Consider the following 144,179-nt stretch of genomic DNA (forward strand, 5'->3'; position numbering starts at 1 on the left):
TACAGAAGTGAAACCAATGAAGTATATAGGATTGGCTTACACAGAGTCCCAAATAAACTGATTTCAAACAGCATATTAAAAATATATGGGGGGCAGTAAAAGGGGGGTATGGGGGGAATACCTGTATGGGGGAGGGGGAGGGGAGGGGACGGGGGCTTACGGACAAGAAACCGGGAAGGGGAATAACATTTGAAATGTAAGTAAAGAAATATATCTAATGAAAATTTAAAAAAAAACAAAAACAAAAAAATAGGTAAGAAAATAGAAAATCTTTTACTTTCTAGACTTTGCTCAACTCTGAAAACACTTGATGAAGTTCCTGCATTTGTAAGCAGTATCTGATATCATATTGACCTTAATAAAATAATAACTAAGTCAAATGAATCAATCAAATTGATACATTTATATAATATATTTATTGAGTAACTACTATGTCCTCTTTCTTAGATGTCAGGTATCTATCATTAAACAAAGTACCCCACTTTGGATATTAATGAAGAAAATAGGTGAATTATATTTTAGCTCAGCATGCTGTACCATGTAGCAATATACCAGAGCAGAGGCATTTGAAGTGATTGAGACATTCATTGTATATTCCCAAAGATTTCGTTTAGAGTATAATGCTTAAATAGACTTTTGAAGGAGAGATGGGAGTTGGTTCAACAGAAAAGCATTCCAGACTCGGGGACCAGTCTGTGCAAATCAGAGGAGTGAGGCATATTTAAGAGAGTCCAGAAGGACAGTGCAGCTGGACAAGAATCATCATCCAAGAAAAGAATGATAGGAATTAAGTTTAGGGAATAGTAAAGTATGGGTGAATTTTAGGTCAGTGGGCACTTGGAGTTTCCCTGAAAGAGACAGAAGCCACTGGAAGGATCTGAGCAAATGTGTGACACTACTCAAAGTGTAAATGGACTCTTTCATGCAAATAGTAAATCAAGAACCTAGTAGAGAGATGAGGAATTATCTTGACAACTGAACAGTAAGTAGTAGTTTAGTGTCTTGGACATAAAAGTAATTGGTATTGTCTAGAAAGGTGATTATTCTCAACACCCAAGGAATGGTGAATAAGGGAAAATGATGTCAATTCCCCCCACATATTCTTATGAAGGAACCTTTATTATATTTTCACACAACAGTTAAGGATTGAGATCTCCTTGATACTCCACATTGGAGACCTCTCATTAGCACTTGTCGATTTTTAGTTCTTCAATGTCCCTTTCCATTTTAAACAGTAAGTCTATTGTTCAGGTCACAGTCAGACTTCTCAAACTGTCCTAGCCCTCGTCACCATTAATACAGTTATTGATGCATGACACTGTCCAACCTGTCTTTACTGAATCCATGGGTTTAAGGGTTTAAAAATCAAACTGAAACCAAGACCATACATTTTCAACTAATATAGCTTGAGTTCTAAAACTCACACCAATCATTTAATTTAATATTTATAACCCTGGAAAAAAGGCAATGTTATGCCTACACATGGTGAGGAGGAAACTGGAGCACAGAAATGCTGAGACGGGTGGCCTCTGATCACTCTGCTCTGTCACAAGTCAGTTAAGCTTTGAAACCAGAAGGAGAATGCTCTCCTATGCATTATTGTACTATCTTTGTGAAACCTAGTGACTTGAGAAATACCCAAAATATTTGCAGATTTTAGGTAGTACTTGGCCCACCTCAGTTTCTGTAGAACACCACTGTCATCAAGGAGGGGTCAGGAAGAATAAATAATTTTAAGTCAAATAAAACTATATCAAAACTGTCCTGCTTAAAAGGCTGAATGAAGGTAAGACACCTCTACTGTTTTGTTTTGCCTTGTGTTTTCTATCACCTTGGGAGTGTAGAAGAAAGTGATGTGTGAGGTATCTGGGAGTTCTTTGGAGCTTATCATCATATAGCTCAGTTTATCGTCTTTGTTTCCTTAATTTCTACTGGCCAGAGAAGGCTGTAAGAGGCTGCAGATGGAGAAACAATGGATTGTCCTGATGTCTAACAGGAAGTACAAGTGAGTGAAATGCATATTAACACATGTCAATATTTTTCTCTAAATTTGCTGGCAAAAACTGTGTGCCCAGGACATAAAAGCAATAAGTAAAACATTTTGGAGTGTTTTCAAATGAACATGTGATACAAAATCAAAGAACAAGAGGAGAAAGTCCTAGGGACAGGACAGAAATCTCAGAAAGATTTCTTCTAGTCTCTGAAGCTTAAGATCACACAGTAGTGAATGAAACATTATAAGCCTAGTGCCTGGTCAAATCCTCAGCCTGCTTGGGGACTCCATTGTGTTTCCTCCCTGAAATACGAGTCAGGAAAACCCATTTCCAATTCTAATTTGATCATCTGAATGTCACTGATGTGTATCAGTGACACATATTTCTCTGAGTTTCAGCAACTGCATCCCTGGATACAGGAGGCTTCAACACTGAAGCCTTAGCTGCTTCCTCTACTCCTTTGCATCATAGGCTTTTGGTGTATAAATCATTTACTCTGTTCTAAGGAAACAAATTATCTTGTACTTATGTTGAACTGCTTGTAACAGTCTGGGTTGCTTTACTTTACATCATCTACCAGCTGTATCAAGAAGGTTCTGGCAATTGGCCACTGTCTTCCACTATCAGATGCACTGGGCATCTGAAGCCAAGGACCCCTTCGTTATACTATGTCAATTGCAGTTAGGTCTGGATAAAGTATAACTTTAATGATCTGGTACCAAAGGAAGAAACATATTAAAAATGACGACTTCATAAACTGGGAAGGCAAATGGATGGAACTAGAAAATATCATCCTGAGTGAAGAAACCCACACCCAAAAGAACATACATGGTATGTCCTCACAGATAAGTGGCTATTAGCCCAAAAGCTCAGAATACCCATAGTACAACTCAAAGATCATATGAGGCTTAACAAGAAGGAAAGCCAAAGTGTGGCAAAGTGTGAATGCTTCAAACCAACTTAGAAGGGGAAACAAAATAATACCAGGGATCACAAAGAGGGAGGGCCCTGAGTGGGAGAAGGGAAGGAGAGGAAAAAAGTGTGTGGCCACAGGACCAGGTATGGGAAGAGACAAGAGAGAAGTCCAGAGGTCCAGGAGAACAAATAGAAATAAGTAGCAGTGTTGGGTAGGGAACATAGGGATCTACCAAAAAGTCCCAGATCCTCGGGATGCAAGAGGCTCTCAGGACCCAATGGGGATGACATTAGCCAAAACCCCAACAGTGGGGAGAAAGAACCTGAAGAGACCACCTTCCATCGATAGATATGGCCCCGAGTGGAGGGATGGAGCCACGCACCCATTTAAAACTTTTTAACCCAGAATTATCCCTGTCTAAAGGAAATGCAGGGACAAAAATGGAGTAGAGGCTGAAGGAAAGGCCATCTAGAGTCTGCCCCACCCTGAAATCTATTCCATCCACAGACATCAAACCCTAATATTATGACTGGTGCCAAGGTATACTTGCAGTCAGGAGGCTGGTATGGCTGTTCTCTGAGAGACTCTGCCAGCACCTTACTGAGACAGATACAGACACTTATAACCAACCATTGGATTGAACCTGGGGTCCCCAATGCATGAGTTAGGGGAAGGACTGGAGGAGCTGAAGGGAATTGTAACCCCATAGGAAGACTAACACTATCAATTAACCACCAACCGAAGAATATGTATGGCTCGGTCCACCGCTACATATGTAACAGAGGACCGGCTCATCTGCCATCTGTGGGAGAGGAGGTGCTTGTTCCTATGGAGGTTTGATGCCCCAGAGAAAGGGGATGGAAGAGGGGTGAGGTGGGAGTGGGTGAGGGGTTGGGGAAGCACCCTCTGAGAGACAAAGTGGAGTGGGAAGGGTGTAGCAGTTCATGGAAGCGAGATGGGAAAGAGGGATGACATTTGAAATGTAAATAAATAAAGTTATTTTTAAAAAATCATTAGTTTTTGTTCAATTTGGCTTGAGTTCTAGTCTGAACTTAGTCACATACTGTTTGTATAGCACTGCCAACCCCAGGCCTTTCTCAGTGATGCCTTTCAGGCCTCCCAGACCACTAAGTTTTCATTCACAATAACACTAATTATGAATCAGTACATGATAGATAACATGTACATTGAAAGTGAATATTAAACAACAGATGTTTGCCTATGAAATCACATACGTATTTTAAAATTCTCAATCCCAGATATCCAAGTGGACAAAGAGATAGGATAAAGTAATTATGTCAAAAAAGGGAAAATGATGTCAAAGCACTCTTAAAATAACCAGACACCATTGCTATGTTAGCATGGCTACAATCTGAAATGATTTCTACATTTCTAGCCCATAGAAGGCCATTTCCGACTTTGGAAACTGGTGTTAGAAGTGGGAAGGGGAAAGGTCTAAAGCTGCCTGAGTATCTGAGGTAATCCAGTATCTAAGAGCGAAGGAATGAAACATGTTAATGAATGTCTGATTAGAAGCCCGAATTTCCACATGAGGGAAACAAGGTCCCGAGAAGAGCAAGGTTTATTTATTCTAACTTTTCACATGTGCTTTGTTCTTTTATCTCCTGTACTGGAACTTTGGGGTCACTACTGTGAGACAGGGAAAGTTACTGATGCGTATAAATACTCAGAACTAGAAGATGCCCTCTTCCGCTCCAAGGCTGACTTCAGTGCTGTTGAAGTACTATCAGCAGACGACACCCACACAGTTTAGAAGATGAACCAGCAGATTGCCATACACAGATACACATCTAGGGGAGGTGGCAAATATTGCTAATGTGGGTCTCTTAGGGAGGCACTACTCCTTTGCAGAATAGCCATGTTTTCCTTAGGAGTAAGTGCTATAGAGCATTGCTAAGGGACAGTCTAAAAGAATAGTTAGGTTCTTCAGACAGTACCTAGAATCAGGTAGATCCTGATGTGTCTTCAGACCAATTGCTTGCTCTTTAAGGTTCAGTGTTCTTGTGTACCAAAAGGTCACCATGTGTCACCTATCTGTTACATTCATTGAACAGCTGACAACAGATACCGGCCAAATAGATCATGGGCTACTCAAGACATGAGAATATGAGAACAGAAAAAGATTGCTATGAAGTCATACCATCAAATAATAGTTTTGTGAAAGAGAAAATTGTGTGCATGATTAATAAATTTAGTAAAACGTAAAAAATACATGTAAGTTAATATATATGTATATATATATATATATACATGCACATATATTTGGAACATGCGGAGTGACATCAGAGAAAACGTGATAAGCTCTGTGTCCTTGGGAGGAGGTGGAAATATTAAAGTGGAATTTAAATTTGTGGTGGAATTTATCACATAAGATAGGCATAAGGGTGTATTCCAGACAGATAGAATTTTCTAGGACAGAGAGTCAGACAACTGGATGGTGCAATTCTTGTCACGAATTGGTAGAGAAAGTATTCAGGGGAATCTCAAGGAATGATTTCTATATTAAAAGAGGTGGATAGAATGCTACTGTGCTTACATTCTAAAATATGCTTTGAGGGAGGGGACTTACAGTGTTTGTAAGCACAGCAAGGGTGTTAAGATGAGCAGCAGTCAATATCCTGAGGGTGATTGACAAGAAAGATAGAAAAACAGGTCTTCAGTGATGTTTTCTGCTGCCAATTCATAATAAATATCTACAAACTCCTACTTAAATAAGAAACATATACACTTTAAAAATTATGTATATATGTATATGTAAGAGTGTGTATATATGGGTATGTACAGAGGAGTGCAGGTTCCCTCAAAGCCCAGAGGCCCCTGATTCCTCTAGAGATGCAGGTACAGGAGGTTGTGAACCACTGGATCTGAGTGCTACAGAATGAACCCTGGTCCTCTGGAAGACTCTCATACATGGTCTATTTAGTAAGGGAACCATAGCTGATGGAATTGCGTTATTTGCAGAAAAGTATCAGAAAAAGATATCTGATGGTCTGACCATGAATTCTAGGGCACTGGGAAAAACCTTGACAGAATAACTCACTCAGCCCCAGGTTAATGGAGACGTGTTAATGCAACCACAGAATCTGAAAACAAAGCAAATGTCTTTCCCAGAGAAAGATTCCTTTCTCTTTAGCTCAATTATAAAATCAGAAAGTGAGTTTAATCCCTTCACTTTTTAGATTTTGAATTCCACTTACCTTTCATATAAGCTCTATTTTTTCCTCATCATCATTTGTCAAGAATTTTATACAAATTCTGCTAATGCAGTAAGATAAGCAAAATAAAAGTCAGGTAGTTTTAAAGTGGTAAAATTCCCTTATTCAGCTATTATATTATCATATTTTAAAAAACCTAAGAATTTATAATGTATCAGAAAACATGAGTAAATTTAGCAAACTCATTGCATATAAGTTTTTATTAAAAAGTAATGACTAATATAATCATTAATACAGTGTAAACATATTGGTAGAAGAATAAACAATCTGAGAGGACAATGTCATTTTATTTACTACAATAAGACCAAAGTAATTCATAAGGGGATATTAATCTTCTTCTTGCTTACTGAAATTGGTTAGCTGAATGAGAAAAATAACCCTCAACTTTATTTCATACACTATATAAAAATAAGCACAGGTGAAAATATAGAAAGTGTGTGTGGTTAAAAAAAATAGCTTCTAGGGAAAATAAAGATGCGATTTCCATACATTGAGATATGATGCTCCTTTTCTTTTTGTTTAAAATTAATTTTTGTTCTGATAATATATATGTATGTGAGAGAGAGTCTGATAATGTAAGTGGAGGTCTCAGTAGAGGCCAGAAGTGAGAGATTCCCCCTGTGTTTGCAAGCAATTATGAGCTACCTGTTCTGTGTGCTCAGAATCAGCTCTGGTCTTTTCTAAGAGTAATCCATGCACTCAACTGCTGAGCTGTCTGTCCTGCCTGAAGATACAAGGTATTTCCTAAACAAGAAACAAACAATAAAAAGGCAAGTCATAGCTCTAGAGGAGGCTTTTGCAATCCTGCATGCACTTGTTGGATAAAAGATTCATACCAAGAATGCATTAATAACTCTTACAAATTAATATCAAAAGGATAAACAACCACTTTAAATATGGCAACAAAAGTTGACATTATATGTACATCTCTGCTCCTGAAAATGGGTTATAAAACTATAGTGATTGCTGGTGTGGTAGCTACTCCTATAATCCCAGCACTCAGGAGGCTCAAGCTTTAAGATTGCTTTGAGGTAAAGGCCAGCCAAGATTTCAGAGTGAAGTCTCGCCTCAAAAACTAAATCAAAACCATGCCTGGTGTCAGAAATATAACCAACTACCTAGGGCTAATGAAGTCATGGATCTTAGAGGAGAACCTGTAACCATCACTTTACTAAATGAGAATAATCCCTAAGTACAGTCTGAATATTAGTCCTTATATGTGTAGCCCTGTCCCTGTTTCAAGGAAATTTCCCTTTGCAAGAGACTGAGACCACAACGATAAAATACATGCAAAAGGCAGAGTTGTGGAGCCTGAGCTCAATGGATACCTTGATAACACAATTCTCACACTGCAGTCTTGCATCAAGGCACAGTAAACAGTTCAGAAGAGAAGATAGGATTCAGGGAGCCAGAGGACCATGATGCTTATAATGAGGCTTTCATTCCCAGTACTGTCAGGAGCCACATTCTTAAAGTCCCACCACCATGATTACATAATCATGAGTTGAACAATAAACACGCCTTAAGTGGACAAGGAAAGGACCATGAGGCTTCAGCTCTACACAAAGAACTACAGGCAGATGTTGACAGTGCTCTTCATCTGCGAAGAGCATGCCAGATGTTGTCCAATACCAAATGGTCAGAAAAAAAGTACCCTGAAAACCTACATACAAGTAACATTATACAGACTGAGAAGGTTGTACTCATGTATTTAGGAAAAAATATTTTATATGAAAACAATTAATAAAAAACAGGACATTAGTTTTGAAAAGAGCAAGGAGGAGTATATAAAAGGGTTTGGAGGGGAAAGGAACAAATGATGTACTTATAATAAAATTTCTAAAAGTAAAAGAAGTAGTTTTCTTTTTACTATGTATTTATTAGATTGGCTAAAATTTTAAAGTAGTTGGTAAAACAAGTACTGATAAATATGATGGTACCTAGGACTCATAACTAATTGTGCATTGTGTATGAATTAATTTCATTCCTTTAAAAACACCTACAAAGGCCTATTGAAGTTAAATATTTGCCCATGTTATGACTTTGAAACTCCATTTCTAGGCATATATTGATAATAAATGTAGCCAAGGTCGTGAACAAAATATTCATGACTAGCTTTATTTAGAAAAATCTTAACTGAAAGCCATTCAAATATTTATAAACTTGAAAAGGACAAATACTCTTGGCCTGTTTAAACAGGTTGCCTTGCTGGTTTGGGTTTGAATGTGAGAGAGAGCTACAGCAGAAAAGAATATGACAACAGTGATGGCTTCGAAGCATCTAGGCTACAGTTGTGGTTTCATTCTGCTTAGACCAGATTCTTGGTTGAGCCTCTCGCTCTGAGGATCTCTGAGCCTTGACAGAGACAAGAAATAGCTGGGGAGTGTTCTTATAGTCACTTTGTCCTCTCCTAACGCCATCCAATGAGTCTTCCTTCATTCTTTCATATAGATCATACTTTCTGGAAACCACCTATGCTATACCAAGTATAGGAATGCAAGTGCATTTCCACATTACCACTCACTTGATGGACGAAGCATATCCATACCCTGGTAATAAAGAGGGATTTAAAAAAAGAGGCCACAACAGCTACAGTCAGCAAGACTTCCTGTTTGTTTTTAAAAAGGAAAGAAAAATCTCCTTATGAATATATGGAAGTCTGGGTATTTGAATCTGTTTCCCCATCCACAAGAGAAAGATCATGACAGTGAGTGTGTGTAGTTACGTAGGTGTCTATTTGATTTTATGCATATAGGTTGATGCATAGATGTGTTTCTGAATGCATGAATGTGTTTGACACGTAAGACTGCAGATATGTATATGTGTTTATATAGGAAGGTACCTTGGGCTATATATTACTCTAAAAGCTAAGTAGTATCAAAGGATGAGTCAGAAAGGGGAGGGTTAACCACTTTATGAATAAAGAATTCATTCAAAAGACTGGTTTGTAACTGGTGAGAGGAAGTTTTGAACAATTTCTCGTAAAGTTACAATAGCCCAACCTGCAAAGGAAACCCCTCCTAGCTCTAAAATTCCAGAGTGTTTCCTAGAGTTTGAAAGCAGGCCAAAAAAATGACCAAGCATTAAGAAGAGAGTGAGGGCAGGGGTAGAGTCAAAGGCATCAATCCATTTGCTTTTCTCCTCCTCTGGTCTGTTCCCTCCCCCATCCAAGTTCGAGAAGCTCACTGGTCTTTGCAGGAAGCTTACGGATTTCTACCGTGTTTCACTCTCTGACCACTTTACTCTTGTTTCTTTTGTACCTTCTCATTTAGTGTGGCCCAGTGCTTGGTTCACCAGAAAGAAGTAACCTTTAATCCTGGCCCTTGTCCATTTCTCCTCATAAAGTCAATTGCCTCTTCTGTCAAATGGGTATACTGACTGCTCTCCTAAAGCAGCTATGAATGTCCAATGGCCATGAGCTGACCGGGCATGTAAAAGCTCTGAGTTGTGTGGAAATAGGAAAGACTCCTTAATTGTGGCTCTTCCTTTATGTGACACAGCATGCTTGCTGCCCAAAATATTGTTTAGTGAACAAACACATAAAAAAGGAGGAAACTTCAAAGTAAATATTTTAAATGGTAATATAAACTATTTGGTGATAAAAGGGAAATAGATCAGGAGATATTTCTTTCATGTGCATTCCATACAGATTCTGAGGAAGGGTGAAGAAAAGCCACCGGATGGAGTGGGTGGGAGTTGGGAGGCCAGAAGCAAGACAGAGAACAATTGTTGTAGAGGACAACTACACCACTACATTTTCTGCATCTCAGTCCCACCCTACCTCTATTTTTATGACCTATGGCAAACAGTAGTCACTTTAGTAACAAACAGGGGGTACCCCTCCTATCACCTTGATGACATTGTTGTGAGAAAACCAGACTACTAGTGAGGCAAGGTCGTCTTATCCTCTCATCCCAGATTTGGTAGCCATAAGACCTCAATTGCTAAACGTGTGATGAATTTGAAACTGTTTGTTTAATACAGGTGTTTTGAAATAGGGTCGCCGATTTGTAAGCCTCAGACTCCACACATCTGAGCGTAACCAGAAACTTCTGATCTTGCTGCCTCCATCTCCCAAGTACTAGGACAGCAGGCACGAGCACCTCGCTCTGCTTGTTTGATTCTCTTTGATACTAAAGACAGCTGCAGTCTTCACGTATGTTTTCAATTTCAAACCAGCTACTGACTTTAAAGCAAAACTCCATAACAAGATTCTATCAGCTCAGTGTCCCCAGAGTATCTCAAAGGGTTTCCCTGTTGAGCTGCACTACAACTTTACAACTCCAGTCAGTCTGGTGTGTTTTCTGCCAGAGCATCAGAGTTGGCCAGAACTCCTGTGATACCAGGGGATTCAGGGAAGTGCAAATGTAAGGAAGCAAGGACAGGAACATACAGATAACCTTTGCTGGACTCCTGATACTTCACAGGAAATGCAGTCATCTTCACCAACTTGTCATAATCTGTGGAGTGAAGATGGAGATAACATCTTGTTTTGTTTTGCTTTGTTTTATTTTTGTGGGTTTTAAAACAAGGTCAACCTCTGGTGTCCTGGAACACTACGTATCCCAAGGTGGCTTTGAATTCTGGGTAATGAACTGGCCTCGGCCTCTCAAGTGCTCATATCACAAGGGTCAGCTACTTAGACCCTCCTAACAAAATGTCTTTGGGTTCCAGGTGTCAACGGGTCTTAAGAAGCAAGCAATGGGGGGAGGATGGGGAGGGGAACACCCATAAAGAAGGGGAGGGGGAGGAATTACGGGGGTGTTTGCCCAGAAACCAGGAAAGGGAATAACTCGAAATGTATATAAGAAATACTCAAGTTAATAAAAAAAAAAGAAGAAGAAGAAGCAAGTTTCAGGAAGTCAGCTTATGGATACCAAACAATGTTTGAAGAAAAAATGCAGTCATTTGAGATTTAAGTCAATTTGAGATTATTCTCTTTTTCATTTTCTCTGTGAAGGTTTGTAGCTTCAGCTTTCTTACCTGCCACATTGTGTTCTTTTACGGAAATGACTTGTCCCATGACATGGAAAAACAATGTTAATCATACAGAGGATGCTGTCTGTACCTGGCTGGAAAATTATTACATGAAAAGATCTGTAGGTGTCCCTACGTCTGTTGTCTCAAGATGTTCAGCTCTTGGGGGTTCAATATTTCCCACCATAAAATCCCCACTGAAAACAGAAACTAGAAAACTGAACTAAAAAGAAAAATATCTATTTGAATTTTTCTTCTGGTGAACTGATTTTTTTTCAGCTATTTTAGGACGTTTTCTTGGTAGCTGAAGCGTAGCAAACAGATTTTGTGTTTCTTTCCCATAGAGACCAAATGTCTTCGAACAACCCGTGAAATGGTGCATGTTACAGGGCATGTACTGCAAAACATTAAAACCACCTCAGGGAATAACAGTTGCTGGGATGGGAGAGGCAGGTGTAGCATCTCCGTTGGAGATAGAGTTCTCATGGGTTATCAGGCGGCCTAAGAAGCCCATGAAGGAGAGAGGAGCCCCCTTCTCCATGGCTTGTAAGGTCTAGAAGTGAGTTTGGAAAAAACACAGGTAACCGTGAAGTGCAGGGCTGATTTTATGAGAACCACGCACGGTCTTTCAGGTAGTGAGGAACTGAGCAAGGTTCTTCATGCATAAACTATCAGATTACAGAATAGGGAGCTGGAATGAAAGTCAGGAGGAAATCTGAGATAGCCCTGGCTAGGAAACTATGGTTCCAATGGATTATGCACCCTCCCCGCATTCAAAAGGTATTTCTAGTGGTAAACTTCAGATCACCGCCTATGGAAATGAGTATTTTTTTCCATTGTCTCACATGTCCCCTCCACTCATGTGTAAAGGACATGTCATGTGTACTTTGGCCAAGCCCCCCAGAAGCTATGGAAATCACAGGGATTCCCCAGCTACACAGCCACCTTCAAAGAGCCTACAACAAAGCTGCAGCAGATCATTACCCCCGTGACTTCACTTTGGGACTTCCTAATTCAGAGAAATGCTCACAAAAACGACTCACTTTGCATAGCTGAACCCAGAGCAGAACACTGCACCCATTTTCATCTGTGGCCAGATATTTTTAAATACCCCCCTTTTGACCCGAAACAAAAATGAAACATAGCTAGAAAGAAAATAAATGATAAAGATAACATTTTAAAAATATGATTCTGCAATTAGAAAAATCATCATCAGTATTTTGCCATTACAGCCAGATCAGCAGATTTTCTTTGTCTCTAATAAGCCAGACGACAAATGTCTTAGTCTCTGAGATCTGTTGTCTCCCATGATATTTTTCAATCCTGTTCTTCCAGCATGAAAGGCTCCATAACTGGTACGTGAAAGAGGGAGAGACTGTCCTGAGTCTACAGAAGCAGATGACAAAAGTGAAGCTGGCTTGTGAGCCACTATTCCGTTAACTGATAGAAAGAATTAAAATTATTTTCTATATGTATAATATGAGATGTGCAATAGTACACTATGCCTCTTTTACCTTTCAAGTTATACATATCTGTTCTTTACCAGTTTATTCCTGGCTCCCATATGGGAAAATGTTCTTTTCTCCATCCAAACAAGGACACTGAATTGCCTCCACTTTGATCTACAGGGTTAATTTGATAAGGATGGGGATGTTTTAGGGTTTGGGAAGCTGAGCACAGGATGCTCAAGGCTCTGTGCCCTCTTATCCTTCACTTACTCAGGACAAATGACTCTTCTCACCATTCCCAGTTCAGGCCCAGCTCCAAGCAGAAGGCTGAAGTGGAACCCATTATCTTTCCCACTGCCTGTTTCCACTTCCTGTGCTCCTCTCATCTGGATGGAATGTGAATCCTCTGATTTCCTGTTTCTCTGCTCTCAGAAAGTCCTAATGTCAGTTTCAGCTTAACCCTCATTTTGCTTTTTTTCCCCCCTCACTTTTATTTCAAACCTTTGACTGATAACATTTTATTAGGTAAACATGAATTGTAATGAGCTCTGCTTACTTAAGACTTCTCATCCTGGGCTCTCTTTCAAATTACCTGGTCAGAGGCAAGCAGTTAACAAGAATATATAACAAAGACAGGAACCTTGTGTGTGATAGGGACCAATGGAGACTATGGTGCAGACAAGCAAATGCACAGATTTCCAACAACTTATTAGCCAAAGAAGTGTAGTAACAGGTCTGTAGAAATTACTTAGTATCTTTCCATTGCAATTCTGCATTTAGTTAACTTATTTCTTCATCCCAGTGTGTTATTTTTATTTTCCAAGATATAGGATCAGACAGAATAGGTACAACTTATAGCCATGTACCTGATTAAGTATAAGACCTAGGAAAGTCATTGTCGTCTATAAACCTCAATCTCCTCTGTAAAATGGAACTAATCATGGGAAATTGGACTGAGATCTGAGAAATAGGACTCTGAATGCTGATTATATAGGCCACTTCCCTTTCTCTTCCCCTGTCACTGCCACAGACTTAGCTCTAACTGAAACTATTTTATTGCAAGTCTATTGGTGCTAACTCCTGCTGACAGATACCCCAGGACTTCACAGCATGTCTTTCAAAATCTTCACTGCTTCCTCCCTCTGCCAACTGTGAGGGTCATTCCCCTCCTGTGTCTTCTAATCTGGTTGCCAATACAGGCATCCCATCACTTCTAGTTCTTACCAAGGTCTTCAGATTTTTCTCAGTTGTCCTTTTCTCTCCTATATTTCTAATCATGAGGGTCCCAGAATCCTCTCTGCAACCTTGCCTCTCTACCAATACCATTCTAACACTGTCCTGTGAACACACATTTCCCTGTCATTCCTTGGGGTTCATCAGTTCTCAGAACAATTTACATCTCAGGAATCTCACCAACGCCTGGTGGACAGTGCATACAGCTAATGAGATGGCATCACCATGGGAGGTGGAGTCTAGTAGAAAACACTAGATCATAGAGGCAGTCCTTAATGTGGACATTGTGCTCTCATTCCTTCCAATATATATATATTTCACTTCTCAGTAAAAAAAAAAAAAACAAAAAACAAAAACAAAAGAGCAGCTTTCCTTCAAGTCACACTGAGACCACCATGATGTACTGTTCCACTCCAAGCAGGCAGGCCAAAAGACCATGAACAGAACCATCTAAGATTGTGAGCTAAAATATATGATTCCTTTTGGCAAAACAGTTTTCTTTGATATATTTCACACTAAAGAAAGTTGACTGGCTTACCTCCTTGGTAAATGCTTAGTGGGTTGGCTTACTTGAATTAGGAGCTGTCTTAGACACTTGAGAACAACCTGGAGCAAACAAAACCTGACATTCTTCTCAAACAACTTTAATATCACCATGAATGAAGAATATTCTCTCCTATTTTCTGAAAGAACTGAGGTCACAAGTCACTAAAATTGACTTTTAAATCATAACTAATAATAACCACCAATCCAGATACCCTATTCACATATTCAATACCTGTTCGGTAAGGAAGCCTTGGTCAGGACAGTGACCACCTCTAAATCTCAGTTTCCTTTCCAGTAGAAGAGAGAAGAAAGCCACACTTAGTTTTGAGGGACAGCTAAATTAAGTGAGGTAAAGTATATGTTAGTACCAAGACCATAGTACTTAATTAGGTATGGAAAAAAGATCTTCTTGTTCCATAATTCTCCCAAGAATCTAGTGTGATAGCAACAGTGGCCTTCTTCTTTAATTCCAGTGTCTACTTTCCTTCCAGTTAAAATAGTTCCTTATGTCAAGAGTGGCATACCTATTGGATTACCTCCAAGAATTCTGACATTTCTGTGTCCAATCTTCTGCAATAATGAGGGACTGGGAGATGACACTTAAAGATGTTAACAGCACCTGTGTGAGACGTTTTTTTCATTGACCAATATTTATGTAAACTGGTCACATATCAAGCATTATATCAAAGAAGGGATATGTTAAGGATCAAGTCCCTGCCTTCATGGAATTGGGGTCCTACTGAAGGGAAAAAGTTAAGCAAGTGCTACATGAATGAATGTAAAGGTAGTAGAGGGACGTGGTGGAGAAAGAGCAGGCTGAGAAGGGACGGTAAGGGATCAGATCCGTCCTTTAGAGGACAAACTGTGTGGTCATAGGCAAGGTTATTACTTGTGAGAGACAATGAAAAAATGATGACTTGTTGACATTTTGGTCTGAGACAGAGTTGATAGCCTAGACTGTCCTAGACCACAACATCTATTGCTTCCAACTCTCTGCTGCTGGCATTAAGGTATATGCCACAACGAAATATCTGGTCATTTGTTCACTATATTTCATTATGTATTCTTTGAAAATTTTCATATCTGTAGATAATGTGCTCTTATATTGTTTGAGAATTTAATGCCTGAATATCTCGTGCTTCGATGAGAGCCACTCCCTACCCCTCCCAATACCTTCCCATCACTTACCTCTATCTCCTTGTACTGTTTTTAAAAAGCACTGAGTCTGCTTAGTGACTCCTTTGAGACAAACATACAGGATCAAACTTCTGAGTTGACCATAACAGAGAGCTCAGCAAATCAAGATTTCTTTCAGTAGTGAGGCCTTGGGATTCAACAGAAGTCTTTTGTTCTGGAGGCCAGTTCTGATCTTGAACAAGTTATTTAACATTTCTCTGCCTCAGTTTTCAGGTAGAAAGGAACTCAGAAATGCTTGTTAAGGAGTGTTTGGTTTGTTTGTTTGTTTGTTTGTTCGTTTGTTCACACACATGAAAATACTTTGAATCAAGAGATTGTGATCTAGGCCACACGGGGCCCTGAAAATCTGTTTGCTCAAGTTCTAAGAACCTTCTGGAATTTAATAAAGACAGCATTCTATGTATGTGTGTTTAGGGCTGTATTCCTCTTCTGACAAAAGACCCTGTAGCATTTATTGTTAAGAAGTTCATCACTGTACACAAGGGTTAAGAGCCATTGGCTTGAAATGGGGTTAGGAACATAAATTATTTATAGAGAAGCAATAATATTAACGTATATATTACAAGTCTCTTACTATTTGTGACTTGCCCATAATTCACCTCATTTGAGCTCAAGCTAAGCAGCTACACTAGTCAGAGCACAGCCCAGTGTAGTAACTAACACTGTATTCCTGGCCCTTACTATTAGAGGGCATTGATGTTTACCACCTTGACTTCAACTGCACAAGGCAAGGGCAAGGAGCACAGTATGACCTTAAACTATTCAACTCCACTTAATTACCCATTGTAGTAGAAGCACATAAATACAGGATGTCCCTTTGCTCCCCCATTCTGCTTTGCATCATTATCAGAAAGACAAATGTAATTCATGTCCAATTACTCACTCACCGCAAGGTCAGAATATTTATTTTTATCGTACTGGTGATTTTTAGGATTAGGGATATCAGTATTTATTCATGGCTAACCCAAACCAAACATCCTGTTGATATCTATGAATTGCTATATAGTTATTGTCACAGGTATGCTGAGTCACAGAGCAAATAAGAAGTTTATGAGTTGACAGGGAAAAGGCTGCAAGAGGGAAAGATAAGGTCCCCTGGGTAATCACTGGTGTCTTGCGAAATAGAGGCATTGTTTACATTGTTCATCTATTGAGGACTGGGTGCTCGAGAAACTGAAACTAGCCCAAATAGTGAGGATTAAACAAAATTCACATCATTACTTTTAAAATGTGATGCTGGGACATTTTGATTTAATTTATGAACTGCTCATTTTAGCAATCAGTTTTTTTTTCCTCTGCCTCGTAGAGAAGAGCTTTGTCTAGTTCTCAGATGTAGACAGAAGTAAGAGAGGTAGAAAACTAAAGGAAACTCTTCTGGGTAGAGTTCATTTGCTCAGAGATCTGGAGTAGAATTAACTGACGTCCTACCGGGACCTTGGCAGTCAGTTCCTGAGATGAGAGTGACAGTCTTAAAAAGGAGAAGCCAAGCCCTCAACTGTATCAATGTGTATGGTTCATTTCTTTCCTTATTCACATTCAGCCAAGCAAATACACTTTATCTTCCGTCATTGTCATCAAGACAGAACTAATTGCCTGAAGATTTCACTAATTCTGGGTCTTTACAGATGGCCTTGTTATAAGTTGTGCCTGAGATTCAAATCATTTCCTTTCTCTAGATACCTGTTATAACAGTTAACAGGTGTGTGAGTGTGTATGTGTGTGTGTCTGTCTGTGTGTCTGTGTGTCTGTGTCTGTGTGTCTGTGTGTGGCTGTGTGTTTCTTAAGATGTGTCCTTATTCCTCCTCATATTTTTGTACATACTAGTAGTCTGGAGAACAGGCTTCTAATTGTGGTTCCTAGGGAGAAGGTAGCTATTATAATTGGAAAAATACTTTTCCTCTGTGCTTCTGATTTTGCACTTATAAAAAGAGGACATAAAACAACTGGTGTCTGTGGTTCTATCCTATCCATGATTCTATATTTAATTAGTACTCTATTTAGCTTCTATAGGGTATGCTGTCATAACTAATGTCCAAGACAGCTCCCCTGCCAATATGATAAGCCTAAATTAGGGGTAATGTGAACAAAGTTTTAAGACTCTTTAGTGGAGAGAAGATGAAATTATAATCCTTGATGCAATGTAGTTTCCGAAGGACTAAAGTTGGGGTTTGAATGCATAATATTACATCAGTTTATAGAAATGTGAAGCCTTTATTCTCATGAATCAAACGTCATTGTGGAGCTAGCAAAATAGTTCTGAGGATAATGTACTTGATACACAAGGATGAGGACATGAGATTGGATACCCTGCACCCACAGGAAGCTGGTCATAGAAGCATGCATCTCTAAACTGGCTAAGGGGCTTGGGAGAGATGGAGAGAAGAGGCTTCAAGGGCTTACTGGCCAGCCAGTCTAAGCAAAACAGGTCCAACAAGAGGTCATATCAGAAAAGAAAGTAAAGATTTATAGAGAAGAAACCTCTAATCTTCACAGGCAAGCACATGCGTATATATGTATCTTCATAAAAGACACCACACACACACACACACACACAGAGAGAGAGAGAGAGAGACAGACAGAGAGACAGAGAGACAGAGAGACAGAGAGACGGAGAGACAGAGACAGAGAGAGAGGAAGAGAGAGGGAGAGAGAATTAAATAAAGGCAGTTTAATAAGGTCTGTCATTGAAAGAGAAGTAGACTAGGCTATTCTCTGTTTTGCTATGCTCAACTCAGTTCAGCTCATATTTTTAATCAATTGTTCAATTTGTTGTTCCCTATCTGGAAAAAAGTAAAGAGTAAAGAGATATCCACATACTCACTATGTATACAGATACCAAAGTAGGAAAAGGTTTATGGCTAATAGAGAAAAGGTAAAGGGACTCTTTACCTTAGAAATGATGAGTGTCTTTGATATTTAAACTGTAAGTGACAAAGATAAAATATTTTGTATATGTTTAGGTGAAAGCAATAGTAGTAGTGAGAGTCGGGAAAATTCCTGGATTGGGAATTCTCAACTCTGTGTACGAATGGCCTTTATAGCCAGTACTGTAGAACGTTTGAATGGGCCTTACCAGCTGGTGAGACATGCCCTTGGCAGGATGCTTGTCTACAAGCTGACAAGTGACTCAAGCAGCACAACGTGGTGGGTGTCATCCTGGGACTTGTGTTACCCAGAGGACATCTGGTAATGTCTGCAAGTATTTTTGGTTTTCACAGTTCTCAGAGACCAGAGATCTAAGAACTATTATGACACATAAGACATTTTTTTTCACTAACGAATTACTATTCAGGACAAAATATGTCAAAGTTGAGAAATTCTGAAGACTTTGATAAAAATGTTTAATTCTGCACATATTCAGAGCCATGGGGAGAATTTGAAATTGACCTAGCCGAATAAGAATTGAATAAGCAGTTGTATTTCACATAACAGTTTCAAAGAAAGATACCAGCAATAGGATTTGGCGTTGGTGAAGAAGAAATGAAGGCTAAAAAATTAATGTTAGCTATGAATGAAAATCCCAAAATAAAATAATTTATCTTGTGAGTCAACCTAAATATTTTTAAAAGAGAATAAAATGATTATTGATGACCTGTAGAAATATAAACTTAGAGACATGCAGTACTAAATGATTATGAAAAAGGATACATATATGAATTGGAATTGCCTGAATATATGAGTAGTTAGAAGGTCAGTGCATTTATTCTTGGTTTGCTTTATGTGTTTAATTTTTTTCTTTATTTGCCCAGCAATTTCAATGTATAGGCAGCACTTTAAATTCAGAAGCAGAAAATGAATCTAAGTTGAATTTTTAAAACCTCATGCTCTTAAGGATTGAAGGGCACATGGTAATAAGAACAGTAGTGGAAACTTCTGTTTAGCTGGCAAGCATAAGGGGAGACACACTTCCTCACTCACTCCGAGGCAGAATGTAAATTGTTATGACCCCTTCGGAAGACAATTTGGCAGAACAACCACAGAGCCTTAAAAAATATTCATAGCCTAGGACCCAGTCATTCCAACTCTGAGCAGCTAGCCTAAGGAAACAATAGTAATAATAATAAAAAAATAGGTGCAGAGATGTTCATTTTAACTTGATTTACAATGGTCAAAATTGGGTTATAATGGCTATGAATAGAAATCATTCCAAAGGACTAGAAATGGTTGACTATCATATCAAACCATACTAATTCCATATGATCCAATATGAGGTCACTGAAGATAATATTTACAGTGATCACAATAAGATAAATGAAGCTTCTGATACACAGCGTTATGCAAGGATCTAAATGCATGGACTAATATATGATGGCTACAAAATATAAACTTCTGAAACAATCTACAAGCTTAGGAAGACATGATAAGATTCTTAACAGAATGTAAACATCTTTCACATATAAAACATAAGTCACTTTTCTCCTTTCTTTACATTATGCCATTATGCAATTATATTACATAAAAAACATAACTCTAGTAATCAGACAAAAGCATGGGAAGATGTATCAATTCCAAATCTCAGTCTGATACACTTACCCACTTAGGAAATAGCATCTCATTTAACACAGCAATAGTTTTTGAAGACAGGAATCATCACGACCATTTCTAAAGAAAGGAAAATCTTAGGCCTGATATCCCATCTTTGTTTGCTTAAGATGTCCTCTCTGGCCTTCCCTAATGATGTTTTCTCTGAGTTCCCACTACATTTTTATACACAGTGTATAGCTATTTATGCCACAAAATAGTTGTAAGGAAAATAAGTAGAAAAATAAATGTATAATTTACCCAAATCAAGAAGTAGAGTCAGCCTGGTAAGTCTAACTTCAAAGTCAGTGCCTGCTCCAGATAAATTGTGGACAAGGCCAAAGTCCATCTCTCAGCACTTTGCCCAGTGCAGGTCTTATTGTTGGGGCAGGGTGGTGTCTGGCCAGGGAGTTATACATTTATCCAGCTATAAAGGCATCAATGCCTTCAAAGTACAGAAAAGGGCGTTCTCTGTGAACGGCACTTAACACGGCAGCTGGTAATGATTATGATTCTTGGCTTTTTTTCCCTTTGAAATGTCCTACTTGTTTACTTAACAGGACATTGCTAATCTAGAAGGGGACAGATTAGGAACTCCATTTGTAAAACAGAGAGCGGGCCTTACAAAGAATCTGGGGTATGTATACGTGATAGTGCTTCTATATGGTTCTGTTTAGTTGAGATGATTTAAAAGCAAGTCTTGGATGGCTGGCCATAAAATGGGCCAGATTATAGAGGGGATTTACACAGCTATTACCATGGTCTTAGTGGGTTACAATCCTTTAGTGGTCCCTAGAGATTTACGATTAATGGCTGAATCAGTAGTGCTATTGTTACAAGATATTTAGGTAATGGGAGCCATTCTGTACAGGATTTTTTAGCTCCTATAAGAATATAAAACTGTTTACCAGAACACTGATGACCACAGATTGAAGCTGCTCTCAAAATAGGCTAGACATCATGTTGAATAGGTTATTTTTCCCTTGGCAGCTAGAATGTATACTTTAGTCTAGATAGACTTTCACTCATCCAGGTAACATGAGCAGAATGGGGATTCACTTTTTTCACTTACTCAAAGATGAGGAACTAAAATTGTCAACCTAAAAGAAAACAAAAATTACAGAGAATCTACTATGTAAATGATTCCTTCTACAACCAAAACTTTTATCTATGTACTAGAAAAATAGTTCTACACTGTATTTCTTTCTTTTGGGGTGGGTGATAGATTTATAAAGTAGGGGATTCAGTCTTAAGTCTATACTAAATTTATTCAGTTACTCATCAATTTCCAGGAACTACACAAGGAAAGCATGAAGAAGACGACCTGAGTTCTCTAGTGAGAATGTCCTTCAGGCCTAGGTGTCTGTGCAAATATTTAATAATAAATATACTGGAAACTAAGGTTCCCTTCTAAGGAGGCAGTCAAGATAAGGATTATTTATTAATAAACCAATTTTGAAAACAAAACCATCCAGTCAATAGGATCAGTGCCTTAATGCTTCCTCCATGAAACCTGAAAGATAAAATCTTAGTGCCATCTCATCATAGACAATATTAGGATTTTGTTTATAGGGGTGGTTGTCCTAAATATCCCAAAATGACCACATAGAAAATTAATGAATTCATTTAAAAAAGAGGTCCCTCTTGAGGGTTATTGGGATTTGGAAGCTATTACAGATTGCTGGGATTCTCAGACAGGAAAATGAAACATCTTCTTGTCATGTGCCAAAGAATAAAGGAGATAATTTGAATTCTTGACATCAATCTCTCTTTTAGAACTCCAGTAAAACAGACATGACTACCAGTTGAAATTTCTTTTACTCCCCAGAGAAGTGATTGCTCTTAAAGACCAGAAGGCAATATCAGAAGAAGAGGGTAATAGATTCTGTGGAGCTAAATTACAGGTAGGGCAAGACATGAGACAAAGGTGTTGAGAATTCAAATACTCTAAATGAGCAGCAATCTTTTTTACACCTAAGCTTCTATCTGACCATGGGACTACTTTGAAGGTAATATACATATTTACCCAAAAAGAACTAGCTAAATCCTCATGACTCTACATCTCTGGAACCAAGTAGCATCCTAAAATTTAAATGCCTAAGTCAATCCTTCTCCTCAGTGAAAATTAGCAAACCAAGAGATTAAAATGTAGGGATTGTAATTTGGGTAACATGCAAACATCACAAATCCTGAAAGAGAAACAAAAGTCAAGATATAGATACCTGATGACAACTTCATCATTAATTCATCATAACACATGTGTGAGTCATCAGAGATAGTGTTGGGGTTCACATTTGGTGAAGAATCAGAAAGATGTCTGTGATCCAAGTAGATTACAAGGTAGTAACTATAGGAAGGATATAAATGTTATTTCCAAATCATAGGTACAAGGGCATAAAAGTAAAACATAATAGATATTAAAGGTTCTTTAGTATTTCCAAATGAAAGAACTTTGATTAGGATAGTGTTTGGAACAAAAAATATAATAGCCAAAAAGTTAGTCTATTGTTTCTGCAGACAGTGGGATATTTGGAATTTTTCAAGGACACAAAAATACCACCTGACATATATATGTTGGTGGATGCACACAGCAAATGCATTAGTAACTTCTCTACTATGTATATGAAGAAGTATGAAATTCAAGTATGTGAGCTTGGGCAGTAGGTAGTCATACTTCCAATCTCATATTTGCTTAGTAGGTAGTTGGCTTTTAATATCATTTTTCCCATTTCAGGGACAAGTCAGGTGTTGTGAAAAGCTAGAGTAGAAGCATGTAGAGACTGTGCCTTCTATAGATGTCTTCCTAATATTTATTTTTAGGACAGACATAAAATAGTGAAAAGAGGAAAAGGAAGAAAAGGAAAGAAAAGGAGAACAAAGGAGGAAAGCTAAATCTGCAGATAGATTTGGTTCAAACTTCTTTAACATAGGGAAAGGTCCTTACACTTGACTTTTAAGCCTCCCCTGATACATGAGAGAGGTCAGCACATACCCAGTCATTAATTTAACATTGCCCAGAAAAGAGAAGATAAATAGGAAAGGGGAAAAGCATTCATCATCAAGAACAAATACTAACTGTTGGTTTACCTGTAAGTCTGTATAACATTTTGCTGGGTGAAAAGATTAGAATTTTGGCAAGTATCTAGGGCTCTCCTATGTCTTAGAATATTAATGTAGAAATCCATGAGGTCTTCCAGACTTTATGGTACATGCCTATAGTTCTAGTACTTGGACTGTTGAAGTTAATGCAGAAAGATCACAAGTTTGAGATCAAGTCTTTAAAGTAAGAACTATCTCATAAGGGAAGAATGGGCTCATTTTCACTTGCTTGGGGGTTCTGTCTCTCTGTCTCTGTCTCTGTTTCTGTCTCTGTCTCTCTGTCTCTCTGTCTCTCTGTCTCTCTGTCTCTCTGTCTCTGTCTTTCTGTCTGTCTCTCTCCCTCCCTCCCTCCCTCCCTCCCTTCCTTTCTTCTCTCTCTCTCTCTCTCTCTCTCTCTCTCTCTCTCTCTCTCTCTCTCTCTCTGTCTTTCATATTGGCCCCACCTTAGAAACAAGAACATCAAAGCTTGAAGAGTAACAGTCTGTAACCTGAATGTGGTGCTGCTGGATGTACTCAGCCCACCGAAGGCTAGCCTGTTAATTACCGCATGGTCCTACCTTCTCAGGACTCACATCAGTCACACTCTACCTGGGAAAAGCATGTTCTCTGCTCTTTCTTCACTGACACACCACTTGGTAGCAGCCTTTGGTCACAAATGAAATTGGACATTGACCTTCATTGATGAAGATCTACAGTCCTTACTGAGATTACACAAGAGGAAATGATGAGGCATTTTTTTTCCTGAATGTTGAAACTAGTTTCTTTGTCCATACACACCGGCACCGACAGAAAGAATGCTTTGAAGAAATTCCTCAAAGGTAAAAGGTAAGCTTTCTTCTCTTGAAGTTCTGATGAAGTCCAAAAAGGAAATAGAACCTTGCATAATTCAGGCCCAAGTGACTCTTCCTTCAGTCTTAAGTGCAAATCTAGGACACATAATTTTTCTTTAGTATTAGTTAAATACTTAAGCTTCTGAGTCATTAGCCTGCCTACCAGTCAGTGCATGTTCCACTTCTTCCACCCCGCAGTGGAACTTGTAAGAAATTAGGCGCTCCAAAGATCCCACATTCAAGTAGTGAAAAGAAGCCAACAGGGAAATCAATCATCACAGACAAGGGTAGACAAGTGAGAACTTTAGGAACCACGTATGCTGAGTCAGGGCCTTCCTATAATCTGCCAACCTAGGGAAGAGAGAATTTCATGACTTTAGCTACAACTATAACTAATCTTCTTCCAGGAGCCCAAATTTTACCCTGCTCTGATTCTTTGCATGTGTTGTTACATGGTAGAGAACAGCTGTGTTTAGCCTGTTTCTTGGGAGTGGAGCCAAATTACTCTAGGCATTGATGGAGTCAAATGCAAAGGCAGGTATAGTCTTCTCTAGGTGATTAATGAAGAAAACAGATACTGTCAGAGACGTATGGCCACTGAGAATCAACCACACATTCCTGGAGGCAAGCCAGAACTCTAGCCATAAGGGTATCAGAAGGTGGGAACACTGCAGTCTCTAGAATATCACTGTCTTCAGCATAATCTATTTCTCTACATAGTACTCAGTACCATGCTTAGCTCCAAGCTCATTGAATAACTGTCATGGAAATCTCAGAATAAAAGCTATATCTGCGAGTCACTAGTTCAGATGATTGATTGGTAGATGTTTGATATCATTTTATTTTAGAAATGAAAAAAAAGATGAAAACCAAGACGGCAAATGTGAACAAAGGCAGCAAATGTATAAACAGCTATAGATATACTGGTAACAGAACCTTCATCCCATAGAATAATGGGGAACTTGTTTAGGGGGCTTGCCAAAAATAAGTACAAGCCTAGGTTTCCCCATTATACAATGCATCTGAAACCTCTTTTCATTGACACAATGTAGGCAGCTGCCTTGGCCTTGGCAGTTGTGACCATACTTGTAGACAACTGACACCTTGCTTCTCTCACAGGTGATGAAGAGAGAATGTATGTGCTGGTTAGAAATTAGTCAGATGACATTTCCTTAAGCTTTGTTTTCATTTCTCAGTGAAAATTGGTGCATTTTGTTTTCCTGACATGTCATCTCATTAATATTTGATAGAACAGTTTGTAGATATCTTTGACAATAGAACCATGTAATCAACATTGGAATGTAAATGGCAGGTGTTCACTATGGGACATTAGGAAACTTCCTTACAAGTCTTAGATATTAGCTTTCTCTCATGTAAAATGAGGACCTTTGATCAAGTATGTCCTGGGTCCCCACCATACAAAGGTGTCTGTGTCCTCTTGTATTTTTCTCTGAGTCCATTTCTCACAAGTTTCCTGTGTGCTTAGCCTTGAGGATTCAGTGTTCTAATAACCAACTAAAAACCCAGTGTTCTAGTAACAAAGACACAATGAAACAGTAAAAGCACAAGCCTGTCTTTTTCCTTATCATAATGGAGCCCATGTTTAGTGGAGAACACAGTCATCCATTGGCCAACACATTCCACAGATGTTATCAGCCATTATGGATGTACTGTGAACATCACAGAATAAGAAGTAAAAGAAAAAAAGTACAATAACACAATACAAAAAAAAATAGGGTATAGAGTGTCTTATCTTAGAAGGAGGTTCTGGATGTCTCAAGAGCAAGCTTCTAATCTGAGAAGTAAAGGTTTGAAAAAGTATACAGCCATCTAAAAGGTGGCTGGTGTGGCTACTCAGTCTTGCATTCTCAGCATTTGGAACAATGAGGAACAATGTACTGAGTGTTCAAGATCAGTGATGATTTAAGAGACGATAGAAGCTGTCCGTAGATGGTGGTAGCAGTCAGGTTGAGAAGAAAAGGAGGAGAGGGGCTTAGTGGAGAGGGCTTGATTTGATATTTCCACAACCCAGATATGTGAGTAGTCTCTTGAGGACAAGCCTACAACATGCTAGCTGTATGAAGGAACAAATATAGATGACTGAAGAAGCCAAGATCCCACACCAAGGCCCTTGGGAGCTCAACGTTCAAATGGCTGTAACCAAACTAGAGGGATGCACAAGCTGGAGGGAGGTAATGTAAACGGAGTCTCTTGTTTTAATCTGACAGAGGTCTCTGCGATTTGCAGGGTTCCACAAAGCACAAAGTTTTAAACTTAGGCCATAAAAGACAAATTCTAGTCTCAGAAGAAGAGAAGGGGAAAGCGAGAAATGGCAAGAACAGAGTAAGTGTAGTGAAAGAATGCGTGCTAGTGCAAATCATTCCTCTGCAAGTCCCGCTAAACCGTATGATATTTGGTATAAATTAATCAACAAATGCTTTTTTGTGCTCCTGATGTTGATGGAAATGAGATGGCATAAAAGAACGCTTCATATATCTCTATGCAGGTTGTGCAGATTAATTCTGCCATCACACCTGATATTTATTTTCCATTTGAGCTACACATTGGTAACAATCATAAGCCAAGATGAACCCTTTCTTCTATTAAATGATTTTGGTCATGGCCTTTTTTCACAGCAGAAAGTAACTGATACATAAGATTTCTGGCATTTGCCTTTGAGAGAATGGCAGCATTCTAATATGCTTAAAGTAACCAACCATCATGTCTCTCATAGACAGAGGAGAAGGGTTTCTGGAGATGGAACATCAATGCTTGGGTCTGGACATTTCAGTGAAAACTCCAGTGTATGTGACCTTTAGCTCTCTCACACCAATCTGAGGTTTGTGCTTCTTTTTGTATGTGCACATGAGTATAGGAAATATGGAATAAGTGTGTTATTACACCTATATTCTCTTATTCATGCTAGTAGGTTATTATTTTCAGCCTTTTCTTGAGAAACATTGTCACCAATTAGTTATTGGTCATGAACATAATATATTTAACAATTTAATACTATACCTCAATAAGAATTATGTGTCTACCAACAAATGTGTTTCTACCACCAAGTTATTTTATCCATTTCAAACCTGTTAATGGAAAGAGAAGCTAAGACCTATCATTGAAAGATTATTTAAAGAATAAATAACATTTTATTGTAAAGAATCTTATATAAGTCCTAACACCAATCAGTTCCCAATAAATACATTCTTTCATGTCACCCAAGAGCTTTTGGGATATAAGCATAAATACGGCACTGTCCAGGTTTCCATGGCTTATGTGTAAAATAGGAAATATTGTCACACAATGTAGCACTTCATTTTATAAATATGTGCAATGGAGGCCGATGAAAAATAATTAAAATACATTTATAGGAGAGTGCTCATGGTATTTATGTACTCTGTTCCTTGACAGGGAGCATCTGGAAACTCGTGAATCTTTTGGGCATTGTCACGTCTTCGATATTTGGTTGGTTTTACATTTGTTAGAGTTTTTATAGCATACATGATTTGGCAGATGTTTAGAGTGGTAGGCGTGCCTGGCTTTTGATGTCTTTGAGAACAGAGAGGCCTTCAGGGCTGGGATGGTGTCTTTCTGTAGGTCATGTTCTTCAACTAATCACAGTACAATTCATGAACATCCAACAGTGTCACTCAAACTTATATAAGAACCCATCATACAGGAAGCAAAGGTAGTCGGTGTGAAGAGAAAATGGCACACTTCACATGGGTCATTTTCAAGCTCATGTAGTGTGGGGCAAAAGTAGCTGAGGGGATCTTCAGGAACTCCCAGATAGATTTTCAAGTTCCCATTACATAGAGAAGATGTACTAGACTTATTAGTTCCTTGTCAATAGTGACTTAAGTTTAATATTGATTGTTTGCAATAGTCATGCTGACTCAGGACTCATAGATAGAAAGAATCCACATTTATATTCTTAACTGGGTGTCTTTATTCCATGTACATAATATATAGCATTTAAGGAAGAGCCTAACTTATAGAGACTGTTTTACCAACATCTTGTTTGCTCGGCATAGTACTCAGTATAATGGTCTTTTATTTAATTCGATTATATGACTGAATAAATGAAGGCTCAGAATTTGTAAATAATAAAATGTGCTATGCATAGCTGCCCCATACATGAACTCTTATGTGTGCCATGTACCCAAACACTATATGCTTAGCATTCACAGTAAACCACAGAGGTCAATTTAACTATTCATGGCTTCATTTCTTCATTTCTTGACTAGCCTTATGTCACAGTGATACTTTCATAAAAGTATGGATTAATCAAGAAGAAATTTAAAAGCATTATTTCATCTATATGTCCACATGGTGATGATAGTGGTGATGTTTGTTATCATTATTATTCTCAAGACACATGAAAAATGGATCCCAACCAGTAAATGTGAGCATATTCAGTGTCTTCATTGAATCTTGCAGCCAAGAACCATATGAAGTTATAATTTTACTTTTTTAGTGAGTGCTGTGAATTCTAAAATCTTGTGCAACATTTTATTTCCACTGATCAATTTTTAATCCTTCTTGGGCTGAATACAAATTTAAAAATATTCATCTAAATTTTTTTTACTTCTACCAAGTTTAGAGCATAAAGTACTCTTTTATGCAGATCAAAAGCAAAGCTTTCAGAAGCCACATGTCAGGAGAGGGAAGGAGTCTCATTGCTGCCTATTCTGCATGCTAGAGTTCGAGGAGTGTTGGATGTGGCCATGGAGAACAGCCTGCTTAGGTAGAATGACCTCACTTTCCATGAGGGTCCCTGCTTACTATACTGAGATCTGTCCTGTATAGAAGACTAGAATCTTAGTAACATTTGATGGCAAACAGTGAATGGAAAATTTTTCCAACTATCTGAAACATGGGCTACTTCAGAAAATTGTTCTAATTAGCTGAACCATCAAACCTAAAGTCCAGAGCTGTTAACAATGTGGGGCAAGTGGGTCATGTGCCAGCTAATCCTCCACCCCAGGTAGATTCCATTTGAACACACTGTGAACTTGTTTTACTATCTTTTCCTTTCGGTGCTCTGGATAAATTTGAAACAAGTGCCTGAAGCCATGGTATGGATTAGGAGCCTCAATTCCAAGCATTTTATTAGGAAGCTGTCTGTGGTGGTTTGAATGAGAATGGCTTATATAGGTTCATATGTTTGAATGCTCTGCTTGGTCATAGTTGGTAGAAATATCTTGGTAAGGATTAAGTGTGACCTTGGTTGAGGTCACTTGCTATGAGTTTTGAAGTTCCAAAGTCTGTGCTCTTATATCTTGTGGGTAAGATTTAAGTATTCAGTTACTTCTCTGATAACATGCTTGCCTGCCTGCCTGCCTGCCTGCCTGCCTGCCTGCCTGCCTGCCTGCCTGCCTGCCTGCCTGTCTGCCTGCCTGCTTGCCATACTCCCCACCATGATGGTTATAACTTGTAACTGTAACAAGACTCCCAATTAAATGCTTTCTTTTATAGCTTTGCTTGGTCATGATGTCTCTTCAAAGAAATGGAAAAATAATTAGGATGCCTTTCCTTTCCCGTATACCCAAATATCCTGTGTTTCACCCATACTTTTGAAGATGAGAGTTTCCTCTTTCATTTTTCCTCCTCAATGTTCTCTTACCTTCCTGTTCTTTAGAGCACAGGTCAGATTCATTCTCTCTCTCTCTCTCTCTCTCTCTCTCTCTCTCTCTCTCTCTCTCTCTCTCCTGGTGAGTTTTCCCTGGTTCCTCTGTCCATGTTCTTCTGTCTCTGTATCCCATTTCTTGCCTATAGACCTTTAAATTCTACCAATTCTTTTCAAACACTGTGGTATATTCTTTCTAGTCCACCAGCAATGACATAAGTACAAGGTGTTCAGTACCTTTGAAGTGCTAGACACATGCTAGTGGATAAATGTTTTCAATATACTCTAATAGTCCTTTGCTGGCCAAATAAAGTAACTTTCCTCATCATACTCAAAACAGTACTGTTATCAACATCATAACTTTTAAGTACAAAAGGTGATACTCTAAGAAACTAGAGAAACAATTCCAATATCATGTTGAAACTGGGATATTCCAATCACCCATTCCTCTGACACCAAAACTCATTTCCTGTCATTTGCTACATCGCTTAGTTTTAGGTCATAGGACTAGCTTGTCTCGTGTTTTTGGATTTCTTTTCACAGTTAAATCTACCAAGCGCCAAATATGTTTTCCAATTTCCTTGATCAAAGATCTGAAGATACTATAGTAAACAGCACATCCCCTTCCACAGTCAGAGCACGAATTTTCTAAGTCACCCAGAGCTTTGGCTGTTGATTAGCTTTCTCCTATTAAGAAGGCAGCTACGTACCCAAAGATATAGACCCCCAGCTTCAGGTCTGTGAACTAAGCAGGAGTCAGTATACAAATAGACAAATGACCTCTGTGCTTAAAATCAGGAAAGTTCTTCAGGAAATTCTTTTCTAGAAATCCCCTTGAGATGAACTGAGCCTCAACTACACCTGCACGGCAGGTAATTCAACTTCTTCTCTGCCTAGTCTTGTTTCCCATGTAGCCATTGTTTATAAGAAGACTGTTAAATGGATCTCCTGCATGCAAATCTCTACCACTAGGTGATTTCCTTAGGAAACCCAACCATGCCTCAGAGAATATACATACACTGGACTCTAAATTACGAAATAAATACAAATTTACAAGTATCCACTTCACATAGTTAATGACAATACACAAAGTTTTTTAAAGGATGTAAGTTTCTTTACGGGCTCTCTCTGATGAATAATACAGGTCATGTGATTAGAAATGTAATCTGCTTTGAGATGACCAGTCAGATTTTTGCTTCATTATTCCATATGTCCACTGTAACTTGGTCTGTATTTGTAGCTTTCCTAAGCCTCTGTTCTGCATGAACTCCATTGTATCATCAGGCAAATTTTTTCAAGTTCATCCAAGAGCCAGGAAAGCAGAGTCCTATAAATCACAGCATCCATATAAATCCAATTATCCCTTTTAAGGAGATTGGGGTCTTAGTAGAAATTTCTACTTTAAGACAAATGAAGATCACTTTCTCAATGGAGTAAAACACTGGCATAGAGGATAAGTTTTAAGTGTATATTCCAGTTGAATGATTCTCTGATGTTAGCAGTCAATGACTTGACCAAACTCAAATCATGCTACAGGCACACATCCAACATACATCCAATTTTATTCTGGTAAAGGCATTTCAAATGCCAAACCTTATCTTTATAGTCATGGTGGTATTATATTAAAGTAGGGGTGGTTTTGAGAGAGATGCTTTTCCTGTAGCAACGAAATCACAAAAAGGATTTGTTTTATTGTGATTTCCTTTTATGGACCTCTTAGACTGGGCCTGAAAATACTTCCAGAGTGAGCCTATGTTGCCTAAGGGATATTCAACTTCCAACATGAATGGAAACAAGTTCTAGAGACACTGGAAAACATAGTACATACAGCTCTGAACATGTGTAGTGTGTTACAATAATTTTAGAGACTAGATCATAGTTTGAGAATTTTTAAATATCTATTTTAATTAAGATATAATTATATTATAATAATATATAAATAAAATATGTAATTAAAATTTAATTAAAATATAAATACACTATTTTCCTTCTTCCATTTTCTATCTCCCACCCTCCCCATTTCCATTTGTTGCAGACCTTCTTATGTCCCCTCATTCATATTGAGAGTTCTTATGAACAATACAAATAATTAGACTCTACAAGAAGTTTATGACCAACACAGTCAGATTCTACCAGGAATTTATGGAGGAGTTTATACAAAATTGTGCCTCCTTGAATATAATGATGACTCCTTTAATGTATACACATGTGAAGACTCATCATCGTTTATAAGATATGGCGTAGTCAGCCATCAACAATGTACCAGAACAACACTTTCCTTCAGTTTTTCCTTTAGATTTAACCAATTGATTATCCTGTAGTCATAATGTCTAACCCTGAAAAGCCATGATCAGTAGATTCCCCTTCTCTGCATCTAAGGTTTGCAATGTTTAAGTGCCTTACTGTTGCCCACACAGCAAATAAATATTTTAGAAAATTTCAAATGCCAGTCTCTTATAATTTGAAAATGTCCTATAGGCTTCATTTAATTTTTTACTTTCATTTTATTATGGCTGTTTACTTTGGATAATCTTATTGCCGTTTTATAAAGATTATTTTATTTATAAGTTTCAGGTATATATGTGTATGCACATGTGTATGAAAGTGTGCTCAGCCATGCATATATGTACATGTGGAAGCCAGAGAAATACATTAGGGTTCTCTTTTACTACTCTCCTCCTTATTCTCTTGAGGGTCTCACACTGAACTTGGAGCTCACTATCCTTCCAATAATTTTGAACAAATAGTTATAAACTCAATTATTAGTTCTCTTTTTTCTGCCAACTCAATCCCTGAAAAACTCAAATCTACCATCACTATGTTTGATTGATGCTATGGTTTTAAATATTTAGATAACTCCATAAACAAACTAATATAATGATTGTCACTCTCTAGTTCCATTATCTTCCTTAGTGAAATGACCTCAAGGTTTCTCTATGCTCTCACATATTATAGAATTTCTTGAATATTATGGCTACATTGTGGACCATTGGACGCGCGTGTGTGTGCATGTATCCCTGTTTTCATGCATGTGCATGTGCTGCTCATATTCTTCATGTATTCATCTTTCAACAGACATCCACATGTTAGCTTGTGAGAACAGTGTGTAGTTAATAATGCAATGCTAATATGTCTTCAGGGTTCCTTATTTCAATTCTTTTGAGTGGATGTAGGTGACCTTATTCTCAATTTTTGGGTCTTTCCCACTCTGCTTCTCACTGTGTTGTACTATTTTGTGTTTCTCCTACCAGTGTTGTAGCTCATTACTAGTATAAGTTCACCATGGTTGTTATTTTAACTTCCTTGATAATCTTTTCAATATACCCTTTGGTCATATGTATGTCTTCTTGGAGAGATAAGTTACTTGCTCATTATAATTCACCACACTAATATATGTAGCCTGCGTTACATAACTTTCTATACCACTAATAGGATGGCACTCAGAAGGAGATAACGTTTGATCTATATATCTATATTGAGTAGGCTTAGATTAGATTAGAAGATATTGCAAAACAGTTGATAGAGACTAAAACTAAGTGTCCTCCACAATGCAAACTCAAGCTAATCAAAGTTGAAAGTACAAGGAAAGCCGGAGGCAGAAGCACAAATTGGTGGAATATTTTCTTCTCCTGACTTCAGTCTGAGAGTTTGAAAAAGATGGCAAGACACTAACAAGGAAGCCTAGGCTTACAAAGAGTCAGTTTAGCAATCCAGAGAAAACATTTGTTCTTTCGTTATAGTTTAAAAAAAAAAAAAACAGAAATGCAACTGAGCGAACTGACTTTGACCATAGACCCACCTCCAAGCCAGTCACTACACGATGTTTTGTAGTATTGACCGGGACTGTGTAATGTGTTTATTGCAAGCTACACACAATTCAAACCAGTTTTTTGCAAACTGTATATATGGAGACAAAGAGAAAATCCTCCCCCACCCCTGCTACCTCCCTGAAAAGATTAATTAAAAGCAGAGGGATTCCAGAAGTGCAAAGTGACGGGCGATCTTTTTCATTAAATAATAGATTCTCATATTGTTAGCACATTTTTTTTTTTTGGAGCCGTACACATGCCCCTGGGCTGTTGTTATACCTGTGATGCAAGCCTAACCCCTAGCATTATAGTCCTTTCCCAGAAAGTTGAGATGTATTTACCCATACAATGCAGGTCAACAATTCCTTCCTGCCTCTAGTATGGGAACAAACTCTTCTCGGTTAGCAGATTTAACCTGGGCTATATATGCTGGGGGATACATATCTCAAGTCCTTCACACACACCCTGAATTTTTTAATTCTGAGGTTTATGTGCTAAGAACTTTGGTTTTCAGCAGATTGGGTTCCAGTTATTTGAATCAATAATTTGACTTAAAAATAGAGCCTGGATCTATTTCCTTTCATCCTCTGTGACAATTCTATGGGTGTCTATCTCATATACTAGAAAGCCTTTAACTTTTATTTCATATACCAGAAACAGACAGAAGGGAAGGAAAAAGGAGAAAGGAGAAAAAGGAAGAAGGAAGGAGGAAAGGAAAGTGGAGGGAGGAAGGAAGGAAGGAAGGAAGGAAGGAGGAGGAATGAAAGAAGGAAACAAGGAAGGGAAAGGAAGAGAAATAGGCTGTGCTGTCTTTAGAAGACTTAATTAAAATGCAAGGACAATTTTGGAGAAGTTTCGGGAATAAGATGACTAGACTGAAGAATCCATGTGTAACCTGTAATTTTTTGATTTCTAAGTCAAATTATCATGTTTGAGTTTAAAACTACCTACCCTGTAAAAAAAGGGAAATTTTAGGCCCTTTCTTGAGATTCTGCAATATATAGAGACAATACAGTTCTCTGTAGAAGGTATTTTTCTAGCCATTGAATGTGTGACTGTTCACCTTTGCTTTTGATGTAATACAATCATATAAATTGAAATCCTTTGGTTCCGTTCTTCCTCTGCTTGGGAAGGACTCAAGGTCACAAAAGCGTATCATCTCCTTGGACCTGGGTAAATGTCAACACTTACCCTCCACCCAGGCAGAAAAAGAGCCTTCACAAGAGAGCCTAATAAAGCAAAGCAGCACATGGCTGCCCTGAAGAAGTAGGTGAGAGGGTGCTGTCATCTGAAGTTCTTTGTGTCGGTTTGGACACATGCCCAGTACACAGAAGTGTAAAGGAAGTGATTTCTCTCAAAATAAACACATCACTCAAGAAAGATAAAGAAAGTAAGTATTTCATCCTTTGATGTGTGAAAGAAAGCATGTCATGTGGAATGTATTCTCATGCAGTGTCTTTATGTCCCCTTAGGTTCTTTTCTCCCATCTCACACAGAAAAATAGTAAAAAGGGACAAAATTCATTAAGCGCTAATTATGTGATCTGTTCTGTGCAAACTACTTCATTTAAATAATTGCATTGACTTATCCCTAGAAATATAACAGGTCCCATGTATGTTGTCAAAATAACAGGTAAAAGATCTGTAGTATCCCACACAGTTATCACGTGATCACAGCAGTACACATAGATTTTTATGAATCAAGTAATTCAAGCTAAAAGAGGGTAAATAGGCTCAGTGGCCCTCACATCACTCTGAGAGGCAGCTTCTCTGGCTCCAGTGGGGAACAACAACTGGATACAAATGCACCAAAACTCAAAGGACAGTGGACCACTATTTCTCGCTTGCCCGTAGAGCACTTCAGCAGTTTTCTAGGTATCAGCTGAGCTCATGAATGCATATATAGGCAGTCCCAGATTGGCTAGACAGCACTGTCAATCTTCTTTGTACTCACTCACGTTGTAGGACCATGTGACAACTAGTTGGCCTATGCTGTCCTAGGGTGAATCAACTGGTCTCATTCTATTGGTAGCCAGTCCAGGCTTGTTTCTGCAGCAGTGATATGTTTTCAAGAAAGAAGGAAAAACTGTCACTTGAAGGCTAAGCCCCACTGATTTGTCTATGTCAATATATTGGCTAAAGGAAGTTATCTGTCCACTTTGAACTTTAGAGGCAGGCAGGGTCCTGTGTCCTGATGTAGGAACTATATAAATTCATTTTATAAATGAATTTAAAATGACACCTGCACCTGGCAAAGGTGCAGAATGTCAATCAATCCACTGTGGATGTTTTTATTTCTATACATGTTTTTTTCATCCTAACACTTGCCTTTTAGAGAAGATCTGCAGGTCCTCTTTGATTTTGTTTTCCCCAACCAATGGATTGGAGACAGAATACAGGTACCAATAATTCTAAGAGACGTTCTCCAGCCCTCCAAGTAGTGTTACTCATCTTTCCAACACTGTGACAAAATACCATCCAAGAAGAAAATGTTTATTGTGTGGTTCACAGTTTCAGAGGTGTGGGGCCATGGTTAGCATGCTCTGGTACGTTGGGCCTCTGGGTGGCAAGACATCATTGCAGAAAGCAAACAGATTTTCTCCCATCATAATAGAGAAGAGAGAGGAAGAGGAGTAGGGAGAGAATAGGGGAAGGAAGAGAGACTAAAGTGCTGATATTCCTTAGAAGGGCACACCTCCATAATTTACTTACGTATTTAAATATGTTACTTACATAACATAACCTACTTCCATTATGCCTACGATCTGAAAGTTCTACCATGTCCCAAAAGGCTTGTAGGCAAGCTTTCAAGTATGAAGGGCATTTGTAGTAAACAATAACTTATCTCCAACCCAAAGACCACTTTTCCAGGTTCCTTAGAGGTTAACATCCAGATATCACATAGGTTCAGGCATAGAACCCCTTTGTGATGCAGCCTGCTACATCGTTTTTCTATTACTGATTATTACCGATCAAAATCCACCCCCAGTTATTTTTCATGTGCTGTGAAGCAAACTAATATAGAAAAAATTTCTTTTATGTGCCAATCATTTTATAGCCCATATTACTTGTTAATATCTTGAATTTTGTATTATTTTCTAAACCAACTATTCAAGTGTTCCTCAGATGATAGCAATATAAGGTCACTTTATTGTATGTGTGCACAGTGTGAGTGTTCCTCCCATCACTGCAATCCAAAATCATTTGTGTACTGGGAAAACTGCCTCACTAGTATGAATGTAAACGTTCCTGTAGCTACAGTGACCTAGGTGTTCTGCTTCGGTTAGTACAGCCAAGCCTGTCTTGTCTCTGCTTCTTCCCTTTGAAATTGTACTTCCTTATTACTGTACTTGGCTTCTCGTACACAGTAAAGGACTTGGGTGACATTCATGTCCATAATAGTATGTTTGTTTTAGGGGACAAAAAAGAAAGAAAACATTTAAAAGAAAAACCAAAAATAACAATAAAAAACACACATCTGAGGATGCAACTTGCCTCTAAGCTTTTGCTAGAGCTCCCTGTTCACCTGAGCCAGTAACAACACAACACAGTTGTCAATGCTCTCGGTAGGTAGCAATGGGTAAAAGACTGACTTAGCCACATTTGCACCATGCTGTTTCTTGCTAACAGTGAATTCTCTCCCTTGGAGCTGTCTATACTCATTCTCCTTGGGGTTGAGTAAAACAAGCTTATAGACCAAGCTTTGTCCAAGGATGCAGGCAGCCAAGTTCTGATTCTTAAATTCTCGGAATCAAATTAGACTCTGACCTTGTAAGAAAACATTCATCACCAATGGGTAAGAGACCAATAATGCTCATGATGCCTCCAGTTTTGGTTCTTCCCCAGCATTCTCATGACTCTAAAAGCCATGTTTAAGCTGCCCATTATCAGATCCAGTGTCCTCACTTATCTATAATCAGCTCTGTGAACAACCAGTTCCACTTTGATTGAAGTCATATGGCCTCCTTTTAGTGAATTCTGGTTTCTCTCTGTCCATTTTCAGCATATCAAAAGCATTCACTTTCACATCATTGTCTCAGTATATTTTAAAAGGAATATGTTTTCTAGAACTAAAATCACTCATCTTTCTGTCACCAGACTGGCTATCTTCATAACTAAAGAAAATGGACATGGTTTTGTTTTTGAGAGGCAGGTGAGTAAGTAAAAAAGAAATTCAGGAATCATGGCTTCCAGATGAGTCAACAGTAGTGAATCCTTTTTCCAACACATATATTGACAGTTGAACAGCTGAGACCTAATAGTAGCATCCACATGTTAAAGAATAAAGCTAGTACAGGAGTCAGATGCTCACCACTTCCACAGAACCACATCCCTTTCTTTGTCTATCCTTGATAGACTTTGGAATAGAGAAAATAGGTATAGGAGGAACATATACTACATATGCAATGTATACTCAACATGATATGTGATCATTATATATAAAATATTTCAATTTCTGTAGTAAAACATTACTGAAACTTCTGTTGCTAAATAAATTTCTCAAGGCCCTCATCATGTCAAATGACAGAAGATCCAAGTAGCATCATGACAGCCATGGTGAGACATGAGTGGAAACACATAATAGTATTGGATTGTTTTCTCTGTATCATCAAAATTCTTGTAACAAAAAAGATGTTTTTTATGTTTCAGTTCAGTGACAAAAGAAAGGAAGAGAATTGATGGTAGTAAAAGTGAGAGGAGAGGGGAGGACAGGAAAAAGAACAGACAAGAAAAAGTAAGACCCACAATGGACCAATAATCAGTATCTGCAACATTAAGCCACTAACATTAAGTACTAAATTGTGTATTTGGTGTAGAAAAATCACAAAAACCCTTCTCACTGTAGATGTGTAGAGTGACATATAGTGCATCTGAGAGACAAGGATCAGAGGGTCAAGAATAGAACACCATGCCCTCTCATTTGGTTGGAGCAGGTCTGTGAGCAGCTCGGGTAGGACCAATAGACAAGTGAGTGGCAGAGAGAACAAAACAGCATCTTGTATTTGAATGAGCTCTTCACTCTCTTGCTGTGTGTGTTTCCCGACATAGAGTGTAAAAAATACCCTGTAGATTCATTCATCTGATAACTTGGCAGATAGCATGTGATGTACACTTTTCAACAGAGTTAGAATGTACTCAGAACCCAGACAGACAAATTTCCCTGCCCAAATGGCATTTCTTCCAAATGAAAGAACAATCTAGTGTTTTGATAATAATATTGCCTATAGACATAATTATAAATGGCATCCTACTCCACTTTGTGCTGCTATAACAGAGTCAGAGTGGGTAATTTCTAAAGAGGAGGGGGCTTACCAATGAGAATTCTGAAGTCCAAGAGCAAGATGGTTCTTCTGGGGAGGAATTTTTAGCTGCATCACTCAAACAGAGAGGTTGGGGCCCAAGGGAGCATAAAAGAAGAAACAGTGATAAAATCATATTTGTAACAAATCAGACCTCCTAAATGATAAAATTATTCCTGGGATGATGACATCAAGCCATTCAACTGTACATTCAGTCACCTCATTTCACATAGGTCTCACTTCTCAACACTGGTACATTGGGGATTTGGTTTCTAACACATTAACTTTAGGAACACATTTAAGACATAGCAGCAGGTAAGAGATAAAGGCTCATCTTGGGCTGAAGTATACAAAATAAAATCACCAACTAGTCACATTTAGACAGGGACTTCGAGAACATGAGAGACATCTGAAGGGAGAATATTCTAAGCAGAAGAATCATGAAGTTAAAAATATCTTGACACAGGAGTCTCAGACTGTAAGAAAGCCAAATGCAGAATCTGTATGTCCAGGATACATAAAGAAACCCAATAAGAAAGAGGGGTGTTTAGACCACAGTGTCAATGATAGAGATGGAGTTCTAGAAGACAATATGTCCTGGACATAGTCTGTCCGTAAAACCAACAGAATTTTCCAGTGAATTAGATATGAGTAAATGAGAGATCTGTAGGCTTTAGACAATTAGAGAAGTGAAGTTATTGCTTGTTAAGGTGGGAAAGACTGTGACAATGGATCCTAAACATTCAGGAGGAAATGCCAAACTAATGCTGTATATAACCCTGTGGCATTTGCAAGGCAGACACAGACTTGGCATGCACATATATAAGTCATCAATTCCAGTCCTAAATCTTCAGCATGCCAACATTTACTGTTCAGAGTTAAGAAGTAATTGAGATAGAGTACAGGGATGGTATCCTGGAAGAAATGAGAACATCTTTCCATGAAGAAGGGATGCCCTTTAGTCAATTAAGATATGGAACAAGATTTATAGTATGTAATTCTTTGGAGACTTAGGAAAGACCTTTTTAAGAAGACTGAAGTGAGTTCCAGAAGGAGAAAGAAGAAGACATATGATGACAATAATAATAAGCATATCCTTGGAAAAGTTCTTCTAAACAGGGAACCTCAAAAAGGTGGTGGCATCTGGAAAGATAATTGGCATCGAAGCAAGTGGTTTTGGAGATGAGAAGGATCACATGCCCACTCAATTTGCTAATACAAACATTTGTGTTGGAGATAAGCATTGCTTGCTGGTGCAACATCTTTTCGTAGGCAAGAGGATTGGCTCTGGTGCAAATATGCAGAGGTTGGGCCTTGTCCACAGACATGGAACTTTGATCCTAACTGAGGGAAAGTTGAGTGTATGGAATGGAACAGACACATGTAAAGTGGAATTGGCACAGGAAGTAACAGAAAATTATATTCTGCTTTCTTCTTTCTTCCCCCTAAGCAAAATATGGAACAGTACAGTGAGATTTCAGATTGCTCTGCAGTCAGATATTTAATAACCAATTAACAAGATTAGTTTGGAAGAGTAGTATGGTGGTAGGTAGAGAGTAGGTAGCATGCATGGAACAGATAAATAGTTGCTTTCATTGAGGGTCTAGAAAGAAGAGAAAAAGGTCAAATGGCCTAGGAGACCAGGCTATCCATAGGACTGGCCTCCTTGAAATTGGGAACTGATTAGTTTGTGGTAAAGGTGACGCAACTAGAGTCATGTGGGAAGATGGAACCTTAACTGAGAAAACGTCAGTCAACAGAGTGCTGTGCCAGTAGAATACATGGTCTGTAGGGCTCTTCCTTGATTAATGATTAATGTGGGAGGGCCCTACCTATCATGGAATAGTGCAACCCTTGGGCAGCATGATCTAGAATCTATAATGTATAAGAAGGCATACTGATCAAACCACAGCGAGCGACACTAAAGAAAAATTCCTTCCTGGCTTCCCTCCTGGCTTCTGCTTCAGATTCTATTTCCAAGTTCCAACCTTAATCTGGAATCTCTCAGGTTTGGGTTGTAAACTGAGAGTCTTTAGATGGAATAGAACTTTTTCTCTTCAAGTTGCTTTTGGTAATGGTGTTTTGTCAGAGCAATTGAAACCCTAAGTAAGATAGAAGTCACCACTTTATGATATGAATAGTAATTATAATTAAAAGAGGAATAAAAGAGCCAAAAGGTGTAAAGAAGAATGGGGTATGAATCATGAACTCATAAATGCCTGAATTAGGAAGACTTGTTGATATATATTAATGATATAAGCTTCAAAGTGGATTTTGATTAAGGAAGGAGGACGAATAGGCTGGGCACTATAAGGATGAGGCAGGGCCCATTTATCGCATCTCCAGGCAAATAGTAGAAGGGGGGAAAGAAAATATAACTTACAAGGCCTTCGTGGGGAAATAGAGTGTGTAGTCTGGGTTAGAGCAAAAACGTGTAAAGAAATTTATATAAGAGGGAAAGTTATAATAGAGGAAATTTTGTCAAAATTTGCCTTAAGTGCACAAAACTCAAAAGAAGGGTTTCACACGTAGGAGGAGAAGGGGATGATGTCAGTGAAGTAGCATATGGAGTTGAACTGAATGGAAATCTGGAGAAAAAAATGATTGCCTATGTAAGGCTCACGATATCTGATGCGGTGAGGATCAAGGTGCATTAGGGATAGAGATAGAATGCTGTGGTGGTAGGATACATGTTCTCTGAGGCTCTAGGGCTCCTCTCGGTCTCTCTCAGCTTCTCTCTCTCCTGTCCTCCCTCCCCACCTGATGTGTACATACATGATATGCCAATGATAATGTGCACACTAAGGAAGACCTAGTGTAGACAGAAAGGCATGCTACAGTCCGTTAATACAGTTGCTCAGGTTACGGTGACCCCCAACCACAAAATTACTTTTGTTCCTACTTTATAACTGTAATTTTGCTACTACTAATGAATCATACTGTAAATAGCTGTGTTTTCCAATGGTCTTATGCAACTCCTTTGAAAGGGTCATTTGACCCCCAACGAGGTGATAACCCACAGGTTGAAAACCACTGGACTAGGGTATGTGAACACTGGACTAGAGTATGTTTGCAGTTGGTGGTGCTGTTTAGGAAGGTTTGGGGGCAGGAAATATGTTGCTGGGGATAGGCATTGAGATAATATAGCAGCACTCTACTTCTAGTACACCTCCTCTATTTCACGCTGGCACTCGAGGTTGTGAGCTCTTAGCTTCCTGTTCTGGTTCTCATGCTCCCAATGCAATAGCAAACTTTTCTTTTCATTAACTTGAGTGTTTCTTATTTACATTTCGAGTGTTATTCCCTTTCCCAGTTTCCAGGCAAACATCCCCCTAGTCCCTCCCCCTCCCTTCCGTATGGGTGTTCCCCTCCCCATCCTCCCCCCCATTGCCGCCCTCCCCCCCAACAATCTTTTAACCTCTGCAATAGTGATGCAAATAAGCTCTGTTTTCTTTAGGTCACGGTGTTTTATCACAGGAACAGAGAATTAAGGAATATATGTTCCATCTAAGAGAAGTTTGATTGCCTTAATGTAAATATCTAAAACTAGAGAAAAGATCTGAAATCCATGGGACACAATCATAAGCAAGATGGCTAAAGAGAAGAAACATATGGAAAGAAGATGTACCAAGAATCTGAGAAATGGGAGAAATAGGGGTGTGTCCTGAATGTCGAGAAATTTTGCCTACTGCCTTAGTTCCTTGCTGTGTTAGTTGCTCTTGCTGTGAAGAGACATGGTGACCAACTTATAAAATAAAACATTTTATTGGAGGCTTGCTTACCGTTTCAGTGGGGAAGTCCAAGACCCATAGAGCATCAGGCAGACAAACATGGTGCTGGGGTAGTAGCTGAGAACTTGTCTCTGGTATAAATACAAGAGACAGAGAAAGCTAACTGGGAACAGCATGGCCTGTGGAAACTTCAAATGCCACCCCTAGTAACATACCTCCTCCCAACAACGATATACTTCCAAAACCTTCCTAAACAGTGCCAGCGAATTCAGACCAAGCATCCGAAATATGAGTCTACTGAGGCCAATAGCATTGAAATCACCACACCTGATGAAATGCATCTTACATTTCTATGGTTGTTGTGACAAAGCTTAAAAGATAGTATATATTCTCCCAAAGATGGGGAAGCCAGAGTGTGATGTCAAGTGTGCGTAGAGTCAAGTTTTTTAAGAGAACTGGGAGCTTATCTGCTTCATGTCGTGTCCAGTTGTCAGACTGGCTGGCTACCTTAGGCTTATATAAGCTTCATCCAAATTTCTACATTAATCTTCATGACATTCTTCCTCATTTCTTTGTGTCAAAAAAAAATCTGCCTTCTTCTGAGGGCATTGGTCCTGCAGCATGACCACCCATTAACTAGATCATATCTGCAGAGACCCCTTTTTGCAAAAGAAAAAAAAAAGAATCATATTCACAGGTTCAGGGTGGATGTTGCTTTAGGGAAGATAGTAGTCAATCCATCAAAGTGTTGAAAAGATGAAATTGTAACAAAATCATTTTTCATCCACACTAAAACCACATACTGTCTATATTGTTTAGCTCTTACTTAACTGGATCTTTTCAAAAAAGTGACATTTTCTTTACATCAAGAATATTTGTTATTATGTAGCATAACCGTTCGGCCATGTTTTCTGCCAGATTATCACATTTTTTCTAGGTCAGTGGTTACAAAACATGTTAAAACAGATGCTGTTTCCAACCCAGCATCTCTGATTCAGTATCTGGAGGGTGTGGCCCCACATTACATTTTGAACAATTTCCTAGGTAATGTTGATCCTGACATTCCTGATCTCAGACCATACCTGAAGAAACCTTCTTGTCTCCCAGACACTGGGGATCTCCAACTCCAACGTAAGAAAAAGAGATAACAGACAAGATATTCCTTTCTATTTCCTGACCACGCTAGTGGCTGGGTATGCAAAAAGAACCCAAAAAATTCTCTTGCTTGGGCTCAGGTTGTCATGATATATATCAACTCTCATTCAGTATATCACACCATAATATCTGGCAGGCCATCATGAGCCCTGTGTACCAAAGTTTTTGATTCTATATAAAAATTGGTATATAATTATTGCATTTAGCACAGGAAGACAAAAATTTTATGTTGTTAATATCTTATAAAACATCATCAGCAACTGGGGTTAGGTGCTGTGTGGTGAATTCTAGACCTTTTATTCAAGAACCAGCACATCTGTGTCCCTCAGCAGAAGTAGATTCTGAACACAGATTTCTATACAACTATGTGGTTGGTGCTCTGCAGAAGACAGTTTAGAACTGACCCAACACATGGGTTATTTGCATCCCTCTTGTTCTACAAGCTACAAGCTTTACTGTTGATGTGGTGTTCTCCTGTTCTCCTCCAATCTTAGCAATGCACTTAATTCACTAATCAAGTTCCTCACAGTTCTTTGTTCTATGTTCCCTCTCTGCCCAAATACAAGTTTTGCATAAGCTAAAACATGCTTCCTAGAACAAAGTCTTTGATGTTAATTGGCCCATGACTCTTCCTTCTGAGGAAGTAGAGCAGGTAAATTCAATGCCTGTTTTTTGCTATATTGTTTGTCTCTACCTTTGACACTTCCTGTCTTCAACATTACGTGTCTGGCAAACTGTCTGCTGAGATTTTAATTTGTGCAGCCTATCTTCAAACTTCAGTAGGGTGGTCAGTCCACACTTCTCACCTTTGGCAGCTTTTCCATTTATGTCAGACTCTTGTTGGACTGCACAGAGTGACACTAAAGGTGTTAGAGCAATTAATTCACAAGTTTGCATTTCTCTGTCTACCCCAGGATGAGGGGTTTCTGTCTCATCTCCCACATTCATCCTGCTCGCTCATGTCCACTCACAGACTCTGTAAGATTGTCTTCTGACCTGCACACATAAACTATGGCAGGTGATATACACACATTAATAAATAAATAAATAAATAAATAAATAAATAAATAAATAAATAAATAAATAAATGTCAAATTAACAAATAGTAATGTAGTGAGAAACACAATCCTTGGCCCCAAGTAACCCTAGGTATGGCTTTCTATTTCTCCCCTTAGTGTATAAATTTGAGCAAGACAAAGCAGTTAGTGTCTATATATCATCACAATTCTGAGCTTTCATGGTTGTTTTATCAGTTAAAAGTTTATTCAGGATCAGGTCATTGGACATTTTGTTACTGGTATCATGTTTTGGTCCCACCTACTACCCCAATCCACTCCATCCTGCCTGAATATTCTGAAATGGTAACCTCTGACTTTTCTCATAAAAAACACCTCAGCCAGCTCTTTTATGGTTTTTATTATACGCTCTGTTACATATATGCAGCAAATATCCTACTGATGCCTTCTCTTTGTCTGTCTCCTTCTTTCAAACAGTAAGTGTAGTACCTTGAATTTTGTCAACATTGTTTACAGGGTATTTACTACATGTAAAAAACATGACTATATAGGACATTGTGTTGGGTTGGGAAGCATTCTTGAACCACAAAAGACCACAAAGGAGCTGATTCTGATGTAATTGCGTTAGGGTCTTTATTTAGAAGCTCAAGCTTGGGGCTCATTGCCATCTCTGACAGCAGAATGGGAGGGTGCAGCCCAGAGCTCTTAGAGGGACAAAGTTTTATAGAAACAGGGTGGGGAGTTTCACCTGTCAAGTATCTAATTGAATAACTATTGTACACTGATAGGTGGGTGCTCTGAAGCAAGATTATATACATCATGAATGATCCAAAAGTACAACTGAAACAAGTCAGACTAATCCTTGACTAACTGTTGCTAGGAAGTAGCTAGGTCCTTCCTGGTATGTGGATGCAGCTTGGGTTCTGCTGCAGGACAAATTCTCAGGCTTTGTTTATTTTCTTTAATGTGGAGGCCAGTCCCAAGATGGAGTAGGTTTGGTTTTTCAATTTCAAGATGCTGTATAGATCCAGATCTTTCCTACTCCCTCTTCTCTGCTTTATGACCTCTAAGTAATCTTTATCTTAGTCACAGAAGGCAGTGAAGGGACTCCCAAAAACCATATTACCCTGCTATATTTTGTTTCTTTTTCTTCACCACACCAGGACCCCACTGAGGACAAGACCTAAGTCCTACTCAATGAGTCTCTACAATGATCTATTAGAGTTCCTAGCATATAATTGGCTCTCAATAGTTATTCAAATCTAATTTACTCAGAGTCTGCTTTGTGTCAGAAACTTTCAGATGCTATTTTATTTAGTCTATTAATTTTAAATATGGTTTCACAAATTAGTATAAAAACATCAAGAACAACAGTGGGCATACCGGTGATTTTATCATTGGGCACTGACCTTATCTGAATTTTGATGCTTCAGAGGTTGTGAGTAACACTCCTGGTGAAACTGCCTATGCCTGATGGTCTTCCGCTATGCTTGCAGACCAGAACCTAACGTAACTGTCCTCTGAGAGGATCCACCCAACAGTAGGTGGAAACCGATGTAGAGACCTCACAGTCAAACATCAGGCAGAGTTCAGGAATCTTTTGGCAGAGTTGAAGGTTAAGATTGAGGGAGAAGTAGGGGTAAAGGACACCACAAAAAGATCTACAGACTCAACTTACCTGAGTTCTCACAGAGACTGAATCCCTAACCAAATGGTGTGCTTAGGATGGACTTAAGCCCCCTACATATTTGTAGCAGATGTATAGCTTGGTCTTCACGTGGGTCACCTAACGATTAGAGCAGGCACTATCTCTGTCTCTGTTGCTTGCCTTTGGATCCCCTTCTCCCAGTTGGGCTGCCCTGACTTGCCTCAGTGGGAAAGAATGCACTTATTCCTGCTGTGATTTGATGTGCCAGGGCAGGTTGGTACCCACTGGGGGCTTCCTCTTCTCTGAAGAAAAGTGTAGGAGGTGTTTGTGAGGGTGGAACTGGGAAGAGAAGAGGGAAGGGGGTGTTCTATTGGGATGTAATGTGAATAATAAATTAACTAGAAGAAAAAAGAAAAGAAAATGCCTAGCCAGGAAATAAAGTTGTAAGAGTGACTAGGAGATGTTAGGAGGTAGCTTAGGAGACGCTCTGGTTTTCTCGGTGCCTCCCTTCACCTCTCTTGCTTCCAATCATGAACTTCAGCTCCTCCAAAGTAAAAAAGAAAACTTCTCTCTAGGCTGTAAAAGAGTAGGACAGGAGCAAATGTCCTCCAGATCGCCACCCTCATATGATAGAGAGTGGCTACAAGTATCTTGCCAGGACGTTTCTGTTCATTCGCATGACTTTCCAGTAAAGTACAAATACCTGGAGCTTCATCACTTGCAGACATCGCCCTTATCTTCCAATCAGCCTTCGGAACCTCACCACTGTGGGACTCAGCTTTTGTTCCTTCTACCCCTACTGGAGAATTGCCGCTGTGATGTCCCAATAGGATCACATTTTATCGCCTTTGACCAGAACTCCCCAGATTGAAGATAGCTTTATGTTGCTAGGCTTCCAAAGGGATTCTTCTGAAACTTCACATCTACAGGTTTTCAACAGTTCCTTGATGTTATAGGATGGGAAGCTACACTTTAGTGTGTTTCTGCTTCTATTGCTGTTGCTGAGGCATTAGGGGCCAGTGACCAGGCTCTGGTTAGGTTATAGGCTTACAGTCAGTAAATGCCTCCATCTACTAGTCTGTGTTGATTTAAATTGCCAAGAAATACAGATCCACTAATATTTGCAGAGTAGAAAAATTGCTACTGAGGACAGTAGATTGGATCAGATGCTAGTCAGTGAAATTCATTAAATAGTCCCTGGGCAGGGGTTGGGGTTGGGGTTGGGGCACAGTGAAGGATGACTGCTCTGTTTCTAAATTTACATGGAATGATAAGGCAGTGGACCAGCCCAATTATCAAATTGGAGGATAAACTTCCTGTATTCGTGACTGTGAGATAAAGGGTCCCGGGCAAAACTAGCTCTTATGTGTCTGTGGCCTCTGCGTCTGTGCATTCAATCAACATCCCTGATCAACATGATTCTTATAAAGGCCTATTGTGAACATGTACATACTTTTTCTTGGCATTGTTTTCAACAATGTAATGCAATAGATATTTACATAGCAATTGCATTGACCTAGGTATGAGACTTGATCTAGAGATCATTTAAATGTTACAAGAGGCTTTACATACACAGGATGTGAATGGTATGCATTTTATATATAGGTCTGAAGTAATTGTAAATTTTGAGGTGTGTGTACACACACGCATGTGTGCAAGTACACATGAGTGAAGGTGTGTGTAGATAAGAATGCTAGAAATCCATCTTGGATTTTTGTTCCTTGGGCACCTTATACCTTGGCTTTGAGACAGGTCTCTTACTGGCCTGAGACTCCTCAATTAGGCCAGGTTAGCTGACCAGTGAGCTCCAGATATTGATCTATCTATCTTCACATGACCAGCTCTTGGGTTTAGGTACAGAAAAGCACACTCAGCTGTGTGTGTTCCAGTAATTGAATTCAAATCCGCATGCTTGCATAACAAGCACTTTAGGACTTCAGCTGTCTTTCTTCCTCCCATCCTTACAATTTTGATATTCATTTGTTTTTACCTTAGCATTTACTCCCTAAAGAGATCAAGAGAGAATGGTGCTACCATTCAGTCCTTTTAAAGAGAATATTTTTGTGTTTGTTCTTCAAGAATATATTTCTGTGTTCTACAAGAAGTAATCCATAAATTAATTATGACCATTTTTCTAGCCCTAGATAGCCCCATTTTAATTGACTATATACTAATTACTATTTGAAACTTCTGATCAACTGACAGAATAAGATAGTAACTGTAGCTTGAAGTTGCTTAACATTGAGGGTATTTATAAAATATACACAGGAATCTAGGCACTGTTTCTCTCAGATTCTTTCAAATATGGAGAAAATCCCCAAGCCTAGTCTCAGCAAGGTTCAGTGTAACCTTTACTTCAGTTCCTCCAGGTATAGAATTTGTGAAAGCAGACAGAGTGGACATTTTCACATTTAAGCTAGCTATTTTGGTCTTAGAGGATACTTAGATTTAACATCCTGCATTTGAACTGTCTTCATTGATGTACCTTAACTGATCTGAGGAAGTTTTCAAGAGCCGGTAAAAATGAGCTAATCATGAAATAACCATTGTCTCTTACCAGAAATTTGGTTCTTTCCTGCGTGGTAAATCCAGCAGTTTATGATGCAATGAAGCTCATTCACATCACCACAGAGTAATTTTAAACTAAAATTATTACAATGTGAAAAATATCTTTCTAGAATTGGCTGTATCTTCAAACAAAGGATATATACCTGTTTGGTTTTACCAATAACCATTTCAGCATCCACACTTACCCTTTTTATTTCAAAGGAAACTAGCACTAAATAGCTAAACCTGGATACCTGAACTGACTGCCTGACTACAAGACGCTTTTAATTGGAAATTACATGAATGGCCTCTTTTTGGCCCAAAATTCACTCGATGTCAGGTGTTCCCACTTACCTATCTGATGTCATGAGATAGAAAATTTCTAGCCTAAAGATATTATCAATAATGATCAAATTCTTTTGGATCATAGCTCCTAATTTAATTTTCCATACTTTCTTTAGTTTAAAGAAAATGAAATAAGATCTTATTTTTTTACTTTTTTGATATTGCTCCTGAGATTTCAAAAATCCTTACAGAGATTGTAATTTATTTTGTGTATACTTACTTTCCTACCATTTACAACTATTTTCAGTCCATTTAATATAAGGGTGAATGATGAATTTTGGAACACACACACACACACACACAGAGAGAGAGAGAGAGAGAGAGAGAGAGAGAGAGAGAAATTTCATGAGCCCCTGGGGCTATGAAGCTATTCTGATAAATAAGAGAGACAAGGAGGTCTTTGGATCAAAATTAGAAAAATACAAAGACAAAAAAAGAAGTGTGGCTCAGTGCACAAGAACTAGAATCAAGAGCTGAAAGCAACGGCTTTTCAACTCTTCCATAAGCAAGTAGCAAGTGAGTTAAAAGCTATGGGCTTTCGGTAAACATCTTAAGCACACAGTTAAACTGCTAGACTAGGGTCATGCAGTTCATTTCCCTTCTCTGAGCTTCTAATGTAGCTTCTCTGTCATGATTCATAGGAGGTTTCAGAACAGTAAGGATGGTGACTGGAAACTGGAAGTAGCCACTGTATTTCCTTAATAATTTCTAGCATACGCAAATCTTCATGCAATCCATCTCTAACTCACTATTCCCTCTCAATGTCATTGTCCGTGTCCTCTTCTTCCTTCACAATAACAAATGGCATTGGAGAAGCTAGAATCTGCATGGTGTTACCACTCTGAGTGTGAATGGGATGAACAATTTCCACATTACAGAGCACATTTTTGTCTTGCTGTAGCACACTATTCAAGGCCTGTTTTGAAAGTATAGACATCTGCTGTGTTCAGCATTCAGCAGTGTGCACATCATGATAAAATATATTTTTGTACACCATAAAGGATGTCTCTTCGCATGTAAATTGACAAAGAGGTCCTTAGGACTATAGTCTGGATTTTAGTGATCCTTCTCGGGCACTAACTGCAAACTATCATCTGAGATACAAGCATTCTTTGGAGAATTTAGAGGGTTATTGGAGAATATTGCGGAGTGTGAGATGATTATGTGGACGGAAGGCTGGGGTTTAGTTTGGAATGTGCTTGGTGACAGGTTCCTTGGAAGTTTCAATGACATGTGAATTAGCTGTAAAGATGATGAAAACGAATTAGCAGAATTACTGTGGCATAGTAAGGCCTTGCCGAAATTGTGATTAGCTGTTACTGCTCAGTGTAATTAGGTTGTAAGAGGAGGGTGGTATGATTTGTCATGCAGATTGGTTGTACTCTAGAGTATAGTGTATTGTTGTTATTTGAATGATACTGTATTTCATAGACTTATGTATTTGACCACTTAGATTGCATTTAGTCAGGCCTTTTGAGAGGTCTTGCTGAAGCAAGTATACCAGTAGAAGCATTGAGGGGTAGGCTTTGAAGTTTGAAGGCTTTCACTCCATTCTCAGGGCCATCCCTCTGCTTTATGTTTTTGGGTTCAAGAACTGAGCTCTTACCTTTCTACTGTAACCACCATACTTGCTGATTGTTCCCATGTCTCCCTGCCATAGTGAACTTTTACTTGTCTGGAACCATCAGCCCAAAGGAATGCTCTTCCACACATTGTTATGGGCATAGTATTCTATCACAGAGACACAAAAGGGAAAAACACAATGTATATGGTGCACATTATAGTCAGAGGCTTCTTGTAGAATGGAATGTCTTTTTAAAGGGAACGAGTAACTGTGAGACTCCAAGGAAAATTACACTTCCTGTGGAAGGATTACTAAAAGGAAGATGAAGATGACTCAATTGAGGTTCTCCTGGGAATGTTAATGGCTTGGAGAGAAGAGGCAGGCATAAAATGGAATTCAAAGAAGATGGAGGAGCCAAGGGTGGTACTGTCTATGGAGGCTAAGACACCTTTGGAGGAAAGACTTGAAATTACTGGGGAGTAAGATGTGGTTATGGTAAGGGAGAGAATGAATGTGGATTGTGGAAGGTAGGAAAGAAGATTGTAGTGTCCTGGGTAGTCTGAGAAAGCTTGTGGAGGATGATTGTTGGCTGATGTTGAATCTGAAGTGGCAAGAGGATGTACAATTGAAAGAGGTTGGGAGTTCTTTATGAAAATGAAAATAACATCTCTGAGGGAAAGCATTGGTGCACTTTGTGGAGTTGGCATAGTCAAGGACTTTTCTGCATTTTTCATGGAATATGGGGCAGATCGGGAAATAGTATACACACTGAGGAACATCAAGTAGATGCCATGATGAAACAACTGAATTATTCCAAACTAACAGGATTTGTAGAGCAGTAGTTGGGGATTTATTGTGATTTGTGGAGTAGTTGTTGAAGAACTGTGGGGTTTCTTGAAATATAAGGAGATGCAGAAATAGACAACTGAGATGACTGACAACCGTAAAATGTCCAGTGGTTGTGCTGGTCACAATTTTACTACAAGGTATAAAGTGTTACAAGGAGGAGAGCTTAGAGAATTTCCAGAGGGAGGGGGGATTGTGGTTATTTGTGGACTATGGGTTGGTCTTGAGTGCCTTGCTGAGGAAAACGAAGTAGAGATTGGGTCAGAGTAATGATTTCAATAGTGGCAGGAAAGAGGTGAAATTTTACTATAGGATATAGAGTGGCTATTTGGGGATAGATTGGGGTTCACTGGGTTATGGGGTTTCTTTATAATTCCACACACTACCCACTAGAGCTGACTAAGAATGTAGCTCTTTAGTAGCAAGGTAGAATCAAAAGAACACTTTCATCTGCCATTGAGAATGTACAAGGAGCCAGTCCCTACCTTAGATGAAAAGATGGAGAGCTCAAGTCTTGAAGTTCTCAATTTAAATACAAAGGCTTACAACAACAAATCCAGAAACTGAGTCTCGGATCAGCTCAGAACCTAAAAGGAGTAGGTAGGAGGGTCTTTCAGGATCCACCTCAAATATTCATTCCAATTGTTCAGGTTGAAATTTTCCTGTGCATGTGAGTCAAATATAATTTTCTGGATGATGAATTGGGTATAGAATGAGCTCCTCCTTCCTGAATACTGAATGAAGCATGTGACATATTATATATCTTTAGGGATCCTATCCTTTTTGTAAAACTTGGGCATGTCATAGCATGGAATAACATGTTGAGTTCCAAGTAGCCCAGTGTTGGTTTAATCTAAGACTAATTTTCAGTTCTACCATGGTCATAGGTATCAGCTGTGTATTCTTCGTGAATCTCATGTCTACATTTTGAATATTCTCCACACTGTGAATCTCACCATTGCATTCTAATGTAGAATCTATTCTCAGTAGAATATCTGGCTACCTTAGAATCCATTTCTCTTGTTTCAGTAGAACATTTGGCTTATAATAGCTCATCAGGTCTACACAAGGAGGTATATATTGTGGGTGGAGGGGCAATGAACATTTCAGTTGAGCCTCAGCTGGCCAAGGGATTGCCTCTAGGAGGGCGAGTTGACCTTAGGCCAAGCTAAAGAGATGGGTGGAATAACTATTCTTTTGCTCAAATACTGACTATTGCTTTTTCTATTCTTGTCTTTCTTATATTTTTGGGTGGAATATTCCCAGATTTGTGGCTCCATGAGCTGTGAAGCCATGAGGTTAAAATGGGTCTTCCAAACCTCCCTTCCCTTTTCTTTATTCTCTTTCTTTTTGATGCCTGCCAGAATCCACATGTTCTTTTTCTGATACATTATGCTTCTTTACCCTTTTATTTTTCTCAATTCACCCCCACCAAGAACACCACTTGACTGCTTGCCTACCGTGTATCTGGGTTCCATGGCTGCTTAAACAACATAGCCTCCCCCCCCCCCTTTTCACTCCTGTTCTCCTTTCAGCAGCTGCCGAGATTTATAGGTGGAGTTTTTTTTTATAAAATATAATAAAGTTGTATTTTAATTTTCTTTTAGGTCTGTTCTTAAATTATCTTCTAATAGACTAAGAGCCCTGAGCAGAAACAATGATTTCCCCTGTTTCAATACTACACTGGCCATGCAAGGGTCATCCCTTTTCTGGGTAGATTAGTTTCAAGGCATGGCTCTGGGAATCATTTGCAAATGTTTATTAACATACTATCAGACCTCTTTTTCAGCTTGGAGTATTGTCTTCATTCTTCACTGGATCCCTTTCTTCTGGAAATAACAATGTAATTACATTATCTGCAGTGGAGAAACATGACAGTTATAACTACTAATGAGTTTTAAAAGCTCAAGCAAATGAACTGCATAAATCCATTGGCCATAGGGCCAAGAATGTTTAATGGTCTAGGACATAGGTTTGAGAGCAGGGTTACCCAAATGTGTGAGCTTAGATGCATTATTCTACCTCTTTTGGTTCCTATTTTCTCACCTATGAACAGAAGATCAAGTTGTCTACTTCACTGGGTTGCTGTGAGAAACAAGCAATTCATAACAGGCATGTAGAAAGTACCTCAATATTTGAAATTAAGATTAATTACCACTCTCTTGTGGCCTCTGGTTCCATTCATAAACTTGAAATAACATTTACCTCAGGAGCTTAATTACAGTGACAATTAGGTTTTAATAATGCATTTAATCATTTTCTTTCCCTTTCTTCTTGTTTTCTCTCCCTCTCTGCTTCTTTTCCATCCTTCTTTTATTTCTCTATTGTTCCCTCATTTCCTTCCTTCTCTTTTTTACCCTGCTCCCTTCTTCACTTTTTTCTAGAGATGAGAGAAAATATTAACAGAAACCTATGAACCATTTGAGGTAAACTTGACCTATTTCTCCATTTTGGATTGTTTAATCTCCCTTGGGCCTTCTAAAGTCGTAACTACTCCCCAAGATGGCATTACCATAGGAAGAGAGCAAATAAATTAGCTATGCATGTTGACTTAATTAAGTTTACCCAAAGAACAAAACAGTTAACATTTGTGTAAGTTCTTATTGAGAAAAGGACTTTCAAATAGAAAAAATTGCAGTGTAGTTTTGTATTTACCTGGCCTTTATATGGTTTTTAGATATGTTTTAAAAAATTGTTTCTATCATTACCCATTTCATACTTTGACTAGAAGTATTTAATTACGTAAAAATAATTATTCCTTACATTCAATAAATATGCTCTGCCTTAAGAAAAAAAGATTAGATCATGATTTCCTTCGCAAGACAATTTCTACAACTGCTCTGAAGCACTCAGGTATTTGAGGAAAGTAGAGAATGGCTTCAAATCAGTGAAATAATTGATGGTAGGTGCATTGGCTTTTTTCTTTTCCTCATGAGAATTTTTGTCCCAACATTAATTAGATTTCGTTTCATTGCAAACCATAGAAAAGCCAACTCATGTTGGCATGAGGCCAGAAGGAAGTTGGCATGAGTGATGGATTCATCAAGGCTTGAAGCAGCACTGCTCTCTCTAATGTTAGGATTCCCAGAGAAGTCACACGGAAGCTAGTAGCTGCAGGTCTGTGTTCTCCTAGATTGATAGGCAATGGAAAAGACAGTTTATATCCTCTCCATTCAAAATTAAAGCCACCAGATTCTCCTAAAGGATTAAAGCCTAACTGTCAATGAACTAGGTTGGGTCACAGCCCCAGTTTTGAATCACTCATTGTCAAGAGAGCACTACTGTCTCCAGAGTATGGATCTGTGACTCATGTACAACTTACAGGTAGACAGAGAGTAGGGATATGAAGATGACCTAATGGAAAACAAGATAATGTCACCAAAATAAAGGACAATGGATCATTCACAGATCCCCCCCAAATAATTGATTAGTGCAGTACTATGTAGATCACAAAAAAAACCCTATATATTTGCTTTAAAAGGAATATCCACATTCTTCTAATTAAAGGATGGAACTATTGATTCTCTATCAATACTGGTCATGGGGTTACAATTCTGAGAGCTCAAAGGTTCATTCCAAATCAATGATGTTTAACCAGGCAGGACATGTCAATCAGGGTGGGGATGAGGGAGAACACATTTAAATGATGATGGGGTTTCATGGAGTCTGGCTCTCATACTTAATATTGTAGGTACCCATCTGTCAAATCCAAATCAAAGCTTTACTTTTTATAAGAAACCACAACAGGAAGAGAAAAGCCATAAACTTTCTTAGCTAATGGCAAAGTGTAGAAGAAACACTTTATGAATTAGGTCTTATACATGTACCCCGTAGGAGGAAAGCTCTCCCATGAGAAGACTCTCTCTTCATTGTGTGAAAGATCTATTACCATTTACTTAAACACATCATTTTACGTTTGCTCCAATGTCTTTCATAAGTGGTGTTTACTCTGTACACACATTTCAAGGTATTCTTCCAAGAACTGCTTTCTGCACTTCAGTGTTCCTAACACAGATAATAATTATCCTTCCCTGTGTGTTTTCTGTCTTCCCCATTAAATCAAGTGTTCTTGAACACAAAAATTATTGTCCTTTTCGTAGTCGACCAAGTCCTTGATTTGAGGAAGGACAAATATTTTTAGTCAGGAGAGAAGAAGTTCTTTTTCCAGAACAACAATAGAAACTTTGAATTTCAATGGTTTAAAGACATACATTTGATTTGTCAGTCACACAGTACATTTTTTTCCAGCTTCAACATGCTTCCACTGTCTTGTAATTATGCCATCTGCAACATATATCCTTCAGAGTCACCATGGCAGTTAGAGAGGGACAGAAGAAATTTTTAATTAATCATGCATGTGGCTTCTGTGGAAGACTATTGGCCAGATTAGTCCTTATGGTCTTGATCTAATAACCAACTAGACTGAGATGTGTGCATGGGCAACAGTTGTTAGAAAGATGGCTATTGGCTTTAGTGCAATATTCTCTCAACATTCCTTGTTTCTGCCCTGTGGCATAGCCTCTCATTGGGAAGGGGATGACTTAGCTGCTAATGAATTTGGAAGCAGTAATCACACAATCTGTTCATTTGGTAGTCTTTCGAGTAGCTCTGAAAGCAAAAGACATTGCATGAGTTGTGTTTCCGTGCTGAAAGCCTCCCAGAGAAGAAGACCCCACCGCCATTAGCAGGTGGAAAACACATTTGTTTGACCTGCATTGGAGAATGGGTCAACAAATTGCTTGTTATTTGACATTTGGGGCCTCTGGAAAGTTATTACTTCTGTTCCCTGGGATCTTGACCCTTAGCAGTATTTTTCTAGAGAGGTGGTGACAATCTTGTCTCCATCTGCCTGACTTTGGTGTCCTTTCTCCCTTGGCTTAATACCCAGGCAGGGACCAAGAGTTTGTTGCTATACCTGCAGTCCTACACTTGTCAGGTCCCCACAAACTGTCAGTGAGTAGACAGCTCAGAGGAAACATGGAAAGTTACTGAGTCCAGTTTACACTTGCAAACATGGTGAGTCAAATCAAGACAGGTGATCTGATTAATGAAAAAAAAGTATACTAGCTAGGCAGCAAATGTCCACTTCCTTGTCTAGCCATTCTGTGTAACTAATAGCTGGCTACTAACAGCAAGCTCTGATACAGGGAAGCAGCACCTATTACAGGGCGTTTTTCCTCTGTAATCCAGATTTATTTTTCCCCCAAGGAGGTAGAAAAGTTTAAAAAAGACAAGAAGGAAGGGGAGGAAGAAGAAACGAGGAGAGGAAAAGAGAGTGCATATTCAAGTGCTTCTGAAGAGATAATCTTCACTTGTTTTCTAACACGTGGGGGACCCACTTCCTTGCCTGTCTCCACTCCCACCTTATAACCTACAGAATGCCTTGGGCTGAATCATTCTCCATCTGACCCGGTTATTCCCACAGTAGCCTTTTTTCCCGCAACCATAAAAATCCCGCAGCTTGTTAATCATACAACTATTTAACCGAGTCCCTCCCTCGTCCTACAACTGAGCTCCAAGCCCGTAATATATAATCTACCCACCCACACATATTGAAATGAGATTATTGTTCCCACAGAAAAGCACCCCGTCATTGCACAAGTCCCAACTTTGTTCCAGAGGGTGATAAAAGGGAGTAGGAAAAGGCCAGGAGTGGTTTGATAGGCTTCTAAGGAAGGCACAGCGAGGATGAAAAGATTACCCTCCCAGGTACAGTCTGAAACAGCATGTAAGCAAACATTCTCCAGAGCACACTCCCTACGCCTTTGATGTAGATGCCATCGTGAATTCCTGATAGTGGAAGGAGTGGCAGAAGTGGATGCAGTTTTCTCCAACAAAAGGCTATAGCTTCCAGGTAGGAAAAACAGTCACAGAATACACACGCAATTGGGAACCCAGGCTAGGGAGTAGCGAGTCAAAGCACAGTGGAGCTGAGGTCATGTGGACCGATCTGGATCCAGTCTCTAAGTTGCTTTCTGATAGTTGTGCAAATGGAAAACACAATGACCAGTAGAGTCCCTTCTCTTTGCCAAGAGATGCATTAGTGGTAGTCATAAGCTATCCTCAGTAACTATCATCATTTGCCCTGAATGAGACCTTTCCTCTTCTAGCACTGTGATGATCTAGAAAGTTTTTGGTCCATGGATGGCAAACAGCAAGCCCAAAGGTACTGATTTTTCCTTGCTCACAAGGAAGATTTTCTTGCACTATATCTTGGAGTAAGAGAACTTGTTCCTTGGCTGCTCAAATTTTCAAATGGGACTTGGAGGAATTAAAGAGAAAGACCTGTAGCCAGCAGGATGGGTTGGCTCCCAATTCTTGAAACTTTTTGGAGACTAGAAAAGCCCTTGGATCAAAATGACATATCACAGAAGACAATGTTTGAGGAAGCTAAAATCAACTTAATGTAAATATTCTAATATTGAAAGATACATCTAAAGTCTCCTATTCTTTTAGTTTTGTCAAGCAATCTGTCCACAGTCCTTGACATTGGGATCTTCAAGAAGACTTTATGCTATCTTGTATGTAGCATGGTAATAAAGCATAGTGGTAAAGAGAAAAATGTTGTAGATCCAGATCTCATTGGCTAGCTATGTGACCACTGGGTAGCCCTCTCTGAGCCCATTATTGACTCAACACAGTAGCTGATATTAAGAGGCCAAAACTTTTGGGTTCAGACTCCATCTTAGAGAACCTGATCTGAGGTTGAACTCAAGTTAACTAACAGTTCTAACCTAACTAATTCATTAACTGACCTAGCACCAGTTTCCAGGCTGCCCCCCATTAAGACCCGTGTTTATCAGTTTCTAGGTTATTCACTAAACAAGTGTACACGCCCAGGTTACAAGGCCAACCCTGACCCTTCACTTCCTAACAACCACCAATCAGGAAAAAAGCAGTTATAGTTTGCCTCTCAGCATCAGTCAATTATGTTAAAGGCCTTGATGCCCCCTCACATCAGATGTGTACCAGGCTATATACCCCCTTCTTGCTTCTATAAATGCTTGCCTAAAACTAGGCTCAGGGCTCCACGTTCCTGCTGTGTCAGGGTTGGCAAGGAGCCCAAACTTGAGCTTGAGTAAAGAGACCCTATTGTGATTGCATTGGATTTGGCTTCTTGGTGGTCTTTTTGGGGTTCATGAATGTTTCATGGCACATTTTGGTGCACACAACCAAGTTACATAGCTGTTGGACAGAGTAAATGAATTAGTGTATGCAAAGCACATAGGACAGTGCCTGGCACATAGTGAGTGTTCTGTGACTGTTGGCTTTTGTCATTGTATTTACACAGCTGTGTCGCACAATATTAGGAGACCTTTGAGAAAAGTGATTAAGACTCACTCAATCATGCCTTCCATATGCTAACAACCAGCTCTGAAAATGGAAGTCTGCATATACTTGGTAAATAAATAGAATTAGGGGAGCAGCGGCTACAAAGATGCCTGTGGTCAATCTGAAAGTGTCTTGGCTCCCCAGTCATTCCCATTGTTGATTCTGCACTTACGATGCTATAGGAAAGTCGATCTTTCGCATTCAGCTGAGGCTGATCCTTTTCCCTAGAATGAACATATAATCAGGGAAGGAAGCCAGTGCTCATTGAGTACCTAGTGAATGAGAATCACTTAAGCAAACATCTTACTTGAGGCTCACTAATGCTCTTATATGTCTGTATTATTTGCTATCTACAAAAAGGAAAATGAAGACACAAGCATGGTCCACACAGCTTGCGCACGCAGAGGGACGCCTTTCTTCACCCCTCAGTTATAACCATCCCTCCTGTCAGTAATGAGAGAGGGTCTAGACAGGTTTTTCTCCCCAGAAGCCAAGCATTACCAGCTTTAGCACTCTGGCTTTCTAGACCAACCAGAAAAGAAGACAACCTATTACCTTTAAATCCCATCCATAAAACTGCCAAGAAACAGGCAGAGTCATTAGTCTGTGTTTCTCTTTGGTACCATGGTTAGAAACAAGGAAAAGCGAAGGTGCTCAAACAGGTAAAATAAGCCCTTCGGTGAGCAGGTGGGAACTTGTTTAGAGCTGAGCTTCTGCTGGAGAGGATCCAGCACAGCTGAGTACCAGAGACACCATCCAGTGTGTTACGTAAATATCCTTTTAATTACTAGCTTCCACCTTCATTGCAAAAAAGAGGAAAGGAAAAGATATTTTAGATGTTTTTCACCTTCCAGTGTGTTGAACTGTAATTCTGTTGCACCAAAGGCTGAAATGATCCAATATGAGGATACCATATTTGGGGGAGAGAGGCTCAAAGGCACACAGAATATTTGGGTTGCTTAGACACACGAATCATTCAGATCCTAAGGTAAAAGCCTAAGAATTCTTTTCAATTTTGCTTCCACCTATTTTAAAACATAAACATTTTCTTATTAATTCATGTGCCATCATCTTTTAATGGAAAAACAAAATGTTGACACTAATTCACCTTTTCTACCCACAGAAGAAAAATGAAGAAAAAATTAGTCTCAAGTAGTAAAAAACATAGAATGAAAAAAAGGAAGAATATAAGAAACTCACCTAAGGAGCAAAACTTGGTTGTAGATCTCAACGAGCTAGATAGATGTTCCATCAAATGCTGCTCTTAGCACAGGGGACCTCTCTAAAACCCCCTCAGGGAATTACCACTTAGATGCTCTTGGACAAATCCCAGGGTGACAAGATATTGTCCTCTTAGTGGGAATCTGTATTTTAAAGAAAATATACCACATGAGCAAAAGAAATGTTTGGCAGGCAGTGGACCATTGGAATCTCTCTGTAAAGTAGCACTAATCCCATCTAGGACATGATCACAGTCTACTGAGGGCTAAAAAATGTATTTCTTCATTAACTGTTGTATACGTGGCCCCTTCCAAGGCTGCACGTAGCCCTCCCTTTTGTTGATGTTACAAAGATTTAACTTTAACCTTTCAACTTTAACCTTTTGGACTCGACTTTCATTTGAGGCATATTTGTTAAGTGCTAAATACTTATCTTTACAGGTACTCTAAAAAGGGGTTATTATCTTTATACTTTTTTAAGTGAAAAAAGTGAGGCTTAACAGTTCTCCTGTGATGAAAGGAGATGACTTTAAAAAAAGAGAAAAAGAAGAAGAAAAGAGTGTAGGTTAGGTCCATATGGGAGAATTAGGTAGGAAATCTTCAGAAGGTAGGGTGAACTCTTCTACCTGATGGAAGGGATGGCATGTGAACTTGGACTGGAAGATGAATAAAAAAGAAGACACATTTTCAGAAGCAAGAAAGAGCATGAAATCGCACGGCCTGAAAAGAACACTGGAATTTGGCACCAGTTTTAATGGTAGCCCTCCTGGCACTTAGGCCAAGACCCCTTCCTCTGTGCTTGCTCAGAGATGGTCCCTGTGTACACTTACAGGTTGTGTTTTCAGTTTATGTGTTTGACTTTACAGTGTTTGCACCTGTTCCGCGGGTCTCCCAGATGCCAAATGCCAGGTTAGCTCTGAATCCCCCCTCGATGCCATGGGAACAGGGATGCTTACCAGCTTATAGGCAAGGAGTTCATTTCATGAGTGAGGCTACACAGATGGACCACACTGGAACCTCACAGAGCCCTTTTGTTTGAGACAGAAGACTCTCTTTTCACTTAGTAAAGTCTGCCACAGTAAGTGGAAGATTTTCTTTCCCTTAAGGCTATTACTGGCTTCACAAGACAATAGGTTGTGAGTCAGTCCTTGGGGAATCAGGCCTCTTAAAGAATATTCTCATTTAAATAATTACACATTGGCCTCTGGGTGGATGCAAATTGAGGGAATGCACTACCATGACTTTACTGGGAACACATGAGACATTATTTATAGTAAATGCAGTGCCTTCAGTCATTAACCCATTCTTAGCCTTAAGGAGATCAACTATGGCCCTAAGTCCTTCTGAGAGTTTGACCCTGAGTCAAATAAAAGGAAGACAAATCATATTTTTTAAAGGAGAGGTGGAAGAGTTTTAAGGATGACACGCCTTTAGCGTTTTCAGGCTTGGTTTTATTTGTTTGTTTGTTTAATGATGACGATATATTTTACAGGTAGCATCTGTATCATTATTTACCTTTCTCCTTGTTGTGACAAAATACAAGAGAAAAACAATTCAGGATGGAGGGTTTCCTTTTGACTGGTCTCAGTCCACTGTGACAGGGAAAGCTCATGATCAGAGCAGACCGAACTTCAGAAACAGCGTTTCTGGGCAGCTCTACTCATTGTGTTCTAATCCAAGAAACAGAAGGCAAGTTGAGGCTGGTGGTCAGCCGAATTGAACTTTCTTCCTTGATATTTGCTATGGGTCCCTAGCCTGTGGGATGGCGCAACAAGTCCACAGTTCGGGGGTGATATCTTTCTTCCTCAGGATGTCCTGAGACACATTCTCATAGACATGTTTCCTAAATGAGCCCAAATCAAGATTGGTCACCATGTCCTCCTGAGTTGACTCCTAAGTAGGCATCAGTTACTTCCATCAATTCTCTTCCTTGATACTCAAATGTTCTCTGAGGAAATGCCTGTTCCAGGTACATTGTGCGAGATGGGCCCTTGTGTTGGTCCCCGGAGTGTGTTTGATTATTTTGAGGGTGATATTTTTCTGGCATCATGATTGGTTTAGAGTGAACAAATTGTCACTGTCAATCAGACTGATCTTTGGAAACCAGAATGGAAGCGTTGGCTGCTAACGCTGACCTTTTTATTGGAGGAGATGTGGGCCTGGAGCTGAAGTCGTTAGCAGGTCTAGCCTGAGGCCAATATTGGAACATGGAACGAATTCATGAGAAATGTAAAGAAATAACTTCTAACGTAAATATAATTAACCTGCTGGTTCAGCTTGTACCCAAAGCCATTGCCTCTGGAGTTCTTAGTCATGTAAATAAATAATAATCTTTTATGCCCAGCCCTACTTGAGTAGGATTTTCATTTTCTTTAAAATTAAAGCAATTTTGAAATATGTTCCTCTACCTGGGCTGCCTTGTCTGGCCTCAGTGGAAGAGAACATACATAGCCTCTCAGAGAAGTGCTAGGGTAGGAGGATACAGGAGTGGGGGTGTTGAGGGAGGACCCACTCAGAGGATAAGGGGAGGGGGTGGGGAGAAAAATTGTGGGAGGGGTTACCAATAGGGGTGCCATGAGCACCATGTAAAGTGAGTAAGCAAAAAATAAATAAATTTTAAAAAGTTAAAGCAATTTTGGATGAGTCCAAGACCTTAATATATAAGATAGATAAAAACTAAATTCAGTACACAAATATAAAGCCTGGAATCCGAACTCTTTAAATGTCCAAAATATGAGAGACATTCTAGAATAATCCCTGTATTTTACAAGAGAGTAAACCATATTCCAAAGCACAATACCAAAACATTAACAACAGATATGAAGAAACTAAAGCAAGGTTTGATTGTTAAAAAAAAAACAATTTCCATAAAATTAGATTGAGCGAGTAGTTCCTAACTAAAAACTTAGAAATACTTGTATATAAAGGAACCACAGTTGTGCAAAATTTGACTCAGATGAAATCCTCCATGCAGTAAACCAGCGTCTCAAAATGCCTATAAAAAGCATGAGCTGCCATTGTTCTAAGGACAGGAAGATAGCTACGCTTCAAAACTGTGTTATGATTTGGGTGAGCCTGTTTATAACCGGAGCTATGTTTATAAACTTACCAAGGAAATTTCTGGCACATTCTGGTCAAGGACCACTTTTATTTGAAAGTTGGCTTTTTATGATGACATTCATGTTACCTTTTATTTCAGTAAATGCACAGCCCAATATGCTGTGACATCTTACAGAACAAACTCTGTTTTCTCCTTGACAGACATTACTTTACTCATGAAGACAAAGCTCTACTCATGTGACAAAGTAAAATTCACTATTCAGATCAAGATTTGGTGGCTCTATATGAAAGGCCTACGATAGACCATTGTGCCATAGGAAACGGCCTTAAGACCATAGCTAGCTGAGAAGGGAAAGTGGGATGCACATGTTTTTAGAAAACCACAAAGTGAGTCATGTCCCCTTAGTTTGAATATAGTTATCTTCAAATCACCAACTGTGTTTCTTGTCTTTCTTGAACAAACAGATCACTCTGGTGGTTATATAAACAGAATTGAAATGAAAACAGGAAAGAATATTATTTTCTTCCAGTTTACCTAAAAATTAATCATATGGTGTGAGTTCTTTTGAGAGTTTAAGAAGCATTTTATAAGAATCTATATGATTAACAACTTGAAACGCAGCTCAATGAAGACCCATATTCATTCTTCTGTTTGATAGAATTGAAGTGATATTTGTGATAGATCATGCAAAAGGAATGTGTGTTGAGTGGTTTGTATTTGTTGTTTTTTTGTTTGTTTTTGCTTTCAACTAAAACTCTTGAACAAAAGATGGTCTTTGAGAACCTCACTTGTAGCTGCTGAAATTGAGCATTAGCAAGAAAAGCTTCTTGCAACCAAACCTGACAGCCTGGGTTGGTACTAAGGATTCAGGTGGTAGAAGGAGAAAACTGACTCTGAACGTTGTCCTCTGACTTCCACATGTGCGTACACACACATGCACAAACGTGTTCGCATAAACACAACATAAATAAATATCACTGAAAAAGGACTTCATTTGCTGTTGATGCCAAATGAAGTTCCTGAAATGTTTGCAAAATGCTTTGAAAGCTGATTCTGTTTTATGAAATCACAATGGTTGTATTTTTATAAATATGAGAAATTATATCATTTTTTCACATGTGGAAAGTGTAATTTTTTTCTTTGAAGCATTGTTTTGGCAATCTCAAGTTGGCGATGGTGCCATTGATGCTGCAGTCAAGAGCTTTGAGAAATGCTAGTTGAGTGTATTTAGGTAAAATGGAAAATAATATCACTTTTCTGAGACTGAAAAGAGATACTTACGGATTCCCCATCCAGGATGGCATGCCTGAGTTGCTGCCTCACCCTGCCAATGATTAGTTAAGAATGTTGGACTAATTGCACATCTTTCCTCTGGTGACTTAATTTCAGCATCTGTGAAGGAGGGATAGTTTGATCCTTCACAGCATTTTTGTAGACATTAGAGAGGAGAGGGCTGGGGGTGAAACTTCATGGTAGACCATATGTTTAACATGTATGTGTGTGTGTACAGTCTTGAATTTGATCTCCAGAAAAAAGAAGATGTTAAAATTTCTTAGTACGACTACTGGCTTAGGATAGACACTCAGCAAGAGTCTTTATGAACACATCTAGTGAACTGATGTAATTAGGCATTCTGTATCACGAAAGGTTTTATTAAAAGAAAATGAACACACACACACACACACACACACACACACACACGCGTGCAAGCCATCTGTCTAATAGTCATGCCTTTTGCGGGTGATTGTATGGGAAGAATTCTAAGATACAATGACTCTACCATCTTATGTTCAGACTTCTAAGTATTGCTTCCCACTAACTATAAGCAGAACATTTGAGCATGAGAACAGCCTTCAGAGGAAGCCACTTGGCAGGGAACTGAAGTAATATATAGAAATAGAGCGTAAATCTGGCCTGCAGCCAGCAACAGGATGGGGGCCCAATCCTTCCTTGGCAAGTAACTACATTCCTTATTGAGAAAATATTCCCTGTCCCCAGAGGAGATTGTAGACCAGGTGATACTCAACTTAACTTTTGGGACCCACTGAACCCAGAATCTAGTTAGTTTTTTGAGAGCTCCCAACCTGGAGTACTGAAAAAAAAAAAAAAAAAAGCTCATGTGTCAAACACATTTGTGTGGTTGCTATAAGACAATAGTAACCTAATGTCTTGTTAACTATCTAAATTTGCTACTCACCTACTTGTCATTAGAGAAAAGAATCCCTGGGGAGAGCACTATTGTATTGCTTGTGTGCACCGGTAAAGTGAACATGACTCAAGGAATGTTGGAGCTTCAGACAATGACTCTATTTGTGTGGACCTGTCTCCTGTGGGCAGGTTATAGGTTTCTGAGGTTTTAGTATAGTTACTGGAAAATTCTTTCAATAAAATCTTATCTAGTGCTAGGTTTCATTTTGATTGAATGCATAGAATCACCCCTAATCACTCAACCTACCTTTTCCTCCTCCTGTTGAAGTTGCTTTAACACCGCCATTTATGTCTTGTACAGTAGTGGCCTGTTAACTCTATTCTCAGCTTGCTTGTTGCTGTGTGAAAGGAACCATTAAAAGGATGAAGACTTTGTTTTTCTCATGTCTACATTTACAGGACTTGGACAAATGTATGAAAGTATTACAAACAAGCCAGTGGCCAGAGCGCACAGATACCACCAACATGTCACCTTGTATCAAGGATCCATACACAGCTTTATCAAAGAGGTTTGTATGCTCATGCATAACCTTATTGTAGGATTGTTGATGCTGGTTTATGACATCTGTGGAAACAGTGATAATATTTTCGTATCTTTGTCCCCTTAGTACCAAATTCAGTGGCCAATGTATAACAGATGTTCAAAGCAGGCTTGTAGTCCATAATGGAAACTGACAAGAAAGCTGTAAAAATTAAATTGTTCTCAATATGATTATATATTAGACTCAGTATAATTCTTTTTTATTTTATGAGTTATAAATTTTTTCTTGTTCTTTCTAATGTCTTCATTTTAGCCCAGTTAAGTCAATTTTGAAAGTTTAACCTTGATCCCGGCCCGCAGCAGCTCTCTGCTCCCAGACCCGGTGAGAGAGAGACCCAACCGCCTGGTCAGGTGGGCACTCCTGAGGCTGCAGAGCGGAAGAGACAACCAACACTGCTCACCCCTGCCCACATCCCTGGCCCAAGAGGAAACTGTATAAGGCCTCTGGGCTCCCGTGGGGGAGGGCCCAGGAGCGGCAGGACCCCTGCCAGAGACACCGCCAGACCCTGAAGGAAACAGACCGGATAAACAGTTCTCTGCACCCAAATCCCGTGGGAGGGAGAGCTAAACCTTCAGAGAGGCAGACAGGCCTGGGAAACCAGAAGAGACTGCTCCCTGCACACACATCTCGGACGCCAGAGGAAAAAGCCAAAGACCATCTGGAACCCTGGTGCACTGAAGCTCCCGGAAGGGGCGGCACAGGTCTTCCTGGTTGCTGCCGCTGCAGAGAGCCCCTGGGCAGCACCCCACGAGCGAACTTGAGCCTCGGGACACAGGTAAGACCAAATTTTCTGCTGCAAGAAAGCTGCCTGGTGAGCTTGGGACACACAGAAGCAGAATTTCTCTAGAACCGGGCACGTTCTGTGTTTACCGGAAGTCCCACACCCGCGGATCCCGGCCGGCAGCAGCTCTCTGCTCCCAGACCCAGTGAGAGAGAGACCCAACCGCCTGGTCAGGTGGGCACTCCTGAGGCTGCAGAGCGGAAGAGACCACCAACACTGCTCACCCCTGCCCACATCCCTGGCCCAAGAGGAAACTGTATAAGGCCTCTGGGCTCCCGTGGGGGAGGGCCCAGGAGCGGCAGGACCCCTGCCAGAGACACCGCCGGACCCTGAAGGAAACAGACCGGATAAACAGTTCTCTGCACCCAAATCCCGTGGGAGGGAGAGCTAAACCTTCAGAGAGGCAGACAGGCCTGGGAAACCAGAAGAGACTGCTCCCTGCACACACATCTCGGACGCCAGAGGAAAAAGCCAAAGACCATCTGGAACCCTGGTGCACTGAAGTTCCCGGAAGGGGCGGCACAGGTCTTCCTGGTTGCTGCCGCTGCAGAGAGCCCCTGGACAGCACCCCACGAGCAAACCTGAGCCTCGGGACCACAGGTAAGACCAAATTTTCTGCTGCAAGAAAGCTGCCTGGTGAACTCAAGACACAGGCCCACAGGAACAGCTGAAGACCTGTAGAGAGGAAAAACTACATGCCCGAAAGCAGAACACTCTGTCCCCATAACTGACTGAAAGAGAGGAAAACAGGTCTACAGCACTCCTGACACACAGGCTTATAGGACAGTCTAGCCACTGTCAGAAATAGCAGAACAAAGTAACACTAGAGATAATCTGATGGCGAGAGGCAAGCGCAGGAACCCAAGCAACAGAAACCAAGACTACATGCCATCATCGGAGCCCAATTCTCCCACCAAAACAAACATGGAATATCCAAACACACCAGAAAAGCAAGATCTAGTTTCAAAATCATATTTGATCATGATGCTGGAGGACTTCAAGAAAGACCTGAACACACTTAGGGAAGCACAGGAAAACATTAATAAACAAGTAAAAGCCTACAGAGAGGAATCGCAAAAATCCCTGAAAGAATTCCAGGAAAACACAATCAAACAGTTGAAGGAATTAAAAATGGAAATAGAAGCAATCAAGAAAGAACACATGGAAACAACCCTGGATATAGAAAACCAAAAGAAGAGACAAGGAGCTGTAGATACAAGCTTCACCAACAGAATACAAGAGATGGAAGAGAGAATCTCAGGAGCAGAAGATTCCATAGAAATCATTGACTCAACTGTCAAAGATAATGTAAAGCGGAAAAAGCTACTGGTCCAAAACATACAGGAAATCCAGGACTCAATGAGAAGATCAAACCTAAGGATAATAGGTATAGAAGAGAGTGAAGACTCCCAGCTCAAAGGACCAGTAAATATCTTCAACAAAATCATAGAAGAAAACTTCCCTAACCTAAAAAAAGAGATACCCATAGACATACAAGAAGCCTACAGAACTCCAAATAGATTGGACCAGAAAAGAAACACCTCCCGTCACATAATTGTCAAAACACCAAACGCACAAAATAAAGAAAGAATATTAAAAGCAGTAAGGGAAAAAGGTCAAGTAACATATAAAGGGAGGCCTATCAGAATCACACCAGACTTCTCGCCAGAAACTATGAAGGCCAGAAGATCCTGGACTGATGTTATACAGACCCTAAGAGAACACAAATGCCAGCCCAGAATACTGTATCCAGCAAAACTCTCAATTAACATTGATGGAGAAACCAAGATATTCCATGACAAAACCAAATTTACACAATATCTTTCTACAAATCCAGCACTACAAAGGATAATAAATGGTAAAGCCCAACATAAGGAGGCAAGCTATACCCTAGAAGAAGCAAGAAACTAATCGTCTTGGCAACAAAACAAAGAGAATGAAAGCACACAAACATAACCTCACATCCAAATATGAATATAACGGGAAGCAATAATCACTATTCCTTAATATCTCTCAATATCAATGGCCTCAACTCCCCAATAAAAAGACATAGATTAACAAACTGGATACGCAACGAGGACCCTGCATTCTGCTGCCTACAGGAAACACACCTCAGAGACAAAGACAGACACTACCTCAGAGTGAAAGGCTGGAAAACAACTTTCCAAGCAAATGGTCAGAAGAAGCAAGCTGGAGTAGCCATTCTAATATAAAATAAAATCAGTTTCCAACTAAAAGTCATCAAAAAAGATAAGGAAGGACAATTCATATTCATCAAAGGAAAAATCCACCAAGATGAACTCTCAATCCTAAATATCTATGCCCCAAATAAAAGGGCACCTACATACGTAAAAGAAACCTTACTAAAGCTCAAAACACACATTGCACCTCACACAATAATAGTGGGAGATTTCAACACCCCACTCTCATCAATGGACAGATCATGGAAACAGAAATTAAACAGTGATGTAGACAGACTAAGAGAAGTCATGAGCCAAATGGACTTAACGGATATTTATAGAACATTCTATCCTAAAGCAAAAGGATATACCTTCTTTTCAGCTCCTCATGGTACTTTCTCCAAAATTGACCATATAATTGGTCAAAAAACGGGCCTCAACAGGTACAGAAAGATAGAAATAATCCCATGCGTGCTATCGGACCACCACGGCCTAAAACTGGTCTTCAATAACAATAAGGGAAGAATGCCCACATATACGTGGAAATTGAACAATGCTCTACTCAATGATAACCTGGTCAAGGAAGAAATAAAGAAAGAAATTAAAAACTTTTTAGAATTTAATGAAAATGAAGATACAACATACTCAAACTTATGGGACACAATGAAAGCTGTGCTAAGAGGAAAACTCATAGCGCTGAGTGCCTGCAGAAAGAAACAGGAAAGAGCATATGTCAGCAGCTTGACAGCACACCTAAAAGCTCTAGAACAAAAAGAAGCAAATACACCCAGGAGGAGTAGAAGGCAGGAAATAATCAAACTCAGAGCTGAAATCAACCAAGTAGAAACAAAAAGGACCATAGAAAGAATCAACAGAACCAAAAGTTGGTTCTTTGAGAAAATCAACAAGATAGATAAACCCTTAGCCAGACTAACGAGAGGACACAGAGAGTGTGTCCAAATTAACAAAATCAGAAATGAAAAGGGAGACATAACTACAGATTCGGAGGAAATTCAAAAAATCATCAGATCTTACTATAAAAACCTATATTCAACAAAATTTGAAAATCTTCAGGAAATGGACAATTTCCTAGACAGATACCAGGTATCGAAGTTAAATCAGGAACAGATAAACCAGTTAAACAATCCCATAACTCCTAAGGAAATAGAAGCAGTCATTAAAGGTCTCCCAACCAAAAAGAGCCCAGGTCCAGACGGGTTTAGTGCAGAATTCTATCAAACCTTCATAGAAGACCTCATACCAATATTATCCAAACTATTCCACAAAATTGAAACAGATGGAGCACTACCGAATTCCTTCTACGAAGCCACAATTACTCTTATACCTCAACCACACAAAGACACAACAAAGAAAGAGAACTTCAGACCAATTTCCCTTATGAATATCGACGCAAAAATACTCAATAAAATTCTGGCAAACCGAATTCAAGAGCACATCAAAACAATCATCCACCATGATCAAGTAGGCTTCATCCCAGGCATGCAGGGATGGTTTAATATACGGAAAACCATCAACGTGATCCATTATATAAACAAACTGAAAGAACAGAACCACATGATCATTTCATTAGATGCTGAGAAAGCATTTGACAAAATTCAACACCCCTTCATGATAAAAGTCCTGGAAAGAATAGGAATTCAAGGCCCATACCTAAACATAGTAAAAGCCATATACAGCAAACCAGTTGCTAACATTAAACTAAATGGAGAGAAACTTGAAGCAATCCCACTAAAATCAGGGACTAGACAAGGCTGCCCACTCTCTCCCTACTTATTCAATATAGTTCTTGAAGTTCTAGCCAGAGCAATCAGACAACAAAAGGAGATCAAGGGGATACAGATCGGAAAAGAAGAGGTCAAAATATCACTATTTGCAGATGGCATGATAGTATATTTAAGTGATCCCAAAAGTTCCACCAGAGAACTACTAAAGCTGATAAACAACTTCAGCAAAGTGGCTGGGATTAAAATTAACTCAAATAAATCAGTTGCCTTCCTCTATATAAAAGAGAAACAAGCCGAGAAAGAAATTAGGGAAACGACACCCTTCATAATAGACCCAAATAATATAAAGTACCTCGGTGTGACTTTAACCAAGCAAGTAAAAGATCTGTACAATAAGAACTTCAAGACACTGAGGAAAGAAATTGAAGAAGACCTCAGAAGATGGAAAGATCTCCCATGCTCATGGATTGGCAGGATTAATATGGTAAAAATGGCCATTTTACCAAAAGCAATCTACAGATTCAATGCAATCCCCATCAAAATACCAATCCAATTCTTCAAAGAGTTAGACAGAACAATTTGCAAATTCATCTGGAATAACAAAAAACCCAGGATAGCTAAAGCTATCCTCAACAATAAAAGGACTTCAGGGGGAATCACTATCCCTGAACTCAAGCAGTATTACAGAGCAATAGTGGTAAAAACTGCATGGTATTGGTACAGAGACAGACAGATAGACCAATGGAATAGAATTGAAGACCCAGAAATGAACCCACACACCTATGGTCACTTGATTTTTGACAAAGGAGCCAAAACCATCCAATGGAAAAAAGATAGCATTTTCAGCAAATGGTGCTGGTTCAACTGGAGGGCAACATGTAGAAGAATGCAGATCGATCCATGCTTATCACCCTGTACAAAGCTTAAGTCCAAGTGGATCAAGGACCTCCACATCAAACCAGACACACTCAAACTAATAGAAGAAAAACTAGGGAAGCATCTGGAACACATGGGCACTGGAAAAAATTTCCTGAACAAAACACCAATGGCTTATGCTCTAAGATCAAGAATCGACAAATGGGATCTCATAAAACTGCAAAGCTTCTGTAAGGCAAAGGACACTGTGGTTAGGACAAAACGGCAACCAACAGATTGGGAAAAGATCTTTACCAATCCTACAACAGATAGAGGCCTTATTTCCAAAATATACAAAGAACTCAAGAAGTTAGACCGCAGGGAAACAAATAACCCTATTAAAAAATGGGGTTCAGAGCTAAACAAAGAATTCACAGCTGAGGAATGCCGAATGGCGGAGAAACACCTAAAGAAATGTTCAACATCTTTAGTCATAAGGGAAATGCAAATCATAACAACCCTGAGATTTCACCTCACACCAGTGCGATTGGCTAAGATCAAAAACTCAGGTGACAGCAGATGCTGGCGAGGATGTGGAGAAAGAGGAACACTCCTCCATTGTTGGTGGGATTGCAGACTGGTAAAACCATTCTGGAAATCAGTGTGGAGGTTCCTCAGAAAATTGGACATTGAACTGCCTGAGGATCCAGCTATACCTCTCTTGGGCATATACCCAAAAGATGCCTCAACATATAAAAGAGACACGTGCTCCACTATGTTCATTGCAGCCTTATTTATAATAGCCAGAAAATGGAAAGAACCCAGATGCCCTTCAACAGAGGAATGGATACAGAAAATGTGGTACATCTACACAATGGAATATTACTCAGCTATCAAAAACAACGAGTTTATGAAATTCGTAGGCAAATGGTTGGAACTGGAAAATATCATCCTGAGTGAGCTAACCCAATCACAGAAAGACATACATGGTATGCACTCATTGATAAGTGGCTATTAGCCCAAATGCTTGAATTATCCTAGATCCCTAGAACAAACGAAACTCAAGACGGATGATCAAAATGTGAATGCTTCACTCCTTCTTTAAATGAGGAAAAAGAATACCCTTGGCAGGGAAGGGAGAGGCAAAGATTAAAACAGAGACTGAAGGAACACCCATTCAGAGCCTGCCCCACATGTGGCCCATACATATAGAGCCACCCAATTAGACAAGATGGATGAAGCAAAGAAGTGCAGACCGACAGGAGCCGGATGTAGATCGCTCCTGAGAGACACAGCCAGAATACAGCAAATATAGAGGCGAATGCCAGTAGCAAACCACTGAACTGAGAATAGGTCCCCTATTGAAGGAATCAGAGAAAGAACTGGAAGAGCTTGAAGGGGCTCGAGACCCCAAAAGTACAACAATGCCAAGCAACCAGAGCTTCCAGGGACTAAGCCACTACCTAAAGACTATACATGGACTGACCCTGGACTCTGACCCCATAGGTAGCAATGAATATCCTAGTAAGAGCACCAGTGGAACGGGAAGCCCTGGGTCCTGCTAAGACTGAACCCCCAGTGAACTAGTCTATGGGGGGAGGGCGGCAATGGGGGGAGGGTTGGGAGGGGAACACCCATAAGGAAGGGGAGGGGGGAGGGGGGTGTTTGCCCGGAAACCGGGAAAGGGAATAACACTCGAAATGTATATAAGAAATACTCAAGTTAATAAAAAAAAAAATCAAAAAAAAAAAGAAAATAGAAAACAAAAAAAAAAATAAAGATGGAAAAAAATCCAAAAAAAAAAAAAAAAAAAAAAAGAAAGTTTAACCTTTAGAGTTATAAGATAAAATACTTTGGATTTTGCAACTCACTAAGCTTGTGGTCATTTATTATAGCATTAATGTGAAACTAAGCATACATGCTGAGGGTAGAGCTGTCTCTGGCATCGCCTCTCTGCAGGGATCAGATCACATTCCTGGATCTATAGTCAATGATGCTGAGCTTTGCCAAGAATGAGATCCCACTGATTTTACTATTGATAAAACCATTTCAATAATCTCCCCAGCCTCCTCAGCACTGTGCCTGGCTGTGTTGTGAAAGAACATAGAGAAAATAGGTTTCAGTGTCACAAGTACAAATTCAAGTTCTATTTCTTCCACTTATCAATAAAAACAACTCCACCTCTGTGGTTCTGGTTCTTCATCTCACTTTGGATTTACCCTACACACAAAGGCTGGAAAGCAAAAGCATCACAGTGACGATGATAACATCGTGATTGATAAAGGAAGCTTTCTGACTTCACAATCAAATCTCTCTGCCCTGGAGATCCATATCCTTTCCAGTGGTAGGAGCCATGGACAGCTGAGGCTCAGTGAGACTCGATGTTGCAGAAGGATGGAAAGCAATGTATGTAGATTGGGCAGGAGAGAAGAAACAGGGAGACAAATGAGTGAGAGAAGGCAGGCAGGAAGTTCAGTGACCTTCACTAAATTAAACATATATATATATATATATATATATATATATGTATGTATACACACACATATGTATATGTATTCTTCAGGGCATATCTTACTAAAACTTGCATAAAGGCTAACTCTTAAAGCCATTTTAACTTAGGATAAAATATTGAGAAATGTCAGATTAAAGGTAACAAAGAGATAATGCATACCTCAAGATTAATAGAATCAAGAAATGGCACTGGACTTTCCAGCCCATGAAACCAAGCCTACTCATTTCCTAGAAGACATAGGAATATCTGACACTCAGTTGAGGGATGCTCTATATACCTTCCCTTTGATTTGAAGCACATCAAAGTTGATTTGACATCCACTTTGTCCAGACAAAGTCATGAAAAGAAAAACAGATGCAGAGAATCTGAACTAATAAGAAACCAGTGAGGTAGCAGCTCTCTGCTCCCAGACCCGGTGAGAGAGAGACCCAACCGCCTGGTCAGGTGGGCACTCCTGAGGCTGCAGAGCAGAAGAGACCACCAACTCTGCTCACCCCTGCCCACATCCCTGGCCCAAGAGGAAACTGTATAAGGCCTCTGGGCTCCCGTGGGGAAGGGCCCAGGAGCGGCAGGACCCCTGTGCCTGAGACACCGCCGGAACCTGAAAGAAACAGACCGGATAAACAGTTCTCTGCACCCAAATCCCGTGGGAGGGAGAGAAAACCTTCAGAGAGGCAGACAAGCCTGGGAAACCAGAAGTGACTGCTCCCTGCACACACATCTCGGACGCCAGAGGAAAAAGCCAAAGACCATCTGGAACCCTGGTGCACTGAAGTTCCCGGAAGGGGCGGCACAGGTCTTCCTGGTTGCTGCCGCTGCAGAGAGCCCGTGGGCAGCACCCCACGAGCGAACCTGAGCCTCGGGACCACAGGTAAGACCAAATTTTCTGCTGCAAGAAAGCTGCCTGGTGAACTCAAGACACAGGCCCACAGGAACAGCTGAAGACCTGTAGAGAGGAAAAACTACACGCCAGAAAGCAGAACACTCTGTCCCCATAACTGACTGAAAGAGAGGAAAACAGGTCTACAGCACTCCTGTCACACAGGCTTATAGGACAGTCTAGCCACTGTCAGAAATAGCAGAACAAAGTAACACTAGAGATAATCTGATGGCGAGAGGCAAGCGCAGGAACCCAAGCAACAGAAACCAAGACTACATGCCATCATCGGAGCCCAATTCTCCCACCAAAACAAACATGGAATATCCAAACACACCAGAAAAGCAAGATCTAGTTACAAAATCATATTTAATCATGATGCTGGAGGACTTCAAGAAAGACATGAACACACTTAGGGAAGCATAGGAAAACATTAATAAACAAGTAAAAGCCTACAGAGAGGAATCGCAAAAATCCCTGAAAGAATTCCAGGAAAACACAATCAAACAGTTGAAGGAATTAAAAATGGAAATAGAAGCAATCAAGAAAGAACACATGGAAACAACCCTGGATATAGAAAACCAAAAGAAGAGACAAGGAGCTGTAGATACAAGCCTCACCAACAGAATTCAAGAGATGGAAGAGAGAATCTCAGGAGCAGAAGATTCCATAGAAATCATTGACTCAACTGTCAAAGATAATGTAAAGCGGAAAAAGCTACTGGTCCAAAACATACAGGAAATCCAGGACTCAATGAGAAGATCAAACCTAAGGATAATAGGTATAGAAGAGAGTGAAGACTCCCAGCACAAAGGACCAGTAAATATCTTCAACAAAATCATAGAAGAAAACTTCCCTAACCTAAAAAAAGAGATACCCATAGACATACAAGAAGCCTACAGAACTCCAAATAGATTGGACCAGAAAAGAAACACCTCCCGTCACATAATTGTCAAAACACCAAACGCACAAAATAAAGAAAGAATATTAAAAGCAGTAAGGGAAAAAGGTCAAGTAACATATAAAGGGAGACCTATCAGAATCACACCAGACTTCTCGCCAGAAACTATGAAGGCCAGAAGATCCTGGACTGATGTCATACAGACCCTAAGAGAACACAAATGCCAGCCCAGGTTACTGTATCCAGCAAAACTCTCAATTAACATTGATGGAGAAACCAAGATATTCCATGACAAAACCAAATTTACACAATATCTTTCTACAAATCCAGCACTACAAAGGATAATAAATGGTAAAGCCCAACATAAGGAGGCAAGCTATACCCTAGAAGAAGCAAGAAACTAATCGTCTTGGCAACAAAACAAAGAGAATGAAAGCACACAAACATAACCTCACATCCAAATATGAATATAAAGGGAAGCAATAATCACTATTCCTTAATATCTCTCAATATCAATGGCCTCAACTCCCCAATAAAAAGACATAGAATAACAAACTGGATACGCAATGAGGACCCTGCATTCTGCTGCCTACAGGAAACACACCTCAGAGACAAAGACAGACACTACCTCAGAGTGAAAGGCTGGAAAACAACTTTCCAAGCAAATGGTCAGAAGAAGCAAGCTGGAGTAGCCATTCTAATATCAAATAAAATCAATTTCCAACTAAAAGTCATCAAAAAAGATAAGGAAGGACACTTCATATTCATCAAAGGAAAAATCCACCAAGATGAACTCTCAATCCTAAATATCTATGCCCCAAATACAAGGGCACCTACATACGTAAAAGAAACCTTACTAAAGCTCAAAACACACATTGCACCTCACACAATAATAGTGGGAGACTTCAACACCCCACTCTCATCAATGGACAGATCATGGAAACAGAAATTAAACAGTGATGTCGACAGACTAAGAGAAGTCATGAGCCAAATGGACTTAACGGATATTTATAGAACATTCTATCCTAAAGCAAAAGGATATACCTTCTTCTCAGCTCCTCATGGTACTTTCTCCAAAATTGACCATATAATTGGTCAAAAAACGGGCCTCAACAGGTACAGAAAGATAGAAATAATCCCATGCATGCTATCGGACCACCACGGCCTAAAACTGGTCTTCAATAACAATAAGGGAAGAATGCCCACATATACGTGGAAATGGAACAATGCTCTACTCAATGATAACCTGGTCAAGGAAGAAATAAAGAAAGAAATTAAAAACTTTTTAGAATTTAATGAAAATGAAGATACAACATACCCAAACTTATGGGACACAATGAAAGCTGTGCTAAGAGGAAAACTCATAGTGCTGAGTGCCTGCAGAAAGAAACAGGAAAGAGCATATGTCAGCAGCTTGACAGCACACCTAGAAGCTCTAGAACAAAAAGAAGCAAATACACCCAGGAGGAGTAGAAGGCAGGAAATAATCAAACTCAGAGCTGAAATCAACCAAGTAGAAACAAAAAGGACCATAGAAAGAATCAACAGAACCAAAAGTTGGTTCTTTGAGAAAATCAACAAGATAGATAAACCCTTAGCCAGACTAACGAGAGGACACAGAGAGTGTTTCCAAATTAACAAAATCAGAAATGAAAAGGGAGATATAACTACAGATTCAGAGGAAATTCAAAAAATCATCAGATCTTACTATAAAAGCCTATATTCAACAAAACTTGAAAATCTACAGGAAATGGACAATTTCCTAGACAGATACCAGGTACCGAAGTTAAATCAGGAACAGATAAACCAGTTAAACAACCCCATAACTCCCAAGGAAATAGAAGCAGTCATTAAAGGTCTCCCATCCAAAAAGAGCCCAGGTACAGACAGGTTTAGTGCAGAATTCTATCAGACCTTCATAGAAGACCTCATACCAATATTATCCAAACTATTCCACAAAATTGAAACAGATGGAGCACTACCGAATTCCTTCTACGAAGCCACAATTACTCTTATACCTAAACCACACAAAGACACAACAAAGAAAGAGAACTTCAGACCAATTTCCCTTATGAATATCGACGCAAAAATACTCAATAAAATTCTGGCAAACCGAATTCAAGAGCACATCAAAACAATCATCCACCATGATCAAGTAGGCTTCATCCCAGGCATGCAGGGATGGTTTAATATACGGAAAACCATCAACGTGGTCCATCATATAAACAAACTGAAAGAACAAAACCACATGATCATTTCATTAGATGCTGAGAAAGCATTTGACAAAATTCAACACCCCTTCATGATAAAAGTCCTGGAAAGAATAGGAATTCAAGGCCCATACCTAAACATAGTAAAAGCCATATACAGCAAACCAGTTGCTAACATTAAACTAAATGGAGAGAAACTCGAAGCAATCCCACTAAAATCAGGGACTAGACAAGGCTGCCCACTCTCTCCCTACTTATTCAATATAGTTCTTGAAGTTCTAGCCAGAGCAATCAGACAACAAAAGGAGATCAAGGGGATACAGATCGGAAAAGAAGAAGTCAAAATATCACTATTTGCAGATGACATGATAGTATATTTAAGTGATCCCAAAAGTTCTACCAGAGAACTACTAAAGCTGATAAACAACTTCAGCAAAGTGGCTGGGTATAAAATTAACTCAAATAAATCAGTTGCCTTCCTCTATACAAAAGAGAAACAAGCCGAGAAAGAAATTAGGGAAACGACACCCTTCATAATAGACCCAAATAATATAAAGTACCTCGGTGTGACTTTAACCAAGCAAGTAAAAGATCTGTACAATAAGAACTTCAAGACACTGAGGAAAGAAATTGAAGAAGACCTCAGAAGATGGAAAGATCTCCCATGCTCATGGATTGGCAGGATTAATATAGTAAAAATGGCCATTTTACCAAAAGCAATCTACAGATTCAATGCAATCCCCATCAAAATACCAATCCAATTCTTCAAAGAGTTAGACAGAACAATTTGCAAATTCATCTGGAATAACAAAAAACCCAGGATAGCTAAAGCTATCCTCAACAATAAAAGGACTTCAGGGGGAATCACTATCCCTGAACTCAAGCAGTATTACAGAGCAATAGTGGTAAAAACTGCATGGTATTGGTACAGAGACAGACAGATAGACCAATGGAATAGAATTGAAGACCCAGAAATGAACCCACACACCTATGGTCACTTGATTTTTGACAAAGGAGCCAAAACCATCCAATGGAAAAAAGATAGCATTTTCAGCAAATGGTGCTGGTTCAACTGGAGGGCAACATGTAGAAGAATGCAGATCGATCCATGCTTATCACCCTGTACAAAGCTTAAGTCCAAGTGGATCAAGGACCTCCACATCAAACCAGACACACTCAAACTAATAGAAGAAAAACTAGGGAAGCATCTGGAACACATGGGCACTGGAAAAAATTTCCTGAACAAAACACCAATGGCTTATGCTCTAAGATCAAGAATCGACAAATGGGATCTCATAAAACTGCAAAGCTTCTGTAAGGCAAAGGACACGGTGGTTAGGACAAAACGGCAACCAACAGATTGGGAAAAGATCTTTACCAATCCTACAACAGATAGAGGCCTTATATCCAAAATATACAAAGAACTCAAGAAGTTAGACCACAGGGAAACAAATAACCCTATTAAAAAATGGGGTTCAGAGCTAAACAAAGAATTCACAGCTGAGGAATGCCGAATGGCGGAGAAACACCTAAAGAAATGTTCAACATCTTTAGTCATAAGGGAAATGCAAATCAAAACAACCCTGAGATTTCACCTCACACCAGTGAGAATGGCTAAGATCAAAAACTCAGGTGACAGCAGATGCTGGCGAGGATGTGGAGAAAGAGGAACACTCCTCCATTGTTGGTGGGATTGCAGACTGGTAAAACCATTCTGGAAATCAGTCTGGAGGTTCCTCAGAAAATTGGACATTGAACTGCCTGAGGATCCAGCTATACCTCTCTTGGGCATATACCCAAAAGATGCCTCAACATATAAAAGAGACACGTGCTCCACTATGTTCATCGCAGCCTTATTTATAATAGCCAGAAAATGGAAAGAACCGAGATGCCCTTCAACAGAGGAATGGATACAGAAAATGTGGTACATCTACACAATGGAATATTACTCAGCTATCAAAAACAACGAGTCTATGAAATTCGTAGGCAAATGGTTGGAACTGGAAAATATCATCCTGAGTGAGCTAACCCAATCACAGAAAGACATACATGGTATGCACTCATTGATAAGTGGCTATTAGCCCAAATGCTTGAATTACCCTAGATCCCTAGAACAAACGAAACTCAAGACGGATGATCAAAATGTGAATGCTTCACTCCTTCTTTAAATGAGGAAAAAGAATACCCTTGGCTGGGAAGGGAGAGGCAAAGATTAAAACAGAGACTGAAGGAACACCCATTCAGAGCCTGCCCCACAGGTGGCCCATACATATACAGCCACCCAATTGGACAAGATGGATGAAGCAAAGAAGTGCAGACCGACAGGAGCCGGATGTAGATCGCTCCTGAGAGACACAGCCAGAATACAGCAAATACAGAGGCGAATGCCAGCAGCAAACCACTGAGCTGAGAATAGGTCCCCCGTTGAAGGAATCAGAGAAAGAACTGGAAGAGCTTGAAGGGGCTCGAGACCCCAAAAGTACAACAATGTCAAGCAACCAGAGCTTCCAGGGACTAAGCCACTACCTAAAGACTATATATGGACTGACCCTGGACTCTGACCCCATAGGTAGCAATGAATATCCTAGTAAGAGCACCAGTGGAAGGGGAAGCCCTGGGTCCTGCTAAGACTGAACCCCCAGTGAACTAGACTATGGGGGGAGGGCGGCAATGGGGGGAGGGTTGGGAGGGTAACACCAATAAGGAAGGGGAGGGGAGAGGGGGATTTTGCCCGGAAACCGGGAAAGGGAATAACACTTGAAATGTATATAAGAAATACTCAAGTTAATTAAAAAAAAAAAAAAAAAAAAAAGAAACCAGTGAGGTTAGAAGGTTAAGTAACCACAACTAACAAGTCCATTAGTAGCTTCAGAGCCCCAAATGTATATCACTTTGGAAACAATTTCTGGCTAATATGTAATAATTCTATATATGTATACTGTTCGTTCTCTACCATCCCTTTCTGTCCTCTGGTCCAATGAAGATTATTGGAGGCATTTAAAAAAAAACAGCAGGTTGCATAAGCTTTGATTTGAGTAGTGAGTTAGAATGAAACTCTACCTAAAGCCAAGCCCAAGGTTGTGTTCAGCTGCTCAGTACTGGAAGTTGACAGCTGTGTCTAAGTAACCATATGTTAAGGTGGGTCCTGAATTGTTGTAAGAATCTATTTATTCAAAAAGGTTTCTGTGTGTTTTTCTAAACCATGCTAAGATTTTCCTAGATTCTGTCACAACAGGAGAGGTAACAAAACAAAACAAAACAAAACAAAACAAAACAAAACAAAACAAAACAAAAAACTACATTGTAGTTAGGCTACCAACTACCTCTTCAGGCTTTTTGTATCTTTCCAAGATCATCCAATTGCTTCTGATGAACTATGATGGGAAAAGGTTGAAAGGAGATAACTAAAGGCTAACAATACAAGATGAGACCGGAGAGCACCCTCCTCTCTAGGGACAGTGAAGGAATTGTACTCTGGGGGCAGAGAAACATTTAATAGCAGAGAGTCTGACAGTTTCATAGGCAGGAAATGTGGCCATTAACCCAGCGCCTGGCATACAAACACAATGTATATGTTTATGTGCCTTCTCCCAGTTTGTGGACACTGAATGGGAGGGGAAGAAAGCACAGGAAGGAAATCCTCTTCCTTTTGGCAAGACTCAGAGAGAAATTCATGGCTTGACCTGTAACTGTTGTCTCAAGGAGGAAGGGTCATTTCCTCTGGGCTGAATGTCACAGAGAGTTCAAAAGACATCATCGCCCTCACCAACATCATTCATTCAAAAGTCATTTTCTGATGATTGGTAAAAGGATAGTCACTACATTGGGTGCCTCAGTACAGTGCTAAGCAGAAAGTCAATGGCTTTTACCTTCTTGTGGGAGTTCTTGTCCGGTCACTGCTGGGGTCTACTTTGTCACTGCCCTTTTCACACAATAATGACTATTCCTTGCCACATCTCTTCAGGAAACATTTTAGCTTTGGTGGTAAGGAACCTGGAAATAATGATAATAAAAAACAAACAACAACATCATCAACAACAAAACCTTTTTAAACAGGTGTTTAAAAAGAATAACAATGATTCACCCAAAGAGTTTGTTCAAATGTGAATGTCAAATTTGCTCAGTTCTGAATTGGAAAAAATCATAGAGTGAATCCCAGGACTCACTAATCTCAAGGCAACCTAGATGCTTCTCATGTGAGCTTTGGGTGGCTATCATTTTGCAAACATTGTCTAGTATTACTTATCTTTTTAATATTTTCATTCTAGTCACTGCAATTTTGTTGTCCCCCTGGCTCCATAAAGTACACAGGATGGAGAGATCATCTCCAATTTATTCATGGCAGAGATGAATGTGTAGAATTGTTTATTGAATCTAACTTAAAATAGCTGACATCTGATTTGTTCAGACCTTTGCTAGACTTGCTGAGAGTAAGTTTAATGAGTTTATATTGAAAGAAAGAAAGGCATAGAGCATTTCAGGTCCTTCCTGTTCTCTACTACCTGGAGTTTACTCTAGAGGGTATCAGCAACTACACACATATAAATACATTGTATTAAACTTTATCTATACCTTGAAGGTGATAAGTTAATTCGTTCACCAAGTCTATTTATCACAGTGTATTTTCATAGTACCCATCGTGTGCATGACTTTGCTCCTTCACTTTTGAAAACTGGAGAATGTAAAACAAATTGAAAATGTCATCATAGGCTAGGCATTTTAGTTGGGAAACAAAATTAGGAAGCAACTTCACAGTGTAATTGGTTCATATTGGAAGGAAATCATTTAGAAGTCTATTCTCTAAATGTTGTACTTAACTTCAGGATTTTTGTAGCACCAACCCCACGAACACCAGAGGGGCCAGGCGTACATAGAGCTCAGGTAAAATGATCCCAGCTTAAATGATATCAGAAATGTTTCATTGATGCAGTGAATAATATTCAAGATGTGTGGCTGATAACAGGAGTATAACACTGCACATTCATGAATAAGGCATAAAACTGTTACAAACCCAGAATCCTAACATATTTGACATGTCTAGCTGTGTCTGTAAATCTACTCAGTCCTCTCTCCACTCCCAACTCAAAAGAGGGCTCAGTCACCTTGTCACACTGCAGGATTCACTGAAATTAAATGCATATCAAACTAAGGAGTGTGTACAGGGGTTTTAAGAAGAAATAAATGTATAAATGGGGTGGCTTTTGCCTTATGGGAATACATAGGCAGTGTGACAGGGACCTGATTACTAACAAATGTTAGTATCAAACAAATGTTTATCAAAAGCATTCCTTTCAAGAGTAAAATGGTAAGCAGTAGATTCCTAATCCCATGGACTTCCAATTATCATACTGCATTGTTTGCCAAAGTAATCTAATATTTGAGCAGCCAAACTGATGAATCAATGTTTAATTGTCCCATTTAATCACTCACAACAATACTAAAATGGACATAATATTATTTTCCAAATTTTATAGATTTCACTCTCTAAGCTAAAGGGAGTGATTCAACTTACCTGCCCTCATGTATAAAGGAGCAGATCCATGATGTAGGTGGTTGATTAAGAAGGCGCGGACCACTTCAACTTCCTCGTCCTTGTATGAGAGGATCCTTCCTGATGTCCTGAAACCTATGTAAATAAATCCATCCTTCAGCACTTCCCAGTGCTCATGCACCTGTGTCCAACCTTTAAACGCTGCAGCATGGCGTTGTCACCTACAGCTTTACATATGAGAACCACACATGTATTTATACTTTAAGATCTCATGATATCTGAAATTTATGATTTTGCATTGGGCCACAGTCATAGATCTCCTGAGGCACATGTCACCCACGGCCTGCAGACTAAATTCATGGTGAAGTTCACCATTCGCTGCCAACACTGTCTGTCTCTTTTATAATGTTCTGTCCATCAAGTACCAGTTTCAAATTCCCGGAACACATAACTCTCTGGAAACTGTGATGACCACTTTTTTTTAAAGGAAAGTGATTACTCTGGGATCCTTGCTTCTAGAATTCTGAGTTTAAACCAATCTTTTTTTTATTGGATATTTTTATTTACATTTCAAATGTTATCCCCTTTTCTGGTTGCCTGTCCCAAAACCCCCTATCCCATTCCCCATCCCCCTCCTTCTATGAGGGTGTTCCTCCATCCACATACCCACCTTCCTGCCTCACCGCCCTGACATTCCCCTATACTCGGGTGATGAGCCTTGGCAGGACCAAGGGCTTCTCCTCCTATTGGTGCCCAACAAAACCATCCTCTGCTACAAATGCAGATGGAGCCATGGGTCTGTCCATGTGTACTCTTTGGATGGTGGTTTAGTCCCTGGGAGCTCTAGTTGGTTGGTATTGTTGCAAACCCCTTCAGCTCCTTCAATCTCTACTCAAACTTTTTTTTTTGGTTCTTTTTTTCGGAGCTGGGGACCGAACCCAGGGCCTTGTGCTTCCTAGGTAAGCGCTCTACCACTGAGCTAAATCCCCAGCCCCTCTACTCAAACTTCTTAATTGAGGACCCTGTTCTCAGTTCAATGGTTTGCTGCTAGCATTTGTCTCTGTATTTGTCATGTTCTGGCAGAGCCTCTCAGGAGATAGATATATCAGGCTCCTGTCAGTATGCACTTCTTGGTATCAGCAATACTGTCTGAGTTTGGTGTCTGTATGTACATGGGCTGGATCCCCAGGTGGGGCACTTTGTTCGTCCTTCTTCTTGAGCTTCATATGGTCTATGGATTGATCTTGGGCAATCCAAGCTTTTGGGCTAATATCTACTTTTCAGTGAGTGCATACCTTGTGTGGTTTTTTTGGTTGGTTTTAGTGTGTGTGTGTGTGTGTGTGTGTGTGTGTGTGTGTGTGTGTGTGTGCGTGTGTGTGTGTGAGAGAGAGATTGGGTTACCTCACTCAGGATGATATTTTCTAGTTTCATCCATTTGCCTACAAATTTCATGAAGTCATTCTTTTTAATGGCTGAGTAGTACTCCATTATGTAGATGTACCACATTTTCTGTATTGATTTCTCTATTGAGAGACATGTGGGTTCTTTCTAGCTTCTGGCTATTATAAATAAGGCTACTATGAACATAATGGAGCATGTGTCCTTGTTATATGTTGGAGCATCTTTTAGGTATATGCCCAGGAGTGCATAGTTGGGTCCTTAGGTAGCACTATGTCCAATTTTCTGGGGAAACTCCAGACTGATTTCCAGAGAGGTTGTACCAGTTTGCAGTCCCACCAACAATGGAGGAGTGTTCCTCGTTCTCCACATCCTTGACAGCATCTGTTGTCACCTGAGTTTTTGATCTTAGCCATTCTGACTGGTGTGAAGTGGAATCTCAGGGTTGTTTTATTCGCATTTCCCTGATGACTAAGGATGTTGAACATTTCTTTAGGTGCTTCTCAGTCATTCGATATTCCTCAGTTGATCTATGTGAAATTATGTCTTCCCCAGTATAGCCAACTAAGAATTTCAAGTTGAGGATTCTTTTTTCTATAGTTACCAAGTAACCCACAGAACTCCTTGGGATGCAGTGCCTACAAAAGACACCTAATCTTTGTTTTATGGTGGATAAATCTAAAGTGTGCACTTTAAAAACACAGAAAGTGGTTAGATGAGTAGTAAGTATTTCTTCCCATAGAATACTCAGAGGACTCTGGGTGATATGGTACACGTATGGTACTTTCAGATAAAATAGAAAATGATTGAAACTTTTATTCTTAATTTAAAGATGTTAATTCTGGGAGCTATTACTTTGTCATCTTTTTAATTGAAATATTGGAGATTTCAAACATGGGTTTTACTTTTTAAGTATATAGTGTATGCATACAGAGTCTGAGTTAGCAATTAGGTTATCTGAGGCTAAGCTAAAGAAATATCTGTGACGCGTGGCTTTGTATAGTTTTATGAGGACTGAATGGAGTACAGAATGTGTAAATGACATTGGGTACATGGAGCCAAACCATCATCAATTTGATATTCTTCTTTGGTTATAAATGAGGTAAAAGAAGATGTAGTAGCTGTACCATATATTAAGTTAAAAGACAAAGAAGCAAGCAATTCTCTACTTGCTTTGGGGAAAAAATAGAGATTCTTCTTATATTGTTCCTTTATAATCAGTGCACACTTCCTTATGGTGGTAATTAAAAGTAACTGACTTCGTGAAAAGCTGCAACTCTGTGGTTAGTCATGTGAAATGTGTTCAAGATTCACAGCACTTAGTGTATACATGTATACAGTTCAGTTCCACCTCCCAAGCTGGATCCTAAGCCAAGCAGTCATAGAGGTTTCCGTTCATGTGTGACGTTCTTTACTCTTACTTTTCTTTTGGCTCAGTACAATTTGTCATGTTCCAAGTACATATATTTGAAAAGAATGAAGTTATCTGACATTTGGGACACAACCGACGTGGGAAATGTGGTCATTTGGTAAGTTTGCACAGTATAATTATGAGAAATAACTGGATGACCTTCAACAAACTTCTCAGTCAAGAAAAATTATGCCATTAAGCCTTTGGAAAGAAGTGTTGTGTGACAAAACATGTCTGTATAAATATCTGGAACTGCCAAAGAAGGAGACTTTATGCTACAGTCTTTGATTTTGAAGACATACACTCTGATGGGTTCCGCCATTATGAGTAGAATACAGTTCGGCTGCATACAGGTCAGCTGTGGTTTCATTTTTTTCCCAAATACAGACATGATTTTGACTGTGACATCTTAAGGAGTCAGAATTAAGCAAGATGATATACCATCAAGTGCTTGACACTCAAGGTCTTACAGTTAAGGCTTTCCATTTCCCACAGCTTTTCTTGCTTCTAGTAAGGGTATATACCTACCCACATGCTATTCCCCTTGTGCCAGTCAGAATAAATAGACAAACTGGACCTGATCTCAGAGACAATTTTGTTGAAGGGACCAAAAGTTCTGAAATGTAGATCACAGTGCTTCCAAAAAGAGAATGTGAATGAATGTTCCTTATACTCTTCATACTTTACATGCAGAGAATAGAAAGAGAAGATGGGGATTTTTAAACTGCGGCTGATTTATCTCTAAATTGTAAACTAATATAATATGACCAGCAAGAACTGGATGTAAGGTATCTAGTTTATCAGGATATGTTAGAACATAAATGAAAAGAGGTCTAAAGCACAAGAAATATTTGAGAATCCATGATGGACAACAAGGAGACAAAAGGAGAGGCCAAGTGAACACTGAAGATCAAGACGAGTCAGAGAGCTAAACTATATATTCAAGACAGAAGCCACAATGACAACAAAAGCAGAATATAGATGAAGACATATGATCTCTTCACCTCTGGCCTCTGTTATACACACATGTGCTAAGTACAGAACGAGAAAAACATAGCTCACATGTCTCCATCACATGCCCTAAAAGAGTATATCAACACTGAGCTGCTATCTACTATACACAGTTCCAGATCTCATGCTACACGTAGGCATCATAATGCAGGTGAATAGACACAATGTTATACAGTGGTAATGATGCTTCCTCTATTTTATGAGTGATACTGATTTCAGAAGCAATGAAATTTAAAGAGCATAGGTAACTAGGAAAGGAAATAGGATTCCTTGACTCCAGTACCAAGTCCACAAGGTAATGTATACAGCCTTGAAAAAAGTAGCTGTTTTCCAGTGTCCTCTTCCAGAAAACAGGACAGCAATATATTGTCTTCATATAGTCGCTTTACATGCATTAAGTGCATGTAAGAAAATGAAATAGCAATATGCCTTCCTCATATATAATTGCACATAAGTGATACAACAAGTGGAGTGTTTACAATGCAAGATAAAGTAAACATTCTGGAAAGGAAATATGCACTATAATTACTAATGAGGACATGGTTTGTGAACAGGTAATGTGGGAAACACAAAGAACATGGCTTCAGACACAGACAAACTTAAGCCCTGATTGAAAAGCCACCATTATGAGCTAGATGCTTTGAGTGAAATTGCTTAACTCCTCTTAATACTATGTTGTTGGTTTTTTGTTTTTTACATTGCAAGCCAGGAATGTTAACTCATTGTTCAAAATGTTCTTATAAAGATTTGAAACAAACGGAGAAGCAAGTGAAATCAGATATATTTTTAGTGAATGGCAACTATGTATAATTAAAGGATGATAGACATATCCAGAAAGGATTTCCATTAGAACTGATATTATTTTACATTCTTTCCTAAGCACCACCAACAAGAAAAAAAGTCTTGTTACATGCTAAGACTGTGACATTCTTGAGTCAACATGAGTTAGGAGGACCAGTGTAGATGAAAGGAAAGAACCACTTTTCATACACTTCCTTCTGTACAAAAAAAAAAAGGAATAACTCATCCAAGAGGATTGGTTCACACAGTTCATCTGTCTCCTGTGGCACTTTGCCAGTACTCTCTTCCCTTTGGTCCTGCTTGTCGGTGAGAGCATTGAGAAGAACAGGAAAATATTCTGAGAACGAAATGCCACAGGTAGCCTGAGGACAGGAGCTCTGTGTCCCGTGGGCCTCCAGCTTCAACAATGAGACCACTGTCCTCTACAGAAAGGCTAGAATGTGGATGGGAGCCAGTTGGACCCAAATGCTATCGCTGCAGACCAAAGGGCTACAAGTGGGCCAGAAGAAGAGTGTTTGAGAATGCAGTTGGTGAGGCATTCTCACTGAGTCCTTCAAAGGCTTGGATCGTCCCCAGATCCAACCATGCCAGATACCCAGAAGAGGAAGCAACTCACTTGGGATTCCCAGTGAGAATCGTGGCCCAGATCATCCCTCAAAGTAATGCTTAAACTTTTCATACATGACAGGTATTTTTATACTGACCCCATGAGATAACCAACATCCTTGGGTCACATTCCAAGCACTGTTAACTTTAACATGGTTTACTTTGGGCTGTTACTATTGTCATCTTTCTGTCACGAATAAAGAATAGTCTCTTGGTTTAAAGTCACTTGTCCCAAATCATCTGACTACTTAATAAAAAAAAAAAAACAGAGATTCAAACCCATTACTTACTTCCAAACGTGCACACTTTGATCAAAACCTGAAGGAAACAGACTACTATAAACTTTTGTTGAACCACCAGCCACAAGAGCTATGATGGCAGAAAAGATACAAAGATTTTCCTTCACAAAACTTACTATAATGCAAAGTTTATATATGGTCCATGTCCCTCAGAAGTTCATGAATGTATTTTTAGTAATACAGAGAAAGTAAATACAAAGTAATACATTCTGTATGAGTAAAGCATCAATAACTCTTGTTTCAATGACATAATATGCAATATTGGTATATATTGTATCATGGTATACAAACTATAAGCAATGAAGTTCAAAGAGAGAAACTTCCGCAAGCCATCTGTTTAGTAAGTATGCAAGCACCAGACAGAGATGTCCGTGGCACTCTTCTTGTTAACTTGGCTTTGTAATTAGTATTTTGGGATGGGTGAGGTTCTCATTAGCATGCTTCTCAAATGTAAGAGATTCATCACAATGATTCCCATCAATATAAGTGGATGCCGTGCTACAATATTGTGGAGCTTGTCATCAAAATCCTCCACAAACACTTCAGTAACTTAGTAGCATGCTATAAATTAAGATGTGATTCCAACTGAGGTTAACATTTTTTTATTTATTTACTAAATGTCCTAATATTTTCTAATCCAAATCTAGGAAGTGGTTATTGATTAAATAGTAAAGAGACAGAGTTCAGAAGGCAGAAGCACAATGGTTCTAGATTCCTGCGTTCACATTCCCTTCCACACAAATGAAGCAAAGACCCTCTGTTCACCAGGTCTCATTTCAATAGCTACAGATATTAAAGTCAGTCTAAGTTGTGTTGGAGCCAGATACTATGATAAACTTGTGTACCCCATATACATGTTTTAGTATACATTTTAATAGTTAGCATTTTCCCAATCTCTGGAAAATATTGAAGTCTAAATATAGTTGACAAAAATGAACATTAACTCACCTTTAAATATTTATTATGTATTCCAATCTGAATTTACTATCACTATAATTTCCAGGTTTTGCTGATGAACAAATTAGAGGGATTATCATGTTTGATGATATGTCTTTAGCAAGTGATGATTTTATAAAATGATTAATGAAGCTTAGCTTGAAGATCCTTTATTTATTGTACACCATATATTTGACGTGAAATATTTGCCCTAGTTTTGAACCTTTAAAATATCCTATGAACATACTACTTATCCTGGTTTGGTTTTGGTTTAAGTTTGTTTCCTTTTCTTTCATTTTATATCTTCTACCTCCCTTTTCCTGTTCTGTATCCAGACAGGTTACTCACTCAGTCTACCCACGATGCCAGCACAAGAGAAACAGCAATTAAATAGGTCAGAGCCTTCGTTCTCCTGCTTTTTCATCCCAGTGGTAGATTGAAACAAGAAGACATATATTAGCTTACATATTCTGAGCCTTTGTCAGGTATTCTTCTAAGTTCTTCACATGGAGAAATTTGCTTACTTGTCCCAATAATCTGCTTGTATTTAGACACTACTGATTATTTGCTTTGAAGATAGAAAGATAGATAGATAGATAGATAGATAGATAGATAGATAGATAGATAGATAGATAGATAGATAGATGCACACATACATACATACATACATACATACATACATACATACATACATACATACATAGACAGACAGGTCATCACAGAGACATGGTCTAAGAGTTCTAACACGGATTATCCTGGCTCCAAGGTACAAATTATCATTCATAGTCTCTAGTCTAACACAGATATTTGTGCTTCTCAATTTGGAGTCAACTGCTCAACAGGAGGAACAAAATTAAAGACATTATGTGAACAAGTGACATTAAACGTAAATGTCCAAAGACCACATTAAAAAATAGCCAATGATACTTTAAACTCATCACATAACCTACCCTCAGATAATATTGCATCTTTTTCCCAAAAGAATAGTCTTCTTTCCTTAAACCATATGCTTCTCATTCCTAAGGTGGAAAATAATAATTCTCTCTGAGTATGTTTAAATTACTGAGAGAATTCCCTTAGGGTGGCCAACTGTTCGTGAGCCATCACAATTTGTTGCTACTCAGAAATTACTAGAGTATGTCTTGGTCTCTTACATATTCCATCTCAGTCTTTGAATGATTCTTAACTGACAACTATGGGTTAATTCCATTTCTAAAGACAATGTAAAATGTCTTTAAAGCATCAATCCAGAAGTTACTCTGAATTCACGTTAACACATGAAGCAATGCCCTCTAATAGAAGACTATATATAACTCACATCTGTGTGGCAGTGCATGCAGTATGAAGTGCTTTCTTGGGCATTATTTCATTTGGTGTTCATTCTCTAGAAGTAACAGCTCCTGAGATAACTACAACTAAAATAACACCGATTTCAAATACTCTAATTAAAGAAATCTAAAATTGTGAGCATTTGCTATAGATAAACTGTAATTGTTGCTCCACTGAGGAAATGAGTGTGGAAAACTGGGTCATACATAATGCTTTCCTGATTAAAGAGAGAAGATAAAGTGCTGGGGCTCTGCGACTGAGTGTGCAGGTGATGTCAGGCTGGGTCTTTAAACTCTGTGCTGCGTCTTCCTTACCGATAATGTAAGTGTTTAATCACATGACAGCTCATCTCAGTGTCTGGGAGAATTGACAATGACTCCCACAGTACAGAGATTGCTGAGTTGGTTTTTTTTTGTTTTGTTTTGTTTTGTTTTGTTTTTTTCATTTTTGTAACTCTTATCTTTAGGACAGGTCTGGTTATGAGGGAGCTATCAACCCTGGTGATAGATGAATGGATGTGTGGATGGAATTCTGGATGCTGGATCAGAGGAGCAATGGATAGAAAAACAATTAACTCCCTAAGCTGGCTCCTTCTGCTCTTTTTTCATAAATCTGTACTGCTCGCGCAACACTGGAATTTACCTCAGGCATCTGTGCCTGCAAAGCATGCCATTCGCCATTCACTACCTCCCTCAGTCTCCTTGCCTTGTGAACCTTTCCTCAAAATGTATTCTCACTGGTCAACCCTTAATACTGTCTATACAGATAAAAACAGATTTCATCTATAACCTAGACTTATTATCTTCAGAGCACTTATTCCATTTTTAAATGAATTTTTATGAATTTATAGGTACATTTTCTGTTTCCCCCATTGAATGTAAGCTCTGCTAAGGTAAGGAATCAGGTTCTTGCCCTATGAAACACTCTGTTTATAATATAGTGTTAGAACTTAATGCCTGTGCACATGCTAAATTATTGCAGAATTAGTAATTTAATTAGACTTGAGTAATATTCCAGCTATCAATCTGACTACATGATCCTCTTTTATTTATTTCATGGATGTTGACTCACTAGGCTTTATGTCCTGAGTCTCATCCTCTTCTTAAAGTCTTCTCTGTCAGCCTCCTCAATTGAGAAACCTTTGACCTTTCTTTTTTTTTCCTCCATCTTTATTAGCTTGGGTATTTCTTATTTACATTTCAACTGTTATTCCCTTTCCCGGTTTCCAGGCCAACATGCCCATAACCCCTCCCCTTCCCCTTCTATATGGGTGTTCCCCTCCCCATCCTTCCCCCATTACCGCACCTTTGACCTTTCTTAATGATAATGTATGGTGTGGATCAATTGTCAACTCTTAGTCAAAACTCTAAAAATAAAAATTTTCTCCTCCCTCCTTTGCATGAAAATATCATTAGTCAAATTAACTCTTAGATAAATGAGCTAAGAACAGATAGATGTATGTATGGTAGGGTAGATGAATGACAGAGAGATGAGTAAATCATGAATTAAAAATCCTTTCAAAACTGATGATAATGTTATCTAGATACTTACAAATGATCTTTGCTTCCTTTTTGAAGCCTACTTTAATGAAAAGTAATCACCATTATTACAAGACTTCAACTTTGTTCTTCTAATGACGTCTACAAGAGCTTCCAGTCACCATTCCAACAGTCTACAGTGCATGTACAAGCCATATTTTACACTTGGAGTTGAGGTTGACAATGACTGATTTATGAAACAAGAACTTCAAAAATGCATTTGAAAATACAAATACCTACTTCACTGTTAAACAAATACACGGTTGAGAAGACATGATACAGGTATCTCATGGCAACGGACTTGTTCCAGTTACCTACTACTGTATGACAGCCATTCAAAAATTGGTAACTTAAAACAAGAATTATTTATTTTATATTTTATTCATAAGACTTCAACTTAAGCAGGCTTCACAAGGAATGTTTACTTAATGTGGCATCAGCTGGAGTGGTGGGTGGAGAGACCAGGACTAGACAATCCACATCCAAGAAAATTATTCAGATAATGGTCAGGATAACCCTAGTTGTTGCTGTCAGTTATGTCCCCTGGAGGGGAGATGTGAACTGTCTTACAATTTAGGACTAGATTTTATAAGCATGCTCTCTGAGACAACAAGAAGGAGGAAGGATATAACATGATTTTTGTCTTAGTCTTAGAAATAAAGGAAAATGTAATTTCCGTGGTCACAGAATACAGTTACATATTGCAGAGATTCAAGAACAAAATCCATGGATCAGATATGTTAAATGTAGCAGAGATAAAGGGGAAAATATCTATGAAATGGGGGATACTGTCAACACCAATCTGTGGAAAATAAAATCTATCTCAGGCTTCCTAAAAACCACCCTATTGAGATGTGCATACCTACTCATATAATCTAAGGCAGCTTCAGTAAAGTCACACAGATGCCCCTAGTCTGTCTGTCTGTCTGTCTGTCTGTCTGTCTGTCTGTCTGTCTCTCTCTCTCTCTCTCTCTCTCTGTTGGTTTCTTCTCCTTTCCTCCTAAAACAGAAAATAACAGATGATCATCCGTTAACCTAGACTTTTTTCAGTGTAACCAAATTCCACACAGTGCTGGCAATTTGCTATGCATTTTGGATTTACATATTAAAATACAGTATAATTTTATCATTCTTGAAATGGAGACAAAAGATAAATCCTGCACTTTTTAGGATTACAGTGGATGGACGAAAAGGAGGAAAAGAAGGAAGGACGAGGGAAGGAAGAAGAGGAACAGCAGGAGCAAGAAGATTATTGAAAGCACAGGAGTTCACTTAGAAGTAATATGGTAAGGCTCTCCCCATCCTCTCAAACTTTTATTGAGAAAGAAAACCTTGAAGCACTGTGGTGTTTTCCACTCTCTAACACTTCAAATGCAATCTGCAAAAGCAGAACGTGAGAAGTGCAAATGTAACATTGAAGGATAATGATGCAGTGCAATGGAAAGAACAGAGAAACTTTAATCATGCCTCGAATAGTACTGTAAAAGATAATCATTTATATGCTGTGCACAACCAATTCATATGTGTTTACATACACTCATAAAACAAAACAAATGTAAAAACAAAGTAACTCCCTCTCCTCTCCATGGCAATGACTAACATTCTTAAACTCTAGTTCACCTCAAAGATGGTTTTTGCTCATATATTGCTACATCTAATTGAGGTGAACTGTATACTTCATGTCAACCTTGTGCTGGATGCCCAAGTGCCATAGTGAACATGACAGTCATTATCCCTATTCTTCTACATCTTTAAATCCAGTGGCAGACAGGCATTCAGAAAAAAAAAAGTCAAGGTTTTGCTTTTCATAACCTTTGTTTGATTTCTCATAAAATTTGTTGAACAGTGACAATGGCGTATTATGAAGGCAATGGAAAACTCATCCTAAGGTGTGGTTGGTTGGTTGGTTGGTTGGTTGGTTGGTTGGTTGGTTGGTTGGTTGGAGACAACTCTGCATCTCTGGTAAGAAGCAGCTTTGCTGTCATAATAGCTGGCACTTTACAACTGTGCCTTTCTTCCCTTCTCAATGTTACATAGAAAATGCTGCAGATTCTGAATTCTCATTCTGCAGCCTTCCTCAACCATGAAAAAAAGCCGTCTTACTCAGTTCCAGACAAGAAGATGTTGAAGGGCCATTTTTAAGAGTCCTTAAGGGAATGTTTTTTTACATGTCAAATGGATAGGAGTAAAAGGAGCATGCAGTCTACATGGGCCTCTCTTTGTTTCCTGAGCTTGAATTCAGTTGACCATGGGAGATTGGCCATTCTGTTGCCATCAATGAAAGGAAGGAGAATTACATCAGTGTTGGCTTACTGCCCTGATAGTCTTGAGCCACAGAGCAAGACACACCAATCATCTTGTTACATAAAACAATTTTGGCTATTGTGTTACTTAGTACTTACATGTGACCTTGGTGGTAGGTTTTGGTGGTGGTAGTACTGATGGTGATCCTGAGGTCTTGACGGTGGTGCTTTTGGAAATGGTACTGTTGAGTCTTGAGTCAGAATTGGAAAGGTACTGAAGTATTCGCGGGTTGTATCATTTTGATAACCCAGGGACTACTGGGTAATAACTCAGATTTCTGATTTCCAGTCCATGCAAGACAAGAGTTTGCAGAAAGTCTTTTCTTTTTAAATAAACATTACATCTTTATGAGTGGATAAGCAGAGGCATCTGTGATTTTTGTCCTCATCTATAGCGTCCTTCTAGCTGATATTCTTAATCTATCTTTGCTTCGGGACTTATGTTTTCACAGGAATTAAGCAATGGATATGAAAGAAGAGAGATAAACAATCACACCCAGAGTGACTTCCCACTCTTCATTGTCTCATGCAAAGGAAAGACATTCTTTGGGTGAGATCCTTCCAAAGCAAACATCCTGAGCACCTATGCATCCCACTTGTGGATCACAGTAGCCAGCAGGCTGACTCACTTATATTCATGCAACTCCCTGGTGCCAGTGAATTACACTGAGAATATTCTAGGCAGCCACATTGCTGGTGATGAAAAGGTGGGGAAGTAGAGGGTTACCGAAATGGTAACTTTCTAGAAAGCTCGTTCTAAGAATGTTTCTTGATATACTGAGAACTAGTATGTCAGTATTCTAGCAGGATCTTTTCTACCAGTAGCTTATGTGCTTATAGAGCAAGGGAATTAAAATGCAGTGGTTTTAGTTGAAAGTGTTAATGTCAGGCAGTCTGCAAAAACTCAGTACTTTTCAAGCTTATTTGCCCTGTACTATAATCTAAACTACCTGCCCTGCCATCTGTTTTTGTTCTGTAAATAACTGTTCCCAATCCAACTGCCTACTGAATAGCAAGCCAGTGATTCAGTTAATAATTATAAACCTTAACAATTCAACAAGTAACCGCATACAAAGAAACTAGATATCACATGTCTGAATATTTGATAGTCATGCAAGACAGAAAATGGGGCTTCTGGAACACCAGTCATGTTGGGAACTGTTGGGGAAGGGGCAGGGCGGGGTAGATTGTTAGGTTTTGAATGAAACTTTGCCTTAACGGTTCCAGTTCAATCTTTCCCACACAAGCTCCTGCCCACATCTCACAGAAGTATTATATCTGTTCACTTCCTTGTACTTTGCTCCAAGAATTAGTGAGTCATGGTTTAAGCACAAATTCTTAACATAGGTGCTACAGGCAAACAAAGGAAACCCAAACGCCTCATTCTTCTATTTCTTCTTTAAAAGGAAACTCATGCTGGTGGCATTTGTGTAACATTCCTTTTACATAACAGCAAGAACTTCATCTGAGGAAAGAAACAGTGGTGCAGCTGTAGGAAGCGGTAGGTGGGGGGTTGCTCTTCGCTCATCTTTGACCCTTCCTGGCCTTCGCTGTTCATAATGCGATACAACAATTCCTGGGCCAACCCAGAATGTGAAGGTGGGACATAGAAAGGGGGCATACAAGAGAGGCAGCCTACTTGTCCAGTGTTAGGAAATGATGAGATAGGCTCTTTAAATGTGTAGGCAACTCAGATGAGCTGGGGTTATATCCTTTTCTGATCTGATGTTTATTGGCTGTGTGACTCTGGCAATATAGGGAAGTATTGCTGGGAGTTATCACACCGTTTGGCAAAATCAGGACTATAACAAAAGGTAATAGATAACTTATCTTTAACTGTGTCTGATACACACAGATTCACCAAACCCTATAGAGTCCAGTTCAGTCTTCTCCTGCAAGACTAGAAACTGATTTTCTTTGTTTTGGTTTTTGGTTTTGTTGTTGCTGTTTGTTGCTTTGTTTTGTTTTCGTTTTGCCCTGGTATTTGAGACTGGAGAAGAACTCACAGGACTGTTCTAGAACCAGGAGAGATGAGCTTGTCTCACCCAGAGCTCACACCTGAGACTTCAGAGCAAACCACACATTAACTACTGTGTGGCCGGAGAAGGGAAGTATGCACATCCCCCTCCTAATAGTCTTTTGAGTCTCAGAATGTGGAGAGGTTTTCGGTACTATCTGAGACAGCTTATGTTAATCCATTAACCTATCAGTATCCTGGATGGATTTGGTGGTTGCTGTTTGGATCCATTTCACACTGGCTGTGTACTGGATAGAATGTGAGACATAGACAAATGGTGCTTATATGAAAGGTGTTCCACTCTGCTCCTGTTGAATAGCATTGTCTAATTCCAGCAAGAGTGCCACAGTTAATTTATTTAACAGTCTTTTTGAAGAGATATGTTGGACCTTCATGTTATTTCTCTTATGCCACTTTCTGATTCTGGATATTTACCTTTTGTGTGTATCTGTCCTCTGTGTTCCCGCCTGCTTTGCTTCTGAGTTTGCTCCCCCACATCTAAACTGGAACCACTCACTTTGTTGCTGTGAGACAGTTTCTCCTAGTAACATCAGAAGCTACATTCAAAAGGTCTAACCAACCTGACTGTCGGATGTGAAATGAACAAGGACGAAAAAGGATGATAGCAATGAACTTCTGAAGTGGATGGAGTCCATGAGGTCTCTACCCTAAACAAGGAACGATTGATACGTGAGGAACGCTAGGAGTGAAAGAGATGCTCTTCCCCAGGGAAGAGCACACTGATTGGTTATCTGACACCAACTGATCAACCCTAGAAACATATATAAAAGGAATAGTGTACATTTTGAACAGGGTATATTTAGGAATATTTATGTATATATGTGAGTGTATATGTATGTTTATGTCTGTATATGTATATGTCTGTACATAATAAAAGTATGTGTATATATGCATGCAACAATTAATGAAAAAAAGTCATGAATTTAAAGACTTGGGAGATGTGGAAGGAAGAAAAAGGAGAAATGTTAAATTGTATTATAATATTAAAAATCCAAACAATATTTATTCATAGAAAAAGCAATAGAAAATTCACACAATATGTTTCTCTCTAGTTATACATTTGGACCCAATAGATTGTGATAACAATTGTCTTTCCACTAATTCCAAGATTTAATTTCTATTTTTAACTTATTATTGCTCCATTTTTCCAATACTTAACTTTAAAAAACCCTGCTACCTTAATTTATCAGATGCCTAGTTGTCTGGGTTTACAGAAAATAATAACATTAAAAATTTTCACCTAGGAGAATTCTTCATGGGGCTGTTTTTGCTGTGCTTTGTGACCAAATACTAGGATTTACAGCTGTCTGTTGGATGAAAGGGAATAATATCATCTATCCAAATGCTTCTCACATATTTTAAAAATGTATTATTTTGTCTATTGTGTAGATGTATGTTTATGTGTGCATGTTAATATGCACGTATGGGTACATACAAACTCATGTTTGTGGACATGTGGCTGCACATGCTACAGGATACTTTTGGAGACTAGAGGACAACCTCAAATGTTATCCCTTCCCTTCCTTTTGGTTTGAGACAGTTTGCCTGTATTTCACCCCTAGGCCTGCCAGACTAGAAGCCTGCAACCCTATGGCAATTCTGCTGTCCCCATCTCTTATTTCATTGTGGGATCAATAGTTTTATACAAAGCATGTTTCCATTCTCAGCTCCACATGGATTCGGAGGATTTGAATTCAGTTTCTGAGACCTGCCTGCCTTAACCACTGAACTGTCTCCACAGTCTCAGGGACGCTTCTTTAAATCACTCACATTAACAACATCCCTTAAAATTCTTTTGCCAGATTCTTCTGTGACATTCTGATTTGGGTATCTATATAGATTTCCCTTACATGGAAAGGATGGATAGTCTTCTTTTGGGAGCAAAAAACCTTCTGACATGTCTTAATAAATTGTTTACCTTTCTGCTACATAACAGCCTCTGACTAGATGCTTTAGATTTTTAATTCTTCCTTTCTTAGTTGATTTAGGCCCTAAGCTTTGCTGTGCAGTCATAAAGTAGCAGTCATTTCACATACCCTGCAGAGTTATAAAACTGTATAATGTGATATACACTGCAAAGCTCCAGCATACCAGCTCCTACACAGTAGACAATACCCCATTCTAGTGCTCTTCCTTCCTGCCCTCTAAGCTATCTATGTCCTTGCCCCAAGAATACAATGTTGGGTGTGGAAAAATGTTGTCCTGATTGCTATTTACAGCACTTCCAGACCAGAACCCCAGGATTCTTCTGTATTGTTGACCACTGACCCGTGCATTCGAAAGAAGTTCTAAGGACATAAGATACTATCTAGAGATACAAGAGAATAAAAGCACTGCTTGAGCTTGGGTGATTTGTATGTGAGAAGTTCATTCCCTCTGTGTTGAGATAGAACGGCTTTGTGTACAGGTGATTGGACCCTGCCTTGTGAATGGATTAATGCCCTTATTGCAAGAGAGCCTTAGTCATTCAGGGAGGGGTTCCTATGGAAAGCCTGAGGTTGGATCCTTTCCTTCCCTAACATGTTTGTACCTCTGCATGGGCTTCTATTTTCTGCCATGGTAGGATACAGCAAGCAGACCCTCACCATATGATATGGCTCCTTGACCTTGGACTTCCCTACTTCCAGGAGTATAAGAAGTGACTCTCTGTCACTTACAATTGCCCAGTTGCAGGCATTCCATTAAGGCAGTACAAAGTGGAATAAAACAAATACAACTGTAGGCAACTAGTTCCAAACTGGATCAAAGGGTGGCTTGTGAAATAATGCAGTCATTGTTCTCTTAGTATTACTCCAATAAGCCAAGGATGCATTGGTGTATCAGAAGTAGGCATGGATTTTTGGATTTCCCCTTTTACACAAAGGAGATGACACAGGTATGAAGTTCCAGGCACCTTGCCCATCTTTTGTAATCTGTTCTTTTTCTCTCTCTGATGCTGACTTCAGATTCAATCTCTGCCATTCCCTAGCTTAAAGTACTGGTGCTTCCTCAAGGTTTGACTCTCTAAATATGCCAACCCTTCTAAGGATATAGAATCAGTGTTCTGGAAAATGAAGGAAAAGACACACACACACACACACACACACACACACACACACACACAAAGAGGGAGAGAGAGAGAGAGAGAGAGAGAGAGAGAGAGAGAGAGAGAGAGGTAGGGGGAGGGAGGGAGAGACATTCTCAGTATCAGAAAAATTCTTTGGGGTAACTCATTTAATATATTCGCATTCGTATGTTTACACATAACCATGCTCATTAGATAATATCCAGCTCTTTCTCCTCTCCTTCTCTTATAAATATTGGAAAGGAGTTTGATTGCTGCTGTTCTTAGGAGACTAGAGGGTTCCCTGAAGATAGCTCTTTTTTAAAAAGGAAGGTTGCTTAGTAGCACATGGTTTATATAGCACATATTAAAGGATCCAAAAACCATCTACATACACCACACCCTGAGAATCAGAAAACCCTAGGAAAACATGGTATCATGTGGACCTTTGTCAAGACAAACCATCACCTCAGAGAACTTAGAACTGCATCGTCAGCAGTTAGAAGAGTTCCGTGCCCACTTAGAAATGTCCTGTACATTTGATCATATTTTTTTCCCTTCCGAGGCTTCCTTAGATTTCTGTAGAAGTGTGACGCACATATAGAATAATGGCCTGGATTTCTTCATTTAGAATTGGTAAATCAAGCCACTTTACTTCAGTATTTGAAACAAATAAACAGTGCTCGCTTCGGCAGCACATATACTAAAATTGGAATGAAACAAATAAACAGGAATCCCAAAAGTCTTCAAATTTCTTAAGCAAGAATCATTGGTCTCAGATGCTCACATGGTCCAAATGGACATTGGGAACTGTTCGGTGCAAGGATCAATAATCTTCAGAGGTAAGGCTTACAGATTACTGGTCTTAACCAAACTGAATGACACTGGGTACATATAAAAGCCTCTGAAGATGACACCATCAGTTTCTCCCTTTTCTATGTACACACATGTTACTCTGCTCACCAAAATGTACTCTTTGGCTTCCTGAATCTGGAGTGGCTACCTCACTTACTTTGGTGAGTAAAAGAGAATAGAAATGATGTTAGTTAGTTCACAGCTTGATTTTAAGGAAGTTTGGTAGAGTCTTTGGCTATTGAAGTCAAGAAGCCCATAGGAAATCTGATTAAGCTGACATGAGCTGGGTATAAGGAATCAGAAGCTAGTACCATGACACAGAAAGAGAAGAAAAGATGATGCACATGTATATGTTTAAATTTTCTTGGATATTCAAGGACTTCCCAGTGCAGTGTAACCTACCTTATATTCCTTGGAGCAGAAGAGTCTCTGTTGATCCAACCTACAGAATGAAGAGAAGTATTATTATTTTTGTTTAATTTGTTAAGCTTTATGGTATTCTATTGCATACCAATGGACACCTGGTGGATGCTCAAAAGAAAATAAACAACAAAAACAAAAACATTTTCTACTCTTCCATAGGTAACTAACTATTATATCAGTAAGAAATTTGCAATTCTTAGTGAATATCAGTCACCTGGAAAGTTTTCTAAACTACACATACTCCATGAAGGTCATCAAAATGCAAAAACCCTTAGGCTTAACATTTGCATATTTCAATCTCTGAATAAGTATAATGAGAAACCATTGTAGGAACACACAAAAGTAAAGACTCATTGGCCCAAAGCAGCTCTTCTTTAAATATGCAAATTCCTTCTGGGAGTGATAAATCAAGCAGATGGTGGTAGGATTACATCAGTAATCAGATTGTTTTCCAAACTCCTGGTCGTGACGAGAAATGTCTTGTGCAAAAACACTAAATGTGGGACAGGCGTGTACCTGATCTGAGAGTTGTTGACTGGGAACCACAAACGATGTCTATTGATCAGTCTAGAGTCAGCTGAAGTGAATTGGTGTCCAGAAACAGAAAGACAGATGCAAGGAGGAATGTGGAATCTTCAGAAAGATTGGTTATACTTGTTCTGATGAAAAACCATGTTGGGAATTTGCTCTTGTTTAGGGGCCTGAGAAATGATTACAGAGTAACTAAAAGACAGGAGGAAAGTTAAGCAGAGTAACTATATCTGCTCTAGAAAACCACATGAAATTGTATTGATTACATAAATAGAGTGTGTCTAAAAGTAAGTCCAACAGGAATTAGGATCCAGTACCAAAGAATGAATATGAATGAAGAAAGGCCTGTGTGGTGAGGAAATGCAAAGTAGGAGAGGCTCTGGTGACTCTCCTGTGCTTTGTTTCACCCCAGCCTCCCTCAGCATCTTTCCCACGGAGCATCTTCCATTGGTCGATTGCCCCCGTGATGCTCTGAGTCAGCTCTGAGAACTCTTCACTTTCACTCTTTCCCACTGGCTCTGTACTAAGCCCCACCTGGGGGTTTCATGCCACCTAAGAGAGGAAGTGAAAGGGGTTGCATTTTCTACCTGACTTGATTTCCTACTGGCAGTGAAAAGAAAGAGAAACCTATGCCTCCAGAAACCACTTTACTTCCTGTGGTGCTGAGTCAGTAAGAAGAGAGTCCTGCTCTAAATATGCAGGGCAAGCAAAGCGCGTGATCTACCTCATCCTTTTCACACCATGCCAGAGAGTTACTTTCCTGAAGTGGACTGTGTGGTCCTATATGACAGGTTGAGACACTGAAGCAAAGACTTGTCAGTAACTTGCCTAGAACTCATGTTTGGGAAATAATGGAGACAGAAGGTGAACTCATTCTAGTTGACGTAAGTCCTCAGATTCTAAGCAGCAAAATATTAGTCAATATCTTTTAAAGCATCATTTCCATGTCCATTTGTCACCAAATGCCTCATCACTTGCCCTTCAAGAGAAGCAGGACCAGCCACAGGAAACTCACCAGGGAGAAGTGATTTTGACACACCACAACTGGTAGCCACTAACTGGCCAAATTGACATGACAAAGGATCTTATTAAAAATGCATCATCTCGGGCTATGGAAATGGCATGTACCCTTTAAGAAGATCAGTGAGTTTGTTAAAAACCTAAGAAGCATTGGCTAAATTAATGTCTTCTGGTACAAATCTGGTACCCTACTAAACTGGATCCCCAATCTAAACACAATGCTATGCAAATACTTGAATCCCTAAAGCTTTCAAATCTCTCAACAAAAGATCTTTGAAATGAGCAAGACAAAATTAGGGTCTTAGACATGCCCATAAATTAGACTCCAATCAAAATAAGTCCTTGTCAATGGCCCAACGTATGTCATTTGGACAACATCCTGGGATAAACGCTTTACTGTCCCAAGACACCGTGTTAGGTGCTGAGGTGTATTCTATGGTAAAAAAAAAAAAAAAAAAAAAAAAAAAAAACAAAAACAAAAAAAAAAACAAAAAACAAAACCAAGAACAAAAAAACAAAAACAAAAAACAAAAAACAAAAAAACAAAAACAAAACAAAACAAAAAAACATGACCTTCTAAGGACTCCTGACCTTCAGAGGAGGCAGGCAATTACACAATGCCAGGACTGAGTAGAGAGGAAGCAGGAAGGCAGCAGGTGATCACCAAGAGAGACACCACATTTGCTGGCTTCCTAGCTGATTTACCACCAGTTTCAGGACAAATTGAATACAATCCCACTACTGCCCCTCCTTCCATGACCACCTCTGCCAGCATAATACTTCATTTCCTACCTCTTTATTTTTTTCTCCACTCATCTCCTTTCTTTCTTTTGGCATGAGTCACTTCTGCTTCTCATATTCCTATTATCTTTCTAGGCTGTTCCTGCTTGCCTACCCCAATGGACAAGTTCTCAGTGTTTGAAATATCCACAACTCTTGTTTATTCACAATTTCTAAACTTGAGTCTACAGCTAATAATAATCAACTAAGAAACATTAAAATCCAACCAAACAAAACACCCTTGCCAAACCTACCTTACCTTCAACTCTTCAGATGAGACAAGTGTGTGTGTGTGTGTGTGTGTGTGTGTGTGTGTGTGTGTGTGTGTGTATTTCTGTTTTAGATGATCCTAATACAAAGCAAGTATTATGGCAAGAACCTCTCATACTACTGTTCTGATATACTATCCTAGTGGGGATTGGGGCACCTTTTGTAAAAGGCACCTTCCATCCACAACCATTATGTTATTTGGTCTGCATGTCATTCCTGTAAAATAGAAAAATAACAAGAGTGAGATGTTTGGTCCATTTAACAAGTAGACAAAACCTGAGCTCAATAGAGGTGGAACCACAAGCCCATACTGAAAGCTCTTAGACCCATGTCTTCTGACTTGCCCTATTCTGGTTGAAATGAGCATGTATCTAGAGTAGGCAAGCTTTTCTCTATGCTTTCTGCTGCTCTCTGACCTACCAGGTGGGAAGGCCTTAACTAACAAGTGACGCCTCTTGGAAGTACTGTTTTGGGATATGACATTCATGAGCCCTCAGAGATTCTCCCCCTGAGAAAGAGGAAGTAGAAGTGAGGTGTGAATCAGAAGCCATGTGACCTGATACACTTGAGCAAACTCTGTGAGAAAAGGAAGGCTGCAAATAGCTCATGGCTTCAGAACTTTCCTCAAAATCAATCAGGAGTCACATTCTGATCAGGAGGGCAGATAACAGGGTCATGAGGACTGAGACATTCTGGGGTTTCATTTCTCTCCACCCAGACGTCACAAACTGTCTTGGCCTGGTGTGAATGGACCCCCTTTTTACCTGAGTTTGCTTAAAAAGCAAACAAGGAAACATTTGTTAAGCTCCCTTCTCTCCTGTCTCTCAAAGCAGCCCAGGAAGTAAGGTTGGCTAAAAGAGGCCTCCAGCAAACATAAACATAGACAGGAAGGGGTTCTGAGTGGGGGATGGGAGAAAAAGGCCTTTCTTCCTTTCTTTTTGAAAAAAAAAAATCTCATTGCTGGTTTTCTTCCATGCTCTACCTCAGAAATAAACTTATCTACTTGGGAATATGTCCTATGTATATTTCATTCCACTCTTGGCAGAAATAATTTTCAGTTCCCAGAAATGAGCAAGGCAGCGGATGGTGAGGGGAGGGAGGGCTGGATGCCTCCCACTGTGAGGAATGACACACAGATTGGGGTACACAGGAGGGCTGACATTACACAATCCGCACATCAGCATTTCGGCTGCAGGCAGAAAGCTACTCCTGAGGGACACATGTTCTAAACTAGCAGAAAATAAATGCTGCTTTGAAATTAACCATCTCAGCCTATGACTTTCCCGGTCAAACAGTCTCTGGGGTTATTTTTCAGGGTGATGTGTATGGGCACACACAGGCTACTGCATAAAGGGATTGATTTCAAAAGGGTCCTCATTTTCATAAATAAATAAACCCTCACTGGCCAGTGGAATACAATTATATATGGAACAAAACTCCTAAATATAGAGCCATTATCTGAAGTCACATGAACCACACCAGTCTTAAATCACCATGTTGTCCGTTGGAAAAAGGCAAGCTTCTGGGTCGACGTAAGGTTGGTTGTGTGTGTGATTTTTCAGCAAATACCATGGACTCCTTTTGCTGTTTTGGGCAAGTTGGGCCAAATGACTTTCTCTGTATTAGGCAAATAAGTTGAAGCTACATACAAACACACACACACACACACACACACACACACACACACACACATACACACACACACACACACACACACACACAGAGAGAGAGAGAGAGAGAGAGAGAGAGAGAGAGATATTTTTTTCTTTGGTAATTACAGTTGTTCTTGAACAAAACAGAGTGTTATTCTCAGGAGAAAACACACAAATGTAGGCATACACTATAGATGGAAAGGTGGTTTCTGCCATAATGCTTTTTGTTACCTGACTTCTTCCACCCTCAACCTGACTATTTTGAAATTAGAAGAGTGACATCAGCTCTCTTCCTTGCCAGACACTGGTCTCCTTGTGTGGACTGCATCTTATGAGGTACACCCTAGGCATCTCTTCTCAGGTGGAGGTATTTCTGGGTCTTGTGAAGCTGTCTGTCTTATTAGGAAATAGTCATATGGCAAGCAAGGTAAATGCCATGGAGTAAATGCTAGAGAAAATACGGTAAACACAGGTTGGCCCAGGACATAGAGTTTGGGTGATGGTTTCTTGAATGGATTTTCAAAGAAAATGACATTTCAGATGAGACTTGGGAAGTAGAAGGAAGCCCATGGACAAGTAGACTCAGCTACAAAGAAGTCTTAAGGCATGCACTCATAGGGGAGCATCCCTGTACAAGGTCTACTATGGCAGTGTGGATGACAACAGAGAGGAGGGAATGCTGTCACAAGATGACCCCTGGGAGCAAGCCGTACCTGAGCCAGGTAAAAGGAATGGAAGCATAATCAACTCCAGAGAAGGAATTTTCAAGGTCATAGAGGCCACAGGTGAGACCAGGGAAAAGGTGGGAAGATGGGCAGACATTTCAAGCTATGATGCAAGAGGAGGAAGTGAGAAATGCTGTAAAGTGAGACAGTTGGGGTACGCAGACACATTGGGGTTTTGAGACCACAGTTTCAAGTGAGGAAAATAACAGTCCCATTATAAATACTCACACCTCACACTCTCCTGCAGTGGTGAATTTCATTTGATGACCCAGGTAGCTATGGGCTAGATTTTGCCTACAGGCTACAGTTTGCCAACTTCCACTCTAAACCATAAATTGAATATTCAGGAAAAAGTACACATACTAAACATGCTGTTATTCCCTCCCTCCTCCCCCCTCCCTCCTTCCCTCCCTTTCTTCTTCCTTATCTTCCTTCCTTCCTTCCTTCTTCCCACTCTCCTTCCCTCCCTCTCCTCTCTTCCCCTGAGGATAGCATATCACCCAGAGCCTTGCTCAAGCTGGTCAAGCACCCTTTCCAGCACTAAGCTATTTCAAAGTCCTTGTAGTGTTATTCAGTTTTAGAAGAATTAGTCAAATGGAAAACAAACTTTCTGATATTTTGAAATTGGTTTCTTGGGTTCAGAAGAATCCTCCCCTCATTTTTCTATGAGTCCCTCGAATGTCTAACCTCATGCTTATTGTCTGGAAAACAAGGACAAGATGCCTGGGTATGCCAGAACAAGATTAGCAGTACACCTATCAATGTATATGTCCATCCATCCATCCATCCATCCATCCATCCATCCATCCATCCCCTGACTCAGTAAGCAAGGGGTAAGTTTCTTTTATTATAAAACAAGTTGGCAGAATTCTATAGAATCCCTTGATGACTCAGCTATGGGTCTTTCTTCCAGTCTGCTTGCGTTAGGATGGGGAGACAGCAGGTACATGAACATCTTGGATCTAAGGTGGAAAAGAGAAATGTGATGCCAGAGAAAAGGCTGATGGGGATGTGAGAGTGGTCAGAGCAAGATGACTTCCAGCTGGAAGCCATCAGAGTAGCTGACAAGATGACATCCAGTTTCCTGTTAACCCTTCAAAGTGACATATGAGTCCATACAAAGATTACAAGCAGACTTTGAGAAGACAATGCTCTTTTGTATATGTTACCAGCCTTTAGGTCCCTTCAGGCCAAATTTTATAAATAGTTGGTGAGTTCAAAAGTATTAGAAATGGATTCTCTTTCACACCCGGGGGTCAGGGTGAGGAAAAGATTACGTTAATAGTTTTTCTGTTTTCTATAAATTCTATGTTTGTCAGACCTTTATTTGTGCATGAAAATGAGTTGGGGATACTCAAATGAATAACAGTAACATTTCCTGAGTGCATATACAGCTCTGTGTAAAAAGCAGTCTTTTAGCTGTTATGAAGATGAAGCCAAAGTGATCAAGTAATGTAACTAGGATCATATTAAAAAGGGAAACAAGCCTGTCACATATGCCTTCAGACCTTGAGCCTTCTCTTGTCTTCTGCTGTCCTTTCCTCTTTTCTCCTGTCCTCTCCTGTCCTCTCCTATCCTGTACTTTCTTCTCCTCTCCTTCCTTTCCCTTCCCTCTCCTTCTGTCCTCTCCTGCCCTCCTTTGTGCTCTTCTTCTTGTCCTCTTTCTCTTCCTTGCTTTCCTTTTATTTATCTCTCTATGTTCAGTTTCTCTCTGTACCCCTACTCCAGTCTGTCTTCCCCACACAGCTCCCTGGCCAGTATAATAGTCTACACAAGAGTTTGACTCCTCGGTGATCACCCTGTATTCTATCCATCTTTCTGCTTGACATTTCCCTATGTCTGTGACAACTCCATGCCAGATCAACCAACACTTTTGCCTGTGTACAAAACTTTCATTACTGGCTCACATGGGTCTCATAGTCTATGATCCAAAGCTTAGAATCATCCTTCTAACCCTTTTGTGACCCTTCAAATATGCCAACTGAACACAAATAAGCATCTGTTTACCATATCTTAAAATACATTTACTGGGGGCTCAAGAGATGGTTCAGAGGTTAAGAGCACTCGCTATTCTTCCTCAGGTCCTGAGTTCAATTCTCAGCAACCACATGGTGGCTCATAACCATCCATGATGAGGACTGGAGATGTCTTATATAGCCTGTAGGCATACACGCAAGCAGAACACTGTAAACATAATAAATAAATAAATCTGCAAACAAAACAAAAAACAAAATGAAGGGACACAATAGTTTAAAAACATACTTTCAGGGGCTGGGGATTTAGCTCAGTGGTAGAGCGCTTACCTAGGAAGTGCAAGGCCCTGGGTTCGGTCCCCAGCTCCGGAAAAAAAAAAAAAAAAAAAAAAAACAACATACTTTCAGTGACTACCTTGTTTTAGTGACATTTTTCTGGGTTCAGAAAAGAAAAAAGTTAGAAATTCAAATATTAAGTGGCTTATTATTTATTTTATTATATCATCAAGCCTTCAGAATAAATAGCAATCCCCATTTGAGTTGGTCATAAAGTGTCTAGAGTAGAACTATTCCGGATTCAAGAAACAATGAAGTTTGATTTTCTTAGCTGTCTGGTCACTAAAATAGCCCTTGATCATCAACTAAACAGCAGCAGGAAGGAAAGAAGTGCAGTGTGAGTATGAGAGACAAGACTCAACACTAAAGAGGATGGAGAAGAAGATGGGCTGCACCTGAGACTGAGAGGGCTTTTTTCTTTTCTTGTAAATAATCCTCTATATATAGCCTACTCAACAAAAGCCCATCATCCGTTATGGTAATTCAATGTTTTCCTAGGTAGGGACAATTACTAGGAGGTTGGTTGACCTCTGGTAGAATTTCCAGCAGCAATTACTTCATGATTGATTAGAAATCCCTGCAACTACACGTGTCCTGAGAGTTGATGAGGAAAGCTTATTTTTGAGGTTTGCTCAATCGGGGTTATTTGTCCTTGTACAACAGCTTATAGCAGACTGTCACTCGAGAACCAAAATCCCAAGGAATTTGGGACGTTATCTGTGAGTGGATTCCATATCTGTAGCTCTGAAGGGATTGAGGTGGGATGGTAGTAGGTAGTGATAATATGACTCCAAAGAGGAGAGTACATAAACAAATAGCTTTGAATCACTGAACTGACTTTTAATTGAAAGAAAGTTAAGAGGAGTGTTAATGACTTTGAACGTTACCTTCCTGGGAAAGGTGCATCTGTGAGCAGGGTTCATGTGCTGTGGTGGTGAATCATAATGATACCCTTGCTGTGACATTGAGGGACAGGGTGATCTGTACCTTCCTTGAGGTTTCAGTGAATTTGCTTGTGACATTAAGAGGTAAAAGAAGAGTAAAGGGAAATACCCTTTCCTTTGTCACACTGTCAGGGAAGAAACTACTTTGGAGGTCATGATCTATGACGAACACTCTCATGCAAATTCTCTGCTTGTTCCCATGCTCCATGTCTTTACCAACTATGGAGCTAGGCAAAACAGAACAGAAAATAGCGCCTGGAGGAGAAATAAAAGTGCTGGAGTAGACATTGACTTTATAGAAAGAAAAAAATCAGCCTTAAGACATAATAATGAAATGGGCTTACCTGAGTGATTGTGGGATTTTTTTTTTTTTGATACTGACATATCCAAACCTCATGCAATTAAAGAATGCTGAGAGTTGGGGAAATAGTTTTCCTTGAAAAGGGCACACCAACTGGTTATCCAATACCAGCTCAGCCCTGAAAACACACATACATGTAACATTATAGAGATTGACCATGCTCTATTTATACATGTGTGTATTCATGTATATAATCTCTCTATATATTTATATATGTATTCATATATTATATATCACGTGGATATACTAACAAAAAAAAATAAGAAGATCCCTGAGAATCATCATCTGATTAAAGTTTTCTAAATCTAAAGGGGATCATAAAGCAAAGTGCATGTCATAGTCAAGGACCAGAATTGAGGTTTTTTTTATTTGTTCATTCTCCTTGGGCTAAACAGTGTTTTCAATAATTATTGAAGACTGCACGATGGGCTTGGTCTTGCATATTGACCAACAAACTTCCAAATATCTACTATTTAGACAGTCAAAAAGAAGTTTTCACATCTGTGACACAGTGTATAAGAATGTAGAACATCTTGGACCAAATAAAACTGGGCTGGCATTCTACTGGGATGTTCCATTCATTGATACAGTCTTTCTTCACTGGGCTTCCAATGTGCCACTCTCCTGATTTTTCTCCTTCCTTACTATCTTATTTCAAATGCTCTTCTTTGACAGTTAACTCACATCCTTCTTGTATCTTAACACCAGATCCAGATCTCAGACCTCAAACCCTGTCTCTTTTCTATCTCATACTCCACCCATACTCACAGTCTACTTTTTTCCTCTATATTTCCTAACATCTGCATATAGTGACTTTCACATTTACATATCTAGTTCAGACATTCTCCTTTGTGTTTTCTTTATAACTGCCACTAGGTATTGGAGAAACATCTCCTACTTGACAGATTTAAAATAATTCTCTTGGTCTCCATCCTCAAATCTGTTTTCCCAGGGGGTTTCCCAGGTGGTGGTAAATGAAAACTCTATCCTCCGTGTTATCATGGTTTCTTTACCAGAAAGTGGTTATAGCACATGTCTCTTAGTTTGTGTAGTGGAAAATATGAGATACTATGTGTTTCTCCTAGTCTCTGCCATATCTTTCATGGAATAAAACTCAATAGAATGAACCAAATGCAACTTCAACTTCATCTTAATGGTTCACAGATCACTCTTTCCTCCTCTTTCAGATCCACATTATCCCACTCAGAGACTGCTAACAATGTTTTTTTAAGTAGTATCTTCAACTTAGTAAAATGGATGTTATTGTAAGGTGAGAAGAGGGAAATCAATGGCCAAGTTGCAGCCATCACAGAACTAAGCTAATCCTTGGGCTGGGATAACAACTATAGCTATCTTTTAAAAAGAGGTTTCTTTTAGCCCTCCTCCAGGGTACAACTTCTGCTCTACTTGAAAAATAGATCTGAGAAGGTTTAACAAGGTACCTAGGAGAGCAACTGGAAGGCAGAAAATAAAAGCATATATCAACAGAACTGACATAATTTTCCAGATTTTCACTCCGTATCTCTGAACCTTATACTACAGCTTTTCAGTTTCTTTTTCGATAGATGGTACCAAGCATTTGTTTTAAAAAAATGAAAAAAATAGACAGTTTTAAGTTATTTTATTAGGCACCCCACACATGAAATATAATAAATGTATTATTATATTTAAAAGTCATATAGAGAAGCCAAATCTGACACTCCAACATGTTAATTAGCAAAGATCATGAAACAGAACTCAGAAAAGAAGTGAAAGCTTAAAGCTGAATGTTTAACACTCAGGCTTACTAATATTCAAATCAATGGAAATGTTTAATAGTTTGGTAGCGTACCACATTAAGGTTCCAAATTAGTAAAAGTATGTGTATGCATGAGAGAGAGAGAGAAAGAGAGAGGGGGGTAGAGACAGAGAGAGAAAGAGAGAGAGAGAGAATGCTGAACACCTGTGGGTACATGGTGAGATGAAATTAGGAAAGCAATCATTTGAAAAACAGTTTGGTAGCCCATGACAAAAAAATAGTTACAAAATGTCAGCAATTTTTCCATCAGAGATCTCACTTCTGTAATTGTACTCAATAAAGTAATACCAAAAGGATGACGAATATGTTAGAGGCAAAAGGTAGCTATGACAATCTCACTTACAATAGCAAAACATATACAATGGAAATCCTTTAAATTTTAAACAACCAAGCAGTGTTATCAAGGTGTGTGTGTGTGTCTGTGTATGTGTGTGTGTTTGTGTGTGTGTGTACTATCATTATATGAAATTATTTACAAGACATTCAGAAAGTGACCAAACACAAAGTGGGTTCTTTTTACAACTAAGCTGCAGTGCTCGTTTGTTGAAGCCCCACTCAGCTTTCTGTATTAAGGAAATGTTTCTGGATTAAGAGTTATGGCAAGCGTGTGGTACATACTTCTAATTTCCAGCATTCAGGATGCTTCTGTATCATACCTTAAGTTTAAGACAGAGAGACTGTATAGGGGTTGTGGGCTGATCTATGCTACAACATAAGATGTTTACCACAAAATACAACACAGGCATCATCAAGTTCACAGAACACACATATAGATGTGGGATGATGTCATAGGTGAGGCAGGTACAAAATAGAAGGAGGCCTGTCATTGGGAAAGAAGGAAGGATGGGCAGGAGAAAAATTTGAAGGAAGAGGAGGAGACTAGAATAGAAAGGAGGAAGAGTCAGGAGGTACAGAGGGAGAAGCTGTGGCAGGACAATATGGCAGATGATGTTAAGATTCTGCTCTGTGTATTTACAGGTTGTTATTAATGTTCTTAAGGGATGGCTGGTACTGGGCTTTGCATGTTTAAGTGGGCAATTATATCTTATCAATTTGGTCAAAGGTTATTGTGTTGTGTGTTCTTTCATGTGTAGATTTAAGTGTAATGGAGTGTGGGGCAGCTGGTCTGGGCCACCACAGATTGGGATTGTGTTTCTGGCATGGAAACCTGCCTTGGGAACTAGATAGGTAGAGAGATTGCTGCCAGGCTCAGAGAGAGGCCTTCGGTAGTGTGATATGGGATGGAGCAAAGTGGGTGAGAGGCTTTGTTGACTGAGAATTAAGATATCTATCAGATATCTTGGGGCACTGCGGTGCTGGATCTAGTGGGGATAAAAGACAACATTTTTACTTTTTATATTTTTACAACAACATATAGATATTGAATATATTAATTTGTTGATTAATCTCTTATTTTTAATATTAATTTCTCAATTAATATGATTGACATTTATACATATAAAACCAAACATAAACAAAATAAAAGTAACATTCTAAAAGATATTAGTTTCTACTTAAGATGCAGAAAAACAATTGTCAATCCTAGAAGCACCAAAATTCAGTACTAATAAGCCTCAATTTCGCAACTTTTAAAAAATCAATCTGAAAAATCCAAACTAGCTTAAAATGAAAAGAAAGTTAAGCCAGGATATAATCATGAGCTTGAGTAGAACTAAAGACACCAGAAACTTTTTCTAAAGATTGTGAAAGGCCAGCATGAGATTAGAAAATCCTTGGGATTCACAGCCATATGAGAATTCACGACAATTGCTGGACTTTCTTAACAGACTATGAAGTCTGAGCTTCACAATGGTAAAGGGTAGGGATTCTAAAGCAACAATAACAAATTACAAACAAAATGCACACAGTAGAAGCAGGGGCCAGACAGATAGACTGCCTCATAAACATGGCGGACATAAAACCCAGAATACTACATCTCAGAAGACGAAGTAGAAAGAACAGGAGCAAGGGGATGGGAGAAGAGCCATGAAAGGTTGTCTTCTAGTCACGATGTGGTTGTTCAATGCATCAACTCACTGTGGCTATGGCTTCTTGCTCAAGAGCGGCCCGATATACATCCAGGCAAAATTCCAGCCTGAAAGCTGGCTTCATGAAAAGGTAAAGTCAAAGATTACCCCCAAGTGAGTTTTCAAATACAGTAGTTTTGGAGATGGAGTATGAAATGAAGTGCTGAGTCCAAATCAAGCTACTTGGCTCTTTGATTGGTAACAGTAAGTATGTCCGTTTGTAGTGTCATAGAGCTCAATGCCTCCCCTCCCCAAAAGTCATGTTTGCTGCAGTCCCTCTCCCTCTTAAAAGAAATGGCTTTTGCCCTCGAAATCTCTCCTTGCCAGATACTTTGTTTGAGAGGGTTATAGCACCCGGCCATTTCTGATTATTCCTGATAAAATTCAAGCCTGTTATCATCCTCTTTATTACAACAGCATTGCTTACATTATTACCATGAGTTAGATCATGTGTCGCATTACAGAACATCTGAATGTGTTTCAGATTCAACTTGAGGTTTTAGGCAAGTTGGTAATGGAATAACAGCCTTCTTTGGTAATCACTGAGTACTGTGCATTTCTCCAAAGGCGTCAAGGGTGTCTCTCACTTGAGGACCTTTCAAAATATGTCCTTCTTTCTATTTGCCTTTCCTCATCTTATCTGTCATAGTCCTCATGACTTTGTTCAGGCAATACTCTATAAATATGTCTTTTTTTGCTCGATTTGTGACACTTATGGCACCTGTGTCTTATGAGCAACATTTCCAGGCTGCTTTGTTTGTGATCTTTATGGTAAAAAACAAAAAACAAAAAACAACAATAAAAATACTCAGGTAAAGATACTCAGGTGCTAAGCCCAAGAAACTGTGACTATATTATTGCTACGTCAATGAGGTTTTCTGATAGGTTCATACTAGTGATCTTAAGGTGGTCATGTTACTTTGTATCTAGCCACAGGGACATTATAAGGGTCAGAGAGTCAGAACATAAGGAAACAGGGCACAAACTTTGAAGACGAAGAAGGGCCTCTGCTGTGGAACACAGAATGCAAGCAGGATCTAGAAGCTAGAAACAGCAAAAAGTCAGATTCCCCCTTACAGCTTCAGAAGGAACGCAGCTCCACCAGCACCCTGGGTTTAGCCTTTTAACTTTCAACTCAGACCTCTGACCTCCAGAATTAACGGTGTTGAAACTGAGTAGTTCTAAGCCAAATGTGTATCATACTTTATCATAGCCACATGGAAAGACTAAAAGAATCACTAGAAGACTAACAGTCTTAGTGCATTTTTTTCTCCCTATAAATATGTCAGATTGCTCATAAGTATTCTTAGTGCTGGGAAAAACAAGGGCATAGTGAATTAACTGTGGGCTCTAAATAAATAAATAATCGTCAATCCACTGAGCACCTCTTAGAAGTTAACTTCATCAGGGCTGGGTGATGAGGACAGAAGGGCAGACTTGATGTTGAAACCTGAATCATAGTTTTAGCTCTGCCACCTGCAAGGGGATGAGCGTTTCATGTCTGGGATTCAATTTCTTTACCTACAAAAAGGGATCAGCATAGTCTTTGGTGCCTTAGGTAGCTTTAAGTCATAAAACTCTGTGACCAGATGCCAAGACATTTTTGGAAGGCATGCCTGACCGGGTGGGAGGTTGGACTGATGACCTCAGAGGTCGCTTTCAGCTCCAAGAGTCTATGACAGACACAGCAGGATCCATCTTGTGCAGAAAGAGACCCTAAGACAACTGATTTTTCAGCATCCCCCACAGGGAAGGGAAGTCCTCCATGAACAAACAAAGGCACTGGTAGCTTCGGGTCCAGCCCCACTTCAGACTCCGGCCAAAGGCAACAAGAATGCTGCAAAGCACATCAAAGGGCAGAATCTGGCTGTGGAACAAGAAGACGGATGGAAGGGAAGTCATGATCTGCAGTAAAACAAATAAATAACCTTTAAAATCACATCTGCAGACGGTCTAATGTCCTTAAATGCTTTCCAATAAGCTGTACTGGTAGCTTACCACAAAGCCTGTCTGGAAGGCTTCATAACAGATAGAAGCAAGACTCGTGACCTGGCTCCGACACCGTGGCTGACCAATTTTGTGACCTTGGGCTCTTCATTTTACCTTGCTGGCCTCTAAGTTCATCATTTCTAACAGGGAACCAAACTAGATGATTTCCTACCTCTCCTTTGACCTCAGAAGTCTTACTACTTTCCCCTCCCACCCCGAAGCATTGATCACAAATGCCAAAAAAAAAAAAAAAAAATCTGATTCTGTAGCTACTTTTGTTTTAAACAAGCAGACATTTGTAAGACTCTGCCAGGAACCCAAATTTAAATGTAAATCCTCAGATTTGAAGGAGGAAAGCGATGGAAGGTTGGGAAATACAGCATTATAAAAGTTTCTCTTTTTTCTCTCTCTCTGTCTTAGAATCATTTCCTTATCGTTGCCTTTTGTTGATATAATGGCTTAAAATCCAAGATGACCACTGCCTTTCTAAATGACTGTGGTCATCCAAGTTGTCATATCAGAGTGAGGTGCAAGCTGCCGCTTCCTGGGGTTAAACACAGCTTCAAGCTTCAGCCTCCCAGGCATGAAATCCCAATCCCAAGAGAAGGCTGAGAAATCTTAATCTTCTGTGTTCAGCTTTGCATAAAGTGTTGTTATCCAGCAAAAGGGAGCCCTGAGCTATCTCCCAGATTTCTTATTTTAGGGCAAGTCTTGAAATAGTTTCTGATGTAACTCTTTCCATTGCATTTATGATGGACTTTCTCTTACCTAAACCAAGTGGCCTGAGCAAGAAGTTTTTGTCTTTTGAGAAAAGCCCAAACAAAAGAAATCCAAAGGGAGGAAGAAAGAAAGGCTTTACATTCACCAGATGCCAAGAAATGTTCTGAGTGTGAACTTCAACAGGTTTGTAATTTAACCACAACCAGGCTTTCACTTGTTCATTGAAAACACCTCTGAGTACCAAGACCTAGGTATCTATCAGCAAAAAATGAGTGGGATCATAAAGACAATAAAATGTGCTTGGACAGCTAAAGAGCTCTTGTGGGAAATGTATGAAGTATTAACTGTCCATGTCACTCACAAATGAGCATTTCTCATCCAAGAATCTATTACAGTGAAGGACTTCTGTTAAGTTTGAAATGGTGAGAGTGAATGTTTCTTCAGTACCTCTCCTCTAATATCTGTCCACTTTCTGTTGATTGGTTTCGTATAGTCTAATCCAAGGGGCATCGTTCATCCTCTAAGTCCCATTCAATGTCCCCCTACTCATCTATGCAAAGCATCGCTTTCCTTAACTTATCCAGCCTCCCTTTATTTCCGAACCAGCTTTAGCATCTTCAAGTTCCTCTATCCCCTCAGCCCTAACCCTCATAAAACATCCATGCACTGAGCATTTTGTTAATCTCCACTCCTGTATCTCAGCAGTGCTTCACCTGCTCTGCACCAAAAGACTTCTGCAACTTTCACTGATAGTTTTCTTGGGTTGGAGCTCTCTTTCCGAGGGTCAGTCAGCTGCTTCAGGTCTTCAGGTTCATTCCAGCCTGATTCCAGGTTGATTACCAGCCTATGTTGGATCCTCTACTCTGTAAAATTGGTCTCCAAGCTCCAGACTCATTGCTGTCTGATTTTCTTAAGTGAACATAGCCACTAAGCAGTTTTGTTTCAGGATTCTTTCTATACGTGTCCTTGTGTTTTTATTTCATTTCTAGTAAAAAACTCTATTTCAGGAAAAAAGAATGTGAGCTGAATTAAATAAAATATATTTATGAGATACTCACAACAACACAAGTAATATGCAGGTGTGGTCAAATTTTTGTTTATTTAAATGAATGACAGCTTGACAAAGACTACGAATTGAGATCTTTTCTCAGAAATTTGTTTTATAAATCCTATAATTTTAAAGACAATAGAAACAATTAACCCATTGTTCAGATAGGAAATAATGCCTCAACAGCTGTGTGAACTATCTGCTATAATACAGAAAGTCTGGTAGAAACAGCACTGAAGCAAGAACACACTGACTCCAGCTACGTTGTTCTTTGCTCTTCCAAATCATGACAATCTCTCATTCACACAGTATTCAAATCTGGTCCCAGAATCCTCTACAGATATCAAATTCCCTAGATGTTCAAGTCTATTATATGAAGTTGTATAATATTAGCATTCAATTTATGTATATCTTCTTATGTAATTTAAATTATATCAAGATTCATAATGCTAAATGCCACACAAATGCCATTTAAATAATTGTTATACTATACTGTTTATGAATAGTGACAAAGGAAAATTTTTAACTTGTCTATTATGGGCATAACATTTTCCAATAACTTCCGTCCATAGTTCATTCTGAAATTCCCCCAAACAGATGTCCAACAGTACTTAAATATAAATAATTCTTAAAATACAGTTCCATATTGAGTTCCATGTTGAAAGGATACTTCCTAGAAGCAAAGAGAAATTTCAATAAAAATTATTTTAGATAGTTTTAAAGTGTCTTAGGTTAAGAATACTCTATAGTCAAAGCAAAGATAGCATCAGTAAAGTAAAATAAGATACTTTATAGACTACCACATAAATAGAGTGCATAAATATCATCCATGGATCACATATTTTTAAACATCAGATATTTGAAAAGCCAAGTTATCTAACCTGAACATTGTGGGCTGGACTGTCTTCACTTTATCCAAGATCTCAGACACACAGCAAGACATTTACAGTGGCCCAGGAGAAGGTAGGATTGAGATTAGCTGCATAGAAGGACTGTCCAATGATATATTTAGACCTAAAGAAGGATGATCCCATAAGCATAATATTATACCTGACTTTCATAAAGAGTCATCAGAAAACCATTAGGACATGTACATTTGCTTGAATAAATAAATAGGGATTTAAAAATCACTGTGACACATGTAGGGGCTTAAGTCAAACTGATCCAGAGTAATCTCTGCCCACTCATGTACCTGCAGTTTAAGAACAATATGTCTAAAAAGCCTGTCTTGTTTCTTTACTTTTCAGAAATGTCATCAATAGCACTCAGCTCCTAAAGCTGTGGATAGGGTTGAATGAGCTAACTCTTCTAGGAATATTAGGAAGGAAATGTGAATTGTGGTGCTTTGAATGCTATATTTTTCTATATTCTCACTCTGTTCCCTTAACCAAATCAATAAAATAAATATAAGAGAAAAAAATCAAAGATATCAATTACAATTGCCAAAGGCACCCAAAGGAAATGACATCACTGAAAAGCTGTCAATTAAATCCTTAACAACAGGGAACAGAAGGATAGTTCCCAACTGTGCAGACCAACACAGTCTGCAGGCAGATACCTCAGCCCATAATGAAATGTCAAAAGCTAGTTAATATAAAAAGGCACAGAAAGGCATGTAGCCTGCTGGCAGCAGATACATTTTAAGGGCAGAAATGTAGCAGATTATTGAAGATACATGTGAGAAGAAGTCAGAACCACAAAATTATTATCTAACAACTGTTCCTCTAACCTAGAAAAATACAAGACAGTATCTGTAGAGCCTACAAAATACCAGGACATTGAAGACACAAAACTTGACTCGAGTATAAGAAACTGAACTCCAAGTTCAAATGTGAGAACAGAAAGCAGATCTCTTCTGGAACATTACAGTGAGTTCTGAAGCCCACACCGCTCGGTCCTGAATTGGTGACTGGCAGTGAAGAGAGATTAAGAAAGACAAATGTAACTGGATGCTGGGAGTAGGTGGGCTGTGCATTCGGAGGGAGACATGGCAGCCACCAGGTCTAGTTGAGTAATTTATACATAAGGAAATAGGCTCGCTAATCTCAGTAGAAGGTCTCTACACCCAGAGTAATGACAACAGGATACTTATGTCCTGTTTACAACCTTAACCTCTATTTTCATTCTCTGCATTTTCTTCTTTTTATTTGCTTACTCAATGGATAGTTATTAATTCTTTCTTGCAAGCTAGAGATATAAGTGTGAATGAGATCCTAACAAGAACTTCCCACCTCCTGTGTCCTTCTGGACTCCCAAAGCTGTGCACCCCAGAACAGTCTTTTGGCTTCACAGCGGTTTGCTTCTCTTTATGTCTCCTTGGTACAGATCTTCTCATTTCTCCAGTTGCCAACCACCAGCAACCCTACACTGTCCTTGTGTCTTGGCTTCAATGCCTCAGCCTCTAGAAAGCTATTTTGAATTTTACTTCTCCAACCCCAGGGGTCGTTCCCGAGACATGTCTTCCCACATTTTGGCCTACACTTCAGTACTTAAAGGTTTATCTAAGGACCCTCCATGAGCTGGTTCCCACTCACTGTCACACCCATTTCAGAGCAGTCCCTCTCCATGCAGTTCACACTGGCCTCCTTTCATTTCTCTAATGCATCCCCTTTTCTGAGGCCTCAGATCACCTACTCATGTTTTTATATCTTCTTCCCCACTTGTGTCCTTTACGCTGGCTTACCTGTTCTCAGCTTAAATGTCACTTCCTCAGAAAGCGCTTCATTGAGTCCATTGTGAAGGTATTTGGCTCTCCTGTTACTTCAAAGATACTTTTGTATCCAAAGCACTTTACCACATTTTAGTTCCATATGGCATTTTATTATTTCATCCCTGTGCCCCATGAATTTTATTAAGCACATATTGTATAACATAAACAATTTCAAAAGTAGGCATAATTATAACAAACAAATTAATGATCACTTTGAGCAGACACTGGTGTATATGTAATAGTAGAAATTAAAAGTAACAGGAAAGAGAATGATATTTTAGTGCTAACTAGGGAGACATAAAGATAGCTATCGGACAAAACATCATGAGCAAACTGTTTAGAGACTAGGATGAGTTAGAATATTCAGAGAACAAACGGAGGTCCAGTGTTTCTGAACCCATGGAAGGCAGAAGAGCAGGGAAAGGGGAGAAAATGGGGCTGCAGGGGTGATCAATCTAAAGTCAAGTCACACAAGATCATGACAGCAGTCCTGAGAGCACTGGAAGAACTCTAGTGGGCTATCTTGAACTTTCACTGCATGAACATTTCAGAGATGCCAGAGATATGAAACTATTTCAAGAACTCAGAAGAGGGAAAAAGGTATCCAATTATAAATTATGATATAACAAGGAAGATTTTGAAATGATATTTTTTAGGCTTTTCTGGAGAGAGAGAGAGAGAGAGAGAGAGAGAGAGAGAGAGAGAGAGAGAGAGTTAGGTTTAGTGTGGATTGAGTGTGATATATGAGAAATAAGAAATATTTGATCCAAGAAGCTGAGTAAATTATTGAACTGTATTCAATTGAAGGCTATGGAAGGCAGAGTCCTTTAAGGGAAGGAAGAAGGTGGGCATATTGACACCATTTGTGCCATAAGACCAAATTGCCCACTAGATTTCTGGGTGCATGTATTTATTTTGTTCAGGCCCCAGAGAACAAGTTTGAATTGCATATACATGTTTGAAAGTCACAGACATGCAGATATAGAATATTTATTCTTGAAATAATGGAGGTCCTGGAACAAAGGAAGGAATGGGAAAAAACATAGGAGTTAAGATAAAATTCCATGATGCTATGACACACACACAACTAACCTGCTAGATATAGGCAAAGGCAATGAAGAGTGACCAGAAAAATATGAGGGAAAAGATTATTAAGTTCAAGAAATGGATCCACAGCTAGAAGATGATCCTATTAGGTAACAAAGTATATAACACAGTCACACTGAATAATTCTAGGAGTATTTATCTGCAACATGTTTGCATATGCAGGGCCTGGGATATCAGAAGGGTTGATACCGAAACCCTCTGCTCAGAGGGTAGAGTTTAATTAAGGAGCAACACAAAGCCGACCTTCCTTTCTTCCATAACTCTCCTATAGTTGTTATTATTCACTACATCCAAACAGAATGGGGGTGTTAGAATACATTGAAAGAGAACAAACATGGAGAAAGGTCAAGAGTGAACCCAAGGATTCCTGCAAGATAATAGATGTTAACATAAGTTTGAATGCCAGTTGGGATTGATTCCATAGATGGAGACTGATGTTGAAAATAAGGAGGCTAAATGTTAAGAATGAGTTATTCTAAAGTATCGGAGGTAAAGGATCCAAAGATCAGAACAAATGGTTTGATTCAGACAGAAGAGAGGGAGTCATCTATCATTACAGAAGGGAAGGCAGGTGAAAAAGTAGGGTTGGGAGACTAAATATTAGAAGTAGTTGAGATGCCTTATTTCACCTAATATTACAGTAAAGTATGAGACCAAAAGGTTAGTTAATAGGGAGGAATTTCAGAGAGGAAAGGAGATTGAGCATGGTCATCACAGATAAGAAGAAACTAAATTTAGTGTAGATATGTAGGATAAAAAATATTTGTGTATTCACATGATGCAGACAGAATAAAGTGTGTAGAAGAGAGAATAAACTTCAGATTAAATGACCTCATTCTTTGGAAGTCAGGGGATAGAGCCAATAAGTAGCAATTGAAGAGATAAGGGAACACTGTGGGATGCGTGAAATCATGATTTTAGAGATATGGTAAATGCTGGAGATAGCAAAGTGTACAGTGTCACCAATAAGTAGGTGGCTGAGAAAGAAATTTTCAGAGCTAGAGACCAAAGGCCTGAAAGGTCAATGTTATGAAGGTTGTGTCTTCGTAGATGCTGAACTAGTCAAATATGACTTCAGGCAGAGAGTAGGTTAAGGTGAAGTAAACCAGATGTTCAAGTTATAAACAATTAATTATTATTAAAATAATAACCAGCATGTATATGGCACTTAGAGTACTTCATGTGGTACTATATTTCATCTCCACATCTACCCTATCTTTATAATAAAGATAAAGGGTGAGTCTCAAAGACATTAATTAATATTTGCTCCTCTCACACTAGTAAATGATGGAGTCTGAATCCAACACAAGCAAACTGAATTCAGTCTGCTTCCCTAAACATGGGATTCCCTGACTTCTCTACAAAACAAAAATAATGATAGATGTAATTAAAGCCAACACTTCGGAAGCATTTCTTCTATACCAAGTCTTCTGAGTAATAAAGTCTAATGATGTGCTTTAAAGCAGCTGGGGCTTTTGAAGTGGAAACAGGAAAGGGAATAACCCTTTGACCCTCAGGTCCTAAGTTATCTGAGATGTTGGAGATGAAAGAACCACTGAGGAGGGGAAGATCTACAGCAGAGGACTGAAAGTCTCCATTTAGGTCAAGTGGATGACAGACCCATTCCAAGAAAGTCTGAAACATAGTGAGGGCTATTCTTGGATTACCATGAACTCCAAAGAGGAGCAAGGCTTTCCTAAGGTAAGGAAAGAAGAAGAGAGTCAATTTTGGAAAAATCTCAGTAAAAGAAAAATTCATTGACAGCCTTGGCATCTGTTGGTGACCAATGGGGAAATAATGAGAGTCATCACTGTGAATGGAGAAGACCTAGCAGTCCGGGAACATTGGTAATGAAAATTTGGTAAACAGAGAGCTTTCTTGGAAATAGTGAGAATCGAAGATCTTGGTACTGATGAGATAGAGTCACATTTTGGGGACAGACTATGGGTCTGGCCCATTGTACAACTGATCTAGTTCATAAAAAATGTTTTATGAATTATTATAACCCAGTGCTCAGCAGAGTTCCCGGCACACAGGTGGGTACCTGTGTGTTTCACAAAGGAACCAAGGTCCAGCATTCTCAGTATGAATGAAGAGTCTCATTTCATCTTAAACTATTGGGTACAGTCAGACATACCCAGTAGGTTTGATGGGATTACCTAAATCCATATGCCCTTTGGCACATTCTCAACAATGCACCTACTTTCTGTTTCTTGAATGTTCCTACTCTAATCTCAGCTTATGCTTCACATGTTGCATACTTTCTCACCCCTCAAAGATCTCCTTAAACATCAGCTTCAGTTCCTACCTATATCGTTGGCCAACACATTCCTGCCTCTGTCTTCCTGTCCTATTTTATTTTCTTTGTTGAAGTCCACAGCAATCACTTGTTAGCTTCTTCATGTCTATACTTCTCGCGTGTTCTCTCCCCATATTTGTGGAGACAAAAATTCACTGGGTGCCTTATCTTCATGCCCTGGCATTTAAGTTAGAGAATGAAGTAGATATAATAAAAGGAATTAGTGACTAATAAAAAATAGCTAACATTGTCTAGCATGAAGTCCATATCAGACAAGACTCCATATTTCATGAATATCCATCTCTCTACAGCCTCGCACCATTGCAGTCTCCATGGCCTCAAGCTAGCTCATCCCTGCACATCTGTAGCTAACTGTGTGGTTTCAGTGGCTGGCTGGAGCTGAACGTCTCACAAGGGGAGGAAGCCAATATTTGGCAGGCTCATTTGCCAAAAGAGTCATTGCTCCTGATTAAAAAGCAATTAATTATGGGAATTGAGAATTGAAAATGGCTTTCTTGTCCCTGGACCACCCTTTTCTGAATGACTTGGGCCGCCCAGGGCAAGTCAGGACATAAAAGTAAAATCAAGCCATGTGCACTGAAGCCACACTGAAGGTTTGACAATAAAAGCTGATGAGAAGGAAGGGTCACAGATAAGGTGACCTGAGTGCAGAAGATTCTAAAGAACATGCCTTTGAACTTGTAATGGAGTGAAGGAAGAAAAGACTCTTATAATTAAAAGAAGTCATACTAATTAAAACACAACTGAGCCTGCATTAAAGAAAGATAAGATTTACTGCACTGGGAATACTGAAGGAGGCCAGGCAGAGCGCTGTCAAGGGATGAAGCAACTGAGATAAGCCTCTTCCAACTCTGAGTAGAGGGGATGAGTTTGAAAACAAAGTGGGCTTTGGCTCTGCCACCCTGTCAGTGTGAACTTCATCCTGCTGTCAGTGTGAACTTTGGGTCTTACTCAAATGATTTTTCACCTAGCCATGGCAAAAGCCTTCGAAGCTCTAGAAAATAACTTGTTTGATTACATTGCTCAGCCACTGGAAGATTCCTTTGCTTTCCCCCATTTTAAAAAAACAAAACAAAACAAAAACATGTATTGCCATCTCCTTTAAACTGAGCTAAGTTACAAGTTCACAGCTGCATATTAGGTTTGTTTTAATAACTTACAAAATGTAGAGGTGTGTTCCACAGGTATTCAGATAGTTTCCAACTTCCTGGACACTTCATGAGTGAGGAATATTAAGCTCGAGAATGCTGAATGATCCTGTGGGGATGGGAGGGGAGGTTAACCGATGTCAGGGCAAACAGCAGAAAATGCAGGTATGGAGTCTGTATACCTTGTTTAAACCTCCTCTTCTATTCACTCGCTAGCTATGTCTTAAGGTTTGAATGTGAAGTTTCCCCCAGAGGCTCATTTGTTTGAATGTTTGGTCCCCAGCAGGTAGCTCTCCTTTCAAAGGTTTGGAAACCTTTAGGAGATGGTCTTAAATGTGTCACTATAGTGAGGGGCTTTAACATATAGCCCAGGCTTGCTCTGGCTCTCCCTCTATATCCAGATCATCACAGGTGTGAGCAAGCGGCTTCCAGCTGCTGCCACCACAGCTATGAGTCTCTACCACGGCTATACTTCCCCGGCCATGATGGACTCCAATCCTTCAAAGAGGGACCCACAATAGATTCTTTCTCCTTCATGTTGTGTCTTTTAGCTGTTACATCACAACAATGAGAGACTAGTGTACAATGTGACAGAGAAGCTAACTGCATTGATAAAGGCTATCCTGTTCATGAAAGCTTACGTTCTTGTCTGTAACATAGTGTAATTTCTCTAAGTGCCATGGACATGATCACACACAGGCACTGACAAAACTCGGTGCAAGTGGAGCAAAAGATACTCACATCAAGTCATAGTAGTTTGGCAACCATCATTATCTTACGAAAAGTAATGACAGTCTGAGAGAAAGGTATGAGGGAGAAATAAGGAAGAATCTCTCCCTCACCTCCTAGCGTGATGAAGAATAAGAAGCTTAGTTCATGATATAGACTGTATTGCAAATGGTCTTGGCTTTGTTTCCTCTGTCCCCTCTATGGCTATAAGCAGATGATCTTCTGTGTATAGGCAAGTGGTATTCTAAAACAATGGCTTCTCCTATGTGTAGAATTGATGGAAACATTTTAACACATTGCATACTATGGCACACACAGCAAATTTGGGATGCACCCGAGCTTGTTGTGGTCTAGCACAGGAACTTGTGTTTTGTAAATGAAGACAGATACTTGGGTTTTTGTGCCATGTCCCCACCTAGAGTTTGTAATGACCAGTGTTCTAACATTGTTTCCAAGGGTAGCCATGAGTAGTGTGGCAAAGTAAGAGTATGTCTCTGTCACCTACTAAAACAGGTTATGAGCTAGATCTGGCTTATTGCCTGTTTACCAATCACTGGCCTAATACAATAAATTCAATAAACATTATTCTTAGCCATCCATTAAATCAGCAAATATTTGCCAACTCCCCTCTACATCCTGGGTCCCATCCTGGGTTTGAAGTTTCCTGTTGAGGAAAAGGACTTAGTCCCTATGTTCAGTAAGCTTAACTGCTTCTTAAATATGTAGATAGAAAACATGAGGGGAATAAACATTTTGACAATCAGAAACTTGTGTTTTCTGACACAAAGCTTCACATTCTAAGATTGCTGATAAACTGTAAGAAATGAGAAACAAATGAACCTGAGCAAGGAGAAATGAATTTCTTCTTAAATAGATTCTATAGCTGTGCACAGTTCTATGCACATATTAATCAGTTTACTGAGAACACACTGGCTTTAATATCTCAGTAAGGATTTTGCGTTGTCATGGAGACTGTTAAATAGCATTGTCTTCTAACCACTCTACCACCACCCTTCAAGTTGATATAATGATAATTGGCAGACTAATTGGCATGAGTAATTTTTCTTTGGCAATATTAAATCAATGTGTTCAAGCTATAAATCACAAATGGAACAAAATGTATTGGAAAATAGGAAAATTTCCTAGTACTATGTCTTAACCTCGATTCTCCTCTGCTCAAAAAAGTCAGGGACAAAGACTTGCAGGGAGATTATGTTTGAAAATGACTCTAAAGAACAAGGCTTGTGAAAGTGAAATAGAATAAACAGATATACTATTAAACTGAAGGCCCTCTGTACAACCAGGGCTTAGGGATCTTCTGACAAGTCTTCCAAAATATGCAATGGGATATCTACCTAAAGAATCAATGATGGAGAGAAATAGTTACCCACAACCTCCTTTTATTTGTCAAGGATCATTCTGGGAAATGCTGCCCCTTTTGAATTTCTATCTGTATTAGAAGAGCTGAGAAACACCAAAACGAAAAAGCAAGTATTTTCATAGAGAGTGCCCAAGGCTAGGTACTCTTGATTTTCTTTTTATGGTAACTATTTATTGAAGCAATGGCTAGGATAGAAATATGAATCAAAAAATTATAATGTGGTATAGCAGTGATGTCCAACCTATCTAGAGATAATGTCTATTTATGCATTGCAGCCCACAGGTGTACCAAAGAGAGTTCTGTGTCTCTATGAGGCAAATGTCCAGCCATCAGCCTACCAATAAATCTCACCTACATGCCTTCTTCTGTAGTTATAGTGATGAAAGGAGTTCCGTTTTGTGTGCACTTGATAACACCTAGGGAGACTTATTTTTCATAGGAATCTTATGATGGGGTTAAGAAATGAATTATCCTCCCATTCTTTCTACAGAAAGGAAATCAAGCTTAGATAAGGCAAGAAAAATTGGCTTAACAATCACAAAGCCCAGGAGAACCAGCTGCTGTGATGGAAATGGATACTCATTGTCCCCCACAGGACTCCTTGAGCCATGGAGTACAGTACTCCAGAACAGCAGTCTTTGTTTTATTTTCTTTAAACACTGAATTGTAAAGGACAAGTCAGCTGTTGTTACTTTAATGTGAATTTTGTAATTGTACTCCAAATATTTTTCATTGTTGAAGTGCTGTGAAAAAAAAAATGTGTTGACAGGGCATTCTTCTTTCCATACTTAGTCCTAAATTAAACACTTCTCCTGCATTCTTGTTATCACCTGATTGCATTCCAGTCTTAACTGTAAGAACATATCCAGAAATAGTGCAGAATAACTAATGGGGGTTGAACTAGAAACCATTTTCATAGGAACGAGGCAGGCGCAAAGAATGACTTCTCCTTCCCCCAACCCCCCACTCTCTTGTTTTCAGTCTGCCCCTGATCACAAGACTATTCGTGCTTCCATGCCTGACGTGAAAATTTCCTAAAACTCACAGTAGGCATCCTCTGAACAATGTATAAGGTGTGCTTTGTGTAAGGAGAGAGTGGGAAAATAATTAGTGGGAGACCTGAGAGACTCAAAGTCTTCTGAGCCTGGAGTCCAGGACTTTTTGCTTCCTCTCTTTCCACTTCCTGTTTCAACTGTAGTAAGCATGTCAAGTCCAAATACATTCAATAAATGATTCACGAGTTATGAACCTAGAGTACAATTGTTATTTAAATATTTATGTGTTGTTTGGCAAGAAAGAGGCATTTTAAATATAAAGACAGTAGTAGATCATCTCTCCTGAATTGTTAGAGGATGGGGCATCGCATGTTCATGTATTTTTCAGAAAACCCGAGCTTAGTGTAAGCTTGAAAGCCTGAGATTTCTAAAGCCCTGCCCACTATTACTTGGGAAATGCCTGAAAGAATTCTCCCCTTTTGCAAACATAATATTTCAAATATGTTTACTCTTTCATCCATCTTTTCACTCGTTCAGTCATTTGTTCTTGCAACAAATGTAAAATGAATACTTTCCTCAGGTCAGTCTCTGAAAATTCTAAAATGCAAGGTCACTTCCAGGGCAGGGCATCTCCACAGAATTCTAATGTGGTTCATTCATATCATTTTTAGATTGCCCAGGACTTAGGTTTATACACAAAACTGGTGTGCCTCATTTTAGCGATATATTTAAATGTAAGCATTAAGTTTCATCATTGCAATGCCTTCAAATTTTAAAAATTCATAGTGAGACATTTAGAGTACTTTTTTTACTTAGTCCTTGGAGCTCCCTCTGTGTTTCAGATCTTCAGAATATCTCAGCTCAGATCAACAGTATCTTAAGGACTCACTGGCCAAATATGGCTCTTGACTTTTACGCTGTACACCACAATTCCAGTGCAAAATAATATTAATGATTAATTTCCTCTTCCCTCGATACGAATGAACACTTAAATATTTTATTTTCATGTGTCTGCTTGTTATGCATTTCCATTTGTCTTTTACTCTCAGGCAGCACAGGTCCCTGCATTATTGTTACAAACCTCCTCATTTTGAGCATATGTCAATGCAGCCAATCAAAATGACAAAACTGATTTAATACAGTTTAAAAAAATACTGTACATAAACCCTAAAGTTGAATTAGGCAATTTGTGAATAAAGCACATAGAGTTAGTACAAAAATTCCTACTGGAGCTTTGACTTCCCAGCCCCTGCCACTCTAGTTATTACTCCTTGATTGGCAGTTCTCTGCACGGATGGGTACCTAGTAGCCACAGCTCTACTATGTGGGAAAGGTAGCAAGGTATGTCTCTTTCTGGGCCTGAAGTGCATCTGCCTTGTCAAGCAGTGGAAGTGATGCTCACGCTCATGCAAGTTTGAGAATCAGGGTTAAGTCTCCAACTCCTATATACATGAATTTGAGAAGAGTAAGTGGTAATTTAGCCATTGATATGAATAATGTTTGTAGTTAATGGGTTTTATGATATAATTCTCACATACAAATATTATTGTATCCCTTTAAAATGTGCCTCCTTCTTTCCTTGCTATTTTCTTTATGCTCCTGAAAGTGTTTTTCTGCTTTCATAATATATATATAACATATATATATTCAATATATATATATATATAACATATAAAAGAAAATTTACATCTTGTTTTTCCATTCACCATACCTTACCCTTCTTTTTCTTAATGCTCAATATTGATGAAGAAACAAAAAAAAGCCCATCTATTTCTATCTATCTGTTTTGTGAAAAACAATATCATAACCTGTATTAGTGGACATATGAATCCCTTTTCTAGTGCTGGCATAATAAATTACCCAAAGTTTTTATAATTTAAACAGCACAAGTTAACCTTACAATTCTAAAAGTTAGGAGCTCCAGAGGCATCTTGTAGGCTAAAATTAAGGTGCAAATAGGTCTTGGATCTTTCTGGAAGCTGAGATGAAGGATCTTTTTCCCAAGTCAACTTATCCAGGAGGCCCATGGGTCTCCTGAGACCCTCATAAAACACAGGTATTTATATTAGGATTCATAACAGCAAAATGACAGTTATGAATTAGCAGCAAAAGTGGTTTTAATGTTAGGATTTATCACAACATAAGGAATTGTATTAAAGGGTGGCAGCATTAGGAAGGTTGAGAACCACTGCCTTAGAATAGCCTGGAATGGTAAAAGGCAAAGCTTTACTTCATAAAATGGGATGGAGAAAACCATGGAAGGAAGAGGACATGGTCACACCCTGTGCTAGGTGAAGGTCTCTTTTGGTAGGACATACAGACAAGTAGATACATTTACAGATGCCATGCTCCCATTTCTTCTTTGAGCAGATCTAAAAATCAGAATGTGTCAATAGCCCAATGTTTGTAGGGCACACATATCTAGCAGTACTGCTAATAGCATGTCTGTCTATGGGTAAAATCTTATGTTTTATGCATATCTGTTATTAATAATAAACAACAAACTCTAGCCAACCATGTGAGGGGGGAAACCCAGTGGCCTTTTGATTCCTCTGGAACAAAAAGTGACAGTGACAAACAACTGGCTTTAGAAGGGAGGACAAGTGACAGACAACTAAACTAATGTAAAATGTAATTAATTCAAATAGAGATTTTTCTAGCAATTCTATTCATAGATTTTATTGTGTAATTTCTTGCCATTTAAGTGAATATTCATTTCTCAGAATTATGTATTTATGATTTGCATGTTTTGGCTAGAAAACTATGTTTGCTTATTTGTTTACTTTGGAACAGGTCTCAAGTAGCCCTGGTTGGGCTGAAACTTGATGTGTAGCGGAGAATAACTTCAAAAGCTTTTATTTTGTTTTTCTATCATTGTCATCATTGCTTCTATGCATTCATATGTATTGTGTTCATACACATGGGTATGTGGGTAGTGGTACTTGTGCACACTTGTGCATGTTTTTATGGACAGCAGAGGTCTTCATTTGGTGTCCTCCTCAGTCTCTCTCCAGCTGTCTTCTGAGATAGGATTTCTCACTGAACCCGGAACTTGCTAATTTATCTAGACTTGTTAGAGAAGAAGCCCAGGAATCCTTCCTTGGTATCTTCAGTGCTTGGATTACAGGAAGCCATACTCTGATCCTCTTGTACATGGATACACAAAATCAAACTCTGGTCATCATGCTTGGATGGTGAGCTCTTTATCAATTGAGCTATCCCTCAAATCTTAGACAGTATTTTCAAGGCAGCAATCAATGGTTTCTATTGCTTTCTTTATCAGCACTGGAAATTTAGCATCAAGCTTTCCATATGCCAGGCACGCACACACACACACACACACACACACACACACACACACACACACACACACACAGCTGATACATGTCCAGTCCATATCTTCTGATTTTCTCTGTCTCTTGACTATGGTCATTACAGATGGGTATGGACATGCCCAGATTTGTGGTGCAGTGGCTCAAGGCTTCTTCTATCCTGGACAAGTACTCTATCAATGGTACCCCTAATGGTTTTACAAAGTCACCAAATGAAACAATGCAATATCTGATGTGTCTATTATATTCATATTTCACCACATATTAAAAAGTTAACAAAAATTTCATGCACTCCCAACTGAAGGATAAGCCAGAATTTTTCAACAGTGAATGGTAGTTACCACTAAGTGATTATTTATATAGTATAGAAGTCAGTCCATGTGAAATGTTCATTACAGTTAAGGTAAGTTAAGATAGAGAGGATGAAGAGAGTGAGGGGCTCAACATAGCATCTGTACTTCTAAATGGTATATTCAGCAACATCCCTTTTCACAAGGCAAACACCGAAGAGAATTTAGGACATATGAGTGACCACTGCTGAGAAGTGTCACCCTTTCCTTACCAGCTGTACAAAGTTCCTTTTTCAAACACCTTGGACCTCATTACCTCATATTTCTCTAATACATGTAGTGTTAATAACTGCTTCTTGAAGTATCTCCATTGTGCTGTATTTGCATTGCCTTTTAATTTTTTATATATGTTTAATCAATTACTTATATTGCAGTCTCTGTTTAACTTGCCCTATTTTTCACAGAAGAACTTATTCCTTTGGTGATGCTATGGCAGAATATATCTTCCAGAAATAATGCTAAGTGTTAAGGATTAAGGATGAAAAAGAAAGAAGCTGTAACTTCTAGAAATCATGCTAAGTGTTGAGCGTTCAATATGAAAAGGACAGAGGTTCTCTGCACCATGATGCCAACAAGCTAAAGAAAAATAGATTGCGAGTTCTTCGGATGTTATATCTGAGGCCATGCTACAAGTTAAAAGGCAAAGGTAACTATGCACAGCAGTGATCCAGGGAGAAGACTGACCAATCCCAACTGAGAGAAACAAGGTGCTGGATGATAATGGGGCATTTCTTGACCAAAGAATGAGATTTTATAAAGAAAAGAAGGGTAAGTGGAATAACTAGAAAGACCAAAAAACTTGGAAACATGAAAGACCTCAGAATGATAAGCCAAAGCGAGTGGTTCAACCAAGCCAAAGCAAGAGCAGAGGCAGGATGGGAGAGGTGAGCCCTTCAATGGCATGAGAAGTTGGACTATGTCTTCCCACAGGCAGGGTAGTCATCAAATCAATTTGCTCAGGAAATGACATATTCATCTCTGCATTTGTGACATTTGTGACATATGGCACCTTATTCATGTCACTGTGGTCAGCCTCATGCATTGCATACTTTTTCTACTCCTTTAAGGACACGTAGGCAGATCTTCCAATGAGAGGCATTTAAATCCTGCCCTGCTCAGTCAATATCTTTACTGACAATCACATCACTTTATTCTCTGAGAAAGCTCGTTAGAAAAGGTTGATGTTTAGCTCTTTGGTGGGTCTCATAGTGAGCCCTGAGTTGAGGATCTTAAGCCATACCCTGTGGAATGAAAGTGCACGTGGCTGTGGCATGAAGTCCATGTTCTAATGCTTACTTCACTGATCTGCAAAGGGCTATCCCAGCTCACTTGCCTCAGAGTGGTAGCTTACTAGAATGTTAACCATGTCTGTACAATCCATGGTATTGAGTTTGTTTTCCATGCTGGAGTTTAGACCCCTCCAATGCAAGGTTCCTATGAATGGGCACCTGTCCTGTATGTATAGTACTATATACTGTTGGCTGTCTAGTACATCCAAACTTATCTTTTATTTTGTCTTACATCCTCAGTTTCCATTTCATACTATAGAGTTCTTATGAAAAACAAGTTCTGGGGCAAAGGGTACATGAAGTCATTAATGAAGTCACCCTTTGGTGTAGTCTGGGTTTGCTATGTCTAAATCATGAAAAAGAAAATTCAAATCTAGGTAGGGTGGTATGCAGATGTTCACAAGGCTAAAAATAATGCTGCTTTGGACTACAATCAAATGTGTCCACCTAGGTCCATTTAAACAGACAAATCCCTGTTTGCCCAAAAGGCTCAAAGGTTGGCAACTGTTGTTGTAAAAATATAAAAATAATAAGTATTGTTGTCTTTTCACCCTGCTGGGTCCACACATCGGAATCAGATTCCAACTCTGTGGCGGCCCATTGTCTCCTGTCAATACACACTTTCCTACACTCAAACCCTCACATAAAAGAACACACAACTCAATAATCTTAGGTCCAATTGGTAAGATATAATTGCCCACTTAAACATACAAAGCCCAGTACCATCCATCCCTTGAGAACATTAATACCAACCTGTAAATACACAGAGCAGAATCTTAACATCACCTGCCATGGCTTCTCCCTTCTCTCCTTCTCCTCTCTCTCTCCCCTAGTCTCCTCCTCTTCCTTCAAACTTCTCTCTCACCCATTTTCACAACAACGGGCAACCTATATGGTATTCTCTGCTTCTACAAGTTTTAATACTGTTAAAAAAGAAATCATGAGTGGCGTGATATAGTGTTTGTCCTTCTGTGTCTACCATCATCCAGCCTCATCCATGCCATCATAAACACCTCTTTAAGGCTACATAATATGTGTATGTATGTCTCCCTGTGTATGCAACATTAAAAAATCTGATCATAGATTGAAAGAGCATTTGGACTGTTTTATAGTTTTGGCTGCTATTAATTCTGCAATGAACATAGAGGTGGAGTTACAAATGAAAATCTACAAAGTTGTAAATAAATCTCACAATTTCTCAAGGGAGACATACTTATTTTTTATCATCTAGTGTGTGTGTGTGTGTGTGTGTGTGGGTGTGTGTGTCCATGCGGGATAGAGGACCTATATCCACTGTGTTGGGGTGAAGGTCAGTTTCGTTCCACCATGATGTTCCTGTGTCTTGTACTCTGGCAATCAGTCATGGTGATGAGCCATCTTACCAGCACCAGATTAGGCCATTTTAAGCTGAAAAGAAGATTGTCTTTATGACCATTCACTCCTTTTTACACCTACCAGTAGTCCATTAAACGTCTGTGACTATCTCACCTCAAAAGCTTGACTCTGGAACAGACTCAAGGCTCACCATTTAACCTACATTGTTCCATCATCACTATAAAAATTCTTTTTTATTTAAGGGAAGACCTACCACCCACCTTAGAAAGATAAAAACAATTCAAGGATTCATGTTACTAACTTAATAAAATTTTAAGTCTAACTAAAATAAAAACTTGCTCATCGAGTAATGTAAGACAGTTTCTTGTCAATGCAAGATAGTTTCCCATATAAGTATTCACTTTCTAGAAAGAAATACATAAGGGAAAACTGCTTTTTTCTGACCAAGCAGGGACTAGTCCATTTTGCATCTATCATATCGTGTCACACCTATTTCTGTTCTTCAAATGTGCTTAAAAATTAATGTTTCAATGGATGTAAAATGGATTTTAATAGGAGTTACCCTAACACATCATGGATTTACCCTAATATTATATAAACCATCACTTCTGCAACTATTCATATGGATTTTTAAGTCGCCTAATCCTCAGAGGTTCTGGAGATTGTTGTTGCCTTCATATAACCCCCAAACCTACTATGATTTGTTCAAAAAAATTTACCAGTCAGCATTGAAATAAAAAAATGATACATCACACACTATGATAAACTACCCCATGTGGCTTGGATAAATTAAATACTTTAAGCTTTCGGTCTCCCTAACGATTTGGAAATGAAGCAGCTGTGATTTATGACTCCAGTTGATAGCTCGATCTGAAGTTTACACTTTGAAAAATGCCATATTTAAATTCCCCTATAAATAAAAAAACTCATATTACTCAAAAAATCCAGCCTAAGATGTGCCTGTAATAAATTAGAGATTGTCACATTGGGTGGAGAAATCGCCAAGACTGATGGCTTTCTTCTTTGAGAAAATGGACCGAGTGAGCCTGACACAGGACTATGTCCATCTGCTACTTTATCATTGGTTATTGTTCCTTCCTATCCAACCTCTTTTTTTTTCCTTCATGCCCACACTGATGACCACAATCGGGTCCACCTGCGATTGCTAAGTTACAACTTGACATACATTTGAAATCCACACTGATTCCAAATATCCATATTAATATCGTTCTGGATATTGTTTGTTTGTTTAAATGACAAAACAGCTGGTTAATTCTTTTGCTTCCTTCAGGGGTGGGGGTCTGTGAATAGCAGATAACAGAAAAGCTGCCTAAAGTTGGGGGATGGGTTTTGGTTGCCGTCAGCTGGTGCAAGTTTCTTTGGTCGCTATCTCTCTGTCAAAAGCTTTGACAAATTCTATATATACCCTGCCTTGGTTCATTATGATTGGAGGATGGGCTTCTTTAAATGATAACTCCTCTTCTATCACAGCAAAGAGCTAATTTCACTAGAGTGCAGTGTTTAGTGTGGAACAAACCTCAGCTCAGTTCTCTAACAAGTTCCTCCTGCTCTTTATTGCAAATTTTTGAGGTATAACATGAAGAAATGTTCTCACCATGTAGTTATCATGACAATCTGCCAAGGTAATGTACCCAAAAGATTTGCAAATTATGGTATGTAATCCTGTTATGTAATGGAAATTATTATTTATTGGAATGTTCAATTATTATTGGAATAAAGGTTATTATTTTGGAATTATCAATGTATTTATTAGTCAGCAAGATAAAAATCATTGAGAACATCAATATCTCAAGTTTCAGAGAGGGATGGAACATCCAAAAGGGATCCTCCATTATACTATTCCATAGTCGCAGTACCCACCCAAGCTGGCAAATAGTACAAGTAACTCAGGGTTGTACCAATTTCTTCATGAACCCCTATAATAACCCGATTCTTAAAAGACTCACAGAGATATGTCTGAGTTCCATCTCTGCCACTTGCTTGCTCTTAGGATTGTGCAAGTCAGAGACTTCTTTTGAACTATCATTCTTTTAATATTTGTAAATAAAGTAGGAACTCATACCATGCATGAAAGTTATCAAAACTCCCCCGTGCAAGCCCTGCTTGTTTTACTCAGACACTAAACTAAGTACTAACACCATGACCATTATTTTTTTTTTCTGGCACTGCTTTCCCTTCCCATGTTGCTCTTGGTGCTTCAGATTTTCTAAGGGGGAGGGGGCAATCGCTTCCTTTCTACTCAAGATAACTGACCCATTTGACAAACTCTGAGAATTCACTTTTGCATTTTCCTCTGTCTCCATTTCGTTACCTTGTCCACAAGTCCTCAGCTTGCTCACAAGAGCTCTTGTTTTGTTTCTGAGGCACTTAGTATACAGATGGCACTATATAAATGTTTAATAATCACCATATGGCTTCCTTGGAAATTCTGTCACTCAAGGAGAAATACAATCAGACAGCTACATATTTTGACATGAATGGGAGGCAGATCTCTATTTTCCTGTACCCATTGCTAGAGTTCCACATAAAACAAAAGCTACCAATCATACCAGGCTAATAGGAGTTTAGATATCACCAAATTTGGAAGTTGAGTAAGACCAAATATTCTATCCTGAATGTTTCTGTGTATGCCAAAGACAGATTAGTTGGGCCTATAAAAATCCAATTTCTGTGTGAGTTCTTCTATTTCAAGACATTGATTTTAGTAGCTAACTATGAGATTTGCAATTAGGTCCATTTCCATCATGATCTTCTGTCTCCTGGATGTTTTCTTCAAGGGCTTTGTAGCAGATCTCTGTGTCAAAGCTTTGTACTACATATAGATGCATGTGTAATGGAGAGCGATTGCAACTTTGACAAATGAAAAACAAGATTGTCAGGCCTGTTGACAGGTGTTGAGATGCTCTTCTGACCTGAAAATATCACAGTTGAGTGGTTACAGTAATTGATTGAGAAAACACTTGTCAATAGCCTTCTAATGAAAGAGAGAAATCAGGAAGACAGATTACCTTTCTGGAACCTGGGTTTTGTTTAGCAAAGATGAGCTCACCTCCAAGTCCCATTTGTGAAATAAAAATATAATTCTCTAGTCAACATTTTCAGAGGAGCTCCTCCGTAAATTCAGAGCTCTAGAACATATCTGGAGCTTTATCAGGAGGTCAGAACTCTCAGGCTATTGGTTTGAGCCATTTAGTTTCAGCTGCATGTATATTCATCAAACTTTGAAGCAAATTTCCAATACTTAAAACCAAGTTACTTCATGTTTAAAATCTGTATTTTCTACAATTTTCCAGAAATGATACCACAGAAAATAATGGCCCATCATTTCCGTGGGTAGCTGCTGCCTCCTGGAAATAGCTATGTGTGTCCAGCTTTGCCTCTGATCTAACCATCTTGTTACTATATTCACTGGCGTTCAGCATGTTGTTCTCTAGAGGATTTTCAGGTTAGGATCCATACTTTAGGCTAAAGATACTAGTTTATACTTCCTTGTTATAGGAAATCAATAATAGATTTATAAAGCAAATAGAGTATAAAGTAAAGATAAAATAAATTATAAAGTAAACATCTAACAAATAGGAAAAAGTCACCTTTTTGTTTTTTAAAGTTTCTACATGGTAAATCCATCTAACATCTAGCATGGTGGCTAACATACATACCCAGTTATTTCACATGATGGTTTTGTTGTTGGTTGGTTGGTTGGTTGGTTGGTTGGTTTTTTTATTGTTTGTTTGTTTTGTTTTTGTAATTCGTATCTCCAGAGGTAGACTGGAGTGTTGTTGAAGGGGGCCTATTCCAAGACTTTGCTTGGTGTTCATTTGTGTCAACTGATTGCTAGTAACCCAGAATCATTCATTTCCTGAGATAGCTACTTCTCCAGAGACAACAAGTGGAAAGGTGAGAGAAAACCACAATGTGCTATACCACTCATGGACTCTACAGTTTTATTGCAATAATGTTTTACCCACTCAGAATATAACTCTAAGCAGGGCAACAATTATCAATTTCCTATTGTCAGAAAAAAGTCCTTAAGGTAAAAAAGAAGGCCTCAAGTGACTTTTAATAGAGTCACACAATAAACTGAGTAACCTAAAGGGCTCTTTCTCTGAGCCATAGCCTCAGGAGGTAGCACCCAGAATCACTTCCTGCTCTAATTTTTACTTAATATAGTCTAAATAGAGTCCTACCTACTATTCATGACACATGCCCTCCCTTGTGAATCTTTCTAGTGCAATTCTAATTCCTCTTATCAGTCTTCTAGTGGATGAAAGAATATTTGTACATAGAAGGATGAGCATGCAGAACTCATAGAATTTAGGCAAAGAATTTGTTTTAGATCTCATTGCTTTTTCTTTTTTCCCTGGACTATTCTCTTAGAACTACTGAATAACAATTAACCTGTCACTGTCACTGGGTGAAACTTCAGGCCAGTGTTCATCACCCTAATAAACAAGGAATGTGTACTCTTCATCCTTAAACTACACTTTCCAGTACAGAGTATCATGCAGAGCCCCTGGCTTTCAAGAAGAATAAGATGAGGCTTTTCTCTGATTCATGCTAACAACTACAGTCTCTGACAGGCAGGTGTCCCGCCCAAGAGAAGGACCACTTTTCAACTTCTTATTTTGCTGTCTATTCTCCATCCTTCCCATTCAGTTGAAATGAGAAGAGTGAAGAGAGATAAGAAAATGTTCACTGAGCTATTATATAAAATAGCCCTGAAAGCTACATCTACACCTGTACATTCAGCTTCTCTTCACCAAAGGATCAAGTTGCCTTGTTGCAGTAGTCACCCATTCCTCCCCTTGCTCTATGCTCTCACCATATGAACTTCATCCCTTAAGCAAAACATGATCATGATCTGGTACGGTCGTTTTGAGATTCTGAGGACCTTCAGTGAAAGAGGTTTCTTATTTGTCTTCAGAAACTAAGAACCCAGCATATATTTTCCATCAAATGCATTAGTGTCAGTATTTATTGGAAGACAGATGGAGGTCTATTGCATATTTACTATGTGAGAATTAAAATCACACAAGCTCCTTAGATCACTTAAAGTCAGGCTGTTAGGAGGGAAGATCAGGAATTAAGGAAGTCTTCATCTTTATTAGCAGTAGCAATACCTCACCGTGGTGTGACAGTTTTAAATGCATATGCACCTAAATGAAGCATGCTTACACTAGCTTCTTTTGAAAACTATGTAAACTATAGGAGAAGCTCTCCAACGCAGCGTAGTTCAACTTCTTGTATTCATTGAATAAAATCTTATCAAATTTTCTACATAAAATATATTTCAATGAATTCTCTGATTAGAATACCTGCTACCCAGAATTCAGTTGTACTTTAGAAATTCATACCATGGTTAGAGTCTAGGAAACCTCTTTTTCCATCTATCTCAGGCACAGGTGAGCACATCAATCACAGCACTTCCCTTTCCTGGCTGTCTCCAGTGACTGCTTCAGAGATGTATCTGTATTGCCTAGACAATATCACAGGACTTTTTTCATAGGCTTCAGAGAAACTTTTTCTGCTAATTTAAACCCAAGAGAATATAAATTTTGACTGCTTAGCCACCAACCCTCTACCAAGAGGATTGCAAAATTTGTCTGAGAATGGTGCTAGCTCAAAGAAAGATAAAGAAAGAGATATTGAACCACTATTTGAGTTTGTGAGTAATTTTCTACATTTAGTCAATATTAGTTTGAGGCTGTATATCTACTTATCTGCCGTCTCTTCATATCATTCATTTTATCTATATAAAATAACAAATAAATATGTCTTGTAATCTAAGTAGGTGAAACAACTTGTTTTGCTTGAAATGTAAATGGTCTTAACAGATTAATAAACTTTGTCAACTAGGAAGTTTCCTATAAATTCAGATTTTATAATTTCCACCTGGAAAGTATGGATAAGACCACCTATAAATAGCTGAGAACTCGCTCTCTGCTCCCAGACCCCATGGGAGAGAGACCTCACCGCCTGGTCAGGTGGGCACTCCTGAGGCTGCAGAGCAGAAGAGACCACCAACACTGCCCACCCCTGCCCACATCCCTGGCCCAAGAGGAAACTGTATAAGGCCTCTGGGTTCCCGTGGGGGAGGGCCCAGGAGTGGCAGGACCTCTGCCTCTGAGACACCGCCGGAACCTGAAGGAAACAGACCTGATAAACAGTTCTCTGCACCCAAATCCCGTGGGAGGGAGAGCTAAACCTTCAGAGAGGCAGACACGCCTGGGAAACCAGAAGAGACTGCACTCTGCACACATCTCGGACACCAGAGGAAAACACCAAACGCCATCTGGAACCCTGGTGTACTGAAGCTCCCGGAAACAGCAGCACAGATCTTCCTGGTTGCTGCCGCTGCAGAGAGCTCGTGGGCAGCACCCCGCGAGTGAACTTGAGCCTCGGGACCACAGGTAAGACCAAATTTTCTGCTGCAAGTGACCTGCCTAGTGAACTCAAGACACAGGCCCACAGGAACAGCTGAAGACCTGTAGAGAGGAAAAACTACACGCCCAAAAGCAGAACACTCTGTCCCCATAACTGACTGAAAGAGAGGAAAACAGGTCTACAGCACTCCTGACACACAGGCTTATAGGACAGTCTAGCCACTGTCAGAAATAGCAGAACAAAGTAACACTAGAGATAATCTGATGGTGAGAGGCAAGCGCAGGAACACAAGTAACAGAAACCAAGACTACATGGCAACATCGGAGACCAATTCGCCCATCAAAACAAACATGGAATATCCAAACACACCAGAAAAGCAAGATCTAGTTTCAAAATCATATTTCATCATGATGCTGGAGGACTTCAAGAAAGACGTGAAGAACTCCCTTAGAGAAACACAGGAAAACATTAATAAACAAGTAGAAGCCTACAGAGAGGAATCGCAAAAATGCCTGAAAGTATTCCAGGAAAAGATAAATAAACAAGTAGAAGCCCATAGAGAGGAGACACAAAAATCCCTGAAAGAATTCCAGGAAAACACAATCAAACAGTTGAAGGAATTAAAAATGGAAATAGAAGCAATCAAGAAAGAACACATGGAAACAACCCTGGATATAGAAAACCAAAAGAAGAGACAAGGAGCTGTAGATACAAGCTTCACCAACAGAATACAAGAGATGGAAGAGAGAATCTCAGGAGCAGAAGATTCCATAGAAATCATTGACTCAACAGTCAAAGATAATGTAAAGCAGAAAAAGCTACTGGTCCAAAACATACAGGAAATCCAGGACTCAATGAGAAGATGAAACCTAAGGATAATAGGTATAGAAGAGAGTGAAGACTCCCAGCTCAAAGGACCAGTAAATATCTTCAACAAAATCATAGAAGAAAACTTCCCTAACCTAAAATAAGAGATACCCATAGGCATACAAGAAGCCTACAGAACTCCAAATAGATTGGACCAGAAAAGAAACACCTCCCGTCACATAATAGTCAAAACACCAAATGCACAAAATAAAGAAAGAATATTAAAAGCAGTAAGGGAAAAAGGTCAAGTAACATATAAAGGCAGACCTATCAGAATCAAACCAGACTTTTCACCAGAAACTATGAAGGCCAGAAGATCCTGGACTGATGTCATACAGACCCTAAGAGAACACAAATGCCAGCCCAGGTTACTGTATCCTGCAAAACTCTCAATTAACATAGATGGAGAAACCAAGATATTCCATGACAAAACCAAATTTACACAATACCTTTCTACAAATCCAGCACTACAAAGGATAATAAATGGTAAAGCCCAACATAAGGAGGCAAGCTATACCCTAGAAGAAGCAAGAAACTAATCGTCTAGGCAACAAAACAAAGAGAAGAAAAGCACACAAACATAACCTCACATCCAAATATGAATATAACAGGAAGCAATAATCACTATTCCTTAATATCTCTCAACATCAATGGCCTCAACTCCCTAATAAAAAGACACAGATTAACAAACTGGATACACAAAGAGGACCCTGCATTCTGCGGCCTACAGGAAACACACCTCAGAGGCAAAGACAGACACTACCTCAGAGTAAAAGGCTGGAAAACAACTTTCCAAGCAAATGGTCAGAAGAAGCAAGCTGGAGTAGCCATTCTCATATCAAATAAAATCAATTTTCAACCAAAAGTCATCAAAAAAGATAAGGAAGGACACTTCATATTCATCAAAGGAAAAATCCACCAAGATGAACTTTCAATCCTAAATACCTATGCCCCAAATACAAGGGCACCTACATATGTAAAAGAAACCTTACTAAAGCTCAAAACACACGTTGCACCTCACACAATAATAGTAGGACACTTCAACACCCCACTCTCATCAATGGACAGATCATGGAAACAGAAATTAAACAGAGACGTAGACAGATTAGAGAAGTCATGAGCCAAATGGACTTAACGGATAATTATAGAACATTCTATCCTAAAGCAAAAGGATATACCTTCTTCTCAGCTCCTCATGGTACTTTCTCCAAAATTGACCATATAATTGGTCAAAAAACGGGCCTCAACAGGTACAGAAAGATAGAAATAATCCCATGCGTGCTATCGGAACACCACGGCCTAAAGCTGGTCTTCAATAACAATAAGGGAAGAATGCCCACATATACGTAGAAATTGAACAATGCTCTACTCAATGATAAACTGGTCAAGGAAGAAATAAAGAAAGAAATTAAAAACTTTTTAGAATTTAATGAAAATGAAGGTACAACATACCCAAACTTATGGGATAAATGAAAGCTGTGCTAAGAGGAAAACTCATAGCGCTGAGTGCCTGCAGAAAGAAACAGGAAAGAGCATAGTCAGCAGCTTGACAGCACACCTAAAAGCTCTAGAACAAAAGGAAGCAAATACACCCAGCAGGAGTAGAAGGCAGGAAATAATCAAACTCAGAGCTGAATTCAACCAAGTAGAAACAAAAAGGACCATAGAAAGAATCAACAGAACCAAAAGTTGGTTCTTTGAGAAAATCAACAAGATAGATAAACCCTTAGCCAGACTAACGAGAGGACACAGAGAGTGCGTCCAAATTAACAAAATCAGAAATGAAAAGGGAGACATAACTACAGATTCAGAGGAAATTCAAAAAAATCATCAGATCTCACTACAAAAGCCTATATTCAACAAAACTTGAAAATCTGCAGGAAATGGACAATTGCCTAGACAGATACCAGGTACCGAAGTTAAATCAGAAACAGATAAACCAGTTAAACAACACCATAACTCCTAAGGAAATAGAAGCAGTCATTAAAGGTCTCCCAGCCAAAAAGAGCCCAGGTCCAGATGGGTTTAGTGCAGAATTCTATCAGACCTTCATAGAAGACCTCATACCAATATTATCCAAACTATTCCACAAAATTGAAACAGATGGAGCACTACCGAATTCCTTCTATGAAGCCACAATTACTGTTATACCTAAACCACACAAAGACCCAACAAAGAAAGAGAACTTCAGACCAATTTCTTTTATGAATATCGACGCAAAAATACTCAATAAAATTCTGGCAAACCGAATCCAAGAGCACATCAAAACAATCATCCACCATGATCAAGTAGGCTTCATCCCAGGCATGCAGGGATGGTTTAATATACATAAAACCATCAACCTGATCCATTATATAAACAAACTGAAAGAACAAAACCACATGATCATTTCATTAGATTCTGAGAAAGCATTTGACAAAATTCAACACCCCTTCATGATAAAAGTCCTGGAAAGAATAGGAATTCAAGGCCCATACCTAAACATAGTAAAAGCCATATACAGCAAACCAGTTGCTAACATTAAACTAAATGGAGAGAAACTTGA

General features: G+C 39.2%; 2 long non-coding RNA genes across 3 annotated transcripts; one reads left to right on the forward strand and one right to left on the reverse strand.

Moving 5' to 3' along the window:
* The first annotated feature begins 23,883 nt into the window (after window positions 1-23,883).
* On the forward strand, window positions 23,884-99,366 carry LOC120093670 (uncharacterized). 2 transcript variants are annotated; one of them, XR_005487153.2, is made up of 4 exons: window positions 23,884-23,992; window positions 65,807-65,916; window positions 94,001-94,116; window positions 95,586-99,366. It is a non-coding gene; the product is annotated as an uncharacterized LOC120093670 (long non-coding RNA). The 2 variants fall into 2 exon arrangements; XR_005487152.2 differs by lacking the exons at window positions 94,001-94,116; window positions 95,586-99,366 and adding an exon at window positions 66,202-67,526.
* Window positions 42,144-84,085, reverse strand: LOC103692925 (uncharacterized). The gene is made up of 4 exons (XR_593552.4): window positions 83,523-84,085; window positions 81,880-82,003; window positions 65,655-65,745; window positions 42,144-60,282 (listed from the first exon to the last, which is right to left on the reverse strand). It is a non-coding gene; the product is annotated as an uncharacterized LOC103692925 (long non-coding RNA).
* Window positions 99,367-144,179: the final 44,813 nt, after the last annotated feature.

This window comes from Rattus norvegicus, chromosome 7 (genome assembly GCF_036323735.1).
Source record: "Rattus norvegicus strain BN/NHsdMcwi chromosome 7, GRCr8, whole genome shotgun sequence".
In the NCBI taxonomy this organism is placed as follows: Eukaryota; Metazoa; Chordata; class Mammalia; order Rodentia; family Muridae; genus Rattus; species Rattus norvegicus.